At 40.7% G+C, this 124,376-nt stretch overlaps 2 protein-coding genes across 3 annotated transcripts; both read left to right on the plus strand.

Moving 5' to 3' along the window:
- The first annotated feature begins 10,844 nt into the window (after positions 1-10,844).
- On the plus strand, positions 10,845-44,596 carry MTDH (metadherin). 2 transcript variants are annotated; one of them, XM_021543253.3, is made up of 13 exons: positions 10,845-11,600; positions 17,441-17,545; positions 21,523-21,604; positions 22,010-22,189; positions 23,576-23,644; positions 26,077-26,328; positions 28,944-29,030; positions 30,810-30,908; positions 32,968-33,092; positions 33,644-33,763; positions 36,151-36,270; positions 40,019-40,175; positions 41,772-44,596. In XM_021543253.3, the coding sequence occupies exons 1-13, from the start codon at positions 11,196-11,198 to the stop codon at positions 41,840-41,842; spliced, it is 1,872 nt and encodes a 623-aa protein (XP_021398928.3). In that variant the 5' UTR covers positions 10,845-11,195; the 3' UTR covers positions 41,843-44,596. The 2 variants fall into 2 exon arrangements, with proteins under 2 accessions (XP_021398928.3, XP_021398929.3); XM_021543254.3 differs by lacking the exon at positions 36,151-36,270 and having other exon boundaries at positions 10,963-11,600.
- Positions 44,597-60,441: 15,845 nt separating this feature from the next.
- LAPTM4B (lysosomal protein transmembrane 4 beta) lies at positions 60,442-121,091 on the plus strand. The gene is made up of 7 exons (XM_021543256.4): positions 60,442-60,581; positions 79,294-79,405; positions 86,283-86,356; positions 86,940-87,062; positions 94,918-95,016; positions 103,145-103,240; positions 119,041-121,091. The coding sequence occupies exons 1-7, from the start codon at positions 60,486-60,488 to the stop codon at positions 119,113-119,115; spliced, it is 675 nt and encodes a 224-aa protein (XP_021398931.2). The 5' UTR covers positions 60,442-60,485; the 3' UTR covers positions 119,116-121,091.
- Positions 121,092-124,376: the final 3,285 nt, after the last annotated feature.

A 124,376-nucleotide genomic window follows, 5' to 3' on the forward strand; every position in this document is an offset into this window, starting at 1 on the left:
GGGCAATTGGTGGTGTGGCTGCAGTGCTCCCATCCCCCGGCTTTCCTTCCCAAGGGGCATATCATCGCCCAAGCCATACCAGTATCTGGGGCTCCGGTACACCCTGAGGACTTGTGGCGAAGATCTGCCAAGCAGGACTATCAGGTGTGCCGGGCCCAGGCGATCGGGAAGGAAAGGCCAAAATTGGGGTGTTACATGTGGAAGGGCCAGGAGTTCAAACACATCAATAGACTCCTGGACACAGGGGCAGACGTCACGGTCATTCCCGAACGGGATTGGCCGTCGCGTTGGGAGCTGCAGAACGTGGCGGGAAGAATTCAAGGAGTAGGGGGCACACAATTGGCTAAACAATCTAAGAACATCGTAAAAATTGAGGGGCCGAATGGGCAATCGGCATATTTACGCCCATTCGTTTTGGACTACACGGAGCCCTTGTGGGGGAGAGACCTGATGGCCCAATGGGGGGTCACAATTGACATACCGACCCCTCAGGTTTTTCGGGCAGCGACCATTGAGGAGCGTCCCACCCAAACACTGAATTGGCTAACAAATACTCCAGTGTGGGTGGAGCAGTGGCCGCTCAACAAACAAAAATTAAAAGCGCTCCGGGAGCTCGTGGAAGAGCAATTGGCCAAAGGGAATATCCAGGAAACTACATCTCCTTGGAATTCCCCCGTCTTTGTCCTCAAGAAACCGGGCAAAGACGAGTGGCGGCTCCTTCACGACCTCCGCGCAATAAACGCAGTAATTGAAGATATGGGCTCTCCCCAACCTGGGATGCCGTCCCCAGCGATGTTACCCCAAAATTGGAATTTGGCTATAATTGACATAAAGAATTGCTTCTTTCAAATTCCCCTACACCCTGATGACGCGCCACGGTTTGCCTTCTCGGTTCCCTCCATCAACCGAGAAGCCCCAATGAAGAGGTACCATTGGAAAGTACTTCCGCAGGGCATGACGAACAGCCCGAGTATTTGCCAGTGGTACGTCTCTTCATTGCTGTCCCCTGTGCGCGCAGCCACGAGGGGCGTGATCATCCATCATTATATGGATGACATCTTGATTTGTGCCCCCAATGACGATCTGCTTACACACGCGCTTGAACTGACAACCAGTGCGTTGGTTGCTGCAGGGTTCGAGCTGCGCAAAGATAAAATTCAGAGGATGCCGCCCTGGAGATACCTGGGTTTGGAGATCGGTAAGCGGACCATTGTGCCGCAAAAATTGGCAATTAAAAACACAATTCAGAATCTCGCAGACGTCCAGCAGCTGTGTGGGTCTTTGAATTGGGTGAGACCCTGGTTAGGTATTTCCAACGAAGACCTAGCCCCTCTTTTCAATTTATTGAAAGGGGGGGAAGAGCCTAGTTCTCCCAGGGAGCTCACCGCAGAGGCCAAGGCTGCTTTAGAGAGGGTCCAGGAGGCCATGTCTGCCAGGCAGGCCCACAGGTGTGATCCGGGCCTGCCCTTTAAATTCATCATCATGGGCAGACTGCCACACCTCCACGGTATCATCTTTCAGTGGGCAGAGACCCTGGGAAAGGGCACGGACCAGGGCAAAAGGGACCCATTCTCGATCATAGAGTGGGTGTTCCTGAGCCACAGTAGGTCCAAGAGGCTAACGAAGCCACAGGAACTGGTGGCGGAACTGATCCGCAAGGCCAGAATGCGGATCCAGGAGTTGGCAGGTGAGGACTTTAGGTGCATTCACATACCGCTTAAATTAGAATCGGGCCAATTCACAAAGGCCATGTTGGAACACCTGCTGCGAGAAAATGAGTCCTTGCAGTTTGCTCTAGATAGCTACGCCGGAGAAATTTCTGTTTTGAGACCGGCCCACAAAATTTTCGATTCGGATGTTCAATTTGAGCTAAAAGTAACTCGGATTCAGAGCAAAAAACCCTTGAAGGCTCTGACAGTTTTTACTGACGCGTCCGGAGGGTCCCACAAGTCAGTGGTGACTTGGAAGGATCCTCAGACTCAGCAGTGGGAGTCTGATGTTGCTGTGGTGGAAGGATCCCCGCAGCTAGCTGAGTTAGCCGCAGTCGTCAGGGCTTTTGAGCGGTTCTCTGAACCCTTTAATTTGGTTACCGATTCGGCGTATGTTGCAGGTGTAGTATCTAGGGCACAGGATGCAATCCTGCAGAGTGTTACCAACGAGGCCCTCAATGAATTGCTCTCAAAGCTGGTTAGGCTAATCTCCCACCGAGAGCAACCCTTCTATGTAATGCACATAAGGTCACACACTGACCTGCCGGGGTTCTTAGCAGAGGGAAATCGGCATGCCGATGCCCTCGCTGCCGCCCCTGTGCAGCTGGCACCACTCCCGGAAAAGTTCCAACAGGCGAAGATCAGCCACCAGTTCCACCATCAAAATGCGCCTGGTCTGGTCCGGGAATTCCGCCTAACCCGGGACCAGGCCAAGGCCATCGTAGCAACTTGCCCGTCCTGTAAGTCGCTCCCCTTACCATCAGTGAGCGCAGGGGCTAATCCCAGGGGTCTCCAGTCCTGCGAAGTGTGGCAGATGGACGTTACTCACGTCCCCTCCTTCGGGAGGCAGAAGTACGTCCATGTTTCCGTAGATACCTTCTTTGGAGCAGTTTTCGCCTCTGCCCACACAGGGGAGAAGGCAAAGGACGTTGAGAAACATCTAGTCCAGGCCTTCTCTATGCTGGGCGTCCCCAAATTAATCAAAACAGATAATGCCACCGGGTACACCTCCAGGGAATTTGCCAGCTTCCTGCAGCAGTGGGGGATAGAACACAAGACCGGCATCGCCTATTCCCCCTCAGGTCAAGTGGTGGTGGAAAGGACTCATCAAAACATCAAACGGATGCTGAAGCAACAACTTTCAGCATCCAAGCACGAGTCCCCCCAGGTCCAATTATCACGGGCCCTGTTCACGTTAAACTTCTTAAATTGTTCGTTCGACTGCCTCAACCCCCCTATAGTGAGGCACTTCGGTGCGTCAGAGCAGAGCTGGGTCAGGGAGAGGCCGCCACTTCTCATTAAAGACCCTGAGACCTGGTGGCAGGAGGGACCCTATAACTTAGTCACCTGGGGACGGGGATACGCTTGCGTATCCACGCCCTCAGGCCTGAGATGGGTCCCTTCCAAGTTCGTCCGGCCCTACGTCCCCAAGAACTCTGACAAAAGACCGTCCAGTCCTCAGGTGGGACATGCAGCCCTCCGCAGGTGGAGGAGGTCCCTTTCCCCTGACCCCGAATCCTTTTCATTTGACCTTCCCCTACCCTTCCTCGGCTCCATGGAGTCCCTTTTTCTTTGGCGAATGGACCTCCCCATTAATTTCAAGTATTGATTTTCGTTCCAGTTTGTTTTTCAGAATCACGCACGCTACCACCGCTCCACCCAGCATGTTACCATCACTGTGCCTCATCCTTCTGGGCCTCTCCATCGCCCCACATCTCCTACATTCCTGTATCGTTCCTCAGCCGCCCGCCAACGTTTGGACAACCCTTGCCAAATCACTGAATCAAGATCATTTATGCCTATCCACCTCCTCTGCCGCCAATCCATTTCTATCCTGTCTCGTGGGGATCCCGTACCCCCTAAAGAGTTTTCCTTTTACCTTACCTCCCAACGCCACCGCTCCGCCCACTAAATCCAGGGCCAGTATCTTCTTCACCCACACCATGAAGAAGCCTGAGCTCTGGAGGAAGTGGGTTAGAGCACTCCCCCTACTAGAAAATGACCCAGAAGAATTAGAATTACTCGGATCCTCCCTCGCATATATGTGCATTCATTTTTTCGTTTCAGATAACCCTTTCGCCCATCCTAAGAGAGAAATAGTGCAAACCATCCCCGAGTACCTTGCCCGAAATTGGTGTGATCAAGTCCTTCATATCCCTGGCTTTTCCACCCCCGACAACCAACCCCACGCTCTCCCCAAGAGTGTCTTTTTGATTTGTGGCAACAGAGCGTGGGCAGGCATCCCCCCTCACCTAGTCGGAGGGCCTTGCACATTCGGGCAACTGAGCTTGTTTACACCCAACAAAACACACATAGCTCATCAGAAACAACTAAATTCGACAGGTCAATTAGCACGCAAAAGGAGAGACACAGATCTCGTAGATTTAGATGAAAATTGCAAGGATAAAGTCACACATTGGTCTAAAACTAAGAGCGTTGTCACCACCGCATTTCTTCCGTGGTTGTCAATAGCTCAGGCATTCAATGAATTGGCCGGACTTGAATGCTGGGTCGTTAAACAAGCCAATATTACGTCAGCTGCCCTTAGCAACCTCCTCACAGATGAAGAAACAACGAGACAGGCAACCCTACAAAATCGTGCGGCTATAGATTTTCTTTTACTGTTACATAATCACCGTTGCGAGGAATTTGCGGGCTTGTGTTGCATGAACTTGTCATCGAGAGCTGAGGACGTCCGGACGTCCATCTCTCGAATGCAGGAGATGATTCACCACATACAGAAAGAGTCCGCCGGATGGCTGAACTCCCTCTTCGAAGGATGGGGCCTCGCTGGGTGGATTCACTCCTTAATACAGACGGGCATTGTGCTGTTGCTGGGGCTCGTTGCACTTGCCGTCGGCTTCAGCGTGGTTAAAAGACTTTTAGTAAAGGCCCTCACCACCAACCTCAATGTCAATCACGCCGCTGTAGCTGACCCCAGTGAGCTCCAGCCACTCAATCAAGAAAAGCAGCAAGAAGACCAGCATCCAGAAAAGACCAACGTTTAGTTCGATGAAGGAGCGAAAGACTCTGACTCCCCAGTTTAAAGACTTATGTTTCACCTCCCTCTCCTTCTTTTCTTTTATACAAAAAAGGGGGAGATGTGGTAGTGTGTTTTTCTTATGTTTTATGTACGGTTTTATATATTTGTATTTCCCAATGGTTTGTCCCTGTTTCCCCCATATTGTAAGTTGGTACATCCTTTTGTTCTGTTTTCCCGCCTGGTCCTCCCTTCCCGCCTTCCCCGCACCTGTCAGTATTCCCCTGTCCCCTCCCAGGTGCCTTGTCCGTCACTCGGTGTTCCTTTCCCCCTATCCAGAAACTTCTCCTCAGGGCACCGAGTGATTGGACAAGGGCCTGGGGCCACTCCCCTAACCCTCTCCCATTGGACCAGGCAGAATCACCCCACCTTGGAGCCACTCCCTTCCCCGTTCCCCATTGGTTCTCCCCTCACAGTCCACCACTCCCACACCCCCTCCCATACCCCATAAAAGTCTGCTCCGAGCCCCATCCAGGGTTCCAGCTTGTTGGTGTTACTTCTCCACGTTTGGCCACGTTGGCCCATTAATAAAGAAGGTTTCTACCCCAAGCTGGTTCCGGCTTTTCCATCCTTGCCGAGGCTTCACCAGCGGCTAAATCGGAACCCACAGGACGCCTCCCAAACCCCTGTTAAGGGAGCAGCGGGAGGCGCCTCTCTGCCCGTTACTCGCCCCAGGATTAAGCTAGCCGGGGCTAGAGTCGGAAGATCTAAGGGCACCTGGGGACGAGGAAGCGTGGCAAGACCCCTCTCGGGGTTCCAGTTGTCTGGCACTATTCCTGTGCATTTGGCCCCGTTGGCCTCAATAAACTTGGACTTGGCCCCCAGCTGGATCCACCCTTCTTTCATCATCACGAGGCTCGCCAGCGCTCCCAGGGACCCACAAAGGCACTCTCCAAACCCCATCTGGGAGCTGCAGAGGGTTCCTCCACTGCCCACTCTCGCCCAAGGAGAAGAGCTATCCGGGGCTGAGACAGCTGGGATCTGGGGCGGGAGCGCAGCAGAAAAAACCTGGCAAAGACGAGTGGCGCCTCCTCCACGATCTCCGCGCCATAAACAACATAATCGAAGACATGGGTCCTCTCCAGCCAGGGATGCCGTCCCCTATGATATTACCAGAAAATTGGGAATTGGCTGTGATTGATATCAAGAATTGTTGTTTCCAAATTCCCCTACACCCTGATGACGCGCCACGGTTCGCCTTCTCAGTTCCTTCCATCAACCGAGAAGCCCCAATAGAGAGATACCACTGGAAAGTTCTTCCCCAAGGCATGAAAAACAGCCCAACCATCTGCCAGTGGTACGTCTCTTCATTGCTGTCCCCTGTGCGTGCAGCCACCGAGGGCGTGATCATCCAGCACTACATGGATGATATTCTTATTTGTGCCCCCAACGGCGATCTACTTACGCACGCGCTTGAACTGACAACTGACAACCAGTGCGTTGGTTGCTGTAGGGTTCGAGCTGCGAGAAGATAAGATTCAAAGAATGCCACCTTGGAAGTACCTGGGTTTGGAGATAAACAAGCGGACCATTGTTCCGCAGAAATTGGCAATAAAAAATTCAATTTGGACTCTATCCGACGTGCAGCAGCTGTGTGGGTCTTTAAACTGGGTGAGACCCTGGCTAGGTATCAACAACGAAGACCTAGCCCCTCTTTTCAATTTATTGAAAGGGGGGGAAGAGCCTAGTTCTCCCAGGGAACTCACCCCAGAGGCCAAAGCTGCTTTGCAGAAGGTTCAGGAGGCAATGTCTGCCAGGCAGGCTCACAGGTACGATCCGTGCCTGCCCTTCAGATTTATCATACTGGGCAGACTGCCACACCTCCATGGAGTCATCTTTCAATGTGCAGACCCCCTAGGAAAGGGCAAGGATCAGGACAAAAGGGACCCACTCTCTATCATAGAGTGGGTATTCCTGAGTCATTCACGATCCAAAAGAATGACACGGCCACAAGAGCTGGTGGCAAAGCTAATCCGCAAAGTGAGAACGCGGATTCGGGAGCTGGCAGGGTGTGACTTTGATCGCATCCACATTCCTTTGAAATTGGAATCGGGCCAATTCACAAAGGCAATGTTGGAACACCTGCTGCAAGAGAATGAATCATTGCAGTTTGCACTAGACAGCTACACCGGGAAAATTTCTGTTTTGAGACCGGCCCACAAAATTTTCAATTTGGAAATTCAATTCACCCTATCAACAAAGCAAATTCAGAGCAAAAAACCCTTAAAGGCTCTAACAGTTTTTACGGACGCGTCCGGAGGGTCCCACAAGTCAGTAGTGACTTGGAAAGATTCTCAAACTCAGTGGTGGGAGGCGGATGTTGTTGAGGTGGAAAGATCCCCTCAAGTAGCTGAGTTGGCCGCAGTCGTTAGAGCTTTTGAGCGGTTCTCTGAACTTTTCAATTTAGTCACCGATTCGGCCTATGTAGCAGGTGTAGTGTCTAGAGAACAGGATGCAATCCTGCAAGGTGTCGCCAACGATGCCCTCAATAGGTTGCTCTCAAAGCTGATAAGGCTAGTCTCCCACCGAGAGCAACCATTTTATGTGATGCATATCAGGTCACACACTGACCTGCCGGGGTTCTTGGCCGAGGGCAATCGGCGTGCCGATTCCCTCGCTGCCGCCCCCGCACAGCTGGCGCCGCTCCCGGACAAGTTCCAGCAGGCCAAAATAAGCCACCAGCTTTACCACCAAAATGCGCCTGGTCTGGTCCGGCAGTTCCATCTAACCCGGGACCAGGCCAAGGCCATTGTGGACACATGCCCGTCCTGTAAGTCACTCCCACTACCATCGGTGAGCACAGGGGCTAATCCTAGGGGTCTGAGGTCCTGTGAGGTGTGGCAGATGGACGTTACTCATATCCCCTCCTTCGGGAGGATGAAGTACGTCCATGTCTCCGTGGACACCTTCTCCGGAGCAGTTTTCGCCTCTGCCCACACAGGGGAGAAGGCCAAAGAAGTAGAGAAACACCTGATACAAGCCTTCTCTATGCTGGGCGTCCCAAAATTCATAAAAACAGACAATGCCCCCGGGTACACGTCCAAGGAATTCGCAGGCTTCCTACAGCAATGGGGAATAGAACATAAAACTGGCATTGCCTATTCCCCATCAGGTCAAGCCGTGGTGGAGAGGACTCATCAAAGCATCAAAAGGATGCTTAAACAACAACAGTCGTCAGCTAAAAATGAGTCCCCCCAGGTTCAGTTGGCGCGGGCCCTTTTTACCATCAATTTCTTAAACTGTTCCTTCGAGTGCCTCAACCCCCCCATCGCGAGGCACTTTAATTCCTACGAGCAGAGCAAGGTCAGGGAGAAGCCGCCAGTTCTCATTAAAGACCCTGAGACCTGGCGGCAGGAGGGACCCTATGACTTGGTCACCTGGGGACGGGGGTACACTTGCGTATCCACGCCCTCAGGCCTGAGATGGGTCCCTTCCAAATTCGTCAGACCATATGTCCCTAAGACCCAGAAGAGAAAACTGGACAGTCCTCAGGTTGGGCACGCCGCCCTCAGACGGCGGAGAAGGTCCCCCTCACCTGATCCCCCCTCTTCCCTCTCTGGCTCCTGGGATTCTCTGTTCCCCTTTGAGTTGGACCTCCCCTACCTCAAATATTAATTTATATTTCAGTTGTTTTTTAGAAAAACAGGACTTTTGCTGCTGCTGCGACTCATTGTGTTTATTATAGGCTTTAGCGTAGTGATGAACTGGAACCCTTGAACAAGGAAGGGTTCCAAGAAGAAGAATTTCCAGAAGAAAGAAACATCTGGTTTCAAAATGAGCCCAGAGACTGTGAAACCCCTGTTTAAATACTTATTTTACCCTCTTCCCCTCTCTTTCTTTTTAAACAAAAAAGGAGGAGACGTGGAGTTGTGTTATTTGTATGTTTTATTAGCCCTGTATTATGTATTGGTTTATTCCTCTGTACCCCCATGTACAACTTGGTTTGTCCCCAGTTTTCCTGCCTTGTCCTCCCTTCCCGCCTCTCCAGTGGCTGTCCATCACCCTGGAAGAGGCGCAGCCTTTCCCTTTACCCCTCCCGGGTGCCTTGTCTATCACTTGGTGCTCCTTCCCATCCATCCAGAAGCTTCTACTCAGGGCACCGGGTGATTGGGCGAGGACCTGGGGCTCCCCCCATATCCTTCCCCCATTGAACCACATCATATCACCTCATCCCGGAGCCACTCTTTATCCCTATCCCCATTAGTCGTCGGTTACCCCTCCCTCACAGTTTATAAGCTGGTGTCAGAACCCTGTCTGGGTTCCTGTTGGCAGGCACCGTTCTGGAATATTTGGCCCCGTTGGGCTACAATAAACTTGGACTTAGCCCCCAACAGGATCCGCTCTTCATTTACCACCGCGAGGCTTGCCAGCGCTGCCCGGAACCCACAAAGGCACTCTCCAAACCCCAGCTGGGACCAGCGGAGGGTGCCTCAATTGCCCGCCCTCGCCCCAGGACGAGAGCTAGCCGGGGCTGAGATCAGGGATCTGGGGCGGGAGCACGGCAGATATGGATATGGATATGGATATGGATATGGATATGGATATGGATATGGATATGGATATGTACATACATATATATATATGTAATGCATACAAAACACAAAACATTCACTGTAGCTGAAAGATGCCTTCAAATTTGTTAGGCATATTTTTTTGATTGATGTATTTAAAACTATAACTACCTGATCACTGTTCTGTCACCTCTATCTATATAGTGCAACATCTTAAACTTCTTGAAATATTTACAGAATACATTTTTTGGGATGTTAGGGTGGCTGAAATGTGCAACCAGTTGCAACAACAACAGTTAATATTTTCTGAAAAGTGAAAACAGTCCATGCTAAAGCATCCTTGAGTAACTGATGTCTTTCTATGACAAGGTGACCCACTTAGTGGATGAGGGAACGAAAGGCTGTGGATGCTGCCTACCTGTACTCTAGTAAAGCCTCTGACATTGTCTCCCACAGCATTCTCCTGGCTGCTGACGATTTGGTTGAGTGCACTGTTTGCAGGATAAAATACTGGCCCAGAGAGTGTTGGTGAATGGAACTAAAGCAGTTGGCAGCTGGTCACTAGTGGCACTACTCAGGGATCAGTACTGGGTCCAGTTTGTTTAACATCTTTATCAATGACCTCGACAGCGGGATCAAGTTGACCCTCTGCAAGTTTGCAGCTGACACCAGATTAGGTGGGAGTGTTGATCTGCTGGAGGGTAAGAAGGCTCTGCAGAGGGATCTGGACAGGCCAGATCCATGGGCTGAGGCCAATTTAAAGAGGTTCAATGAGACTGAGTGCTGGGTCCTGCACTTGGGTCACAGCAAACCCATGCAATGCCACAGGTTTAAGGTGCAGTTTCTGGAAAGCTGCCCAGTGGAAAAGGAGCTGGAAGTGCCGGCTGACAGCAACTGAATGTGAACCAATGTGTGCCCAGGTGGCCAAGAAGGTCTGTATCAGAAATAGCTCGGTCAGTAGGACCACGAAAATGGCTGTCACTCTGCACTCAGCACTGGTGAGGCCACACCTCAAATCCTGTGTTCGGTTCTGGGCCCCACACGACAAGATGGACATTGAGGTGCTGGAGTATGTGCAGAGAAAAGCAATGGGGCTGGTGAAGGGGCTGGAACACAAGTCCTGTGAGGAGAGGTTGAGGGAACTGGGTGTGTTTAGCTTGGAAAAAAATGAGGCTCAGGGGTGACTTTATCACTCTCTACAACTGCCTGGACGGAGGGTGTAGCCGGGTGGGGGGGCTGGGATGGGGCGACCTCTTCTAGTGACAGGACGAGAGGCCATCACTTCAAGCTGTGCCGGGGGAGCTTCACTCTGGACATTAGGAGGAACTTCTTCACAGAAAGGGTGGTCATACATTGGAATGGGCTGGAGGTGTCTAAGACTGGACGTGGCACTTAGTGCCAAGGTCTAGTAGACAGGGTGCTGTTCGGCCATAGGTTGGATTTGATGACCTCAGATTCCAATCCCTCGGCTTCGGCCGCTCCCGCTCCGTTCGCTGCCTGCCACGTCGAGATCACTGCCTTTCCCGCCGGCACCGCCCTTGGCTGGGCTGGGCCGGGCCGGGCGCTCCAGGGAGAAGGAGGAGAAGGAGAAGGAGGAGAAGGAGGAGAAGGAGGCGGCGGAGGCGCGGCGCCCGCCCCGCGTGGCGCTGATGGCGCTGATGGCGCTGACGGCTCTGGCGGCGCGCTGTGGCGGGCGCGCGGCGGGGCGGTGACGTCGCGCGCGAGGCGGAGGGCGGGGAGGAGGAAGAGGAGGAGACCGGGGGCTGAGGCAGCCGCGTCCCGCGGAGGCTCTGCTCCCGTCCCGTCCCGTCCTACCCTACCCCCACCCCCGGTGCCTCCGGGCCGGCGGGGCTCTCCCGAGGCTGCGATGCGCTCGGCCTGAGCGCGCCCTCGCCGCCCCGCTCGGTTCGGGCCTCTGCGAGGCCGGGGACCGCGATGGCTGCGGGAAGCTGGCAGGAGGCGGCGGCCCGGTGGGCTGAGGAGGCGGCGGCCCGGGTGCGGGACGCCTTGTCGGGCGGGCTGGGGCTGCTGCGTGCGGAGCTGGGCCTCGAACTGGGCCTCGACCCGCAGGCGCTGCCCGCCTGGCTCGCCCTGGCGGTGCCGGCCGCGCTGGGGTTCGTGTTGCTGGGGCTGCTGCTGGCCGCGGCCTGCGGGGGCGGCCTCCGCAAGAAGCCGGCGCGGAGCGCGGCCGTCAGGAAGGGTGACGAGGCGGTCGGCGCGGGCCTGGCGGCCGGCGGGGGCCCGGGCAAGGCGGCGGGCCCGGGCCCCGGGCAGCTGAACCTCAAAGGCGATGAGCAGAAGAAGCGGAACAGGAAGAAGCTGCCGGAGAGAGCGGCGCGGGTAAGAGGGGTGCGAGGGCCGGGAGGGCAGCGGGGGTGAACGGCGTGCTGACAGCGGCGGGACCGGGCGGGCTGCGGCACCCGGCCCGCTCCCAGAGGGGAGGCGAGGGGGTCGCGTCTGGAGAGCGGCCCCGAGCCGGCTGCCGCTCCCCAGGCCCTGTCGCGGTGGGAAGGATCTGGGTGCCGTAGAGCTCTCCCCGAGCCGCTGTGCGGTATTTGCCTGTGAAAGGAAGGGGTGGGGGAGTCCTGACTGCTCTGGAGCTGTCTCGCGTCGTCTGGGTTATTTTGTTGCTTTAAAAATCTGGAGGAGCAGCACTGTAGTAAACTACGCGTTTAAACAAGCCCTGGGTGATGAGGAAAAGGCTGGCTCTTTGAAAGCATTTTATTTTAAACAAAAATCATATGAAAGGTACTATTGCTATTATTATTCACTGAATAATAGGGTTAGCAACCAGTAGTGGAGACCGTAGCATGGCTTAGAATTTTAAGCCAGGAGTTGTAGTCTAGACAGGTAAAGACTATTGGAAACAGCATTTTAAGTCCTATAAACGCTGTGATGATTCAAACTTGAGTAAGCTTTTTGCTTTTCATTTTCAATGGAACGTGTTAGTGTCAATGTTGCTGTGAGTGTGCCTCAGTAGGAATGTGTCTGATTTGGTTATTACAGCAAGGATCATCTCCTTTAATAAGGAAATCTGTGTCTTAGCAGCCCCTTAAAAAGAGAACATTCTTGTAATTTTTGGGGTTTTTTTAATCCTTAATCTGTGGTGTGGGAATCTTCCACCTTTGACAGTATGCCTCCACTTAAGAGAAAATTGGTAGAATGCAGAAATTGTCAACTGTCCTTTTAAAACTTACAGTTGTCATAGTTTTGAGGCTTGAAGGGATTGCTTCTATAGCTTTTATATTGTTAGGATGTTTGTAATCCTATTTATGTCCAAATGGATTATAGGAATGAAAGTGTAACAGATGTCCCCTGCCTATTACAACTGTATCATATCTTGCTCTGTAAAATCTGAATTTTTTCCCTAATGATGAGAGAAAGGAGAGACAATGGATTTGTATCTTCCTTTTAGTCTGAGGCAGCATTAACATTTGAGAAGTTTGGGAAACTTTAATGAGAGTGTAAGACTAGAACATAAACAAAAAAAAAGTCTGCATGGGCTATCAGCCTGTCTTTGAACACTGAACTACTGAAATTGTTTCTGGAAGTTGCAAGAGACTGAATGCTGAGCACCAAGAAGAGGAAACATGATTCAGAATCTTTCCAGTGTGGCTATGTTCTCCATTTTGGAGAAGGCATGCTAAAGATATATATTTTTTGCCATCTTGAGAAGCAGATACTTCAGTGTCAAATAAATATGTTGTGCTTTCTTGACAACAGAGAGACTAATCCTAGAAATTAAATCGATGTTGGTTAATTTATTTAGTTGAAACTGCAATATGAAAACAAATAATAAACTCTTGCAAGTCATTGCCTAAAACATTAAAAATGCCTCCACAGAAAATTGAGTGAATAGGTAGATGTCACTCTTGACAATGTTTGGTAGTATACAGCTTCATGAAAACAAACTTTAGTAATTTTATATAAAAACTGACATTTTTCGTGAGTTTGAATAATTGTACTCTATTGAGCTTGGTTTACATAGGAATAGAATAAAGCTAAGGCAATGTAACAGCAAATGTTTTTGTAATCAAAAGAGCAAAGTAATTTTTAAGCTGTCATTCTGTATCATTTAAGATTTTAGAAGTTATTTTTATAGTACTTTGTATTCATCATTTCCATGGTGAGATAGAAAAAAATCCTACCTTCTTCCAGAAGGAAATCTGGAAACAAACCAACTGAATCATTAACTGTAGTGCAAATAAGTTTATACCAGTGACAAAGTTTAACAGGCCTGCTTTGTGCTCATTTTCCAAGATAAGTTTAGACAGACCAATATTAGCATGACCCAGTGTTTTCTGACTTACATGTGAAAAATTCTCAAAATAACATTGGAAACTTAAAGATGCAACAAAAATTCTTACAGATTGCTGCCTGGTCATTTTCGTCGTGGGGTTTGTGTGCTGTGATGCTAATACGGAGGGCTGGGAGGGGAAAAGAGTAAGCCTATTATCAGTAGATTTACTACAGGGCTTGCTATGCCAGGGTCTAGATTTCCATTGTGAGCCTTTCAGGAAGCTTAGAGCAACTGGTCTGTGGCTTTAAGAACACACTACAGATGTCTAATTAAAAGCTGTAGGGTTACTTTAATACAGAATTACTGAGCTCACTGTATGGCAGGTGATGTGTAACACTCATCAGTCAGGATCAGAAGTGTTCTTCACTGTAGCTTTTTTGAGGAAGAGTATTAATTGGTTTTTTCCTTGCATGTGGCTTTATTCAGTACCTGTGTAAGTAGGGTACAACTTACCTCATGTTCTTAGTAAAATAGGTTTCTTTGAATAACTGCATTGACTGAATACAATAGTACCTATGAGATTCTGTTTATTTACTGGCTATGAACAGAATGAGAAAAAAATGGAGCTGAAATTGTTTAGCCATTCATTAACATTAAAGTTTACAGAGCCAGTTCTGGCTTTCTCAGGCTGCTAGGAGCAAGGTATAATGGTATCTTTACATCATATTCTGTGCAGTAAACCTGAAGCTGCTTTTTTCTTTTTTCATTTTTATTTTAACTCCTGGAAGAGGCAGAGGGCTTTGGCCTCATTAAGGAAGTTTTTTCTGTCTGTAAAACTTGATATTTACTTTTGATTCCTTCCTTTTCTGAATAAGTACTGTGCCTCTCTCTCCTACTTCAGCAGAAAAAAGTGAAGCTGTTCTTACATAGTTTCTGTGCAATCTGCCAAACACCACAGAAACTTGAGAGTAGCCATCTTCTGTGCTCTGCTACCACTTTAGGAAGCCATTCACACCATCTATTCGTAGATGTGGAAAATACCAAATTGACTTTGTACTTCATATTGTTATACATCTGGAGAATAAATGCTGCACACTCTAGTAAAAGTATTTGCATTCATTTGAGAAAGTTTCATATTTGATCTGCTTGAAAGAACTTTCTGGGCTATGGTTATTTATTGCTTATTTGCACTTTATACTTTGAGCAGGTACTCAGGTGTTGGTTTGTGTATGTGTTAATGGTCAAATGGCAAAAGTAGGGCTGTAGGAGTCTCCAGGCCTCATAGAGAAAATTGCTTTGTTTCTTTCTGAAGAGAAGCTTACAGAAAACATTGATAAACAGATTCTTTCATTGGCCAAAGATACTGGAAGCAGAGGTATCTTTGTAATGTGTAACTGAGGACTTTGGTTAATACAGCTTTGTAAGATTGAGGTGATAACAATTTCATTAATACTCTTGAAAGTGTGAAACTCAGTTATCCTTTGCACTACCGTGTTTAAAGAGTACTTTTTGTTTCGACAGTCTAAGCAAAACCTACATTTGGTATATCTTAACACCCTCATATAAATGTGTGCAGAAAAAGGTTTATTTAAGTATTGGAATTTTAAGGTTCTCAGGCCAGAAAAGCATTCAGTAATCAATACTGTTACTGACAGCATTACTTCTGTCTTGTTGCATCATGCCTGGCAGTTTTAAGATGAGGGTTGGGAAGTTGGTAAATAATAAATTGCACAATTTTGAATTAATTAATTTTGTCAGTGGATGTTTAATATATTATCTGTAAAGTTTTAAGCTTTGGGCTGTAGTTGTCTTTTTAAAATTAAACATTTCTGTATACTGTAGAAAAACTTTCTTCTTTGTCACTTCTGTTGCTTTCTTTGGTATATCCAAAAATGGTCACGTGGATTTTGGTTAAAATGCTATGATTCATCTGTGGGCAGAAAATAAATGTGGAAAGCTTCTACTGGAAAGGAGGGTATTACAATTAAGGGATGTATTTCTCCCCAAATGTATCAAAGTTCAAGTTTTCTAACATATTTCTAAAAGTTGTTGTTTAGATGATCAGCATTTTGAACAGTCACGTGGATGAATTTTTCCAGGGGTATTTTGATGGATATGAATTAGTTTATTGGTTCAGAGAAAGAGCTGAAGTATTTTTAAATTAAAGATTAAAACTTCTATTTATTGAATAGTTGTGAGGGATTAAGAAAGTAGTTTTCACTTTAAGGTATTTGTGTAATAGCTAAAAAAGCAAGGTACAGAATTTAAAAAGTTAGTTGGCTGTAAACTTTTTTGATACACATCCAATACTAGATGCGTCAAATATGTTATCTAACTTTACTGCTAAACAGTCTCTAGAGAAAATAGAGAGGCACAAGAACTAAGTTTTAGCAATGAGTTATTTTCAAGATTAAATATCAGTTCTTTGGTATCCCTGTGGAATATACCAATAAGGTGTACTTCTTTGAGAAGAACTTTTAGAGAGCGTTCCTAGACCAGACTTGTAAAATATCCCTTGTTTTCAGAATGCTGAGGGAAATGTACTGCATATGAGATATTAGAAGTCTAGTTTAAAGCTGGTTGTTGAAGAAGAGGGGTTAGGTGACCTGATCTTTCAGTTTCTATTTATAGTTACTTTGAAGAAGTTGGCGTGCTTGCTAACTACAGTAAGCAATACTATGTTACACACTAGTGAAATCATGCCAAGGGTGGTTTGTAAGAATAACACAATGTGGCAAGACTTAAATGCTTGTAACAGCTAAATTGAGAATCAGGTCTAATATTTGAAGGAATAGGCTACACTAAATTGTGATAGGCTTCTGTTTTACTTGAAAGCAATTAGGTTTGTGTGATGCAAAGTTATAATAACTTTTGGGTTTTTAATGGTAAAAAAATAACTAAAGGTAATAGAGCTTGAAATTTATTTTGAAAGAATTTCAGGATTTAAAGCAAGTTTGAAGTAGCTATTTGTGCTTATTTAGTTTCCAGTCATTAATTTGTCTGAGTCATTCTGAACATGAACCAGTGACATTTGTGTGGACTCTATAATTTGCTATTCTTAACAATTGTTTTTCATGCAGTTAAATTAATGGTTGACTGTAGTATAATATTTTCATCTTTTCTGCATTTAAGCAGAGTAACTTCAGTCATAGCCTTTTGTTAGCAGTAAATGATTTCTATATTGTTACATTTCTGTATGGGGAATATGTAGGCTAAGGTGTATGCCTTTGCTGTCAAAAGTAATGTAAAGACTTGTTAAATGATTGTCCAGGGTTTTAATTCTATATGTTGAATAATATATGCTAATTTTCTTTCCTTAATTCTTTGATGGGAAATGGTAGACTAATGTAACACCTGTAACCAAGTCTGTCTGAAAAGAACAGTGGGATAACCTGCTTAGTCATGCTTCATGTTTGATTTCTAATTTCTCTTCTGCTGTAAAATTTAAGTTGTGAAGGAAGTGAGCTGGGAGGGATATGCATGGAGGGAAATTGCAGATGTTTGCTTAATGTAGAAATTACTTTTAAACATTAGTCCTCTTGCTAAACTGCTACAAAGTGGTAATTGTGTTGAATTAATTAGATAATTTATGGTACATGCAACTGTAGCTGTTCAGAATCAGTTTTCAGAACAGCTTCGGGTAATCTTAAAAGCTGATAAATTTCAGAAATTAACCTTTTGTTATGAAATTCCTGGACTGAATAGGAGTGAGATGAAATGAGAAGACCTGTTCTCTTTCCTTTTTCATTTCTGTGTTCGGTAAATACAGAATTGCAGTATATCCTTTGAACAACAATCCACAATTTGGTCTGCTTTATTCAATAATCTTACAAGCAATTTTCTGTCAACAAGTAATTGCATTTAAGTAATTGTGTAGTTTGAGTTTTGCTTCATCTGCTTTCTCTAATTTTTTTATTATTTATGCTGATTGTTTACACAGCCTAATGGACGGTCTTTCCTTGATGTATCTGAAGATGAAGTAATACAAACTGTCCGTAAAGACAATATAAAGCAGCCTGTGGACACAGAAAAGAAGAATGAAAAGGTTAGTTATGGATACAAAACAAAAATGTTGAAGTTTGATTTATATTACTTCAGTATCTAATAACTCTGGTTTTGGTTTGAAATACTGTTATATGAATGAAGAGGCAGATTTCTTACTGTGAAGAGTACTAATTTAATTTGGAGTTGAAAAGAGCTAAAGTAGTATTTTCTTCACTTCTGAGACATGCCTTATCACAGAATGTTTGTTAAGGAAACCCCGCTCCCAGCCCCCGACTAAACACTGATATGTCTGTTCATCATGTGACAGTGTTAAGCCTACAGAAATAAAGTTTGTTTCATCTTGATGGCTTCTGTGGGGATGCAGCATAATGATAGTATTGTTAAGTGCCATGTAAATGGTCTACCAATTGGGGGACTACTATTCAAAGGATTTAGACCATGTGCCTGCTTATTTCTTTTGCCAGATGTATCCATTAGTAATTAGAGCTCTTGATTTTTGATTATAAATGTGAGCTTTGAAGTCTGGTGTGAGTTTTTTGTTATGCAAATTAAGCAGATACATTAAAAATATATTTTTAAACATCAATCTGCAATGTCTAATCTAAAAGGTAACCTTACTACTGACGGTGTTATTTTTTGAATGGTGAGGACTAATCTTTTTTATTATATATCTGTCATTTTTGGGCAACATGGATATGCTTGGGCCTTTGATAGTTTTTTGCTTGGTTCTTTTACTAAAGTTGTGCATGAAGTTTTCTCACTGTCATTGCTTTCTGACTTATTTTCTTTAATAAAATGCTTTTGTTGTAACAATACTGAGGAAAAATAAAAGGTTGTGTATAAACAGTCAGAAACACTTTGTTGTGAGGGTGGTGAGACACTGGAACGAGTTGCCCACTGAGGTTGTGGATGCCCCATGCCTGGAAGTGTTCAAGATCAGGCTGGACGGGGCTTTGAGCCCCTGTTCTAGTGAAAGGTGTCCCTGCCCATGGCTGGAGTTGGAACTGGATGATCTTTGAGGTGCATTCTGACCCAAGCCATTCCATGATTGTTGTAATTTCTTTACCTCATTCAGGCTTGAATAAATACACTTGCTTACCACCCCACCCCCCCACCTCCCCAGTAACTTACTTTGCAGTTTGTATTTTGGCTAAAAGACTGTGTCCTTTTAGTTTGCTGTAGGACTTTAAATGTTTTTGCATTTGGCAAATTGAGTGACTTTTCTGTGAAATTGGTTTGCCTTAAAGTTCCATGCTGTGTGGCTCTTTCTCTTCCCCATGCTTTGCATATCAGATTGACTTTGTTGGTTTTTTTCCCAAGAACATAACACAGTTTGAACCTGAATGAATAACTCTATTTGCAGGTTTTCAAGTAGATGAGGTGTTTAAATTCTAAACTCAACTTCATGTTAAAATTGCAGAGATAGTGACCTGAATTTTAAAATGAGAAGCTGAAGCTCAAGGAAATGAGTACCACTAAATGGATGTGGATGATTATGCAAATTGTGTTTTCATATCACTCTGGGGGTTCGTGGGCAAAAAATGATTGAGTCAGGAGTAAATTGTTACCCTTCAATTAAAAGCATACTTAAGAACTTCCTTTGAATTACAGGTAACTGTAGAGGCTTCTAATTATTTGGGCTTCTCAGGGCATCTCTAACATTTCTAACATTACAAACTTGCTTAGGTTGCAGGGAGTCCTATATAGGTGTCTTTTTGTACCATCTTTGGGATGGATGGTGTAAGACAGTGGCTGTGATTGAAGTTTTATGTGCATGTGTGTATATATATGCATATAATCTATGGCCTGAAGGGCATGGTTATTTTTTTGTGCTCCAATATATGCATTCAGCGAAAATCACACATCCTTTATGTTTCTCTATTTCTTGGGTACTTCAGGGTTGTGAATTTCGTGTATGTTTTTCTGCTTTGTGGGAGGGGAAGCTTTGGGTAATGTCTGGACTCTGTTCACAGGGTTTATTATTCTGCAATTAGTGACTTGCCACAGTACAGGGTTTTTCTTTAGTGTTTAGTAGAAGGGACTGTTCCCTAAGAAGTGACTCTGTGGCTGAAATCGTGGGAAGTTAAAATGCCATCATCCATTCTGTTTGCAAGTACATAACTGCTTTGTCTTGAATACTAGAAATGATTACTCAGAAGAAAGGTTTATTTTTCTATTGTTCTTGCATGGGGCACAATGCATCCTAAAGACTTAAACAATTTTGGCAGGCTTGCAGTATTCCTCATGTGCTCTTTGGTTGTTGGCAGAGCCAACACTGGCATCTTTGTGTGTTGCAGAAGGTGACACTCTGATGCGTAGACTTCTGCAGAATGACCGGCTGGCTTGCTCTGACTTTTGCATCTCTTGCTGTTTCTGTCAGTTTGCTACTGAGATAGCAACTGGTACAGTAAAGTTTAGCAGGTGGTAGGTTAATTGGATAAAAAAGGATGGTTTTCCAGAACAGGATAACACAGTTTAGGAAAGTAAACACTTTTTCAAGATTTCCATTCTTGAACTTTTTAAAAACAGTGTTTGTTAATCACAAACTTCTTTTTCAGCTGTTAAACTTTGATGTTTTCCTGAAAAGTATAAAATTTGATGACAATACTTAAATAGGAGCTACTTTAAGGAAACTAAGGAAACTGAAGTTACAATTTGGAGGAATAGTCATCTTGAACTGTTGTCTGGGAGAATTCTAAAGTAATTTCAGTTGTTCTCATAGTGCCGAAGTTGGGTAGTTAAGGCTTTGTGGATGGAAACTTTAGGATCTCAAGTTCCAGTCTCAGTGTAGCTGCAAATGGGAGACAAAGGTTGAAACTTAGTAATCTTTCTCTGTTCAAGCTTGAACAGGCAATTTATAACTAATTTTAATGCTAATTTTCACTTTCCTTTTCAGTTCTTTCCTTAGAAGTTGCCCTAGAAAATAATTTGATTTGTTCATAATTTTAGAACCAATTCTTCTCAGGTTGCTTTTGAAACCAGCCCTTCTCTTTTGGTGGCATTTCTGGTTAGTTAGCTGGTATGTGGGCAAAGGTAGTCTGTTGAGCAAATGAAAATTCAGTTTGGGTAGTAATCTAGGTGTTACCAAATCTTCATTCCAGAGAGATTGTGAGACACTTCTTGGATATTTAAGACAACAAAACCAAATCGTGGGAACTTGGGTATACAGCTGGCAATTATTAGTCTGACTCTGGCAGATGTATTCCAGAAAGATGTCCAGCATTCTTAGAGAATTTCAGAGGCAGTGAATAAGTGAATAATTTGCTCTATAACATTTGAGTGGATAACTGTATTTCTTTTACAAGTCTTGTTGTTTTTCATTCATGTTTATCTGATAGTTCTTATACCTTTCTTTACTAGGTTGAAAAGCTTTTCGTTATTGTATTTTCTTTCTAAGAAGGTAGTCAAGTCAGTTTGCTCCAAAGCTTTCTGCAATATATTTTCTCCCTATATATTGGGGTTTTTTTCTCAATACTATCTTTTCAACACTCTATATTGCTACCTGTTGCACCAAAACTATTTGCAGAAGCAGTCATTCTGTTCCTATTCGTTTAGCTTAGCTTTTATGTCCAAGAAGCCATAACTGATGAAACCTTGGGGGAAAAAAAGTTTGGAATGTACACAGCTTATGTTTTGAAGTAATTTCCAAGCTGGATTTTTAAAATCTTTTTTTTAAAGGAGTTACTGGCATTATTTATTTCTCCATGTGTAACTTTATACTTCTACACAAAACAAATTTTGACAGAGTGGCATCTGCCTGCTAAACAGCTCATTACTCTCTGTGACTGTGATGATGCCAGCATAGCTTCTTCTAACCTGACTTTGTACTCTGCAGCATAAGTAATGTTCCCCCCACCTGCCAATTCTGTGCTGTGTAAGTCTTTCACAGGGGGTTGTTCAGGACAATCTGTTTTAAATTTATTCCTGTATTTTAGGTGGGGAGGGGAGGGAGTTCTGAATCACTATGCCAAATGATCAGTAAGTAATCGTTAAGAAAATGTTTTATTTTCATTCTAGTCAAAGAAAAAAAAGAAATCAAAAGGAGATTCCAAAACAGTTCAGGATTCATCTCGTCTAGATGGAAAGGAAGTTGATGAAGGTACTGAACACAAACATACACAAAATGCAAATATTATGGCTTAAATACTGTTTAAGATTTACTTCTGTTTGGTTCATAAAAAAATATGAGAAACTCATAACTTCATAGTCACATATGGAAGTCTGATCTTTGAAGCAACAATATTTAGTAACTTCAACTGATTTTTTAAAAAGTAATCTTGCAAAAACTGAGAAATTATGGATAGTAAGGTGCTCGTGCTGTTCATTTTTTGCTCTGTGAAGCCAAGTATTATCACAGCAAAACTTACCTTTGGCCATTTGTTTTCAGTCTAAGGTTGAAGCTGACTGGTTAAACTGCCCTCAAACTTCTGTTTGATATGATACAAGCTAAAAAATTTTATTTCCTCTCTGACTTATTGATGTTTTCATTTGGGTGATGTTTTAGGAGCCTGGGAAACAAAAATCAGTAACAGAGAGAAGCGTCAGCAGCGTAAGCGAGACAAGGTGCTGAACGATGGTGGCTCAGGAGAATCTAATCTCCAGGGCATAGAAAACACGGTTACTGTATCCATTGAACAGCTGATGCCTACACCATCACTTCCAGTTGGTCTCAGAAAAAATAAAGGTATGATGCTTAATAGGTCTGTGAATTTGTCTTAGAAAGATAACTTTACTTGAATGCTTAAATAGTGACTCTGATTTGGATACATGTTAGGTATATTTGGAGGTGAAACTCTTGAGGAAATTATTTCAAACTGTGTAAAACTACTTTCTCATTGTGCAAAACTCCCCCTTTTCTAGCCATATTTTAGAGGAAGCTCAGGAGAATGTTTTGGAGCAAATGGCTGAGGCGCTGGCCTCCATCCACATTGGTGTGCTGTTGGTTGCTGCACAGCTGGGTAGGCCTGTCCCTGTTCCTTCCCTTCTGTTCTGTGACTCTGCCCTTTGTTTTCAGAATCTTCAAACGCATCCTCAGGACTGCTGCAGGCAGCACCAATTCCTTAACTTTTTGAGTGCTTCCTTGTGGGAAGGTTATGCCTCTGAAGTTCTCTTAAAATATCATTCACTGCTTAACATATAGGTATTTTTTTTCCCAACATAGATTTAGTAGCATTCTGTACTAAAACTGTTCATAATGGTAAAGCACATGTGGCTGAGATTTACTGTAGCTGAGGATTCAATAGATACGGCTGCTGCTGTTACAGAAACAAAAGATTGCATGGGTTGCTTTTAAAGCATATGTAGGCACAGGAATTCCTGTTTGGGTAAAACTGAGAAATAGGTTCTTTAATTAAATGAAACTTAATGTTCTAGTGCACAAAGTGACAAAAAGACTGAGTCTAACAACTGTCTGATACCTTGAAACAATTTATTGAAATTTGTATGCCTCACCTTCCTGTTTCATTGACACTCATTTGCACCTTGACTGAGTGCATAATTGTTGCCCTGATGACTAGATCAGTTGTTTCCTGTTGGCTTTTTTTCGGTCAGTTTAACAGAGTTTCAGTCTTTATATACGGTCCTAACTGTAACTACTGTAACCTCTCCTCTGAGAATCCTTCATGTATCTACTTTTTTTGTATCTTGTGTATCACCTTGTACATGACTAATCCAAAAAGGATTTAGCTGTATCTAGTGTTTTTATGGTGAGGTAGAAGTTAGAAATAGTTACAGGTCTGAAATACTTGGAGCCACTCTTTGCTTGTAAATAACCTGTGGTTTAGATTTATGCTCTTTGTTCATTGGGAAAGTAGTTTAAGTTCTTTGAAATCTGCAGTAACTTGGTATATGGGTCCTAAGTCACTTTGAATGCATTCTGTCTGCAACATAAACACAAATAATAAAAAATAGGGTATTATAATTTTATCCTTAAGTTTTCTGGAAATGTCTTAATTTACTGTGAGGTACTAATATATTATTTTCTTAAAATATTTGTAATGTATTGTTAGATTTTTACAGGTGTTGCTGTTTAAAAAAGCTCCATCTAGCTTTGTTTCCTCTTCTTAATCAGGTGATGCACTTTTGAATGCACAGATTAACAGTTCTAAACCTGCAAAGGGGGAATCATCAATTCCACAAGGTAAAAAAATTTTTATTATTGGGCATCCAAAGTAACTAGAGAAGTATTTTACAGAAGTGAAAAGAGCAACTGTTGGTGGCAGATTTTGAGTTACTGACACGGAACTTTATTCTACATCTGGCTCTTTTGGCTGTATACATATTATACTTCTAAGTTGCAGTTATTTCTTAAGAAGTTGAAAACAGTCTGTTACATGTAGAAATACAATTCGGTATTTTGAATTTTCAGACAGATTACCTATTATAAAAATCTTTATGTACAGAACAGTAGCACTTATTTTTAAGCTCTGCTTAAAAATTCTTTATGCTAGCTTTTCACATATACTCACTTATTTGTGTTAACGAATTATTTTCTCAAACCCTGGTATAGATAACTGCAGAGAGCTCACAAATCCTGTTTATAGTTTACACTTGTTTCAGGTTGAATATACAAGTTACTCAGTTCTTTACATTCTCCTTTGAGGTGTATAAATATATTAGTTTTGAAAGTTCTTGCATATAAATACATGTTTATAAAAAGAACATACTTGACCTATGTCATACACATAACTTAAAGTACTTGACTAGTGAATCTTAACAGTTTTCTAATAACAGATACTGCTATAATAATACTTGAAGTGAATTAGTTTGAGATAATGAAATCGAGATGGTTATTTACTTATAGCCAACATTAGCTATGTTGCTTTAATTAAAAATAGCTAGTGTAAATAAGCAAGTCAACAATTTAGTCACTAAAAGCACACAGATCCAGAAAGTGAATCCCTTTCTGCTTGTTTTTGAGAGCTTTGTTTCACACACAAACTTCCTGTACCATGGCACAGAAAGAGGGAGCTGTATTCTTTAGAGATGCCTAATGGGAGAAGAGGAGACAATAATAAAGTTTCAGTAAGGGGAAGTTCTGACAGGTCATGAGGGAAAAAGCTTCTCATGAGATAGTTCAAAGCATCTCTGGACAATCAGCCTTTATGGTTTCCAGAACTTCAATAACGTAGTATAATTTTGAAGTTAGCTATGCATTGAACAAAAGATGGGACTAGGTGACTTTGAGATTGCCTTTTCAATCTTCAGTTTTCTGTGATTCAGTGAGAACTGGATGGTTTTTTAAAAGTTAGTTTTTTACAAGAGAGTAGTGTAATAAACAGAGAATAATCAAGCTCCTGATGCCTTTTTGCAAACTTGCAAAAAGACTTTTCTAGCAACTGCGGTTTGGTTTTTGTCTCTTCAGTATTCTTTTGTTGCCTTTCCCAAAGACTTCATATTACACTAGGAGGACATTGACTGACAGGAGCAGTGCTAGTGCTGTAGAGAAAGGGCAGTGTTTTTTTGTACAGCAGTGGTGACCTTACAGATGTCTGTGTTTGGAATTGATTTGTCTGAGAAAATCTAGGCATGTCTCAATTCTGTGTCAGTGAGGCAAGGTTGAATTAGGCATGTTGATGCTGCCTGAGTTACAAGTTCATTTGAAAAATAAAATGTTTGGTCTGTATCTTTTGTTGGCATATGATACTGACTTGTGCATAAGGGTTTGGTTTGCTGTTTAAGTGTTACACTTTTAATATGCAAATATTTTTAATTGCTTGTAGAAGAACAGTTTTTCTGTTTTTCCACTGCATATATAAAAAGAGAAAGTAGTTTTGATATACAACGCACTTCAAGAAAGGTTTGTGATATATAGGAAGGGAGGCTGGCTGCACTAGACCTTATATTTTATAGGGACATAAAGAAGTTTAAAAAACTTTTATGATGATCTTTGTCTCAGTGTACTGCTGACTTCTCAAAGTATACATTAAGCTTGCAGTGGCTAGTAATTTCTCGTCAGGATAACATGTAACAGACTCTTGCAGTGTTGTGGTATTTTACCTTAGTGAAACATATATTATTTACAAATTGAGTGTTGCTATGATTTCTGTCTATCACTGAGAAGGACTGTATGATATCTGCTCTTTGTAAATCCTGTGTAGTGTTTAAGAATTTTCTAATACTTGGTAATTTCATCTACATCCTGCTCGGAGAACTGCTGCATGCAGTTATGAAACAGAAAATACTCTCCAGTTAGTGCATGGGTTTTTCCACAAGTCATCCCCATACTTTCCAAGAGAAATCAGCTGACAGCATTGCAAGTACCCTCCCAACCCTTTTTCTGATCTAGGGGCACTGGTTCACCAATACAGCAGCCCTATAAAGACAGGGATGAGAAAAGAGAGTGCAGTTGGTGCTGTTTTTTCCTCCCTCTTCAAGTAGTAGACAGATGGTGCATATCATCTGAACTGGAAAATCAGCTGAGACAGAGCAGCAGCCCTGTCTGTATCACACTGGTGTAGCAAAGCTGCTGTTCATTTGGGGTTTTTTTATTAAGTGAATGTTCATATAAGTGATTTATTAATTCTTCATCCAGTTCTTATTTTAAATAATTCTTTCATTATTGTAATTAAGTTTCTCCAGGATTGAGTGAAAGCCATACAATAAATGGGGGAAGCTGGAATGAGAAGTCTGTAAAAATCTCCTCACAGATTGGTGTAGGGGAGGAGAAATGGACATCTGTTCCTTCAACTGCAGCTGGGAAGAGGAAGACTGAGACATTGGCTTGGGGCCAAGACACTGGAGATGCTAATGGAAATGGAAAGGACTGGGGTGTAAGCCTGGTAGGCAGGCCCTGGAAAGAGCGTTCTTTGTTCACTCCTATTGGTAAGCCATTTCCAAGAACTTGCTTCATGTAAGCAATTTTACACAAATGTATTTTTTAGTAGTGGATCTCTGAAATATTTTTATGTTCATATATTAAAAAAATATTGACGTGGTCTAGTGAAATGTTAAGTGAACAATTTCTGTTTACTGTAAGTTCTGATGGCTTAGCATCTATGTTTCTGTGTACAGGCAAACCAGATTTTTTGAGTTTATCTGACATAAATTATTTATGTGAAGGAATGTAATGTTGTATACCACTTTCATGAAGTTCTGAAGATGATTACTAAACCATTTTGAAGCATAATTTCTTTTAAATAATGTCTTAACACCCCAGTTGTAAGTCTATTCTGTTGATTCAACGTGATCAAATCAATTGTGTATGGTTTATGGCCGAGGCATAAACACTGTTTAACTCTTGTGACACTTAGTGTTACACTGTTTTTCTCATTAGAAACTTTTTTTGTGCTTGGTACAATTTTATGCCTTTTTTACTTGTGCTGTCCATAGTAGTAATGGAAAACAGATTTCTTGATTTCTCTCTGGGGAGCAATCATCAACTTATTAGTAAATGCTTGTTAGTAAATGTAACGTGGCCCTTCCCACTGTTCAGTCAAAGTATCCTCATCTCTTCTGGAAAGCAGTGTTCCTTTGTAGTCAGCAGTGTTACTTCAGACTTGTCCAGTCTTAACCCCAGCCAGCAGCCAAGCTCCACCCAGCCACACACTCACTGTCCCACCAGCAGGGGAGACAGCTGGAACGAGAAAAGGTGGAAAACTCAAGGGTTGCCATAAGGACAATTTAATAGGGAAAGCAAAACCAGTTCATGCAAATAAAGCAAGGAAATAATTCTCTATTTCCCATGGGCTGGTCGGTGTTCAGCCATCTCCAGGAGAGCAGGGCTTCATCACATGCCACAGTGGCTTTTGAAAACAAACACCGTAACTCCGAATGCCCTTCCCATCCTCTCTCTTCTCCCGACTTTATGTACTGATCATGATGCCACATGGTAGGGAATATTTCTTTGGCCAGTTGGGGTCACCTCTCTGGGCTGAATCTCTTCCAACTACTTGCTGGGGAGACAAGCTCCAGCCACCTTGCTGCCAAGGAGTGGAAAAGGCCTTGACTCTGCGTGAGCACTGCTCAGCAACATCCCTGTATTACCAACCCTGTTTTCCATACAAATCCAAAACACAGCCCTATCCCAGCCATAATCTGCAGAAGTCTAGATCTTATTTTATTTCTCTGTCATATTTTGAAATGAAGTTTCTGAGGCTAGATCTGATATACCCGTGGAAGCTCTACCATTGCCGAGTGGAAGTGAAGGACTTTTTTCATGTTCCAGCTTGATGTGTTCTGCTGTGTATTATAATAAGGCAGCTTGTAGTGACTGACCAGCTTTTTGTTGGTTTTGTTACTGAGTATACATCATGTCTACCAAGCTGATTTGCTTTTGGTAAAATGAACAATTTTCTGGGTGAAGGAAAACAGTGAACATTTTAAATGATGACTTGACTAATGCTTTCAACGCTGTCTCAGTGTTGTTCTATCCAACCTTGAACAGGTGAAAAACTGGTCAGTCCCAAGGTAGTGGCCAGTAAGTCCTACTCTTCCTGGAGGCTGGTGACAAGGGGAATGTCACAGGGTTGTACTTAGAAATCTCCTGTTTATTGTCTTTGAAAGTGACCTGGAGGAGGCAACCATGTAATTCACATCCAGTTTCCAGATTACATTAGACTTAAATGTGGGAGCAGGAATCAGTTGAAACAGTCCAGGTCAGGGATCCCATCCAGAAGGCCCTAAACCTGATAGGCGTAATGGGCCAACAGGAACCCGAGGAAGTTCAGTGAGGACAAATGTTGGAAGCAACCCTGCCTGGATATTGACTGCCTGGATTGCAGCTTTGTGGATATGGGGTCTTGGTGGGCACCAAGTTGGACATGAGCCAGCTGTAGATCCTAGTAGCAAAGGACAGCAGCAGTATGCTGGGATGCATTAACACAGGAATCAATAAATTGGGGGTTAGTGGCTATCTACTTTTTGGACAACATCTGGAATACCTGTCCATTTTTAGCCCCTCCTCCCCCATTAAAGTAAATGTAATTCTGAATAAAAAACACTAGTAGTTTTTACTGGCTATTTCTGCTTATTTTCTGCCTTGCATATAGCAGTCTAGTATGTCTTCATTTTTAAGCAGTAGCTCTTATTCATCAAAAATTGTTCTGAATTTTATTGCATTCTTTAACATATATATATATAAAATATACTGCAATGTGTCTTCCATCTACGTGTACTTTTCAAAACTTAATGATTGCAGTAATGGGAGGAATAATAGTATGAGGCTCTAAAAACAGTTGACTTGTCTTTTGTGCAAAGCTTATAAGAAAAGGCCATAAAGGGAAGATGGTCTTAGAAAGTTTGAAAATTGTTTCAAGCTGTGTGTTTATAAAGTCACATCTCTATCAGCATTCATTAATGTCTTTAGTTATATAAAATGTCATCATGGCTGGACTAGCCAGGGTTTTTGTGATCCAATTTGTAATTAAATAGCTACATTTTCAACATTGCCAGCAGTGTGTGAAGCTCTTTCTATTTTTTTTCCTCCCTTTCCCCCACAGCTGCTTGGAATGTGGATGCAAGGATTAATGCCTCTGAACAGAATTCTGCTTCTTTCTCCTCATTTGGATTAACTCCTGGAGTTTCTGGTATGTGTGCCTTTCCAAAGATTTTTCCACTCTTTTCTACTCCACCAGGTGGAATGGAGTTTGTCAGGTGATACTAATATGCATTTTCTCATTTTTCTTTAAAAACAGTACTGCAAAAAGGCAGAAGATACTTAAAAATCTATTTTCCTATGCTGAAATTATGCTATAAAGTAACTGTATTAAGTTGATAATCAAAAGCAAGATAAATCACAGAATATTAGTAAGAAGCTTGGAGCTAGAGGGGTTTGGAATGTGGTGATCTTTGTATGCTCTAACCCAAATCATTCTATGATTCTGTGATTTCTTATTTTGCTGCCTTATGTGCTTGTTAAGCCCAAATAATCGGCATTAGAGGTTGCTCAGCATTGCAATGTCTCAAGTTAGAGATCTGAAAATTTCTTTCTAGGAAAGCCCATTTACCCTAGTCTTGTGTGGTATTTGGTATTTGATGATTGAGTTTTTCCTATCAAGAAACGAAATCACTACTTTGAAAATATGGTCCATAGGCAGGATTTGAAGTTTTGAGTCTTTCCTCTATATGATAAATGGAAATGCTGAAGCTCTGGGGTTTTCTTTTTTGAAGGGTTGTGTGCTATAGAGTACAAACCTGTCTACATAATAAATCTTGTGTGTTAAACAACTAACATAACTCCTACAATGATTTATTATGCAATAAAGGGATCATATGTCAGGTTTCCTACTCTTGCTTGCTTACACCATGAGCTTGGCTTGGCAGTTTTCATTTTGGAAGTAGCTGGCCAAGTGCTTATGCACTTAGGCTACATTTGATTGTATTGCAGTTTACAGGCTTTTAACTGTTGAGCTGAGGCTCAGTGTCCAGCATCTGAATTGTACGTAGAATTTTAATTAAAAAAACTCCCAAACAACCACCTGAATCTAAGTTCAGTCTCTAAGCTAAAACTTAGGACTGTTTATTAAATAAAGTAGGATGACACACCGAGCTAAGATTCTGCTGCAATATCACCATTTCAACTTCGAGAGAAATATAAAGAAGTGAAGTATATTAGTTTTCTTCTATGCACTTCTGTCAACGATGTTGTAATACAAAGTGACCACAAAAGAAATGAGAACATGTCCATATTTCTGTCGTCTGCGGTATCGTTTGCAGAGGTTCTATTCAAACTGAATTTCAGAAGTTTTATCATACTGTAAAATACTATTTAATTCTTACAATAAGTTTTTGTTTGTTTTACTTTTTTATGAAACTGGGATTTTTGTTGTTTATTTTTCTGAAAACAGTTGCATTAGATGTGTAACACCTTCTGTTATCATGACTGGTATTGGCCTTAATGTTGTTCATCCTGCTGTTTTTATGTTCTTGAAACCTTTGCTTTAAATGAGAAGTGGATTCTTAGTAATGTATAATTTGTTTGATCCAAATGTAATTGAGGTTTCTTTCTAGTGATCTTTTCTTTTAAGCTTTTCCCTGTAAGAGATCTTATGGAAACAGGGTAACAGTTTTATTGCATGTGAAATTTCTTCATGTTTTTCAGTTTGAGAAGACTGCTTTTACTCATCCTTGTTATCTCTTTTTGAGTTTTTCTCATGACTTTGTCTTCCTTCTTCAGCTTCCTTGTTTTCTGAATATACCTTATGCACAAGACCTTACTAGTTCTCCTGTCTTCTGCAGTCCTTAAAATCTGACATTTTTCTTTGAGCCTTTTGTCTGCCTTTCCTACTTTGATTGTACTTCCTTCCCCAAGAAAACTTCAGGAAGCTTGCTAACTTAAAAGTACAATTTTATTTATTTCCTTTCAGGTTCCAACAGTGAATCAGTTTCTCAGGCTGGTACTTCTGATTTTCAGTGGGATTTAAGTCATGCTCAAACCCCTGTTGATGATGAATGGTCTGGGTTAAGTATGTTCCTCTAAAATGTTCATTAACATAATGTTAATTACTGTTAAACTGTAGTTATTTATATTAGCTACCCATATTAAACAGTGGTGGGTATCTGAGGAAAGACCTAAAATACTTGAATTCTCTAAGTTTGAAGGAATTAGAAGTATTTTAATAAATTCTGATAGAAAATGGTTAATTTTAGGAAAAATACTTGGTTATTCAAACTCAGAACTGAGAGAGCTCATGCATTTTAAGGTAGAAAAATCTTTGTCATGAAATAGTCTTGCTGCAAGTGATGAGAAAAACCTACTGCAAGTCTGCAAAACATGTATGTAGTAGATAGAATCTGAGTCAGTTTGATTTTACATGTTTGTACCTTACTGGAAAGTTAGGACAACATCAGACTCTTGTATTTAATATAACTTGCTTTCTCATTTAGCAAACATTAGGAAGTTCTTGCATATATAGGAAGTGTATACAGGATAGAAATAGCTTAAATTACTTGGGAGTTGTAGTAAAGTTAGTGTTTCACTTTCTCCTCCCTGTTTATGAAAGAGCATAGTGCATCTCATTAAGCATTGACCTGAAGAATTGTTCCAGAAGAATGCAGCCCTGCATGTTAGCTTCTCTCTAAGAACAACTTAGTGCAGTTAAATGACTGGAACAGTGGAATAGATTGATGCAGTCCTTGACTCCACCATTGTTGGCATGATTGCTCTGTTGCCAAGTATTTTTGAAACTTACCTTTTGTGTTTAATCTAGGTTAAGGATAAGGAAAGCACATTTCTGTTAATCCTTTGAAAAGTCATCAGTTTTACATTTTATCAAAAGCATAATTGATTCACATATTTGAGCATAGAATATTTATGGCTGAAGCTTCTGTTAATAGAATTTTGTTGTAATTGTCAGCTAGAAGTGCACTAACAGAAGTTAGCAAATACCAGGTTAGACCAAAGTGATACCCAGATATACCCTGCTGCTTTATCAGGATAAGAAGACTAACTGTATGTACAAATATTACTAGTTTTTATTATTACTAAGAATGGAATTTTTTTTTCTTAAGCAACTACTGAGATGGCAGTAGGTAAACTAAAAAGTGTTGATTAATATTTTTCAAATCCGTAAATTTTAGCATCTGAAGTAAGTGTCATTAAGATAATATGTTTATTAGGAAAGTTTCTGACTATTCTAAATGTTCTAACTAATCTTAAGGTCTCTTAATGTATTTTTAGCTTCATAATGTTTGCCAATAAATTTAATTGGATTTATTACTGCTCTTTATTTTGACTTTATTTTTAGTTGTTTAAGTTGAATGCCACCATAGTTGGTAGACCAAATTTGCCTGTTCTTCAATTTGATATAGGCTGGGGGCCAGAAATACTTGTGATGTTACTATAAATGTGAAATAAAAATGCGGTCTTTTACAATGTGTTCTGTTTTGAAACCGGCTTGCTGCAACTTGCTACTAAACAGACAGTCTAACGCTTAGTTCTTCCCTTGTGATATTTTTAGGTTTTATGCAACTGACCCTTTAAACCTATCATTCCATCATAAATTAATAATAACAAAATAGAGTATGGACTTAAGAGTCTTAGGAAAAAAAAGATTATTAAAAATGGCAAAGTTATAAGCTGACTTGAATCAGCTTCAGATTTACAGTTTCAGATATATCACTTGTAAAGGAATCTTACTAAGGCAAGATTGATCAGTGTTACAGTTAGTTAATCCTAATTGTTTCACCAGCTAAAAAGAAAATGCAGAGAATGTCTTAAGGTAGATAACAACTCTTAAATTTGTTCCCCTTCATGTAGTTTAGGAAAATGTCTTGAAGCAACTGCATGTAGCTAGCTGCTGTTGTGAATAGGCTCTGTAAAATCACTGTCATACTCATTACTTTAAAAAGTCCTCCACTTACCAGTAAAGTCTTTACTGTTTTTTCAGAAAGACAGGGAATTACTACTTATATCTTGATACCAAGAAGTGGATATATGCGTAGGGTTTTTTTTATTTTTAAACTGGAAATTAACACCTGTAGAGTAAGGCAATATTCCTGAAAAAAACCTTTTAATCTTTGTAGATGGACTTTCTTCAGCTGATCCAAGCTCTGATTGGAATGCACCAGCAGAAGAGTGGGGAAACTGGGTAGATGAAGAAAAAGTTGCTTCTGTTCCTCAGCGTGAAGAGAGACCTGATACTCAGAAGGTAAAAGGTGATATTTTCTCCTTAGCTCCAGGACTTTGGCCTTAGCACTGCTATTTCTTAAAGTAACTTAAAGGGTAATGCTAAAGGTAATTTCTCATCACAGTTACACTGTGATAGGTGTAGCACAACTGTGTTTGCTCTGTACACAGAGGAGGAAAACAATGAATGTTACTGAGAAGAGGGAAGTCAGCTCCATCTTAAACTATTCTGTCTTTCCATAATTATAAGGACCACATTATCAGTATAGACTGGGAGAGTTTAGATCTGCTTTTATAAATACTTCTCGACAATATTTAATTCACACTGTGGAAAACAGTATTTCCATGCTACTAGTGCCTGGTGGTCTGTTTTGTTTTCCATTTCCAGCTCCTCTACATATATTATCAGATCACATGTAAGGAATGTGGTCTTTCTAGAATGAACCAAATAGAGAAGACTGTGTTCATTTCCACTTGTACATGCAATTCCTTATAGCTATTGATTTATGTTTAGTCTATATGTATGTTTCATTGTCATTTTAAATGCTAAATACCTTCTGTTCCTATATGAAGATTTCAGATAACGAAAGAGAAAAAGCAGAGCCAATTCTTCAGAGTTCTACAAGTGGCAAATCCAAGAAAAAGAAGAAGAAAAAGAAGAAGCAGGGTGAAGAAGCCAACTCTCCTGCACAGGTAAAATCTTAATGGTTTAAAAGGCAGTTGCAAGGAATTCACAAAATTGCCTTGCCTTTGGCTATCAGCATCTTGAACAAAAATTATTTTTCAGAAATTAATTTCTTAATGGGATTGGATTCTGTACAATTGTTTCTCAAGAGTTAAAGTAATTCTTATTTTACTAGTATTTCCTTAATGTGTTGTATTCACGAGTTGAACATGGGATAATTTGTAATTTTGCTGGATTTATGAAAAGCACAAAGTACATGGAAAGTATTTATCCTAAATTTCTTTTTTTTTTTGTCAAATCTGGATTCTGTACTGTAGGGATACTTCCAGGTAGAATTGTCCTCTGCATGGGAAGCCTTTTCCTCATGTCCTTTGAAAGACAGCTGCTTTGGTGAATATAGCTAGTTAGGAGAATTAAAGAAATTGAAGTTTTCTCTTAAGCTGTCTTCAAGTACAATTGTGTGAGAATATAATGGTTTTCTGAAGTGCTGTTTTAATTTGATTTATGTGAAATGGTAAATGCCAATGCTTCAAGCTCAGTTGGTGGAGCTACTCCTTGAGTCAGATTTCAGTGAGGGAAAGAATATTTTCGGACTGAGGATGGTTGGAGTTTTCTGTGTTGCTTAAATAACTTTCGAAGAATTGCATTAATGCAGATACGTAAAAATAGCAAAAGCAGATTGCACTTCACATGGCAATTGAATTATGTTTGAATAGATGAAACCAGTACTTTACTAAAGGGAGAAAGCTTTTAATAGCTAATGATCAGAATGTATCCTGCTTGTGTTTATTGTGACAGCCATTCATAGTTTATATTCTTTACAGTTACAGAACGACCAATGTTCAGTGGAATCTGACTAGATTAGAATGAAGTAGAGAGGGAAAGCAAAAACTTCAGTCATGCTTGCTTTGGATTTGTTTTTACAGTTATCATATATTCAGTTTCTTTAAAGTTGTAAAACATTAAATTTCTGTTACAGGAAATTTTATTTTCACGTTGTCTATGTGGAGGTGGAGCTTGTGTTGATTTCCCTTATTTCTTTTGAAGCAAATTCAGTCTGGGAGCACTTGGGCTGCAGCTTTTTTTTTTTAATTAAAATCTGTTCTGGTCTCTGCTATGACTCTAGTATAAGTCAAGATTAATAAATTATGATTAACAGGTATTTGTGAGTGTCCTACCTGAGTCTTAAGGTCAGTGAGGGCATTCTGAACTTTTTTCCATTGCTTGTGAGCTGTATTTTAAATGATATATGTCAAGTAGAGTCTTACTTTCTATATTAATGTAATCAGATTTTTTATTCTATTCATTGTTCTCCAGCCATTCCAGTTCTGTTACTTTTTCTTTCAGCCCATCAGTCTATTAAGTCATCAGTTTACAGATAAGAACTTGTATTTATTAAATTTTTGTGTAGAATTGGGAGTTTTGCTTGATAGGAATAGGCTGAACTGCTCACAGAAGCTACCCTTGTCATAACAGTTTAATAATTTAATTTGCTAGTCCTGCTTCAAACTCATTTAAAATTTATATACTTACCCTCTGAAAATGGAAAACATTCATTTAAACATCTTCATTTTTCATTGATTATACTTAAATGTTCACACTCGTTTCTTGACTTCAGTGTTTGTTAAGGCAGTAGAAACCAACTGAAGTGCTTGGAGTAAGCCAATATGTGTTCTTTCCTGTCAGGAATCAGACTTAGGCTGTGACTGCATTTTCTAAGGAAATAAGTGAGGGAACAGTGTTTCCAGTTTAAACTCAGAGACCTCTCATGACCACAGGATTCTTCTAGTGCCACTAACAAGTGTAACTACTCTAATTCTATATTTAGAATGAAAACTTCCCACTTTAGATTGTCTAAGGAGTAAACGTTGAGACGCTTGGATACTTTGGGTATATTTTCAGTTTCTGTGTTGAGGGTTACTTTACAAGCATTATGGTAAACTAAACAGGGTTGCACAAATATTAAAGTGTAATTAGGATAGAAAAGTGTACAGCTTGCATTTAAAACTTGTAACAAAGCACAGAACCAAAAGCAGTCAAGTGTCATTGTGATACTTTTGCAAAGTGTGTAAATTCATTTTAATTTCACATTCTCACAATTTAACAGGAGTGTGAAGTGCAGTTCATTCTGAGATTGGGATTTTTGTTAGTATGCATGAAACATCCTGCTTTCTGGGCTTCATTGGATTCTGTGGGTATTTATTATGTTGTTCTATACATTTTGAGTGTTAGCGTAGGCTAGTGTGAGCCCACTACTTCAATTATTCCTTTTGATAGCTTTTCTGAGTTATAGAAGCTGATTATGGCAACAGAACTCATTCACAGGGGAGAAGAGTCAGAACTTCACTGCAAACACAGGCTCTTCTTTTTTCCCCTCCCACTCCCCTTTTTGTAGGATGCTGAAGAACTGGATAGAGAAGCTGGAGAGCAATTTCAGGCGGATACCTCAAAAGTTCAAGCACAGCAGGAAAGAGCTTTTTCTTTGAAGACCATAAGTACTAGTGAACCAGCTAAGGTAGGGATGCAAAATTTGATTTATGTTACGGTTTGATTTGGAAGTGCTCAGGTCATTTGACACATTAATTTGTGTAGATAAGGTTGCAGTAGGAATACTGTTTCAGGCTCTGTGTTTATGAATATAAAGGAGATTGAACAGATGAATTCTAGGTAGAGGTCAGTTACTAATTTTTATTAAAAAGTATGTCTGCTCTGTAAAGCAGTGTCTTCCAAATCAGCAGTCACTTTCTTTACTGGCAAGTTACTTTCTTGTTTTAATATTCCAGTAACGGTTTAAAACTTGGAAATGTAGAAACCTAAGAACTAATAGGTCTGAGCACAAGACTAGTGGCATATTCTACTGTTACATTGCCATAGAATGAAGTGTTATTAACTTAATATATTCTGACTTAAATGTGGTCTAAAAATTATTTTTGATAGCTGTACTGAGCTTAATGGCTGAATAAGAAAATATTTTGTTTGAACCAATTCACAAACTGTTTGCTTCAGCTCACAGTTGAAACATATTCTAGACAATACAAATTCTCTTTCAATCTTTCTCCAAGCAGCAGCTTTCTTAGGTACTGCTACCCTACGAAGCATCACATTCTAGGAAGGTGTAAAATACTTAATATTTCCAGTGTCTTTGATTTTTGTTTTTTATTTCCATAAAGAGTGAACAACACTAGTGACACAGCAGTTCGGTACCAGAGAGTATATGTCAGAATACTGAGCTATAATTTTTAATTGCTAAGCATTAGTTTCATAAAAATAATGAGGTCTTAAGAGTCAAATGAAAACATCAAAGTGAAATCCTTTACAAGGGGCTGCAAGTTACCAAATAAAAAGTGCAGAGGTACTGTTCTGGTTGAAAATTATTTGAAAAGCACATTTAGACATACTTAAGGCTTACCAAAGTAGAGCTTTACTACAGTTGTTTGCTACAAGTGATTAGTTTAGATCAGTTCAGCTTTTAATCAAGGTTGGCAACAGCTGCCTATTCTATCTGAATAGTGTATTGTTGGGTTTTGTGGTGTTTTTTTGGGGTTTTTTTAAGCTATATTTGAAAATAAATCTACCTGTGTATGCAAGTGGCTTTATTCCTGGAAGTGTGAATTTTTGTTTTATTTTAGAGGCTTTAGTTGAAAATGTGTAGACAGAAAATTTGGATTGTGACATTAAGGTGGCAGGTTTTTAACTTCTAGAAAAAGGCATAAATAGTGCATCCTGGAAGACTACAGATTCTGCTGTTCAGAAATCTAAATTGATTTGAAAAATATCTGCATTTATTTTTTTTTCCTCACAAGCTGTCAGCATTGCCAAAATACAAGCCCAGTTTCAGGAGATTTTGCTCAGTGCTTTATGGTTTATAATCACACCCAACTTTCTAGATGATTTGATGGCATTAGATCTCATGTAGATCTACACTGCACTGTTTTTGAGGGGCTTGAGGGCTTCTGTTACTCTTGACTCTTAAATTCAATCTGTTCATAATGTGTCTGTGTATAGTTGTGTAAGCGGTAACTGTGAAACAAGACGTTCTGTATTAAACTTGGTGTGGAGTTGATAAAGGACAATTTATGAATTGTTGTACCTGACTGTCAGTCTATCAAGTCTCCTTGCCATCAGGTTTGGTTTCATTGTAATTTCACACATACAAAGATGCCTTCCAATATTGTTTGATGTGGCTGTTGTAAAAAGTTTTAGAAACAGTCTGTGGCTGATGTATGAAATGGATGACTTGAGTTTCCAAGGTGGGTAGTTTAGTCTTAAGCAAATGCTCCAAATCATGAGAATGCAATATAGGGAAAAATAAACTGAGTACAAAGAAGTTGTTCTTTAGTAAATTCTGATAAACATCAGGAACAGCTGAATGTTGAACCTTGTGTTTCACATCACAGTATCTGGTGATGGTCTTTCCCCCATGCTATACATCAGGCTGCATTGAAACCTTTTGCCATTTATCAACAAGCACAAGTTTTAAATGAAGAGAGATACTTGGAAAAAGAAGCAACAGTTTGACAAGTCACTACTTCATTATTGAATCATAGAATTATGCACATAACTATTTATATTATCTAATAGGCTTTATTTGTTGTTTCAGGCCTTCTTTCTGAATTAGCAGAGAATATTCTAGCAAAGAGTAGTATCTATTTTTTAATGTCTTCATTACTACCCACTTTCCTGTATCCAAAATTCAGACAGAAGTATATGGAAAAATTTCCAGATAGTGTTGTATGTATTTGTATGATTACATTTTCAGTAATACTGTATGCTGTAACACTCAAGCTGCAACATGTTTCTTAGTCAACCTGAGACAGCTAAGCTATTAAAATTCTAATTGAGTTGTTTTACCTGATGGTCAAGTGTGACTGTCCTAGCAAAACTATGATACCAAACCTTAATTGATTACCTTGCACTAGAAGCTTTATGTCCTCCTTTGTTTCAGAAATCACAGTTTAAGTTCATTTATTTATGTAACTGATGATTGCTAACTATTTGACAACATTAGAATTGCCTAAGCTTGGAATTCTGTAGCATGGGAGTTCATTTTATCAGCATGATTGATGTATAAAAAATTTTGAGATTACTTATTTTTCAGTAGATTGAGAAAAATGCTGCAATTACGGATATTAAAAAACTTTTCAGTTGTGTAAGAGCACAGCAAACTATTCATGAAAGGTTAGAGAACTGCTATCCTTTAAATTAATATGTTGGGATTTTTTCTATTAAAGCAGTTTAATTTCTTGCTTAGTATGATATGATTAAGAAATAAATTTATATCTTTTTGCTCTCTTAAATGTTCTGACTGAATTTTTGAGATGCTTACATTATAGTGATGGAAGCAGTAAAAACAGGTGATGTAGGATCTGTACATCTGCATCCAAGGATGTAGACTTCAGTGTTTTGTTTTTATAGTTCCAGGTCTTGGCTATTGTGACACAACTACAGCTATAATTTCTTAATAACATCTTAAAGTTTGAGGTTTATTGCTTGGTGAGATGCTGTGTTCTAATACATTCTTTTTTTAAGCTTTTTGTCATTTGGTGATCCCAAATGTGTGGGATCTTATGTTTTATGTTCTGACTTTCCTGTTGGAATATCAAACTTTTTTTTTCTGTTTTGCTGTAATTTAATTACAATAAGTGCTACACGCTAGGGTATAGTTATATTTTGTCTCTGTAATGGGAACCTCCAAAATCAACTAGATAATTAGAAAATACTACAAGTACCTTTTATTCAGCAGTTACTTCTGCAGTAAGTTCCACTGAAATACTTGTTGGCTGCTTTTGCCAGTATTTGTTCTTTTATAAGCATAAAGAGTGTTTTAAGTGGTTTATAAGAGTGACTGGAGATGCAATTTGTTTTGGGTTTGAGTTATCTATTTGGTCCTGTTTAACTTGCCTGCTTACCTTGTGACCAAATGCGTATGTGTCACTGTTTCACATCTCTGTTGAATGTTCTAGAATCCTTTTAGGGTCTTGGTAACTTATAGATTCGTCTCCCTTTCTTTGCATGTGCTGTATTTTAATAATTAGTGTCATTTCTCTTTCCTTGTATGCAATTAAAAATGTTGACACTAGATGGCAGTCATAGTATTACAGCCTCAATTTAAAATTTTTAAGGATTTTAATATTGGCTTCATTTTTCAATGCAATCTTCTCAGCAGCTGCTAAGTATACTGCCAGAATAACACCATTTAAGTGTGTTTGCTTTTGTATTACTTAAAAAACTTTTGGAAACTCTTATTTTTGTTTCTCAAATAGTCTGAGGAGGCTCCTCCACTTGCTGTTTCTACTGAGCCATCTGTAATTGTATCAGAGAGCAATTCTGACAAGATTGCTTCCCAAGTGCCACAGATGCTGCAAGAGACAGATGTTTCTAGTCCCAATATTAAGCAAAACAGTGTGCCTCCTCCACAGAGTAAGTATCTCTCAGTGCAGTTTATTTGTCTGAAGTTAGGATGTACTTTGTCCATGGAGTGCTGTCAGAATGCTTTGCCCTGGGATTTGAGTTTAAAGTGCCATATGAGATGATTTTGACTTATTTATACATCTTGCCATATTTTTTACTTCATTGAAGTTAACAACACCATATTGATATTTTTGTTTTCATTGTGATGAAAAATTGTCTTCTTATGCTTGGACGACTGAAAATGTCTGTTGGGCTTGTCTGGTCCTTAAGAGACATTTGGATGTACTCATCACCATTGGGACTGGAGCTCCATGCTGTGACTAAGGAGTTCTGCCACCATTGTTTCAAAGGGCTGCTTGCAAGTCTTTAGTGGAGAACAGATGGTTACTGACATTGCAGTTGACAGAATATTTAGCTACCAGAAATTCAGGGGAAGATACAAATAATTCCATTTTCAGCCCACTAAGGTCTTTTGATTTCTCAGTTTAGCTCATTAGCATATTTTCCCATATGCTTCCATGTAATCATAGAGGAAAACAGTTGTTTATTTGGAAGTAGAAAGGTATTGGGTGGAGGTTTTTTTGTAGTCTAACAGCGCACAGATCTGGCTAAATTGCTGCAGGTATATTGTTTTTTGAAAATATGCTGTGCCCAGAAACATCAAATATGCCCTCTGTTGTACTTGACAAACGTGTTCGTACTCAAAAGCATTTGCAGTACTCGCACAGTAAAACAGGAAATTTAGAAGGGAAGTAAGAACGTGAAAGGTATTGCTTGGAAAAAAAAAAAAAGATGCTTTGATTCGGATTCTTAAATAAATTTAATAAATACTGACAATCCATAAGTTGCTGGCTAAGTGTTGAAGTACTAAATGAATTTTAATGACTGCAGAAGAAACATGATGACTTTATAATTACAAAATCTCATTCAGCTGCATTAATTGGCTTCTTGGCTTTGAACACATGAAACAATGAAATATTTCAAGTCAATGTATCAGCTTAGAACTTTTTATTGTGGTTCTAAAACATGAAATCTTTTGTGATTGATTCATGTCTCAGCGACTGAAAGAACATCTCTTAGGTTTAGTATGTACAATACTTAATGGTTTTTAACGCTTTTGGCAGCCAGGAGGTTTTAAGGCAGTCTGTTTTATTAAGAACGTAGTTCTTCTGTATTGGATTATGGATTCCATGTAACCACATCTTTACACAGTTCAATACTTCTAAAAACTACTCATATGTAGTGGTTAAAAACGGTATAATCTGGTAAAAGTGAGCATTTAATGTCAATTGTGTACATGTACGTTATTTCTAGGCCAGAAAACAACAATGATTCTACTGTAAATAATACATTTGCAAAATGAATGACCCTTGACGTATTTGTGGGGTAAAAAAGTAGGATGAAATTGGCAAGCATTTAGTTTGGATTGTTGTTTTAGATGCATTTCAAATGAAATTATTTTCATTTGAAGCAGGTGAATAAAACTTCTAGTTGATTGATCTGAATCACTTCGTAATAATACAGTGTGTATTATCCAGGATTTTAAAAGCCAATTCTGTGTAAATGTTCTCAGTCCTAACACTATAATTATGTTTTGTTTTCTAGCAAAGTCTGAAGAAAGCTGGGAATCTCCCAAACAAGTTAAAAAGAAGAAAAAAGCAAGAAGGGAAACGTGAACTTCCTAAGATGGACATGTGTTGCTGAATATTGTCATGAAGATTATGCTGTTTATGCAATAATTTGTGAACATGTACAGAATTTTATATAAATTTGAAACAATTTTTAAAAACAGAACTGCTGTGAACACAAACATCTTTAAAAAGGAATCAAATGAAAGTAACTATGATATAGCAAACAGAACAAGCTACATTTGAAAGACATTCTGAAGAGTCTGTTTTTCCAACTTTTGGAGAGAGATCATAATTTAAAAAAAAACTGGTTTTACAACACAGTGCCCTGTTTACAACAGATTATACTCTCATCTACAGCTGCGGATAAAAGATTAATTTCAAGGAAGGGTTTTCTGTAAAAATAATCGTCTGTACAATAATGGGTGTTTCTCGCCTCTCTTATGAGTGGTGCATTAGAAGCACAGAATGTCAACCATTTTAATTTGTTTCATGCCTAAATCAAAGTGCTTTGATTCAATACATAATCTGCCATATCTTTACAGTAAATTGGTTAGCAAGTCTGCTAGCTATCACAGGAATCACAAGTGCAAATCATTAACCATTTGTACAGTCAGACCTTCATGGTTTATTATATGAAGTTAACACAATAAAACTGCTTTGGGTTAAAAGTTTGAGAATGTGATTTGAAACTTGAGTATGGTTCATGAAGTTATTTTTTATAATGTCTATTACCTTACTTGAATTATTGAAGATAACAGTATATTTTTAAGAATTCAGTAATGTGCATAAAATTGGTTATCTTTTTCATTCCCTACAGTTTTTGGTTGATTTAGGATCCCAGCTAAAAACTATTCTTTTAACTTCTATACTCATGAAATGAACTTAAATCAAACTTCCCCTTCTCTTAACACTTGTTGACTTCCCATGCCAAATTCTGGTGTCTATATTATTAAAATGCTGAAGAAATCAAAGTAAATTTTTCACTCACAAATTATTTGGATTTCAGAGATCTCTTGGAGAACTGGAGTAGCTTCAGACAGCTTTAATTGACATTGTCAAAAACAGTTATCAGGAACACATTTTTTTACTGCCTTAACCTGTAGTATGTAGAATGTGTTTAGACTTCTGGACAGGAGTTAGTGTTTTTATATTAAAAAAAAAAAATTATACAAGTGAAGCAGTTGTAAAATAAAGACCATTTCCCACTTGAAACTGTTAATTAAAATGGCATTGAAGATGTGTTGTCATTTTCAGGCACTGTAATGAGGTGGTATTAAACTGGAGATGTGTTTGTGTCTGTACATGCTTAGCCATGTACACTGTAAATAGCCTTTACAAAAATTGGTTTGCTAAGGATGGTATTTAACATCACTGCTAAGTTCAGTTAGAGTCAGGATCCTTTTCAAATGATTGACTTTGGTTTTATGGCACAAACAGAATTGTTAACAGCTGTAACACGTGGTACTGATCAACAATCTTCCACTCTTACTGTACTCAGCTGCAGTTTGACAGTATTGCAAGGCAAGAGCAGATAATGCAGCAAGCTGGGTTTAATTGTACTGAAAATGCACCTGCTAATGGAGAGCTTTCCTAAAAAATGGATACTAACTTGCACAGGTATTAACTCCTGTATGTCAGGAACATGACACTCTAAATTGATCTCTTAAAATAAATTGAGCATATTGATGGTATTGATTTATTTACTGGGAGGGAGTAATGTTTAAGAGTGATATTTGTCATGATTCATGTGAAATAAATTTAGAACTGAAGTACACCTTTTCAAGGAGTATCTTAAGGTAAACATGAAAACAGGATATTATTAAATCATGCAGAGTCCTTTGCATATAAACAGTATTTTACTTGACTTCATGGTAAGGTTAAAAAATACCCTTTGAATTCAGGTTTTTAATGTATGTCTGAAATCTGTTTCCAATATGTATGTTATGCTACAAGCCTCTTTTATAGAAAATTCAAAGATTTTATGTAATGAAAGAGACTGCCCCCAATGACTTTCACTGCATAAATTCTTTTTTTTTTTTTCTATTGAAAATAAAATCAGTGATATTTCTGGGTTAGTCAAATAGCTTGTCATTCTGGAAAAAGAAACAAACTAGCTAAAACATAGGAACCATGCTAACTGCTACTGCTCAGCAGGGCCATATAAATAAATACATAGCCTTCCTTTCAAAATGTTGTTACCTATTTAGCAGCACCTCTTACTGTTTTCTTAATATGCAGTTTTGTCTTAGCAAAACTTGCTTTATTTGACATTCATTGAAGAGGTAGTAACTCTATATCATATTGTCTATAAATAGAAACTTGGTTATCTATGTACTGTCATGTTTCTATGATTCAAGCAGTGGTTAGTCTTGATACACTGAATCCAGACTTTGGTACTTGGATAGAGCAAAAAAACCCACCATTTTAAAGAAACTTAATCTCTTTTTTTTTCCTTTTTCCTTTTTTTTTTCTATTGTTGAATGCATGGAATGGTTTCATAAATCCAATATGTTGGTTTTTTTCTAAATGCTCTGGAATTATTTGTATGTGTAATTTAAACTTGTGATGATGTGTAATTGGATAGCCATGGCATATTTTTATTTCCTTTGTGGGGAGGGAAAGGTGTACAGAATTCATATGTGCTTGTTACAAAGGTAACTGTGCATTGGTTTGGAGGGGGGTGAAAACTGTATTTCTGATGCCCTTTTAGAAGTCTAAAGAAAAAAGTGCAAGCGAAAAGCACTACTTTAATATTTACTAAGAATGTACATATTAAAAGCATTTCAAAATTTATAGAAATACTGCTAGTATTGTTGTGTTGTAACTGAATTGTATGTCATTTGAAATTGCCCTATTAATAGTTCCTAGCCATGGGATTATCCTGTGAATAAGGCTTTTGGAAAGCGCAGACATCAGAGTACAATGGTTTAAGCAAACTTTCATCTATTAGTTGTTGTGCCTTTAACTCAACTAGATTGCTAGTCATTTTTTCAATTCTTTAAAATTGCAGGTCCCTCAAAGACACTTGTACCTGTGAGTCTCCTCTTGGTGACTACTGAGTAAAAATCAGCAGTTCTGGTTTTTCAAGGCAGTACTAAAAGGTTTCTTCATTGTTCTGCTGTAACTGGAAGGAGACAAAGCCTGAAAATTTTAATTGCTTCTTAAAATACTCTGCTAAAAACATTTTATTGTTAAAATTCTGAGTGAATTACTTCATTTAAGAATAAGGAGCATCAAACAAATGAATTTGGGGGAGAAGGAGCAGGAAGGGATGTGTGTCTGATGATTCTTAACTTGAAAGTAATGTGGCAACACAACAGATTTTGCTCACTGCAGGACTAACAGAACTGCTGTTTAGTTTGGATGGTTGTTGGGAGCAAGGTGGGATGATTTCTGTGTCTTCATGGGTGGGAGTGGGAATTATTGTTGGCTGTGTTCTGTATCATGTTATTAATGATTCATGGGTTGTTCCCTGTTGAAACTTAGTTGCATTACAAAATTGTCTGATTTCCATAGTGGGTCCTTCAGTTGAGGAAACTATTGAACTTCTGCTCTTTTCATTTCTGGCTGTTTGTACCAAGTTGAAGGCTTCTGGTTCACTGAAAATTGTTTTTTTAACTGAAAAAGTGATGTCTTTAATATTGGTGTATCCTGAAAAGTGCATTTAAAACTCTTAATGTGAAACTCATGGTTTCAGGAATTCATACAATACTCTTTAAAAAAACATGCTTAGGAACATCTGCAACTGTAAAGCACATTTGCTCTTATTTGTAGCATTAAGTGATCCCTTAACTTGGCTTAGTATTTTTAATTCAGTCCATGATAGAGGTTAAGTCATAGATCACTCGGAACCAGATTGCCACAATGAACTCAAAACTGACTAGATATGAGGTAGTTCCCTGTTTCCTCACAGATAGGAAGTCCTGTATTACCAGTATTTCCACTTAGCTGTTCAATAGACTCTGACTTCAAGTGATTCCTTATTTCAAATACCTGATGAAGTATAAACCGACTATGTTGTTACTCAGGTGGGTTTTTTCAGAGGCTGTTCTGACAAAGGCTGCCGCAGTTTGTTTTTCATGGCTGCTCTTTCCTTGGCCAACCTTACCTATGTAGCTAACAAATAAAGTCATGCCTTGAGCTATATCTGCAAACAAAGCTCCAGATGGGAGAGAATTCCTCTATGATGTCATTGTAACGTGGGCTTTCTCTCAGCTAGGCTTTAATGTGTCTTTTGAAGAGGCTTGGGACCTGGGAGACCAATGCCTTCCTGAGCCAGTTAGCCATAAGAGTAGGAGCTGTATCAACTGCTGAGCCTCTGCTGCTGAGGGGCTGAGTGGCTGGGCATATATCTAAGGACATGTGCAAGCTTTGCTTCTGCTCTCAGAAGTCTTCAAAGGCACTGTTGAAAGATCAGTAACCTCGCATTTTCACCTGTTCACAGAGGCAGCTAGTGAATGTGGAGAATACCTGCAGCCATATCTGAAATTACTGCAGTGTTAATTGTTTTCGAAAAGGGACAGATTGCAGGAAAAGTTTCCCTGGAGGGTAAAGAAGCTGATGATTGCTGGGACTTTCTCAAGAATGCTCTTCTGAAGCACAAAAACAGTTCATCCCTTTAAAGATAAGAGATGTAGGAGGAGCAAGAGCTTTAACTGTGGCTTAACTGTGAGATTCTGAGTCTACTCAAAAGCAAAGCATACCAGTGATGGAAATGTGGATAAAGACCCACTGAGAACTATGTGGACGTTGCCAGGGTGTGCAAAAATGCAGTTAGAAAATAAGAAGCTCAACTCCAATTGAATTTGGCCAAGATACCAGTAAGTACAAGAATGGGTTCTTGGGGTATAAAAATGGCAAGCAGAAAGAGAAGACAACTACTGTTCCCACTGCTAAACAGAACAGGAGAATTAGTCACTGGTAACACTGAAAAGGCAGAGGCTCTCAACAGTTCCTTTACCTCTGCACCAGCACTGCTGGACCCCTGGCCTTGGGACCAAAACTCCAGGCTGCTGCAAACACAGATCCAGCAGTGGAGGGTGAGCTATTAGAGGAACCAACATTGCAAGGCTGCTCTCCATCATCTTTGGGAAGTTGTGGACTTCAGGGTACAGCAGAAGACTGAAAAAGGCTAATGTACCCCCATCCACAAAAAAAGCTTAAAGGAGAATCCAGGGAATTTTAGGCCTATCAATCTCACTTCAGTCCCTGAGAAAATAATGGAACAAAACCTTCTGGTAGCTATCACAAGTCAGATGAGGCACGGGATTGGGAAAAGCCAACATAGATTGACTTAAGGACAAATTGAGCTTGACATGCCTGGTCACCCTCTGTGACAAAGTAGCTGCTTGGTTGATGTGGGCTGGGGGGTGGGCATTGTCTCTTGGATTTCTCCAAGGCTTTCATTACGGTTTCCCATAATCTCCCTCTGGAGAAACAGATGGGCTGTGGTGTGGGTGAGTGCTCGGTGTGGTGGTGGGAAGTGGCTGAGAGGCAGCACCCAGAGGGTGCCTGGTAAATGGCTCCTCTTCAAATGGGCAACGTGGCACAAGTGGGATCCCCCAGGATCGATGTCAGGCCCAGTGCTGTTTAATATCCTCATAAAGTGATTGGGAAGATGGGATCAAGTGTACCATGATGAAACTTGATACCAAACTGAGTGGGAAAGTGGACACTTTGGAAGAGAGAGCCACCCTGCAGGAAGATTTGGATAGGCTGGAGAGTGGCTAACAAGAATCTGATGAAGTCCAGCAAGGGCTACCATCAGGTCTTGCACCTAGGAAAACATAACCCAGGTGTCCAGCACGGGCTGGCATCTCCCCAGCTGGGGAGCATCTCTGTGGAAAGGGATCTGGGTATCCAGGTGGACAATCAGATCAACATGAGCAAACAGTGCTGTGCTGGCTCAGAAAGCCAATGGGGTGCTGGGCTGCATCACCAGGGCATCACCAGCAGAGATCCAGAAGTCATTGTCCCACTCTGCTCAGTGCTCAGGCCACACTGGAATACTGTGCTCAGTTTTGGTCCCTGCTGTGCAGAAAAGAAGTGGACAGGCTGGAGAAGGTCCAGGGAAGAGCCACAGACTGGGAAGCCTGTCAGAGGGGAAAAGGCTGAGAGAACTGGGTTTGTTCAGCCTTGAGAAAAGAAGGCTTATGGGAGACCTTATCACCATGTTCCACTATTTAAAGAAAAAATTGAGACTCCCTTTTTACAAGAAGCCACATGGAAAAGACAAGGAATATTCCTGAGGATTTTCCAATTGTACACATGGGGAAATTTTTTCACAAAGAGAACAGTCAGCCGTTGGAATAATCTCCCCAGGGAAGTTGTGGATTTCCCCAACATTGGAGACTTTTGAGATCTGGCTGAATAGATTGATGGGCCATCTTTTCTCAGCTGTGCTTTTGCCAACAAAGATCGGATCAGATGATCCTTCTAAAAACAACAACCAACCAAAAAAAAATCCATAAAACAATGGCATCACCAAATGCCATAAAGATGGTCAGATACTTTATTGTTTGAAAGCAGTAAAATTATGAACAGAAAACAGACTACAATAAAATTCTACATCACTGCTACCTGTATTTCTGTAAGTGGTTTGGGTTTTTTCCTGTGGATACGTAAAATGCATCTTAAGTATTTTGTATTTCTATCAATGAAATTCACAGTTATCAAGGTGATTTTCTCCAGAAGTTTAAGACATTGTTGGGTCCATGTGTTCTTCAAAGACTCTACTGCTTTAGGTAACTGCAGTGTTAAACAGATTCCTTTTCATTACACCACCATATGGCTTTTGAATTACGGAAGAATGTAATCCATCAGTGATAGTGTGAGGGGGAATAAAGCCTATAAATTCATTAATCTATAAATTCAGTGATAAAAAAGCCTGTAGTCTTGGCTCACCTGAGTTTTGTCAGGGCAGTTTAGGACAGGGCAGCTGCCTCAGGTGCTTGTTTCAAGTCATCTGTTACAAGTAACCCTGCTGTGCCAGCATCATCTTTCATTTGACTTTTGAAGTATGTTGTTCCAGTTTTGTGCCTTAGTTATACTGCCCTTTAGCTTGGCTGCAAAGTTGGAGTCTTTCAATTGCTTTGAAACTTTTTCAGGTTAAACTCTTTCTCCATGAAATCTTGCCTGCATGGTCTGAGTAGCCACTTCAAGAAAAACCAAATCTGAGATTTCCATGGTGACTCTTGCAGAGCAGTGGCCAACACCCAGCAGCATCAATGCCAGCTCACCCTAATCCATGCCTGCCCTGCCCCTCTGCCTGACCTCCAGTAGGGGCAAAGGTAGCTGTTAAATCAGGTGAGGGCTGTGATGATACTTGAGAAGTATTCTTACTCCAGCTGGGTCTCTGATATTTCTGCTGTAAGTCAAGTCTGTGGCCTGTGTAGAGTGGGGTTAATATTGGTGTTACATTAAGTATGAAGCTCACACAGTTGTATTTAACAGTTGAGGTCCACCTTTGTAGATGCCATCTGTCACTATCATGCCTGGCCGGTTATTTTAAAAACATTTTAAAATCTTAATCAGTGGATATTTTCAGTATTTTCTTCTCTTTTTTTAATTATTTTCTTTATTTTTCAAGAATGGAGGTGCAAACAACAGTCTGCTCTGAACAAATGTGTTTATTTAATTTTAAAAAATGAAATCTGTCTTTTTAATAAACAAAAAGAATGTTACTTAGACTTCACCTGTGTGTTGAACACTTTTGAACAGTAATACCAGTAGTAAAAATTATTTAAGTGCTTTTCTGGAGTGGGATCAGGACTTGATAGAATTGAGCTGGCAAATCAATACTGTGCTATTTTATATTCATATACTACAGACATGCAGTTCAAAGTCATCCAACTCATGCAGCCTGCTGTTAACTGTGGAAGTTCTTCATGATGTTTTAGGAGCATGTCTTTTTCTATGAGCCCTTAGCAGGCATGCAGAACAGAAAATTTAGTGGCTGTTTTTGTAATGATTAAAACATTTAAACTTGTACTACCTTGAATATAAAAAATATTTAATAGAGATAAATATCTGAAGAGTTCCAAAGCCTCCCACAGATGATTGAGAGGGGCAGGTTTTACATACCCAAAGATTGCCATGTGTTTTGGATTTCTGCAATCACATCATGTGAATGCTAGACTATGGTCAAACTTAGTCAGAAGTCGTATGTGTCGCATTAGAAAATAAATTTTTGTCTGTTTCACTTTGAGGCAGAAAATGTTGTGCAGCACAAGATCACTGTGGGAAAGCAGAACTGCAAGTGCTTCACTTTGCATTAAGAATTCCATCTCTAAAAATCTTGAATTTGCACTAGTATGCCACTGGAATTTATGCTTCCAGAGAGCATTGTGTTGGAACATATTTTCTTATGTGAACACTTAATGTAATGTTAACATCTCTTGAGAGCACCACACATTATCTTTCACACAGTATTTCACTTCTGCTTTGTGTTGCTGCTTTATGGAGGACATGATACTGTTGGAGGCTTTAAACTATTTAGAGCCAAATATTCCTCATATTTCTTGAGCAGTCCACCTCAAAAAAATGTATTTTAACTGCAGTTTAACTAAAGAAATAATTCCTAATTGCTTTTCTTTTTCTTTTTTTTTTTTTTCTTATGGTAAATCAGCAGCTCAGCCCTGCTCTGAATGAAGTAAACTATCAGCAGAGTGTTCTGTCAGGGTTTTAAGGATGTCTCCATCAGCATCAGCATGGTAAAACTCACAGTGAAGAGTCTTTTTGTCTTACAAATACAAAACTGTGTTATGTGGCAGTTGTTATTGGTAATAAAATTATAGAGCCAAATTAATAATAATAAAACCAGGTTTTTATTTTGTGACCAAAATTCAGTCTCCAATAGCCACAATCAAAGAGACAGCGCCGAGCCTGGGATTGGCACTGGGTGAACTCTGATCCGATCTCTACCACTTCAGATCCCCTCTGTTCACAAATGTTGTCTCTGTCCGCTCAGTTTTATACAGTTTGTTCCACCTGGGACAGAGGTTCTCCTATTCTTTTCATTGATTCACATATTCATGGGGTCTCCTTTTCTCTGTTCTGGGCTGGACAGAGCTGTTTCTGGGAAGTGATGAATGCTGATCGTGGCTCCTAAGGTCTCTGACTGTCTTGATCACAGATATTTCTTGAGTTTTCATCGCTTGTGTGTCCTGGATTGTCCCAGGAAAGGGCCCATCTCTGCAGGAAGCCATGGTTTTTTGTTTGTAAATTAGGTCTTTCTCCCCGCTGCCATCTGTGGTTTCATATTTTTTCCCCAGCTGTGGCTTGTGGCCCTTTTTAAAACTTTAAGAATTTTTCATATAAGCACAACTTATTTCATGTATATTTTACATAAGCATGAATTATTCCATAATATATATATTACAGCAATTAAGTGGTTTAAAGGTTCATATACATTAAACATCAAAAGGGAAGAAGAAATGTACAGATTTGCACTTTCAAACTATGTTTGAGTTTGGAGAATGTCATGTTGGGTGTTAGTGAATTTTAGATTAAAAATTAAAACAAAGTTCTCTCCAAAGTGGTAAATGTGTATTGTTCTGGTCTGCAGAGATGGGGTTTCTGAATGCTAAGACTAAACCTCTGATACTCCAAAGGTTTATGCACAGATGTTTGACGCTAAATGAGTTGCAGTGGAGATGATGAGTTACAATTGTGTCTTACTGCAATTACACTTTCTCTGTGCCTTGACTAGTCCATTACTGAATACCACTGTGGGTTGGGACAGCTCTGCAATGCTTGCTCAGTCAGGATTTCCCAAAGTTGCTTAAGGCTGTAATCAAACATGTTCAGACATGTGCATGTCTATAAAATGCTTTACTGTCAGAGTATAATAATATACATTGATAACCTATATTGGGACACAGCAGAAAGCTCTGTGATTGTGAGATGTGCTTTTGAAACTATGTTTATACTGCACTTGGAGCTCAGCTGGCAAGTAATGCTACTTCAGTAGAATTATATTTATTATGTGATTTGCTATACAAAAGATGAAACATTAGAGATACGATTTAAACTATCACTGTTACTTCTGGCATTAGGTATCTTAGGAGGATGTTTAGGAGACTGTGAAGAAGAGAAGCCAAGAGTATCTTTGGTTTTTATTATTAGGAGAATATTAGCAGCCTTGATCTTTTTCTTTAAAAGAAACAATGTAAAATATACAGTATTATCTTCAGTCTCATCCCACACACACATACACATGGTACTGGTGGATCCATCTTATGTAGCTTTAAACCTAGATTTCCTAGCTGCATTTCCTAATACATACAAATGATTTATAAATTGGAACAAACTTAATCCAATTAAGCTTTCTACACCATCAGCACTGTACAGAAGTGTTTCCCTTGCTCTTGAAGTGGCAATATCATCAGTGCTGTATGTCTGCACTTCTTGAAGGACATACCACAGACCTGTAATTACTTATAGTGTATAAAAAAGGTTACATTGCATGTACAGTACTTGCAGTTTGCCTCTGCAGAAAAAGGCACATATTGGCTAGATGGGTTTGTATTGCTATTGTGTGCTCAGTAAATCAATCATCAAGGGGATTCAGGACAGACAGCTGAAGGGGACAAACCCAGCTGATATTTTCACAGTATAAAGCCACCAGCTCCTATGGCATGCTCTGCAGGCTTGGCTGGAAAGCAATTGATCTCATTGGTGATTCCCTAATAGGCAGTGGATGGGTAAACAAGCACAGGATGTAACACTATGAGAAAGTGAAGTGCTTTTTTTAGCATAGAAAACAATACCTGTGAGACTGAAAGTTTCTATAATGTTCCCTGGCAAAGCTCTGCCCACTGTTGAACAATGCTAAGAACTGGATGGCATTCCTGGAGTTTGCTTGAGAGTCCAGCAGACTTGGAAGAGAGCAGGAAAAGAGGGATAACTCCAAAGATATTCAAAGTAATGATGTTGATGCTTTTCAGTTGCTCTAAAGCTGGTGGTAGCTCAAAGCTCCAGGTTTTGGCACGTTTGGCTTAATATGCCAAAGAATAAAGTGTGCCTGGGGCAAAGTCTAAGCAGGTCCCCAGGTAAAGTGGCGAGTTACTTCTTGAAGCCTGACTGGCATCTAAAAATCTGAAACTGGGAAGTGCTTCCTATGTAAGTTACAGGCAGTAATAAATTTTAGTTATGGAAAATGTGTATTTTTAATTCTTCTTGACTGTACTTAAAATCAGTATTGGTTCTCAATAGAATGGAAGGACATGAATTATCACTAGACTGAGATTGTTGATAGAAGACAAAATGATCATGAATTCTACTAGATATAACAAAAAAAAATCCAAACAGGTAGGTAAACAAAATAAGTTTAATTATCAAATCATGGGGGGTTGGGGGGATATCTATATTATTTTATATTAAAAGGAAAAAAAAAAGTGGCCTTTTAAAAGAAGAGGAAAACCCATAATGGCATAATAAAGAAGGGAATTAAATCTGGAAACATTCCCAGTGTTGAGCCATACTCAAATGAATCCATAAATTAAACATTAACTAATCTAACTAATGGAACTAAAAGGAAGTAAATGCTGTTTGATGTATATTAGCTTTTCTTAGAAGGTTTGCCTCTCCTATCAATCAAAGGCCTGTGACCTCTCTGCAAACTCAACACAGTATTACAAACTGTCACTGAGATTTCCTTTGCTCAAGCAATCTGGCAAGCAGTGAGACTGCTGGCAACACAACAACCAATTTATCCAACAGCCCTGTCTCATCCTTGTATGCTGTACTTTATGTTCTATAGTTGGCTACAGATTATGGATAAAATGTCCCAGTCAGTTTAATACTGTGTCCAGTATAAGCATTCAGGCCAAAAGACCAAAAAGCTCCAAGCATGACCTTCCACTGGGTTGGTGTAGTAAAAGGTCAAGTGTAAATCTGGGGATGTTTAATCTGAGTATGTCAGAGTCCAGGACATCCCTCTGGCTGCCCTGGCTGTCTTGAGACCCTGGCAAGGGTCTCAGAGACCTTGGCAAGAAGTCAAAAACAGCTGTGGCTTCGATTTGAGCCTGTGGAAAACTGCCAACTCTGGATGAGGAATTACAAGCCACCAGGGTTTTAGTAGTGTGATATTTGAACTAACAAAGGGTGGGAAAATAGAATTTTGGGATTTTTAGAATGGGATTCAGGGGGTCAAGATGGAGGAATTTGAGCCTATCTTAGCCTTTTTCTCCTTTCTTCTTGGCCTCCATGTCTTGGTGTGATGGTGGCACTTTTCTATTTGTTTAAGGTAGAGATTCACAGTCTAACATGGATGACAGGAATGGTGAAAATTTGTAAACATAGACATGTAGTTTTGAGTACATAATGTGGGAGTCACCCAGGGCTCGAGGTCAGAACGTTATGGCCTCCTTGCTAGCCAGAGCTTGACAGGTCAGAGAAAGAGCATTTAGATAAGAAGAAATATCCTTGAAAAAGCACAATCTGAAGCATTCCAGGCTCCTTCTTTGGCTTCCTTGGGGCTAGGGAAGCAAAGACTCTTTATGATCTCTCTTGGGGTCACCCTGACCTATAGGAACCCCGAGAAATTGACACAAGTAGTGAAGAAGAATGGGGATACAATCCCAATGCTGTGTCTATTGATTAAATGAACACTGTTATGTCTGATGACTGCAGTTTTAAAAGCTTGTACAAAACTGTCTAGATCCCCACACTAAAGAGGGAAGCAATAAACATACTTAAAGGACTGAAAGCAGTGTCTGATGAGCAGAAAGTTAATTTATCAAAAAATGTGGAGAAGAATTTGTGTAGAGTAGAAATTATTAGGATATGAGGTAATTAGCCTGGTGGAGGAAGAGGTGATGAGTTTTAGTTGGATACAGGACACCTGCACCTTCCAATTTTGTTAATAACAGTTGCAAACAGTGGTGATGTCTCCACTTCTCAGTATCTCAGGTATGCTGAGCCAGCAGGGGAAAAAACAGGAGAATGGAAACAATTACAGAAATGTACAGACTTCAAAGGCAAAAGGAGAGAGTTTTTTATTGTTAAGGTACTGGCAGAGATAGGCTATAACTCCAGTGTAAACATCTTCTGCAAGGCAAAACGTGAGCTTCTGGCAGCCCTGTGCAGAAGTGATTAAGAAAGAACAGCACAGGCAAGGGAGAAGAGGACAGAAGTGGAAGAAACACACGGAAGAACCACATACTTTTAGAAGCCAGCACTCCATGTGGAGATCTCTGAGGAGACTGCAGCCCATGGAAAGCAAACTGTATCTGAGGGAAAGCTTCAAGAACATGTTACTAATATAAAATTTCAATAGCCAAACTGAATTTTATTTTTATGTCTTTTATTTTAAAGAAAGCAAGCAAACAGTTCTGGATGGCTGGGCAGTCACTGCTCCATTAATGGTACACACCACTACAAGTTCACCAGAGTATATATTCTGTTTTCAAGCCTACAAAGCATTGTCCAGTGTGCTTGTGTTAGTCTGAATCAGCAAATATCAATAAGCTGGGATCAGCAATTTCATAATCTTTCCAGGTGGTCATTGGCTTCCTGTCCTTCTTGTGGTCATCTGGAGGAAGGCCTTACACCAGTGTCTGCTACATGATTTCAGTTTCGTACAAGTACATCAAGTTTTTTTTTATACATAAGCATTTAGTCACTTTGTTGCAATATCCCTTAGATTTATCACAACTTCCTCATTTTATTATAAGCATCAGTCATTTTGCTACCTCATCTCTTTACTTCTTCTGTTTTCTTTCTTTATTTGGCTATTCTGTCAGAAAGTTTCAAAACTGTTCTTTGTAGTTATCCCAGGGAACTGTCTGCTTTTGACACAGCAGATACAAGCATTTGCTGATTCCATTGCCAATTGACACGAATCACAAAAACATTTTTCACAGTTACCAAATTGCAAATCTGCTGCCAACCAAATAATTAGATAACTGCCTAGCTCATTTTTGAGGTTTCTTGCAAATGTAACACAGATGATTTAATCTCATCCAAAATGTTACAATTAATCTGTGAGGCTGGCATGAATGTGAAGGCCAGAAGAAAAAAGAGCTGAATCTCAGTGTACTCTAGAACTCACTAGCCCTCTTGTGAGTCCTGCATCTTCAGAGCAAAATTGAGAGGCTTTCAAGTAAGAAAAGGGGGGAAAGAAGCATACAGTAAAGCAAACTTTTCCTTGGAGAACATTTCAACTCTTGGCAAGGCAATATATCAAAATATTTCAATAACATGTTTCTTAAAACCACCACCTTCAAGTATAATTATGAAGCTCTGGACCAAGGAAGTTAATAATAAACACACTTTTGCCATCAGGAAGGAAAATGTGTAAGTATATAAATTTCCTAAGATATTAGAGTCACTATCTTCTATAAGACAAATAATGATAAAATATCCCAGTAGTGAGCTAAAAGGTTCCAGGCATTTCTCTCAACAAATTTTAAAGATTTAAACAGAATTTTTAAAAGAAAAAAGAAAATCACAAAAAAACAAAGACCAACCAACTAACCAATTCTTGTCCACTGTTTGGTGCTGAAACACAAGAATTTAGCTCTGCAAGCATATCAAGCTGTGTCAATGCAATGGCTTTCTTACAGGCTCCGTTCTGAGTTGTAACATGCTGGAGAAAAATGCTGTTCTCACTCTGATCCTTTTTACGAAAACCAGGGGAGTGAATGACCTCTTGAACCCAATTTGAATCTTGAATCGTAGCAGCAGAATCCTATTCGATTGCATGTTGGCCAGTCTTTGAGGCAGAGGGTAGTGTCAGACTTTTATTGGAGGCTCACTTCTTTTAGAAAGTATTTTTTTTAACTTAATTGCATTAAACATTCCTACAGCTCTAAATAGTTGAATCATTTGCAGCCATCCTGAAACACGGGTTCTGAAGCAAGCTGAACAAAAGGACTCTTTACTAAGATAAGAGTCTCTTTCTCAAACCTCCCTGTGCCTGAGGACAATACCCAGACCTTGGCTTCTGGGCAATGTTTAACCCTTTTCTTATCTTAACTTGTTAAATACAAAACAATCAACAATGCCTTGTTCACTCTGGAGCACGTTGCTAATCCTGCAAGCAGAAGATGTGATTCTCTTGAGCTGTCCTTTTGTTTAAGTGCTGTAGGCAATGCTGGGCAACACTGTAATTGAATTATTCAAAGACAGCTGAACTATGCTGCACCGTCTCTGTGGGCTGGGAGTACAGATAAGAAGGTGGGAATCACAAAGCGTTTCTAAGCCAACTGTCCTCTTCCAGCAGTCTTGCTCAGACAGGTGTTAACGGGGTTGGGAAGTACCAATAACCAATTTTAGTGAATTTTAGTGCTCATTCTAGTAAGCACTAGAAAGCACAAGAAAATGCTAAATGGACCAGAGCATCCTCTGGCAGGAGAGAGAAGTTGTCCCTGCAGTGAGAAGATCGCGGGGGAGACATGTGGAATCCAGAGCAGAAGCAGGACACAGAGCACACTGGTTTTGTTAAACAGCTTGCAGCACAGAGAACAGTTGGCAAGGCAGCAAAGTCGGGCTGTGTCCCTTCCCAGCTGCCTGTGGGGAATGTCTGGCTGTAAGAACGGGGTTTAGTGATCTACAGCTCTGCTGCGGTAAGGAGGGGCAGGCAGGAGCCATGAGCCTGCATTTCTTTTTCTGGGTACGTCCCGCAGCCGTCACGCTGAGCAGCGGCTGAGCAAGGGTGTGCCAGGCTTTGCCTCTGTGAAGTGTTTAATTTCAGCATTGAATGTTCCCTCGGAAAAATTTCTTACCATATGGACCCCACAGTAAAAATTAGTTATTTTTTTTAGCACAGCTGAAACAAGTGCTTGTACGTAAGATGCTAATTCTCTTGAGTTTGTCTCACTTGTTGAGCAAGACAGCCATACTGGTCCTGTTCCAGTTTTGATGAATAAAGATGACAATCTCGAGAATCTGTTGTACCTCTGGTACCTTGACAAAACTCCCATAGCATCCAATTCAGAAGTTGCCCCTGTTGCATCTTAAATTATCTCCCACCATCAGGGTGTAAGGTCAGGTATTCTGGATGCAAAGCCACCTCTGTAACAGAGGCTTGTCATTTCTTGCTTTGTGAGGCAAAGTGAGAGACATGGGAGATTTACTTACAGAAGCTGTGTTGAGGAGGGTCTGTGTCTGTGGCAATTCTCAGGTTCTGAAGCCTTGCCACTACCAAAATCTTGCCAAGAAAACCAAATACAGCTAGTTATAAATCGGGAGCATGATGTGAAGCCTGATATGTCCTGCTCTTTCCCATCAGGCTTTTTGAATGGAAATTAATAATTATACAGGAAACTGCTCTGAAGTGATGGTTGCTGCTTATTCTTACTTCCTTTTTCTCCTGAGAATATGGGGGTTAAAGCCACTGATGGGAAACCATAAGTGAAAGCAGACATGCAGTTTACTTCTCCTTACAGAGAGGAGGGCTGTGCTGGAGTATATTATAAACAGCAACGGCCTCTCACAGCTCCAGGACCCAAATTCCTCCTGTCTGGCTGCTAAAGCCCAGCTTGTTGTGCCCATCCCAGGCCGAGGGATGCAGCTGCTGCTTTCCTGTTTGCAGGCACAGAAGCCCAGCAGGGACACCTGCACAGATGGCCACAGACAAGGTGCTGCCTTCATCTGTGCCTCCTACACCTAGGACTCATGGAAGATCCAAGTAGAGACCAGCTGGTCCACCTTGATGCTTGCAAGCAAAGAAATAACACCCACTGATCACTCACTGATCCCCCCAGCAGCTGGCACTTGCTCCTTACAGCCCTTATACACAATTTGGAAAATGGAAACTACACAGAGAGACATTTAAGAAAGGTTTTATAAGAAGTGAGGGTGAGCAGGCTGTCTGCTCAGCCACACTGCACACGATTGACCTCTTTTATATCCCTTTCTGTCTGACCCTCCCTCTGCTCCTTCCTGATCCCCCTCCTCTAATTATTCCCTCCCCTTTCCTCCTTCACAATCCCCTTCCTCTAATTAGTCCTTCCAAAGTTTTGCAGAGTCCTCCTCAAATATTCCAAACCCTCCAGTTCTTCTTGTTTGCCCTTTCTTATCAGTTGCAAACTCCAGGTGACCCTGCCCAAAGCTTTTCAATGGGCCATCAATCAGTAACCTGATACTTTTGGGTTTTGTCTTTGTCTCACTTGACCCTTTTCCACCAGGTTTGCATCTCTGTGTCCTTGTTTATGGAATCCTCCTTAATTTATTGCCATCTCTGCTTTGAAAAGGTCGGGTACTTGGTCAATAGCCTTTGCGAAGCAGATGCTCCTACCTTCCACAAGGCATGCATACAAGGGCTCCACCTCTGACTTTCCTGCTCTCTGGTACTAAAGGACAAGGTCTGTCAAGGTTACCAGTGAGTCAGTTCAGACCCCATGGTTGGTGATTTTCCTTTGGCCTCTTGACTATCTGTCAATACTGATGTTTCATTCTACAAGAATTTTAGTTTCATTTTTTAATATGAATCTTGAAAATATTTGGCTTGTGCATAGAATCCAGTCGAAATTATAAATTCAGTGCTATGTGGCTTTTTCTTTTCTACACAAAAATCCCTGCCAACCCCTTGCCAGTTTTAAAGGGACAAACTAAGAACAGAGGTTATGTAAAGTTCCTACTTAAAGTATTTTTAATTTAATTTACATAGCGGCTTTATAAGTAGGGATAAAGCATAGTTAGAAATGTTCGTCTGTGCCAAGTTAGCTTTTATCTTGAAGTTCCTGTTCTGTGCAGATGTATGTATGTATGAAATAATGAAGAGCCCCAAAGCAACCATATAGGGAAGCATTGGAGCATTTTCAATGTTATATTTTAATGATAAATCGTGGAATTTGGTAGCAAGCCAAGATGGATGGCAGTAAATAAATTATGCTTAGGGTCAGGGTAGATATACGATATACAGACTTTCTGACAGTATTTTCTTCATTATTTCATCTGGAAGACAATGCAAGACTTAAATAATAAAATATGAAAAGTCATCTGCTTGGTAGGAAGTTCATCTCAAATCTCAAGTCTGCATCAGTGCTTGAATATGCAGGACTGGATCCTTCCTCCTAATCATACTGGGTCCTTGCCTCTTACACCCCACCATCATCTGGGCATTAACTATGGGTAGCGACCATGAGCTTAATGTTACCTTGTGTATCAGTTACACGAGGAAATTCCAGCCACCCCAATAGCAGCGGCTTTGGGAGTGGATTAAGAGGACACTGTGAAAGAAAACAAATGTTCATGGTTACAGAATTTGGGGTAAATTCAAAACATTCCATGACCTCCTCCGATATTATCTTTCCTTATAGAGAAATTGAGTTTATTTCTGCTGGTTTGCCACTCAAAAATTGCGAGACGAACTACCAGCTTTGTCAAGGAAGCGCCAAGCCGGTTCGTCCTCTCCGGGCTCATTCCGGGCGGGTGAGCATCCCGCGGGCGCATCCCGCGGGGCGCATCCCGCGGGGAGCGGCCCTGGCCCGGCAGCGCTGGGGCCGGGCTGCCAGCTCGCTGAACGCCCTGAACTGCGCAGCCCAAACCCTCCCGCTGCTGTGGGTACAGGTGCCCGCAGGGGCTGCCGAGCTGCCTCCGCCCGCCCGGCGGGGCCGTGCCGTGCCGTGCCGCGCCGCGCTCTCGGTCCCGCCCGCCGGGAGGGGCGGCCCCAGCCCGGCCCCGCCCCGCGGCACGGCGCGGACAGAGGCGCGGAGCGGCGGAGCTCCGAGGAGCCGCCGAGATGCTGAGCTCGCCCTGGGCACGCTTCTACTCCAACAGCTGCTGCCTCTGCTGCCATGTCCGCACCGGCACCATCATCCTCGGCGTCTGGTACCTGGTAAGCGTGCCCCCGGCTCCGGGCGCTCGGCGCCGGCCGCAGGGGCAGCCCGAGGGCTGCTCCGTGCCCGGGGATGCCGATGGCAGCGGCTCCGGCTGCCGGACCCGGGCGGGTGGCAGGAGGAGCCGCGCGGTTCGAGCGGCGGGCGCCGCTGCGCCGAAACTGGGGCAGCGTGTGCGTGCTCGGGGCTCAGGGCAGCGGGGCAGGACACAGTGCACGGGCAGGCGCGGGAGGGCCTCAGCCCAAAAGCTGTATGGGGGCTGAAAATGTGATAAGTGAAGACCCCTGGGGCGAATGTTTTCCCCCAAACTTCGGGGTGGTCTCAGGCTGGAGCTGGCTGCAGCACAGGGGCCCCGCCGGTGCATTAGCTCCAGCGAGGCTGCCCGGCCTCTGGGCTCTCTGCGCAGAAAATAATGTTTTATCATCTCTGGTCGCTGCTTCATAAAGCAATCGGGCGTTCTTGTCACCTGCTGTCCCCTCTATGGCAGGTAATCGTTTGGCAGTAGCGTTTTGGTCTGCCTGGTAGGGAGCCGAAACCTTCCAGTTCGCAGGTACTAGAAAGATATCTTCCTGCTGCCAGATTACGGGACGTGAGTGAGGAATTTAGCCCGGAGGCATCAGCGTTACCATCTGTAACCAAAGGCTGCTTGATGCTCTGTTATTTGACCCGGGGAAAGACTTGGTGAGGAGGAGCCGCGTTAAGCTCTCAGTTCCTCTCTGACGATTGTTTCCCCATCCTTCGCAATGTGGGAAAAGCAGTTTTCCCAGAGCTGGTCCAGCCATAATCGCAGGGTTTTGAGAATAAAAAGAACTGGTTGTTCGCTGTAGGTAACGTAGATGCACTCTCAGCCTGCTCAGTCTCTCGGTGTGAGGAATCAATCTCTGTCTGATGGCAAGGCTGTGCAGAGGTGTTTGCCAAGCATCATTTTTCAAATGATTGCAGATGGAAGCAGATTAGACCCGGGTTTATTTGCTAACTACTGAAATTCCCTGCAGAAGCAATTGAAAAATGCAGGGCTGCCTCCACTGTAGGACAGCTCCTTAAATAAATTCAAACAGTGTAATACAAAAACTAGGTTGACATTTACGTCCTAGAAATCATATAAACGGTTCTGTTGTCATTATGAAAAGTCTTCGTGGGGTCCCCTGGCTAGACCTGGACCTGTAAAATATGTATTTCACCTTTGAGAAAATTGTGCATTAGTTGAACCATTTCTTCCTCCTGGTTTAATAAAATATGGTTAATAGCAACATCCACAGCCTGTGCTGATAGTATTATAAAAATGCCTCTCTTTGCCTGGCTGCAATTAAGTTTTGCTAAGTTGTAATATGACCTGAAAGCTTTTGAACATTTCTTCTAGGAGGCTTATTATTTCTTTCTGCCTTCAACTGAATGAACGAAGCGTTTTCACATTGGCTCCACAGAGACAGGGATACAGATATTTTAGCTGTTCGGTGGACCTAAAGTTATTTGAGGAAGAGGGAAGTGCATCAGGTGGGCTTGGATACAAGGAAAATCTGATAGCTTTTTAGACTGTTACCTAATCTGTAATAAACCTTTCAATACCAGTGGGCCAATTTCACATAGTATTTTTACTGCAAAATTTGGTCTTAAATTTCCTTTCTTATGAGCAGGTATTTCCTGATTTACATCTCTTGCTTCTTTTGCTTTCATAACTTTTTCAAGGTGGATTTCTAAATTACTTCAAACTGATACAATACGCACTTCTTTCTGTGCTTTTTGTGCTACTGCAAGTATTTGAATTTTAAATTTATTCATTAAGAATAGATATTTAGAGGCATGTAGATAATAAATGCAAAACCTTTTTGATCGCCTATTATGTTAGGAAACAAAGTAAGGAAGGAGTAGCTCCTTGAATGAATGGCCCTGGTTGAAAAATCTGGTTGACAAGTCATATACAAGTGGATTTCTTTGGCTCAGAAGAAAAAATATGGTTTGGTTACCATGTGCTGTTGAGGGTTAACATTAAAATAGATGTTGTCCTGGTGGCATTTTTTTCTCTGCATGTATTTTGGGTGATTGCTTTACTCCAAACCACACATGACCTCTGAGCATTACTTCAAAGTTCAAAAACCATCTCTTGAGTTTTTGCAACGCCAACATATTCTATATACTATTTATAAGAGTATTCTATATACTCTGCCATTATTCCTTACAGGAAATTACTTGAGAAAAATCAAACTAGAGAATGAATAGTTTTCTTGTTGCTTTTTCATTTCTCACTACCTGTGAGGTGTAAGTTTTATTAATTCTATGACAACGAACACAATGATTCAGTAGTAGAATCTGAAGGAGAAAAAAGCTGTAGCTTAGAAGTTTTGGCAAACTTTTAACACAACATTTTCACATGTTAAACCAGTTTTGAGTTAGCATAATTTCAGGAGGCAGAATTTAATGTCTGAGTAAATGTGGAAAAAATAGCGTCTGAGATGGACTTCATCTTCCCATAGCAACCCTCCCAGTGCCACGCTGTGCACTGGGAGTTGGAAAGGTGTTGATTACACACCAGTTTTGGGCTGCTGCTGAGCAGTGCTGGCACAGCATTTGTGCTGTGTCTCAACATACCACCCCCCCCATCGATAAGCTGGGGGCTCTTTAGTTTTAATGTTTTAACTGAGTGTTTGGGGTCTCACAAATAGTGGGGGGAGAGCAGGAAGCTGAGTGCACATGGAGTCATCAGTGCTGCTGTTGAGGGAGTTTTCCCACAAAAGTGAGGGGCAGAAACAGAGAGCTCTTCCAGCACAAGCACGGCAGCCACAGACACAATGGTCTCATAACATGTCAATAGCTGGGAAATAAATATTTAACTTTACTCTATTTTAGAACATAATGGATCTCAGAATACTAATGTTTCTATAGCTCTTGTGTTTCAGTAGTTTTTTCCTGGTAGAGCCATTGGTACTGCATCTAGAATAATATAACACACCACTGCATGATACTGCAATATAGCATAATAGTGCAATGTGCATACTGTCACTGAGTACTGAGGTACTTCAGTGTAAAAAGTAACCTGTAAAGGTTGGATTAGCTAGAGGAAATTTCCTGAAAAGAATATCTAGTGGGGTTATAGAATAGCCCACACTTGAGGAACTAGTGTGCTGCCTTGTGGAGAAAAGCTTAACAGGGGGTGCTGCAATGTGAAATACAAACATTATGCTGAGGATTAAAATGTCAGTACTATGGCTGGCTGGGGGTTAATGTTTATTTCAAACCTGAGGACCAGTTTGGTTTGGCTGGTTATTAATTTTTGAGGTTTTATCTGAGATGGACTGTACACATCTCTGTATTATAGCATGAAATCAGAGGTCACAATAGTCACACAGAAACAGTTTGGGGCACAAAAGTCTTACAAGTGTTGTATTAAAGAAAAAAAAAAAAAAACAACAAAAACAAGCCAAGGAAAATTAGAAAGTCACTTCCAATAGATGAATTTTGTCACTGTGCCATTCAGGACGGTGACAATGCTGAAATGAACCATCTTCAGTTCTGGTTTCCAGTGGGTGCTGGAGTCAGGGCATTTCAGCTCCCAAGTGACCCAGTCAGTGCTGGTGAGTCAGAATAACAACACTCCTGTCAGTGACAGCATTTATAAACACATCGTGTCTTCTTCCTGAGGAAATGGACTCCACTTTCCTTGTCTAAAACACAAGGAAGGAGCAACATCAGATATGCTGACAGTGTCATGGAAGGATTTTCCACTCTCCTGACAGTGACAGTGGAGTTTCTGCACACCCTGAGGATCCACTGGCATCATCTGGGATAACAGGAATCCTGATATTTCTGATTGACTTTGGTGGTGAGAAGGTGAAATTGTAAGGTATCAGTTAAAAAAAAAAAAAAGAATAAAAGAAGGAGTCTTCTTTTTTGAACTGTGTGTGCCCAGTGCCTCCTGCTACCTGCCTCAGTGCAGCAGAGCCCTGGTCCCACAGTACCCCCAGCACCCTGCAACACCTCCAGTGCCAGTCCAGTGCTGGTGGTCCTGGGAAGGGATTCTTGCAGAACGGGACCTGCTGTGGATTCACCTTTACCACGCCTGGGGAGCTGCTGCCCCTCCCTCTGTGCTCCCTGAGGTCCTGACAGTGAGGGGCTAAAAATAAAAACTAATGGAAGGCTGAGAACCTTTTATAACCACAAGTTATCGAGTTGTGTGGCTCTCACTGAAGGATGTGCAGTAAGAACATAAATAGAGCAAGGCGAAGTTTTTAGCCATGGTAGGTTAAATGTTTGAGGTGCTATTTGTGGAAAGCTCAGCATGAATTGCTAGTTGTGACATTTCAGTTCTGGATTTTTCTGAATGTACTGATGAAAGCATGTCTAATATCTATCTCTGTCCCAGTCATTTTTTAATAGAAGGATTGAATGCTAATGATGAAAAAAATGTACTGGAGTAGATTTATATTGTAAAAGAAAAGAAAAGCACAATGTGCTATGGTCTTACTGATTTAAGGTTGAACACTGATGAAATGTAACTTTTAAGGAATTTAGACATTTTAGAGGAGCTAAGATTTTAGTTAGAAGTAAGCCTTACTAGAGTTAATTAAAATAAATGAGTAGGCCTTGATGAAGTTAGGAGTTAGTAGTTAACTAATAATTGATTGCTTGTCAGCACAATGTTTAGTTAGCTGGGTTTATAATGAAAAATACAGAAACTGACAAATAGCTTTTAGGAACATAAGACAATTGTGAGCCTCCTCTGTTCTGAAAGCAATTGAAGACAAGGAATGGGAGTTCTACCAAGAGTTCATTTGTCATATTTGCATTGAAAATGTAGAAAGGTCAGAACGAGGAAGACTTCATTTACTTCCTCATTTTGGGAGCCATCACCATGAAAGGGACCACCAACCCATTTCAAGGGACAAACTACACATGCTTAATAGCTTTTGGAGTGATTAGCATACGAAGCGGGGAATGGGATGTACCAAAATTATGAATATGTATTTGTATTTTGGGTATTCAATACTTGGATAAAAAGACTCTGTAATCACCTGGAAGGTGCGGTGTGTATTTGGGAGCTAACCCACACACTGCCCAGCATTGAATAAACATACAATTTCTAACTTTAAACTGTTAGAGAGTTTTTGTCCATCACAGTTGGATATCGGTACTAGATCAATATCCATATTTTTTTAATAAATCACTAACAAGATTGGTAGAGTGTACTTGATCTGATGTCAAAAGGAGAATAAAAACACATGGTGTGTGACTAGGTCACATTTATGTCCTGGCATTTTTCAAGCCTCATGCACAACAGCATGTATGGCAATGTGCTTAAATACCAGTTAGAAGATTTCAGTAATCTTGGCTTACTTGTCAGGGGGTAGAGATCAGCAGTGACTGCTCATGTAAACAAAATATCCCTACATTGCATTCTTCCAAGCTGCTCCGTCCACTCTGCTGCAAGCTTTACACTGCCTGAGACTACTCACATCAGCAACAGTTGTAACTGAGGCTCCCTTGAACGGGCATTTTAAGGGAAAATAAAGACATTTTAAGGAGAAGTTCTTGATTATTTGCAAACCTGGGAGAATCACAAGATTTTCAAAACTGAAAGAACTGAAGTTGCAAAAAGAACAAAATTGCACACTCAGAAAGCCTGAGGTGTTATCTCAGCGTTAGGTTGTGGGAATTGTCATGAATACCGATATGAGGCCTTATGTTTGACTTAGAAAATCAGCTTGCTTTGTCTTTATATAGAATGAAGTGGGCTAAAAAGAAAGGATTTTCAATTTTATGTCTCTATGAAGTGAGCAGCCAGCTCACTGAAGGCTCAGTTCCTTCATATTAGCCAGGGATGTCGTTTCCCGTGTTGTGCCAGTGGGATGCAGTTGGAGGTTGTGTGGGGTTATCCTGCAATACTGCCAGTGACAGCCCAGTCTTGCTGGCCCGGGGTGTCGGAATCTGAGGTATTGATGATCCCAAGATTGTAGAAAGTCTCTGTCTTTCTGCCCCATTGCCAAAGAAGTCGTCATAATTCATCTGTGCTGGTTTTTAAGGTTGTTTATTTTTGCTTATCTCTAACATGTTCTGCTGCCCTGCCGCAGGTCTGTCCTGCAGGGCAGCATGTGGGGCTCTGCCCTCAGTGGGATGTTACAAACATTAAATACCAGAAACTACCTGTGCTATATTTATAATAATGTACAATAATCTATCATCTACATTGAACAGTGTGTGTCCCCAACCTAAACCAATAGAAAAATGCCAACACTACAGTGAAACATGGAGGGCATGAAGAAGGAGAAAAAGGACAAAACACCCAATTTCCTCCATCTTGTTCCCTTTGAACCCCTAATCTAGAATCCTAAAATTTTACTTTTGCACCCGTGCCACACTTAATTATTACTTATATCAAACACTCAGAGCTTGTAATTCATCCTGCAAGATTGAAAACTCTTTTCCATGGACAGAGATCAGAGACAATGTCTCTGGGGCTCTGTACAGGGGGTTCCTGACCCCCTGCCAGGGTCCCAGGGCAGCCAGAGGAAAGCCTTGGATTCCCACACTGAGGAAAGGATTCTTACAGACTAGGGCCTGCTGTGGATTCACCAGGTGTTTGCCCCTCCATGGCCAAGACCTGGGCTCTATATTCAGGGGAAAGAGCTGGGTGATGCCAATGACATTCCTAATTCCCACCCCTTGGTAGGAGATGTAGTGTTGGCAGTACATGAATTTTCTCCACTAGCAAGTAAAAGTTTCATAATGTGAAATTACTTGAGATTCCAAATTCTTCTAATAGAAGTGGCTGAATTGATCAAATATTTATGTCCCAAGGGCCATGTCTACAAAATGATCATTAGTTTTTCTATTGTCTGCACTTCATAAGATGAAAGACAAGGTCATGGAAAAAAACAGTAACATTCCCAAGTAACTCATTAGACTCTTGCTATGCACATGCTTGCTGTTGTGGAGAATGGATAAAAAACTTGGAATTCATTATGAATAAAGGAGAATATTAATTCTTACTTTTAAAGGCTTCCCTGATGATTGATGTACATGTTGAATATCCAGCTGAGACTGGAGTCAAAGGAGGTTCAACGTTTATGCTCTTGGACTGGATAACATCCATTTCATTACCTTCAATTCTGTGGGGGAAAAAATGACTGATTCTGCACACAAACACCTGCTCAGGCCCTGTATGGTATTTTCTTAACAAACTGAAACCACATGTATGAATTTTAGGTATGTCATAGTAAAAACTAACGACCAATAATGATCAAAATGACCAAAATGATCTTACCTGAAAGACCTTCTCAATAACCATATTCTGATTGTAGCTTCTCTAGAGAGACATTGTTAAATAATTTAACAGTTATTAGCTTCAAGAGTGTCATCCGGAGAACTTCTTTAAGAACTCTTTCATGCTATGCACAGGCCCAGGTTAGTTTCTGCAGTGCTGGACCTTATCCCATCTTTTTTTCTCCAATTCATGCTTCAGGCCCTTTTCAGTTGAATTACAAAATAAAGGAACACGTGGAAGGAATTTAAATGGCACAATCAATAGAATAGCTTGCAAAGAGCCTTATCACTCTAGCTTAGCTAACAATAGCTTGCAAAGAGCCTACCTGTGTGTGTCAGAATCCAGCCCTGAACAGACCAAAAAGCTTATCTGAACAAAGGCTGTGTTCATTGGTGCACCATATCCCAAGTTATCTGTCTTTTCTGCTCTAGGTGAAAATAGCTGGATTTGTGTGTTTCCTTTGCTGCAGAAAAAAGTAGAAGCAGCATTTTATTAGTTTGTCCCAGACCCTCTCATACATCAGTATGATATTAAAACATTAAAAATGTTTTTTCTTGTAAAAACCTTTCAAGTCATTGGAGGGATAAAATATCTTGAAAATGTCTTTTGGGCAGCCCTTGGATTTACTGAATTGTTTATTAGTCTGTTACACAACACAAGGATTTCTGAAAATGTCTTTAAGCTCTAATCCCCTAACATAGGCAGTTTTTTTAATATCCTCAAATACCACCGTAGGTATTTGAGGATATAAAATAGAGTATGTAATCATTGCAGTGACAGCTGATAATCTGCATCAGTTGTCTTGATAATGGCACAGTTGTCTCATGTAATCAATACAATAATCAGCTCATAAACTGTAAACCTTTGTAAAATACCTCTTTTTTCTTATTAAGGCCTTCAATTGGCTAATAAATTCCCTCTAGTGACAAAACAGATGGCTGGTTGTAAGAGGAGCAAAGTTTACATAAATGCTTGTTGAAGGAAAGAATCCCATTAAGAGTTCAGTATGCTATAATTACATTTGGGTTTTTATACAAAAAATCATGAATATATTTATAGAAAGGAGAGGAGGTATTACATTAATCAAGTAAAATGTGTTTGAAAGTTCTGTTGAAGGTTAATATGTATCTCCTAGTGAGCCAGAGGAGAGCACATTAAGCTTCCTAAACTGATCGTTGATTAGACTGACGTCAGTGAAAATGCAATTAGTCTTATATATTCTTGGACATATGGAACGGATGTTGCAAAATAGCCAGGAATTAATTTCCTTGATTGCTTTCTTTTTCTCTTGTTTTATTGTGAGGCTTGTGCCTTGACTGTAAAACTCTGTAAGTTTAAAGTGGCCGAGGCTTGAAGATGTGCAGGGCGATTTCTGTGCTGTTCTCAAGCAGGGCTGGAGGTTTAAAGTCCCAAATCTCCAAACAGCAGAATAAGAAGCAAAAACCCACACTTGTGTCTGAAGGTGTGAGAGAGTGCTCTTGGTCCATATGAGGTGAATTGCCAGGGAGGCAATTAATATGGACTTGAGCCTAGCACACTGTTCCTGGACCTCCTGTGGGTCAGCTCTTTTTCAGGTATCTGCAGTTAGCTCTAACTATTGTCATCCTGATACTCAGCCTTGAAAGGATTTTGAGAGTGCTGTGACTGCTTTTCATTTTGTTGCTGGCTTGTGCTGAGCAAAGTCTTGTTCTATCCAGAGATATATTAAGCTGCTTAAAACAGACAGGACAAACGCTTTTGGCAGAAACACAGGTTTGTGAGAGATTTTCACCTTGGAGAGATGCATTTCCCAACAGTGAAAAAACTGTGGCCAGCCAGACAGGATACATGTGATCATGTTCTTTACTATTTCGGTAATTATCTGTACTGTACCATCCTTCCACTTCTTCCTTGCATAACTAAATCCCTGCCTTGGGCTGCAGAGTGCTTCAAGGGTGCAGTCACTTGTATGGCTTCTGTGGATATTGCCAGTGGTGGCTATGTAAAAATAATGGCTCAAAGACTTGGTGTGTTTTGGTGTTGGTTTTTGCTAGGTTGTTTTTTTAATGAAGTGGTTGTATGCGGCTTGCTCTCAGCAGTGCAGTGGCCAGTCCAAGGAGGGTGGAGGGGACCCTGAGCACGGACAGCGTGGGGGCTGCAGTGGCTGAAGGACACACAATCCTTCTGCTGGCCAGGGCCAGTGGGTGCCTGGACAGTCCAGCCCAGGTAAGCAGATACAGTGATGCTGCCTGGCCCATGCTCTGTCACAAGTGCACACAAAAGTCTAGATCTGTGGGAGCTGCCACAACTCATGTCACAGTGACACTTTAGCAGGTCTGCCCTCAAGCTTTCACAGTCACCTGCGAGGCTCAAACACGCATTTTTGGAAGTGAAGGACAATTGCAGAAATCAAACAAATCCCAGTTGAACAACCCTTCTTCTAATAAGGTTTTATTTCATACCAATTCTTTGCTAGTTCTCCACTGCATCCTGAACCAAGATGACCTCTAGGAGAAATTGTGAGTTTATCTGGCAATTATATAATTGTATACGTGATTATATTTCTCCATAAATATTTCCCTAGAGGTCTTGCTGGGCAGAAGACCTCAGCAATCATTTTAAGGACTTTCCTTAGATACAGGTTAAACGTTCTTTAAATACCTTGGAAAAGTAACAAAGACCACTGATACATTTGTATACAAATAGTTTATTTCCTTAAACCAGAGAAGGACTAAGATTAAATAATGTTATGATACAATTATTAAAATTGTGAAAGAGATGCCTCTGCCCAAATTAAGGTGCAAGCGAGACCATATGCCAAAGTCAGTAGTATGGATTTTATTTAACAGCAAATGGGAGGTAAAAAGAGATAGAAGGAAATAGAAAAAGGAGGAGAGAGAAGAAGAGCATGACAGAGAGACAGATTAAGTAGAACATATCACCACTCCATGGATCCTGATGGTGTCCTCTTGATCCTGTTCCTCTGGTCTTTTTGGTGGTGAGGGTCCTGCAAAACACAGAGCTCAATGGATTAATATAGACTCAGGCCAGCTGGGAATGCCCAGGGACCTCCCCTGCAGGAGCAAGTTTGACACAGCCTCTTACAACAGACTCTGGAGCAGCTGCATCAAGTGCAGGCTCTGGTGCAAGGCCTTAGGAATAAGTCTGGGGAACACTTTGGGGGGGTTTTTGATGGATTATGGCACCCCCTCAGCTGCCTCTACGTGAATGCCGTGGATGTGGCCTGTGGGGTTGGGGGTTTCACAGCTGAGCAGGTTGCTGTAAGGGAGGATGGGTGTTCACTGTCTCTGACCTGAGGTTATGCCACACATCCAAAACTTTCCTCCTGCCCCCTTGGTTGGGAGGGAATCTGTGCAAACTCAGCAGATGAGTCTGTGGGCTATGGCCTCCCTGACCTCAAACCCAGCCAGAGCTGATTTTCAGGACAGCTGCTGGGTTCTTCGGCTTTCTGGGCCATACTTCATTCTCCCTTACTCTTGTCTCCTTCTCCCTAAACATGAGATTATTGAACAATAGTGTCACCTTTATCTTATCTCAAGTTCCCTTGGCAGTTTAACTCAGTCCCAAGTTCCCCTCTTGAGGCATCTTCAGAGAGGGGAGGGCTTTGGTGGTTGCAGCTTCTTTATACAGTTTTGCCCTAATGTGTGAAAAGTCCTTAATAACAATATTTAAGCCACAAACTATAACATTTCCATCTCTCACAAGTATATAACAAACTATCTCTAGGGAGGCAGAAATCTCTCGTGCATATTGCACAATCTGCCCATCCATTTTTTAAAAATAAATTTAACCATTACCATATTTCACTAATAACAGACCTCTTGTGGTTTGGGCTTTAAGCCTGCTAAAAGGCTGGCAGTAGGCAGTAGTTGAGTAATTTGTATAGAAGAGTGCTGGTAATTATTCTGGACTTCCTATATCAGTTTAATCAGCATAGTCTTTAAAGTTCAGTGTTTAGTGTCGTAGCAATCAAAGCTGAAATTGTTTATAAAATCTGATTGAAATATTTTATGCAGCTTTATATTACATGCTCTCTATAATATGGACTTTGTAATGTGCAAGTCTGAGCCTGCCTGGATGATTCTTTGCCGTCTCATAAGTGGTATGGAAAAATAGCAACACGAATTGCAGACTATAACCCATCTTCTCCAAATTAAAGTATATAAAAACCTGATTGCTACTTCTGACCTGACAAAAGCTCTCCCTATTCCAGTGCAATATTTCAGATAGCACCCAGAACCATGCTTTGAGAGACCACACAGGGAGAAAGAACAACTTATTCAGGGAAAACATTTTCTTTTATTGTCCTGTAATGTTAAGGTTGGGTAGTCACCTGAAACAGGAGGGCTTATATTTTGTTTTTAAGATTTTTTGTGATATGACTAAACACTTGCATTTTCTTAATAAATAGCTCATCTGAATTCTTTCAGCCTTTAGGCTTCAGTAATAATGCCTGATAATGAGTTCACTGGTCAAAGGGGCGAAGGATTCCCTTTTAACCCAAGTTCAAGTGTCCCTCTTTCTGTTTGTGTTCAGGCTGTTTTGCTCCATTGGATGAGAAGATAATTGAGAGTGTCTGGGTTTCTAACTTGGACCACTCATTAAGTTGTGCATCACTAACACATCTGCAGCTTGTCCCCAAGCACTGGAATGTTGAAACATTTTCATTAGCATGAGGCAGAAGGCTTACACAGCAGGGAAAAAAAAAAAAAAAAAAAAAAAAAAAAAAAAAGAAAAAAAAATGTGTCTACCCTGACACCCAGGGTCCTCCTGCTCCTCCATTCCTGCAGTGGCTGTGGTGTGCTCAGATGTAGCTCCTGAGCCCCCAGAGGGAAAGTGATTGAATCACTGCTGTGAGACTAGTCAAGAAACTTGGGTATGCAGAAGGATCGTGGTGTTTCTTGTGTGCTATTTGCCTGCTCTTCACAGCACTCAGCTTGAACCCTTTATTGGTAAAATATAGTGCAAATCTACCATGAGCTAGTTAAATCCTGAACCTGATTTTTTTTTTTCTTTGTAGAGTTCTTTTGTCCTTTTGATGAAAAAAAAGTGTTCTTGCTTTCATTAATATCTTCTATGCCTAAAGAAAAAATTAAGAAAATATGCAAAGAACATGCTTAGTGAAAAGGGAAAAGTAGATAGGAAGAATTAGACATTGAAATACTTAAAAGACATTTTCCATTCATTCTTACTTTTTTCTGATAGTGATACTGACTTCAAATACCCAAGTGCTAGAAAATACTCTTCTGTTTAGTTTCAAGGAGCAAAAGTATTTTACGACTGATGCTTTGTTTCTATCATTTCTGTAGAGAACAGGTGCCTAGACTCATAAAATTGCCTTGAGTTTTTTGGAGATAAACAGAGGAGAGGATACATGGGTTTTGCTAGAGATTTTCTTAAGTTTTACTAAATATGTTTAGCATTTCTTACCACTAAAATTAATGTCCCTGGCAATTTGCTTCCTTAGTATCTCTGGAGGGGACAACAAACTAAACCATGCCAGTTTTGTGGGATACTAAAAATATGCTAGAACTCGGTGTGCCAGTTCTTACATATTACAGGGCCTCACAGTGTCATGAAACCAGCCCTGGAACTGTGAAAAGGGGCACAGGCAGGGAATTAGTTCTCCACCTATGCAGAGATTTAAGGACAGTGCTTAAGTGGATCTCTCTGGAGTTCAGTGAGGCTGAAAGCAGTCACAGAATTAAACCTACGAACATCTTTCACCACCCATAACACTCAGACTGCAACATGCATGGATTCAGTTATAAATTGAACCCTCAATAGAAAAAAAGCTTGGGGGGGGACTCTTCTTTTTTCCTGTAACTATAGATATCTCTCTTCACTGCATTAGAAAGTCTTGGGAGAACTGCAGTAGAATATTTGTAGAGGGGAACCTACAGACTTCAATAGAAACATCACTCTATTTTTTAATGCAATGTATTGATTTAACGTGAGCATAATATTTCCTCTTCTAAACTCCTTTAACTAAGCTATTTTATTTTGATTCTTGACTGAAAGCCATTATAACTCCTGGCAATTCTTTCAGTGTTTACTGACATTTATGTAAGTTGCTGGCAAAAGCATTTCTCTGTCTGCTTGAGATAGGGATCATCAGTAGACTGGTGTTAATAGCATGCTCTTAGGAGCTACTGAAACTAATTTTATTTTAGATATGCTGGGATAGATACCATGCAGCTGCACTTCTACAAAAGTTATAGTCACTGAAATTATAGTGATAGTTGTTTTCTGATCACCTGTTGATGCAGTGCATTTTATTCCCGTGATTCACTGCTGACCTCTGTAACAAATGACATGGAAAAAGGTGATTTATTGACAATAGAAGTCTGAAATTTTCATTTATAGTTTCTATTTGCTGGATGCTGCCAGTGGAAGACATGAGGTTGTGTCCTTGCATCCTAAACACTGGACATTGTCTCCAGCAGAGCTGCCTCACATTGTGCTGAAGCTGCTGGTTCTTTATCACGGTGCAGGTGGAAGCAGCATCAGTGGCTGGTGGTCAGTCCCAGTCTCATCACCTGCTGCCTGTCTTGCTCATGCCTGCATGCATCTTCCTCACACAGCTGTTGCTGTTTAAAGTGTCTTCTACTCAAATCTGAAATTATGTTTTGTAAGCCCACAGCAGGAGCTCCAGTTACTGCTGCAGTATCTGGATGTCTCTTCCATAATAGTTCCTCTTTCCACTTGGCCTCATACATTCTGTGGTCTCTATAAAGCTGTTATTTTCCTCCCCTTCATTGATTATAAAAGTGGATGTAATTCCATCTGGCTGCCAGAGAAGTAAGATTTTGGGATTTTGAAAAAATAATTATTTTATTTCATTATCAGAATAAGGGCACAATTGGACATTTTTAGGACTTTCTGTAGGTTCTTTGTCCAGTGTGTTGTTAGGGCACTCTGAACACCATCCTGCAGGGCCCAGAAGCAGAACTGGGGCTGATCATGGGGTTCACCAACAGGACAGGTGATAAACCAACCCAAGGCAAAGAGATCTGGGACCAGGGACACAACCGAAGACAAGATGCAACATGCCTTTACAGGGTCCACCAGACTGGTGCCATGCTGTACCACTGGGACAGAGACTGATGGCCCCAGGCTGACCTGCCTGGGGTCCTGGGCCATGGGCAGGGTGTGGAGAGGCCCAGGTTGGGGCTGTGGAGGTCGAACAAGCCCTGTAAGGGTCTCTAGAGCCCCTCTCCCGAGCCCCTGGCAGCACTGGGGCTGCAATCAGCTGTAGGACCCAGTGGTCAAGGTTCTGACTTGATAGTACAATTTGTATTTTATTCCTGTTAATAAGGTCCAGGTAAAGTTTATTAAAGAAACCCTCCTGTTGAGTCACAGGGTGTAGAAAGGATCCCCTTGCTTTTTAAACTCTTCATGGAGGAGTCTTGGTATGGCTGGATCTAATCTTAACCCTAGACTTTGTCAACAGTTTAGGTCTAAAGGATTATATAGGTATAATTGAACCTTTATACAACTTTGTCCCACAGGATAAAGAACAGCAAAGAAAATATATTTAAATAAATATATATAATTTTTTATTATTATGATTACACAAAACTATCTTAATGAGAATTATTTTCTACACAATATAAGAGCTATAACAATGATTGTAGTACACAATGAAGCAATACTGAAGTAATTGTATTAAAGCTAGCAAAAAAATTATTAATTTTATTTATTTATTATTTATTTTTTATTTATTTTATTTATTTAGTTTAATTATTATTAACATATCAATGTTACCCATATCAGTGACCAAGGGCCCGTTTCTTTCACTCAGCCTTGAAGGGTAACCTTGAAGGGCACCCCCACACAAGGGAGAAGTCCCCACACATGCACTCCAAGAAGGGGTGTGGTAGAAGACCCTGCTGTTCAAGTTTGGGACTGGGTGGTTGTCTATCAGCCATTCTGTCTCCAGGCCACTTGTGTCAGCTCAGGACCTTTAGATAAACTATCAGCAGTCTCACTTGTTTGTTCCTTTATCCACGTATTTTACCAGGTCTACCACATTCTCACTATCAGACTTGGGGATTGACTCCAACTTGGCTTCAGCCATTGTTCAACACCAAAGGCACTGATAGCTTTGCAGACAGGACACTGTTCAAGTTATTTCACCCCATTCCAGGGAGAGCATCCTGCTGCAACCCCACTGCTGAATGACCATGGACAAGTTTCAGTTTCTCCATCCATGAAAGGAGGACAGCGTGTCTCATTGGGAGGGTACAGGGTTTAGTGACTTCCTGAAACTGTGCATAATTAAAATGATTTCTAAGCATTGCTAATTGATTGTTACACTATTTGTTGCTGAAGAAATGTAAAACATCTTGAAGGAAATTTTGGCCCTATCAAAAGAATCTCTTTTGCTTTTCCTGGAATGGAGATTTCAACTCTCATACCAGCTGCATATACCAACAGGGAATAATTTTTATGCTCTTATCCTTAATTGTGTGTCCTTGGAAAACATTACATCAGTAAATTTTTAGACACACAGAATTTATGCATCACAGCAATTTTCAAAATTCAACAGTCACATCACTTTCAAAACAGGAGGAAAACCCTAATGAACACAATACACCCAACTGTGCACACATTTCTGGGAGAAAGAGGAGCAAACAAACGTGGTGTATTTCACTTGCACTGCTAACAGCACAGCTGGAAAGTGCTCAGATGACTATGAGAATCTCAAGAGAACAAACTGATAGAACAGAAAAGCAATGCACTAAAAGAGCATTAGAGAGATTCCTACTGACTGCAGCAGACTTCAGGTCAGGCAAACACATCTATGTCTTATACAGAATTTAAGGCAATGCTGACAATCACATAATCTGAATCAGGACATATCCATAAGGAGAAAGTAGAGCGCCTATGTCATTATTTTATGAATTTTCTGGCTATAGCTGTATCCAAAAAATATGTCTTTAAAATAGCAACACTCTACATTTATGGTTTCTGATTGCTTGGACATTTTGAATAGTCTTCTTAGGTAACATATTTATTACTGGCTTATATCTCCTAGCTTTCCACAAAGGAGTATACAACAAGAACTAGGTTGTGATAAGATTAAAACCCAGTGAGATTTATGGAATGTAACTTTGAATTTTGATTGTTATCTGATGTCTTCAAAACCAAGAGAAAGCCAAGATCATTCTACAGTGTTCCCAACAAAAAGCTATTTAACTATTATATGTAAACATGCAGTAATGACCATCTCTAACCCCCTCCGGACAATCTCCATCTGCTTCTTATTGTTCACCACACTGTTTAATTTCAGTTTTCTTTTGCTATAATTCAGATCTGTTTACCCAGTGGATCTGGAGGAAGGTCTGTTGCCTTGTTCTTTTTCCCTGCCTTTCTGCTCATAAAAGACTGAGAGCACCTTCCCCTACCTTTTCCTTGCTAAGCAACCTCAGTTTTTTCCCTGTCTGTCCTACATTCCACATGTCTCACTACCCTCTGTTCTGATGCAGGATCCTCCCCAGGGTTTTTCCTTGTACATTTTAGAAGGACTTTGAATCCTTTCTGCAGAGGCTTGTGGAGGGCAAGTGGGAGGATGGTTTATGCATCTAATGCCCAGGTTTCTGTAGCACTGCCCAGCACCATGTAGCCATAAAAATGAGCTTATGGGATTCCACTGAGTCGTGTTCAGTTAATTCACTGCCATACTCGGACTCCTTTCTGAGCAGCTGTCACTTACTCAGCTTTTTTGCCTCATGTTCTTCTGAAGTTCTTCACAAATGTATTTCTCTATGCTTTTTGTTGCTGAATTGTGCTCTGTTATCTGAATTCTGCTCTAGTTTGTCAAAATAATTTTAATCTTATTTCACAGAGTGCTTTCAACTTGGCATTGTCTGCAAATTAGAGAAAGGTAGAGGTTACAAGTCACTTAAAACAACAAGTCTCTCAATGATACTGTAAAACCCTAATCAATATATCTTTTTTGCTGGCTGTAAATCCTTAAATCTGTGACAGCCGTTCTTTCAGTACAGTTATCCAGCTGGCAGTGCATTCACCTTCCTCACATTCAACCAAACCAGGTTTTCCTTGCTCATTTGTGAGAATCTCACAATGTCAGAAGGTGTGCTAAGATGCAGAGATGTTATCTATGCCTTCTGCCCTGTCCATAAGGCTTCTTACTCTGTCAGAGAAGGAAAATAAGAGAACTTTCTTGCAGTTTGTCCTTGACAAGCCCATGGTGATTGTTACTTGTTACCATACAAATTTGAAGTGTTAATGGGGAGACTGCTTGATTATCTGTTCTTATTTTGTTCTCACAGTCTATCTAGAAATTCATTACATGACATTCCTGCTTTGAAAATGCATAAACTATGCTTGCTCCTTTCTTGTTTTGTTAAGTCAATCTATTCTCAGCAGTTTTCAAAGATTGCTAGCAGATCTGGTATCAGCTAGGCTTGATGGAATTTACCTATCAAAAAGGACTTACTTATCTTACCTGAAAAATTCTCTAGCCTGTTACGTCTTGAAATAACCTCTGTTACACCTACACCTTCTTGTTGCTGTTGGTAACTGTGATCAGATTAGGATGACTTTGAAGTGAGAACCAAAGCAATAAAATCCATCTTTCCAAGTGTAATGTTTTCAGCATTCTTCTTTCCATTTTCTTCTTCACCAGTTATCTTCCTAGTTCTGTAGAATAAGCTTTTCTCCTGGCTGCATTATTTCATGCTGAGCAATCTACTTTTCTGCAATTAGCTCTCTTGACTTCAAAGCAATATGAGCATTTTGTTCAGATTTGTTTTAAAATACAGCTCTTGGCTACCTCTCCAATCCGTTCATAGCCGATACTTGACAATCCGCTTCTGCTGGATCACTTGATATTCTTGGCATTTAATTCACTTACTGCATTTCTTGGTGGTTGTGAATGTCCATCTGTGCCATCTGACACAGGAATGTGAGCCTCAGACACAGGGCTCACATTGCCACCTCCCTCCACCCCCCCAGGCCTCCTCATTTAGCAGCTCACCTGAACCAGCTCCTCACTCATGACCTCTGAAAACACAGCCCTTTCCAGTACTAGAGCTCCTCTTTGATCATCTAGCAATTTTACAGGGTCTGCCCCCAATTCTAGTTCTGCCATGCTGATAGTCCTTGATTACAGCACCCATTTGTAATAACATCAAAATGCCTGCCTGATGTGCTAACGTGTTTTATAGTCTGAAAGAGCAGTGGTAACTTTCCTGCTGTGGAATAGAGCTGGAATGAAAAGAGGTAATCCATTGACACTTTGTATAATTTTCATGCTGCCACTTAGGGAAGAATTAAGTCCTGCTTACACTAACTTAGAGAAATTAATTGCAGTGTTAGTTGGAAAACAATCTCTGTCATAGCTGGTGTGAAATATGGTGGGCATGTGCTGCCCCGAGGTTTTTCATGGATTACTTTCACTGATCCTTTTCCCTTTTTCCTCTCTGTAGATTATAAATTCAGTGGTCTTACTGATTCTGCTGAGTGCCCTGACTGATCCTGACCAGTACCACCTGACTAGTGCTGAATTAGGGGGTGAATTTGAATTTATGGATGATGCCAGTAAGTACAAATTCCCTAATTATTAGCATTCATTACTCCAGCATTTATGTAACTGTCCTATCATTCCAGTAACTACTGTCCTTTTAATTATTGTTTCACCTTTGTATTTTACAGATGCATTTTTATTGTGAAAGGTGTCATGACACAGTTCAAACTTGTTTCCTAGTAGTAACCTTATCTGCCACATACCCATTAGTAATCAATCCATCTGCTCTGCTGTGTCCTGGCTTGGCAGAGGCAGAGCCAGCCCTTGGCAGGGAGATGTGTCCCTGAGCATGGTGCTGAAAGCCCTGGGGGAATTTTGCAGGCCAGAGGGAGATATGGAGTCTCTGCCTGTCGCAGCACCAAGTCCCAAGTGCCTGCACATGCACAAGAGCCCACGCTGCTGTTCAGAGAGCTGAGTGCATTTGTTCATGCTGGATGTGTTCATGCATCCCCTGTGCATGTGGCATGACTTGCACAAACCTGCTCGAATAGATGCAAATACAAATATCAACTGTACAGGCATATTAACAAAAGCACGGAGAAATTCCTTCTCTTACTGAAAGGCATAATAGAAAATCTTCAATATAGTTTCAGAGAAGGGTAAGCAAGGCCATTTATTGTCTCCTACAGAACCTCCTGTCCTTTGAAAATGTTTCCTTGTTCCATAACTTTTTCAATTTTTTTGGTGGTTTGTTGATTTAACTGTTTAATTCCTATCTAGTAAAGTTTTCCCTCAATGTGATTTTGATAAAAATGTCTGTTTATTTTAATTTCTGCTCACAAGATGGCTACATTCAACACTTCTCATAGTAGTCTGAAACAAGGTTTTTTTCTAATCACACTTGTGTCTTTCTGCTCAGAATCCCCCCTTCTACAGCTAAAGGTTCTAAGTCCTTTCCTCATTCCTACTGAAGTCAATAAAAATATCTGTAGGAGAAGCAATAGCCCCACACGTGATTAAAAAAAAATTGCCCATTGTTGTGTCAGAGATGCTGGGTATCATTTAAGGGATCCTTATTTCCACAAGGTCTTTACTGCAAATATGCCTTGAGGGTCTACATTGAATTAATGATAAGGGGTGATCGCTACATTTTTGTGTCTTCATTGGAAAACCACCTACAACTTCAGACTAAAAATCTTTTTATATAACTGGATTTAAGAAAGTAAGGACCATAGTAGATACAGATGGGCTCCTAGCTGATTCTGACATATTAAAACTGACTGCCTTGTCCTAATTCTCAGAGATTAACCTTGGTAATAACTGTCTGTCAGTGTGGTTTTATATAGCTGACATCAGAGGCCTGCCAGTGCCCAAGGTTTTAAAATCGTAATTCTGTTTTGTAATGCAGTAGCTGTCAGATAAAGACATTGGGGATTTCCATCTACACTTGAAAATTGTATTTTCTGTATATTTTTATCAAGGCTTCTGAAGTGAATCCTGCAAGATTGTGAAAGGATGGCTTATGGGCCAAGCAACCTAATTTCCATTTGGTAAAGGGAACATTTCACAGGCAGTTAAATTATGAATTAACACTTGAATTAATGTCTCCTTTTATTCTTTGACTCCCTCTGGTTTGTTGCCTTACTGAGTAAAGGCAGTTGAATCAAGCTACTGACTTATGGTTACTGGAAATAGCTGGCAGGAGATAATTTTTTCTTCTATTATTTAAGCATGACTGTATTTGTTCAAATGTAATGAAATGTTTTATTATGAGATAAATCATCATAAAAGCTTCCACATACTCTTTTCCTACTTTTATTTATCTTTTTTGAAGAAGTGTTTGTCATGTTAGCTGCATGCATTGAAAGCACGTGTATGAAATACAGGAAGATACCTAATTTTTTATGTTAAAGAAGATCCCAAAGTTATTATCTGCATGTACTTCTGTTGACAAATAATAATGACACAAACACTAATAGCCATTATTCTCATTCCTATTGATGCTATTATCAATAGCAAACAACAAAAAAATGCAGACACAGGGTTTACATGTAAAACTTGTCGGTCCCTTTCCTTCTCTCCTGTAAGGGAATCCCTCATAAAAGATCTGAAAATAGCATCTGGAAAAAAACCTTATCAGCTGTGTCACAGTCAAATGAATTTAATGAAGTCAAGGTTTCCCTTGACTTCCAAGAGACCAGGATTCTCCCAATATTTGTATTCAGATTTATTTCTAGCTGTGCCTGGTTTATGGAGAATTCTCAATTTTCTGTTCCAGCAGTGTGAAAAATTCCTGCCACCTGCAGAGCCACAGCCAGTCTGGTGCAAACTGCTTGAAAATTCCAGTGCAACATCTGTTCTAATTCCAGGATTTAGTGTGGTTCCAAGGGTATTACCAGAAGCTCCAAAGTACCAGTTCAATTAGTCAGGGAAAGGATTTACCTGAACACTTAGAAAACAAGCTATAGGTTATTTATTTTCCCTTCTATTCTAGAAAAGGAAGCAAGGGGAAGAAAGTCTGCCAAGACTTAACCATGTGGCAGAGGGAAGTACTGGCAGACACCAGTTTGTGTGGCTTGTGTGGTTCTCCAAGATGTACATCTCAGAACCTGGTAAAATGCTGGGCTACCTCCTGTGCCCAGCTGAGCCCATTTAGTCTCTTTTTTTTTTTTTTTTATTATTTCCTGAGGGAGTTTAGAAGCTGGACTAGAGAAAATTAGAAATGTGTGAGCTGCTCAATGTAATACTGCTGCTGTTAAAAGACTAATAATCTCAGAGCAGGAGATGGAAAAGCCCTATAATTCATTTTGGCTTCCATGAGGGTTTTGCCTGAGCCTTCTGCTCAGCTTCTTCAGACACACAGATCATCATCCTGACATGTCAACAGCCCAAACAAGCAGTGGGTGTTGCTTGGTTTTATTTACTGCTGTCATAGCGTCAGAGATGTGTGTGTGATACTTCACAGGCCACATGACAACAAGGATTGAAATCCTGTGCATACCCTACAGGACCTGAGGGGAACTTTGACACTGATATCAGCAACTTAGGTCAAAATCTGCTCATGTCCCTGCCCTGGCATGGGTAGACAGGGCAAGCAGACATCTCAGGACAGGGGAGAATAATGTGAGGGTCTTTCTGCTGAATAATACATGCACCCAGGACTTAAAAATATTAATTCAAATAGAAAAAATTTATAAAGAAATCTACAAACAGGAGGTTTAGATTTCTGCTGGGGGATAAATGGAAGTGGTGGAGTAGGTGTATTCCTGTCCGAGTCCATGAACACCTCCTATGTAGTGCTAGTCCCAGATATAGGGAGAGGCAAAAGACTAGACCCCTTTCCAGTATAGGATATTCAGGATCTTCCCCTCTTAATTCTATACTCTGGAATAAATGTGCTGGGCTCAAAAGTGCAGAATACTCTTTTCTTCTCATAGCCCTCTTTCCCAGGGAGAAAATGCTGCTGCTGTGCAGGCTGTGACCCAGGAGGCTGCGTGGTGCCTGGCAGCAGTGGTGTCAAGCTTGCACAAGCAGCCTGGAGGAGAGAGCAGGGCAGTAATCCTTAGCTGGCAGTCAGGAGGCTCTTGGATAAATAAGGCTGGGAGAGTGGAGAAACTGCCTGAGGATTGCAGGCTGCTGATCAGCAGCTTTCTGGCCCCTGCTGTCAAAGCTGGGGGCCAGCGATTAACTGGGCTGGGGCAGGTGATGGGGATTTGAGGTCTTCATTGCTCCACACAAGTCCTGGCTCAGGGACTGGCCTTGCTGGCTGCTCCTCCCTGTCCCTGCAGCACCCACCATCAGCCTCCTCTGCAAGAGGAGAGGGGAAGGCAAGGAAATACTTTTGAGGTGACTTGAGGGAGCTTGAGCTGCACTGGCTGTGCACACCCCGTGACAGGAGCTCTGCCCAGCCCAGCAGCATTTTCTCTCCAAAGAGGCAGGAAAGTAGGATCTCACTGTAAGGTATAAGAATTAAAAAAAACTCAACTGGTTTCTTTAAACCCAAGGAGAAAGCTCAAAAATCCATCTAGGACAAATAGGCTGGATAACCCCTTCAGCAGTCCAAGTACAGACCTTCTAGCTATGAATGCCATAGCACAGCATGGCTGGAAAAAAAAATCATACACCCCTGTCAGTTTCTCATTTAATGTGCTGCATATCTAGTTTCATTCTGATTAATTGAAGCTGACACAGCTCAAAAAACCCAATGAAGCCTTAAATGAGAAAGAACTAGCTTGAGCCAACTAGGACTTGGCACGATGGAGCACAGTTAGGGAGGCACTGGAGACAGAGAGCATGAGTGTGTTGGACAAGAACTTCAATGTCAAGTTCATCACAGTTTGCTGGGCTCTGGCTCTGAACCAATACTGCCACAGTCACCAGCAAAGTGGAACTTGTGACATTTGCATCTGCTGCAAATGACAATGACAGCAGCTTCCCCCTGGATGCAGGAAGTATGTGGTTGGGATCAAGAACAAATGCATAAGCAATGCCTCCTGACTGGTAGTCAGAATCAAAATATTGAACCAAGAGCCTCTTTTACAAGAGGTTCAATTGAAGTTAGTGGCTACAGCAGCCATTTTCACTTCTCTATTTTTCTTTCATTACCTTAATTTTACCTGGTCTATTCAAAATAATTTTGATTTCACAGGATGTATGTAGGCAGACAGAGTACATGGCTACACAACCAGAAGTGTCTTAAGAGGCTGCAGTACCTTTTATTATTAGAGGTGTATTTTGTGGATGTTTCTTCCTCTTGAGGACATAATTCAGATCACTTCTAACAGGCACAGCAGAGCCTTTACAGCTCCTAAAAACCTAGAAATGGCTGAGGTAATGCAGCTCAAACACTGCATTGGTTGTCTGGATTCTCTACACTTTCTAAGAGGAGAAGGAGGTGCATTTGCAGAGCAGTTTGGGATGCACTGAGGTGTCATTCCCTCCTGAGTGATGAGCAGGGAGCCCAGCTGCCTCCTGATGGCATCGAGTAGCACCCATGAGCTGAGTTGCAGGAAGCCACTGTGAAGGAAGCGGGTGGGCTGAACTCACTGCTGGATGCAGGCCACTCTCCTGGGTAAGACCTGCTTAGTTTGACAATAAGACAAAGATTCAAGCATTTCTACTGTGAGAAAGGACATCTGTGATCCAGGGCCTCATCAGACTACTGTGGTTTGAATGTAATCCTCCAAGTGCCAGGAAAGGGCACTTTATCCTTCAAATGTAATCCATTAAATTAGGAAGTAGTCTGCCAGAGGACTTTTTCTGTGGCAGCTGGGTTCCTATGCAATCACAAGGACAAGCTCTGGGGGCAAGACAGAGAACATGAATCCTGAAACCTAGGAGACAGGCAGTGTTCTGGAGAAGGAGAGACCTGGGTTCTATGTCCTTAATCCTGCTGTTGGTAGATGGAGTGCCCAAGGAGCCAGACAACACAAGCAGCTCTGGAGATGTCCTCACCTGCCAGCAGCAGTCTCCTCTTGCTTTTGCTTTTTCCTCCATCTTCACAAATCTCAGGTTCCTCTCTGCATCAAGGGCCAGCAGAAATCTGGATTAGTGCCATCTAGGGCAAAGTTTGTACTCCCTCAGGCACAGGAGGATCAAGGACTGGGTCTTTTTTTCTCTACATGGATGATCATTCTGGTAGGCTGGAAATAATGACAGACAAGACTTAGTGCCTGTCCTTCCTCCTCAGCCATGACCTGGGTGAGCCTGCACTGCTTCCTGGTGGTGGCAGGTGAGACCTGTCCACAGCTGCCAGATCCTTTCAGGATCCAGGGAACGTACCCAGAACCTCATTTTGATGCATCCAGGGAGTTGAGTTGAGGACTGTTCCATGCTATGGGGTACTCCTCATCATGTGTTGGAGTTAGATGTTGTGGCAGCTCTGTGGTGAAATGATGCCATCTTTACACTTCAATGCTTCCAGAGCCAGGGTGGTGAGCATCCTGAACACTGTTGTGTGTTTGTGCATCTCAGAGCTCCTCCATGCCTCCTCATGAAGGCCGGTAGTTTAAACCTGCTGACAGCAATGTGAACAGCACATACCTCACAGATACCAGCAGAGGTGGGATCTCTAAAGCCATGTCCTATATACCTCACATGGTCTTTGTGCACAGGCTTAACCTCAGAAAAATAGTCACAATTGCACTCCCAAACTCACTGTAAGGTCAAGTTCAGAAATTCACTTCTGATTTCCTGACAGTGGTCTGTAATGATACCTAGGGAAGTGCATATGAAAAGACCAAACATGTAATTTTTCCCTCCGGGATCTCCTTCCAGCTGTTCCTGGCTTAGGAACTTCTTAAATCTGATGAAAAGTTAAATGAAAACTGATCAGCAGTAGAATAAAAATATAGGAGTCCTGTAATTCCTCCAATCAAAACTTTAAAGAATAGAATATTTTCCTTCCTTTACTGCTTTACCTTTCCTGACAGTTATACATTTTCACTAATAAATATATATTTGTAGTGTTGTTGGTTGAAATGAAAAATTTCTGCTAAGATGACTTGATCTGCCAGTTTTGCTCCTTTTCCAGTATAAAGATATATGAGCAATGGTATGCAGCAGCTGTTGTTGAAGAAACAATCTGTAGTGCAGAAAATCAGACACATTCTGACTACAGATATCAGCACCACCAGTAAGACAGTCTTGTCAAAACTGCTCCTGATTTTTGAAAATACTTATAAAAACTAGACCATTCATCTCCATAGTCTCATAGAGGCTGTAGTGGTTTGCACAGTGTTAGTGTGTGTCAGCACAGTGTAATGCTGTAATTTAGGAGGTTCCCCACAAAAGCCAGAGATTTCCTCCAGCAATGCCTGAACGATGCCCCTGACCCCATCTCCACACATCTCCCACCCTGCCTTTGAACTGCTCTGCACGAGGGAGGTGGCAATTTAACTGAACCAAGCTCTGAGTTTGTCTGCAATCATTGATGTGATGTCTCTTTTCCAGATATGTGCATTGCCACTGCAATTTCTCTCCTCATGATTCTGATCTGTGCAATGGCTACATATGGTGCATATAAGGTAATTCTTTACATTTGGGGAAGACATTAATAAAGTGAAACACACAATTGCACAGAAACAAAATTAAGAAAACTCTTTTCTAGCAATTGCTTCTTTACTTGTTTAGCTGAAAATTGGGAGAGGGAAAAGAAGTTGAAGAGGCAGCAGAACTGATTGCTTAGATCAGTGGTACCCCAGGGCCCCCTGCTGCAGTTGTGTTGATTGCAAGTTTCAAATATGAGTAAGCTCTGGGCAAATGGGGAATTCAGAGAACTGAATCTTGTACCTATCAAAGTTAAGGGAATTCTTTCCCATTCACCCCCCAAGCCTGTGGTTTGTTTCAACATTGATCCTATTAATTAGAAAGGAAAAGTATTGTGTGGTTTATAAATCTCCTAATGTATTGAACTGTGGGAGTTGCATTGCACATATGACTGCAGTAGAGCAGCCAAATTGCCTTGGCCAAACCTTTTGGCTGAATGTTATATTTCCTTTAGCTGATTTAATACTCCATAATGTCAAATATTCCTTAGATTCCTGTAGAAAGACATATGCCTCTATTTTAACTTATGACTGATGAGTTTCTAATTTATTTTCTTTTCAGCAACATGCAGTTTGGATCATCCCTTTCTTCTGTTACCAGATCTTTGACTTTGCTCTCAACACGTTGGTTGCCATCAGTGTACTCGTCTATCCCAGCACAATTCAGGACTACCTCCGTCAGCTGGTAAATCACTTGATGTTCACAGGCCTTTGGGGGCTTTGGGGGAAAAACTTTTATAAGGTGAAATTTCTGCCATGTATTTCTAGCCAGTGGTATCCTTCTCATACAATCATTGAGAAGTTCTTTCAGTCCTTGCCAGTCTGAATTCAACATCCTTGCAAGGCTACATTACTTACTTACTACAACATATGTGAAAAGCTGAAGGAGGTTTTGCAATGATGTGAAAGCTCAGCACCATTCATTTAGAGTGAGACTCATATTGCAAGACATGGATGATAAATAATTGTTTTTGCATTCACAGTTGTTGTGTTCATATCCAGTGGCTTATTTTTGGTACCATTTCAAGGATATTTTGTTGCTCCTTTTAATTTATTTGGTAGCTATAACACATTTAATTAGGCAGGAGTTTGATTGAGTGTAGGTTTGGTTTTGCTAGAAAATATTTTGGATTATGGCCTAGGGAATTTAGAGTCTCCCTTCTCGTTCTGCTTTGGCCAAACATCTATGGCCAGTATTGCATAAGTGTACAAGATATGATCACAACCTCCTAGAGCAAAGACAAGAGGCCACCAGCCTCTGTCTCATCACAGGACCACGTCCCACACTGAGCAGGGTTCACGTGGAGTTGCAGAGCTCTGGAGAAGCCAGTGCTGCAAATGTATCTGAAAATCTGCCTTGAGAACCTGAATACAGATTAGCTTGGCTGTGAACTTTGTTGTATGGCTGGAAAGCTGGCTGGTACAAATACCAGGTAATGAGAAACAGCAGGCAGATAAGTAGCCACACAAATCTGCAGGAAGAGGCAATGTGTCATGCCAGTGAGAGCTGGGATGTATCAGGTGCCTGTTATCCTTCATCTTATTTAACACCCACCTGCATTCACAGCTGATGGTGCATTGGAAGAGAAGCAGAGACATAAATCAAAAGATTCTCAGAGATATGAGTGGAAAAGAGCAAATTACAGGCATGGTTTGGGAGTACTACAGCTGGCACTGCCACTGCTGGACCCTTCCTGCCTGTCCTCGCCCATAGACCCTTGCTGCTGCATCAGTGCCAGCCCTGCTCTTCTGGCAGCACAAGCATCTCTGTGGCTGCAGAACTTCATCCACCTCCCAGAGCATGAGCTGTAACCAGATTTTATTCAGTCTTGGTCACTGTACAAGAAAATGAAGGGACAAAAACAAGCTGGTAAATATGCACTTAAAAGCCTTTGCTCTTCTGCTGAAAATATGGTGCTACATTTGGAGCTGACTCACTAGAAGGGCAAAGACCAGCTGTTCCTCTTGAAATGTGTGCTAAAAGATGCCTTTATTTCCTTGCAGATAAAAAAATAACAGGTCCTTTTGTGGCAGAAATAGAAAGAACAGGCCTTGAAAGGGATTGGGTATGATGCAGCAGAGCACTCTGTGATCTGTACTGCTACTCTGGAGTGTTGAATCGTTGGTTGCACACATCTTTGTCTTGCTGTTGTAAATCATATTCTGGACTGGTAATGAAATGTCACAGGTCTTCAGTGGCACTAAACTGCCAGTGCCTAAAAGGGCAAGAGGGATTTCCAGGATAATTATAGACTGATTAGCCAGACACTGCTACCAAGCAGAATAGTAACAGAAGGGCTGGGGCTGAAAGGACGGTCAATTGATAATGGATTAGACCAGAAAAAAATTATTAATGACTGCCAGCACAGTTTCATGAAAAATCAGTCCTGCAGGCAAACTAATTTTCCTTCACTGACAAGATTACTGACTTCATCAATAACGATGGGCAGGGCCATAATGGACTTTGATGAGATGTTTGACTTCTCAGCATGATGCTCAGAGCAGCAATAAAGCACCAGATCAATACAGGATGTATCACATGGATTAGGAGGGGTTAGCTGGCAGACAGAAAAGGGTTGTGGTCAAGCTGACCATATGCCAGTGAGTTTCTATTTTGAGTAGAGGAAGGTCTCCAGCAATCAGCAATAGACTTCATGCTCCTCCTGACTTCCATTAATAATGTTGGACCCCAAGAGGCACTTTAAAAAAGCTGATGTCACCCATGGGAGAGCTTCTCCAGGCTCACAGTCTAGAAGGGATTGAGTCCTTTGGTGGGAAGTTGTGAGCAGGAGTATAATCTGTCTGTTCTGTGTCATCCTCTGGAAGACCCTACCCTGCATTGCCCAGACTGAGCACATCTCTGTATTTCCCTGTGCTTGTGACTTTTCCCAGCAAATTCACTTCTAATAAAATGCGTGGCTGAAGCTGAGCTAGACTGAGAACTTGAATTCAGCCACTAATGTTGCTACAGAAACAAATGCAAAGAGGTGTAAAAGCCTGAGCAATACAGATGAGCATATGTTTTGACAACTGTGGCTGGGATGCAGTAACCCTGTAAGCAGCCTAGGGATTTAAGCGCCAAAACTAGAATCCCTAGGTTGTTTTGCTATTTGCAAAAATTGCTCTTGGGATTTATGGGCAGAAAAAAAAAGAGCAATTAATAGTAAGGGAGACTTGCCTTCTCTGTCAGTAGTGCAAATTTCATTCATCTATTTATGTAAAAAAAAACAATGCTTGAAAGTCAGAGAACATGCAAAAAAGTTCCTAAAAGTATATATAAAAGCTGGATATACTGTAGTATGAGAGGCAATCAGCTTTTCCTGCTTTATTTACTGAGAAAGACCAAGAGGTAGTGCCATTAGAGGTTTCTACTTCTGCAAAACACAAAACAATGTATTAAAAGGCTATTTAAATTAGATGTAAGACATAATGCTAATGAGCAGCTGGAAACTAGTCTAAGTTAAGTTCATTTAGAAACAAGGATTAGTTTGTATTTAATCAATTGTGTTGGAGACTAGTAATGGGGAGAACCTACCAATAGCTGTGATGAATTTTGAACAGTTAATGTCACCTGTTCAAAAAAGTTTTGAAGCTGTTCTGCATCTGCTTTGAAACTGATTATGCCTCCTGTGTCTTGGCTGTGGTCCCAAGCACAAATAGCTGAACTGGAACCCCTTGTCCCTTTACCTGGAAGTGCTACATCAGTTGGCACAAGGTTGTTACATTTGGCTCAGAGTAAATACATCTGTCTGAGTGGGCAGAAGCAAAGGGGGGGATGTGAAGGGCACATCCACTGTTATCAGATACTCAGAGATGGGACAAGGTGAAAATTGATGCAAGCAATTACACCATACATGCAGTGCCATTCCTGCGTGATCCCTCCTGATGGTTTGCAAACCCTAAGCCCTGGGGTTGTCTTGCCCTCACCCCCTTTGCAGTGGTCTGCCAGGGTAGGCAGGAAACAAGGACTGTGTTTCTTCCTGGCATTCTTACAGTTTCTGTTCCTCTAAAACTGCTTTGCATTTGGGAAATGATATGTTAGGGGGCACAGCTCCATAAGGTAAATGAAAAATCCCAACTGTTCTTCAAATCCATTATTGAATATCTGGAAGAAAGTTTACATTTGGAAACAGAATGCATTTAGCAGTCTTAGAAGAACTTTTTGTTTGCTCTAAGGTGAGAGAACCCCTGTTTCTTTAACAATTTCTACTTCACTATTATCTGGTGTTGTTATATAGTTACTTTGGTGTCATACTACAGTTACTTTTCATCTACCAGATGCCAGTCTGTGGGTGATGAGTTACAGCTACTGAGAAACTCTCCATGTACTTTTAGCAAGATAAGGAGTACATATCAATGAGCTGGTCGGAGCCATAGCTGAAAATGTTGCAATTGTGTTCCAAACAGGGTGTTTGGTAACATCAGTCTGTACTGGCTGCTTCTTTCCTAGGAACAGTGTCTTTGGAAACTTTTGTTGCCTTTTGATACCCAGCTGCACTCAGATGTGCTGCTTAATTGCCATAGATTGCAAGAGCATCTTAGCCTGAAGGGTGGCGTAAAATAAGTAAATGTTACAAGTTTGGATTTAGTACGTTTTATGGTGATAATGTGATCAAAGTTTCTAAGAGTTACGCAGGATATCTTGGTCAATATCATTGTCATTTAAAAAGCAAAAACTTTTGCATACAGCAAATCCAACACGTGTAAAATAAAAATAATTTTAGTTCTTGGTCTAAGCAGAGGTCTAAAGCAGTTTGACCTAAAGCACAGTTCTTTCATTTAGCCCCATTAAATCTTTGATATATAGGTATTTTAAAACAAATTAAACACTCCATCTTCTGTCATCTGGTAACAGCATATGAAATGGATTGAAGCAGAGGTGCAGAACAGGCTAGTCTGCAACTGAGTTCTGCAAACTTTTTTCTAATCACAGTTCAGGACTGTGACAGGTCATCTAAGCAAAATTTCAAAGTATATTAAGTAGCTTTCCTGTGGGACTGCCTGCAATGCTGCTGCCTAATAATTCAGGTGGTATCAGTCATGCTTTTAAATTTATGGAGAAATGCCTAGAGAACATAAAAGAGATTAACCTAAATAAATTTTTCCTATAAAGCTTAAAACCAAAATATCCTTTCTGACATTTTTAATGCCATTTTATATTTACAAAGAAGTACCACTAACTTCATAGCAGAGCTTTACAAATTCTACAGACATATTGCTGTTTTCTTTCAGTTTGGTAAGACTTTGATACTTGGAGGATTGTAACTTGGAATGACAATCCCCACTGTATTTTAAAGTGTTTTTTTTTGTGATCCAAGGGGAAAGAAAATGTGAAAGGTCATGCAAGCAGACTGAGGGAATGAGAAATGGTTTTAGCCTTTATCATTTTATTTTTCTTGTGTGTTTGTATGATACCAACACAATAGAAATGTACTTTCCATGCACATTTTAGAGTCCTTTTAAGTGTCTAACAGGGCTTTGATATGAATAAGCAGTATTTTTTTAAAATTAGAAATGCTTTAGGTATATTATTATGCACACAGCCCTCTCCATGCCCATGACAAAGTTATAAATGACACTTTAATTTTGATGTTAGCATGCCAGTGCAACACCATTGCAACTGCCTTTTGTTTGTATAAAAAATTTTGTCATCTTCTGCTTCAAAATCACTTCTGTATTTCCAATTATAGGCTTATTTTTTCCCACCCAGATGTATTTCAGTCACAGCTTCATCCAACCTTGCACAACATCAGGCACTGATCTTTTTCCACAAAGTGCAGCACCAAGCCTGGTGCCTGGAACCTTCCCAGCTGCAGGATTTCAGCTACTGGTCTTCCCACAGGAGAGCAAACTCCCAAGACAGGAGCAGAATTTCTTGTCCCACCTCACGTATCCACACCAATATTTAAGTTCATTATTGCAGTCAGTGAAGACCAGTGGTTAGATTAATCTGAACTACTCTTGGTACCTGTTTTCTGCGAGAATTAATGAGATTTTGGGAACAGTTGCTGCCAAAGTTCCAGTTTGGGAACAATCCCATGGGATGGGACCCCAAGGGCTGCCTAATGGCACCAGTTCCAGTATGGTCCCTGTACCACGTGAGACTGGAACCAGCTGAGATGCTTCCTACCATCTTTCCTGCTTCTTTGCCAAATGTGCAGGTTTCATAAATTGGTTTTCCTACAGCACTGAAGGGGTTTGTAGCTGTGACTTAAGATCAGACTGCTCATAGGCTGTCACAGCCCAGTGAGCAAAAAAGCTAAAGGGGTTTCTTGCTCCTGGGCTATCCATCAGAGAACTGAAAGCTTTTCTCCCACACAGGAATTTGCATTTGCATGTTCTCTGACTTTCTGGAAGCTCCAGAAGGGACTGACTTTGGTTTTCACTCCCTGCACCACGATCTCCCAAGCACCTGTCCATGGGGGTGACCATGGCATGGGTGCCTGCCTCGCTGGGGCTGCTTACACCTCTCATCTCTTCAGTACAGAGAGCCAGAAAGCTGAGCCTGAAGGGGACAAAGCACAGTACTTGTTCCTCATGTGCTCTCCTGGCTTTGCTGAAATATTTGCTGGAACACTGGTGCTGCTATAAGGGAAGGCCAGGCACTGCTGAGCAGCACACCCTGCACCAGATTTGACCAGGGTTCATGGCTCCAGAAGATGTTCTGATGTTCAAGGAAGTGGGAACTTTCTTGGTCATTTGCCTGCCCTCTTCTTGCCTCTGTGCAAATCCCTTTTGAGCTGATGTCTAAAAACAGCCCATTAGATTATGGTCAAAAACACAGCATGCAGTCATCCGGTCTTTGACCAGTGACTGATTCCCAAATAACAGGTTCTTCTTTGGAGAACCAAAGTCTTAATAGGAATTTTTTAATACAATCACAAACTATTTTGACTATTCTTTTAATAGTAGATCAGTACTGAAAAAAATCATTTGGGTACAGATTTACTGTAACTGTCCTTTACTGGTGGGACTTTCTAACTTCCTAACTTATGGTGTCCCTTCTGCAAACAGGAGGGCAGGTTGGAGCATTAATACTGAAATTTTATGCATATAAAGTTTTTGTTTAATTTTTCAGTGCATCATTTCTTTGCATATATTCTTGTTTTTTTGGTCTCTGGGTGACTGCATCCACTATATTTAGACTAACCTTCTGTGGGGAAAAAAAAAGTGCAGTAACTTATTGAATTATAGCATGCTAGTTCCCTACAAAAGCTCTACCTCAACCCCAACAAAGAAGATAACATGATAAAAACTTCAGTCGTGGAATTCAGCGCAAGAACAGAAACATTGCTGTCAAGAAGTGGAAAATGTGCTTATGTAACATCTATCTGCAAACAGTTACAGCTGCTGTTGATGTTAACCACTCTGAACAGTTCATGGAAGCTCTAAATAAAGAGCTATTCTCAGTAGCAGCTGTCCAAAAAAAAAAGATAATTTCCTGATGCACTGGGCTGAGTGCTGGAATAAGGGTTATTAAGGGGTTACTCTGGATTTACACCATCATTGCCAAGAATACAGTTATAGCTCGGTCTAGTTAATTGTCCTGACAAGGATGCAGAGCTGGCCTGGTTAAGTAATTAGACCTGTAAGGGAAAAGGGAGTTGTGTGGAAGGAACGATTGCATTCAGATATAATGAGCTACTGTTGCAGTGGAGTTATCTTTTGTGGAGAACAGCTCTGTCTGTGAACAATGGTTTATTCTAACTGGAACAGGAACTTGTATCTTGCAGTATCAGAACTATTTGGAACATTCATTTCAAAGGGCGTGGAGTTTTTAAGCAATAAAAATACAGTAAAACATTTTTAGGGGCTATTTTTAAGTCACTGATCCTAAAGTGTTTCACAGTTCTAAATCACTAGAGCCTGTGCTAAGCAGGAAAATTCATTCTGTCATCTGTATTTCATGTATGTGTTAAGAGAAGGGCCTGGGGCAGATTTCCACATTTAATCTTGAAATCATGAGGTGGCCCCATGTAGGACTCCATGGGAGCACTAACAAGTGCTCCTAGAGAAGTAGTCCAAATTTAGCCAAAATAAGATGCATTAGAATAGACTCAAGGTATTTTGAAGTGTCATAAAATATTAGATTAAAGGATTATGCTGTCCAGTTTTTCCTGCTTTCACCTTCTGGAAAGAGCCACCACTGTTCTTTGGCAACCAGTGCCAGTGTAATGATTACTCAGTAAGTATGAGATTTGCTTGCCATTTCCCATGGTGGAAGATTTCCTGCTGCAAAGCTCTCAGACTTCTGCTCGTTTGTGTCAGACACAAACCCAATGTGCACAGAGGAAGGGCTCATACCATATCCAAAGCAAAAAGCAAATCCCTCAGTCCTCCAGGGAGCCTTTGGCAGCTGAGTGTTCACAATGCCTGTCGTAGCCACACTTACTGAAACTCGTTGTTGGTGGGGAGAGTTCCGGATTTAGTAGATCACAGAAAGCTTTGTAAGCTGTTAATTATAGAATGCACTAGTTGAATGGCTCTTAAATTACTTCTGAGATTGACTCACAGTTTTTTGCTTATTTTTGCTTACGCAGCCCAGCAATTTTCCCTACAAGGAAGAGATTATGTCTGTGAACCCTACGTGTCTGGTTGTGATTATCCTCCTTTTCATAAGTATCATTTTAGCTTTTAAGGTAAGTGCACTGTATAAAGTCCACTTCTGGTCATGGGTGGAATGTCCCTTGCTGGGAGGTCTGTCTTTAGATGAGTTCTGGATAACTACACTCCCCAGCAGCCTGATACCTATGCAAAACAGGGTTATAGACATCATGAAAAAATTGTGGAAAATCTCATAGACAAACATGTGAGCATATAGTCCACAATGGGGAACTGTGATGCTTATAGGAGGAATTCATGACTTATGAATCCTTTGAAGCAGTGGACAAGGGAGAACCTGTTCATACAGACTTCTTGTGTTTTCAGGACATGTTTGGCAGTGTGTCTCATGAAAAACTTTAAAAACTATCCAAAGATGTGTAGGGAGAAAAGATCACCTCACTGACTGTAGCTAGGGAATAGGGAATAAAACTAAATTATCAGTCTTTCCAACACTGTGACCCATGCAGCTTGGTGTATTCATAAGAAATCTGGGAAGGGGAAGGAAATCTAACAACATTTTTTTTTGCAATGTCATTCAAAATAGGGAAAATAATTAGCCAATAAATCTTTGCAGGAGAATCTCATGGGATGGACTGACTTAACAAGGAAATAGTAGAGAAACTTAGTGGTAAAAAATTCTTAGTAGTGCTCACAGAGGAAGCATGCTCTTGTTTCACAAACACTGCAGTGGACTGCAGTAAGAATGACCACCTATAAAAGGTGTCTTGTAGCTGTTACAGATGGACCTGTGAAAATATTAGCTTAGCTCATTTCTGGTCAAACAAGTAAATCAAATGCTAAGAATATTAAGAAAGTAATAGAAAAACCAAAAGTATAAATTGTATAGTTTCTTAGCCAGTTCTTATGCCCACCATCTCTGGAAGCATGACTTCCCTTCTGGTGTCCTGTCTCAGAAAGAGCAGGTAAATAAATCCAAGAAATATCTCTTGGGAGCAGCACCATAAAGAACTGTCAGACCAGGCAACAAAAGGACACAGAGAATGAGAATTTATTTGCAAATCTAGTGGGTGAGAGGGCTGGAGGTGTCAGGTACCAGGCAAAGAGGAGATGGAGCATCACCCAGAGCAGCTGGAAAGGGCTCATGAGAAACCACCATATCTAGGCTGACTATCCAGTGCAGCAACCCTCTCCTGCTGGGGGTCAGAAGTTCAAAAGGAGCTCAGGATAAGATCAGACAAATTAATGTAGGAAAAACAATCACCTGTGGCTCAAACCAGTACCCTGAGCACTGGACCTCTTGTAAAATATGCTGGTGTGTTTGCCCTTTTCTGGCACCCTTCTATAAGTTTCTCACAGCACAGCGCTGCTGGTTTTGTATTTCTTGTGTGGGACTTCATTTCAGATTAGTCTTGCTCTCTCTGCAAAGCAATTTTGCCTTAGATTACAGAAGTCCCAAAGAGTCACAGTGACAGCAAAGATGTTGCTTCCAGACAACACATTTGACAACATACACAGGGAATGTTACCGTGTCAAAAGAGGTAGATTAGATTATTGAAGCTACTTCAAAACTGGGTTAGATTAGGTTATTGAACCTACTTCAAGAAACCCAACAGATAGGGTATATTAAAGTTCTGTTGGAAGCTATGCTCACGTTTCTTCTGTGATTTAGCAATAGAGTTTAGCTTTCTGGCCTTATATGTTCACAACCATACAGCTGATTTCATTTGCACTTCTAAGAAATATGTGTGAATTTAAGAAATCCATAGAATTTTCAGGTTCCACAAGGAATGTGTTCTACAAAAATTCTCTTATGCAACCAACAGCTTGTTTTAACCCCATGTGGGTCTGATGTTTCATTGACTAAGTATGTCAAGAAAGCTTCAAGCTTATTAAAAGAGGCAACTAAAATTGGAATGGCAAAAATGCTTACTACAGAGACAAGAAACCTTGTCGGAATCTGTGGTATTTAAATGATCCCAAGATTGTAGAAAGTCTCTGTCTTTCTGCCCCGTTGCCAAAGAAGAAGTCATAATTTGTATGTGCTGGTTTTTAAGGTTGTTTATTTTTGCTTATCTCTAACATGTTCTGCTGCCCTGCCGCAGCTCTGTCCTGCAGGGCAGCGTGCAGGGCTCTGCCCTCAGTGGGATGTTACAAACATTAAATACCAGAAACTACCTGTGCTATATTTACAATAATGTGCCAATAGCTATCACCTACGTTGAACAGTGTGTCCCCAACCTAAACCAATAGAAAAATGCCAACACCACAGTGAAACATGGAGGGCATGAAGAAGGAGAAAAAGGACAAGACACTCCCAATTTCCTCCATCTTGTCCCCTTTGAACCCCTAATCTAGAATCCTAAAATTCTACTTTTGCACCCGTGCAACACTAATTATTACTTATATCAAACACTCAGAGCTTGTAATTTATCCTGCAAGTTTGAAAACTCTTTTCCATGGACAGAGATCAGAGACAACGTCTCTTGGGGCTCTGTCCAGGGGGGTTCCTGACCCCCTGCCAGTGTCCCAGGCCTTCCAGGGCAGCCAGAGGGATGTCCTGGATTCCCACAAAACCTAAGAAATCATTAGTGATAAAGACTCATTTTGTTTTTAAGTGGTAAAACATGTTTTTTTCCAAGAGTATATGTGGCTCATATAATGTTCATTCTAGTAATTATCATTTTATTATCAGTATTGTATTACCATATAAATGAGTCACAAAAAATGTGACTTACACAGAAACACATGCTAAATTTCAGTTAGCATTTTCATTTTAATTTCTTACATTTCCAGAAGAGCTGCTATGCAGATTTACAGAATCTGCTCCCTCAAATAAAAGCTGAACACACACAGATGCATCACAATTCATCTCTGATAGACTTAGCAGTTGGTACCACATTTATATATTGAAACTCGAAAGGTACTGTGTGTAAAAAAAGGTGTCTCCTCTCCCTCTGGGATTCAACTAGAAATAGGGAGAGGAACCAAAACATTGTGACCTAGGAAAAGCTACAGTTGGAAAAGCTGCATTCAACTGGTGGGAAATACAAAACCTAATTGCTCAGAAATATTCTGGTGTTATGACACTTCTGTTTTGTGTGAAGCTACACTCAGAGAAGCACACTACTGAACAGAAAGCAAGATTCTGCAGTATTAGATGCTATTTGTGTTTTGCAGTCATGGGTTTGTGAACAAGAGAGGGTGATAAGAAAGACAGCTAACCACCCTCAAGCACATGTCGTGTTAGTTGTTATCATTTACTTGCATCTGAAGCACCGAATGGGAATTTCAGGTGGTTTCACACAGAACACTTTTCAGAGTAGACCAAAATATGTTATTCCATTCACTGTTTTTGTCTAGAAACTGAACTGGAGTTGCATACCATGAGACATAGATGTTTCCTATCAGCACAAATATATGTATATACATGTACACAGGACTTCAAATTGCATATAGCTAACACTGAGTTTTGAATCGTGTCCTCTGCAGCTGGTTTGGAGAAGAGTGTCTTGGTTTCCTGCAGCCAACCCCAGCTTCTGAGACAGAACAACTGAGGCTTCAACACTCTCAAAATGGGGAAGCTCCTCAGGCACAAATGAGCTCACATGAGCACAAATATAGCAGATCAAACCTTTTCCCCAAAGCTCCCCAAGTACTCTGCAGCTTTGGAGTATGGCCTGTTCCTTGGCCTTTCTCTTTCTGAACAATAGGAAGGAAGAGGTAGCTGCCATTGGAGCAGCCAAAAATTGTTCCAGTTCAGTGAGACAGGGTGGTCTTCAGCAATCTGAGTATTAGCACTGTTCTCCATTACATGCTTGTATGCTGCATGTCCAAGGTATTGAGCTCAGAGATGAGACCACGCTGCATGTCCTGGTGTCCTCAGCAGATGGGAAAGGGTAAAAATGAAGTTCTGTGTTCACCCTGAGAGATTTGGTATCTCAGCCCAAGGTCATAAACAGCACATACCTCACAAATACCACAGTTTCCTGGCAGGGGGAGCCCTGACCTGCAGCACATCACCTGGTGTCTGCTGCCTTCCTGCAGGGCTGATGGGCAGCAGCTGGGACCATGAGCACAGCCCCAAGAGCCAAGCTCTGAGCCCCACTCCCAGGAATGACCAGTACGGAGCCATGAGGTTGTCCCCTGTTCCACAAAAGCCATGGACAAGTCCCAACACTGGTGATGACAGGATACTTATGGGAGAATCATCTCTAAAACAGGGATCAATTGCTTGAAATTGCATACCTCAGTGTGTGTGACTGAGCCAGCAGCTGATGTCCTGGCCCTGTGCGGTGCCGTATAAAGTGTTGCAGACCAGTGGTTTGGTTTAGTATTATTCTTTCCAATTACACCATTTCTTTCAGTTCTAAGCAATTGTTATTATACAACCCTTTTGTACTCACAAGATACACATTCTAGTGTGCTGAGAAGATGGATTTAATTCCAGATTTTATCCGCACAGCAACTCATTGTTTCTCTTTCTGTAACACCAACAGGGGAAGAAATACATGTGGTCAATTGGTCTGCCATTAGCATCCCTTTGAAATCTTCATATAAATTTCAGTTTGTGTAGAAATCTTTATCTCATTTTCACCAGTTACTGAAGCCCATCCCAGCTCTGTAAACAGAAAATTCAAAGCAGCTGGGGAGTCAAATGGGATTCAGTTCAGGCATCTGCTAACCTGAGGGGGCTCTGTTGGGTTTGTGGTTTTCACCCAGCATGTGCTGCCAGTGAGGGGTTTCCCAGAGGGCTGCTGTGACCCAGATCAGCACAGACTTTCCCTTGCTGTGTTACAGGAAGCAGCACAATACAATAACCTCTAATTTCCACAAAGATGCTGGTCAGTCTTCTGGTCAGGCATCTGATGAGCACAGCTCTGCAGTTCATTTCTGTTGTTATGAAACTGAGCAGATGCATCTGCAACTGCAACAGCGAGAGACAGCATTACAAAGTTTTGTGGGTTTCAGATCCTTAGGGTCTCAAGTAATTTTCCACTATCCAAAGGGAAAGACTGAAAGCTGGCTAGAAGCAGGCACAGTGCCTGTTTCTACATTCAGCCTTTTTACACACCTGTCCTTTCTCGTAGTGGTTGCTTGGGGCTGCCTCCCCTAAAAGTTGTCACTCTCTGTCATCAGTTTATGCTGTGGTAGGCAGGAGATCCACTCAGGGTGGATTACGCCAAGGGACTTCAGGCCTTTTATCTAGGGCCAATTTCAAATGTGAACATTATTCTCTTGAGATAAAAATCAATATATTTGTATACTGTGTGTCCATCCACGCATTTTAAAGCAGTATTTGAAACCTCAGCCAAGTCTTCCAGGAAAGAAAATTGATAACTGAATCAGGAGCTACATTTAACAATGCAGCAATATTGGTAGAAAATAATTATTAGGAATTAGCTAAATAAAGTTACAGGTTAAAGAAAACAAGTTTCTGTGAATCATGGTTTGCAGGCCAGCAGCACATGTCCAAAGCACTTGGACAAGAACATGCTCCAAGCTGCTGCCACTCTCTGCCCTATGTTGGTCAGTGTCTTGGGGCCAATTCCTTGGCATGTGCTGGCTGATGACCTCCTTAATTCAAGGGACAGACCTGACTCACTGAGAAACAGCTTGTACATGCAGAGCTAGGGTTCAGAGCTGGGAAAGCTGTAGCATTTCATTGTAGGGTTAATTGTGTTCTATTCACCACATGGAATGGGAGCATTAAAAAATCAATCTTGCACTAGTTTCTCCCAGATAGGATAGTATTATCCAAAACAGGGCTTCCCTCACTTTGGATTTTGACAGAAGGAGTATAGAAATAGTTTTGCAAATAGGTAGGCTTAATGTAAAGCGTTTCTTATAAAGACAGGCTGTGTCCCCACAGAAGTGTGCTATATTCAGTGTCTGTTCTGCATTGGCTTTTATGCTTTCCCAGGCTATAGTATCTGAGCAGTGAAAGCTGGTGAACTGCTTATTCCCATTTTAACAATGACATTTTACTTAATTCTGGAAAAGATGCAGTTCTCCATGTATGTGCATTTACTTGTTTCAGTAGCCTGGGGTAGGTTTGCACAGCCCACAGCTTGGTCTAACCTTCCCTTGGGATTTAGCTCACTCCAGAAGCCTTTTCCTCTCCCCATTTGATGGCTGAAAGTATTGTCAAAGTCTGCAACAGCTGTAAGTCAATTCAGGGTCTGTAAGGTGCTGAGAAAAAAGAGGAAGCAAATTTACCAGATTTTAGCCAGCTCAGCTAAAATCTTTTTTTTTCCTTGTGGAAAAAAAACCCTTCCTGATCTGCAAGCAAGCCATCAGTGAGTCACGTGGCATCCTAAAAAACACAGCCCATGTGTGTCTGCTCTGGAGACAGAGGCACAGGGCAGCTCAAAGGGATAAGAGGCTTTTGGAAGGCCATCAGTGCAAGTGAGTCACAAAAGTATGACTCATTCTTTGAGACACACATGCAAATCCAGTGCTGGCAATTGAATCTGCATGTGTTGGGTTTATGGAAGAATTTCTGTGCAGACCTACTAAGTAAAAATATAAGTTGGGCACTATCAAAACACAAAGTTCTCCTCATCACTATCATGTGTGATTACATGTTTGAAAGAAAACAAAAGGAAAAACTCTAACCTCCAGCAATGGGAAGCAGAAAGCTCCAGAGAGAACTGCTTTAGTCCTGCCAGCTGCGTTACTGACATGCTGCAGATCTGACTCCAGCTCCTCCACATCTTCCTGCCTCTTATCTTCCTTCCAGTCACCTTGCTCATCTCTGCTGCCCAAACTGGAATCTCCTGCTTGTGAAGGAGGTAGTGGCTGAGCGTTTTGCCCAACCAGTTAAAAAACTCGAAATAACTAGTTGTTTGACAGGAAGCAGCACTACCCAAGCTCCAAGATCAAAAGCAGTGAAGTTTATGACCTTGCAGAAGGCTTATTGCTGCTATTACAGGAGTTTTGTTTTACACTGGAAAAAAAAAAAAAACACCACCAGTATTTTTAACAATGTTTAAAATGTCAGAAATAACTTTAGATGTCAATAAAAGCTTTTACTTTGGCAATTTTTCTCTAGTCAGACAAGAACACCAAAACCCCAGACCAGTCACATGGAATATATTGATTTAATAAGCCCCCTTTATGTATTGAAAGCCACAGTAAGGTTTCCCCAGAACCTTCTGTCTTGGTTAGACAAGACAGGAGTCTGTGAAAGAGGGCAAAGCCTCCTGTGCAATGGAGAACGGCAAACCCCCCTCCCTCTGAATTACGAGGATCTTTAAATTAAAGGGCTCTCAGGCAAAGATATGGGAGTGGGAGTAACAATTTTTTACTAGGAGAAAACTAGACAACAATTTAAAAAGGCAAATGCAATCGGTACAAACAAAACCAGTGAAAGAAAAAGTCTAGAACCTGAGGAATGCCAGTATCAGTTTTGCTGGGACAATTGCTTTCCCTTGCAATAGTTGATGAGTTGCAGCTGAAGTGGTGATCTTTAGAAGGGTATAATTTTCCTCTGAAGATCTGGTGGCAGTGGGGGCCGGTCTTCCTCTGCGCCGGGGTTGCCTCTGAGCTCCGCTGCCGTCGCCTCTGCGCGCGCCGGCTGCTTCGCTGCGAGTGCCGCCGAAGAGAGAGCGAGAGAGAGAGCTGCTTTCCCCGGGAATCCCGCGAAGAGAGAGAGAGAGAGCTGCTTCTCTGGGAATCCCGCGAAGAGAGAGAGAGCTGCTTCTCTCGGAATCCCGCGAAGAGAGAGAGAGAGCTGCTTCTCTCGGAGTCCCGCGAAGAAGAGAGAGAGCTGCTTCTCTCGGAGTCCCGCGAAGAAGAGGGAGAGCTGCTTCTCCCCTCTGGGTGGGACCCCTCACGGTGTTACATTTTTTCAGCCCTTCATTGAATCAGTCAAAGGTGTATAAACAAACCATTGTCTCTGAGAGAGATAACAAAAACCTGTCCAACCGGTTCGCCTTCGACAGATGGCAAATGGAATACAAGCTTATCTTACAACCCAGGACACCTTCCCAATTCCAAAGAACCCTAATGCTATCAGTATGAGGAATGACATTGGATTACTCAGAGTCCCCAGGCATTCTCACAGTCACTGCAACCAGGGAAGTGACTGTCCCACGCTTCTATCATGGTGATGTTCATATTTATAAAGAATGGAAATGTTCTATCGGAAAAACATCCATGGTTTATTTTCTGCACAGAGTAATAAATCCCTTTTCTTTGCAGGGTTACTTGATAAGCTGTGTTTGGAACTGTTACCGATACATCAGTGGCAGAAACAACTCGGATGTGTTGGTGTACATTACCACCAATGACACTGCGGTAAGGATGGTAGATGGCAAACATTTGTGTAATGTTATGCATTTAAAGGCTTTATTTTATATTTATTTTATTTTATATTTCTTTAGTTAGCTGCCTTAATTTTTTTGGCTGTCCTCATCTGTTGTTGATGTTTGGACTTAAAACTCAGGGGACTGGCATGCAATGATTGCAAATCACGTCTATTGCTAAAATGTTTGTTTTATTTTATGCATATTATCTGTTAAAGAATCTGTGTTAATCATAAACTACAGTTTATCTGTATAAACCCCAGGAATGACCCCTCTGGGTTCTGAGAGTTCTGAGCTCTCTAGCTGTGTGATGATCTGGACTGTGGAGGGACTGATAAGGACTAAAGGATGCTATGGTTTACACCTGCTGTGAAATTCTGATTTATCTATAGAAATTGTGATTTAGGACACGTAACATCTGGTGTAGTGCTTTACAAACTCACAGAGAGGAGCTAAAAGGCAGCAAAAGTTCAGTGATTCATTTCCCAGTGCATGATGGGGTTTGTATGGTAAGGAGACTAAATGAAACAAAGATCAACATAAAAGAAATTAATAGACAGATTTTAACTTCGAAGTATGGAAGACATAGGTTCACTTTATAGTCATTTAGTGCTTACATGCACATGTGCAAGACATGATTGCTAAGCAATGTCTTGCTTTTTGCAGAAGGCACTGAAGGACTACGGGAGGAAAGGGTCTCTGGAAAAGAGCCAGTTCTGCTTGCAGTGGTGTTGCCATGGAGCTGCTCAGTTCCACCCAAGCTACACTCTGGGGGCTCTGTGCCAGGTCAGCCCCTGGGGTGACCCAGGGCTGATGTAACAAGGCTCTTTACACCATTTACATAACAGAATGACAGCAGCATGAACTGGATAATTTGGGCAAAATCCCAGGATTGCTTTCCTCAGGTTTTCCTAACTGTGGGTGGTCTCCACGCACTGAGGTTTTAGACTGTCAGCTATAATCCTTTGGAATGAGTGATTCTCGTGCAGCCACAAGGGCTTAGAAAACCATCAGTGCTTTTACATCAAAGATGTAACTCTTGCATAATTATTTGTCTTCTCTACCTGAAGCTTTAAGAAAAACATAAGAAGTTTTACAGACCATGATCAGAGCTGGCAACCAGGACATTTAAGAATAAAAACATGGATTTATTGAGAGCTAAGAAGTATTACCATTTTCTGTACTGGAATCTACTTTGAATAAAACCAGGAATTTTATGTGAAATGCTTTTGATAGCTCTTTTCTTCAGCCTTTAAGTAGTTGTAACCCACAGAACCAGTAGGCTCAGCAGTGGGAGAATGTCAGCCAGATTATCTAGGAAATGAAACTTACTTTTTAAAAGTTACATTAAAACCTCTTGCTTCACTGCTGCCTTCATAAAACAAAAGACTTATTTTAGAGATGCCTGGCTACCAAAGCTCTTCTCAGTACTTTTGTATTTGCTAATTACCAAATGTCTCTGTGAGGAAAGGAAACCCTTTTATCCCATTCACAGATGACATTGTTGGACTGAGCCTTTAATTTAACTTTGTCTTATCTTGCTCTTAAAAGACATCTAAAGCAAAAGCAGGTTGTGAGAAAGGTTGTGCATTCCTAGCTAGGGCTCTGACCATTGGACTCTTCTTCCTTCCCCAGTATTTACACTTCTTTAATTTCAGTAAGGTGAGAATCTGTTCCTGTAACGTATGATGCATCTTTCTAATCTAAAAAAGTTCAATCAGATGACAATAAATGAGAAAGAACTGTTTGGGAATTTATTAGGTAACCAAAAAAAAAAAAAAAAATCACTCAAAAATTCCTGGTTTTGAGTACAGAAAGGCTCAGGAGAAAGGCAAGAGGAGAGTCACTAACAGCCTGGGTTATTAATTATGTATTTGAGGTGGAGGCAAGCTTCATTCAAACCCATGTCTCACTACTTCTTTCTAGTCATGGTGAGTGCCTTCACTCTTAGTGACACATTCCATATCCATCTCTTTCACATCCTTCACTGACAAGCTCCTTGGGCACCCACCAGCCCAGTGCACTCAGCGTTGTGAAGAAGGACCTGATGTGCTCCTGAGCAGCCTCTTCCTTTCTTTTGCTCTGAGCTTCAGAAGGAATGACAGTATGTGGGGTTAAATTCCCATCAATACAAGGTTTCCCTGGAGCATCCTTTTCTCTATTTTTGTGACCCTTTTTTGGATTAGCTCCAACAGGTCCATGTCCTACTTATGATGAGACCCCTGCCAGACCTGGATGCTTTCTTCTCTATATAGAAGGATTTTGTCTTAAAATCCATCCTATAGTCTGAATTGCTTCATGCTACCCATTTGCTCTGTTCTTCTCAGCACAGAAATTTCCAGTTAGTTCCCCTGGTCAAACTGATTCTTATAAATAACACTCATAGATCTGATCTGTAACTAAACTTTTATCAGCTACCAGATAATCTGATTTTTGTCATTCAGTGTAAGTGGTTTAAACCATCCTTTTTTCAAGTGTGCCATCTGGAGCAAACATGCCTCCTCCTGCTGCAGGCTTGAATGGGATACTCCTGCTGCCCACTAGATGAGAGAGCCTCCTTCTGTGACCTTTGATCAAAATTTGAGACCACATGAATATGCCTGGCTTGGCTCCATCAACAGACTGTGTTATGATATGGGAGGGCCAGCTGATGCTGGGCAGGGGAATGGCCTGGACCCCAGCCAGGGGGAAGATGTGACACTCTTAGGCTCCTGAGAACCTGAGAATCCAGCTGTGTACATTAGTTACAGCAGAGTCTCTTGAGAATATGGATCTCCCTCCTCCTAAGTGTTTTTTCAATACTTCTCTCTCCTCAGTTTCTGGAGATGTCTGTAGGACGTTTTTGACATGGCATTAAAGCAATAATCTGATTGCTTGTCCCACTTTCCCAATCCATAGTAACCTGAATGCACCATGGATGAAGGATAGTTTTCCCCACAAATTTAAACTGTCACAGTGGTACATGGAAATGTTCATCCAATTTAGAAAAATTGACAGTGTACAGGTGCAAAAGATAACCCAAAGTTAGACATTTGTTCTCTGGAGCAGAAGCAGCTCTATTGTGCTCTTGGACAGCCAGGGGATTTCAGTCTGTTTATTTTTAACTCTCACTGAAGCCAATCAATGGAAGTTTCATCTCCAGTCATGCTGCCAGTGGGGATAAAATGTAAAGCTGTAAATCTCTCTTCAAAGTGGGATTTGGATCTTTATGTGCTTTATAAAATCGTTTCAATAGATTTTATCTTACATAGACTTATCTGCAATGGTTAACAAGTTACTTTTTTTAAAAAATGCAGATATATTCCCTCTGCGGACATGACCCCAACTAAGTAGCCTGTAATTAATTGGTCAATATTTTTGTTTGCTTTCCCTTGCTCAAAGCAATAGGGGATCTATTGGAGAAGTATAGAGTTAGGTCTTTCATTCCTGCTGGATGATTTCTCTGAGCAGAAGAAGAAATTATTCGGTAAAGTTGGAAGGGCTGTTCTTTGTATTATTGTGTTATTAATTTGGTGATTAATTTGGCTATGGACAGAAGGACCCTTAGACTCAAGCCAGTTAAAGAGACTGAAGTGTGAGATGGATTCCAGAGACAGATAAATCATAGCAAGAGCTCTTATTTCTGATAGGTGCTTTGGAACCTGCGGTTTCCAACTGCTGAGCCAGATTTGGGATGGTATGTGTCAGAGTAGAAGACAGCTCAGAGAAAAATTCTGCTTTAAAAATGTTTTCCGTAAAAATCCTACAAACTGGTCAATGCTTACTGGTCTTGTGTGGCAGTTTGTATGCCAAAAACTGTTACTGGACCACTAGATCACAAATACTTTTTTGCAGTGAATAGTAGCCAGGGAAATATTTTTAAATGAGCTGACACAACAAATTAATATCCCTGGCGTGACTCACTCTGAGTCCATTTAGGGCCTCCAATGGAGTCCAGGCAAAGGACCCATGACCTTCCTTATTGGAAACTGTCTGATGAAACATGCAAGAGAAAAACAGGACATAGATAAGAGGAAGAAGAATCAGGGACAAGAAATAAAGGATATAAGTAGAACTACCCAGTGCAATAAGTAAAGGGGACGGTTCATTAATAATCCAATATAATACTCTACATGAGACCTAGAAATGTGGTTTAAATGCTGGAGATGTTTTTCTTCAGAATTGCACTTTGTAAACATAAAAACAAAGCTATTTTTTAAAATGAGAATTTTATTTAATCTTCAAAGGGCTAAAGATTCACATGGATGCATCCATTCACATCTTGTTAGTATGCATGTGCCACATCTGCAGTTCTTCCTCTTCTATTTGATTCTGAGTTCCAGAAAAGTATCATGATAGACTGCATCTGCCAACAAACAGCTCTTCAGCTGCTCCAGCATTTCATATTCTACTTGCAGTGAAGTCCCATGCCTTGTCAGCTGGCCTTTAATCTTAGCATAGAGATTGCTCCTTTATTTTTTTAACTTGCCATCTATACTCAGCTCTTGCTTTCACTTTTTCCCTGTTTATGGAAGATTTTTTAAAATAAAGTCCAGCGTTTCCTGTGGCCTGAAGTGCTTCATGCTGCCTGTTTTCTCTGTTGCTTAGTGCTATAGGCTAATTGCACTTCTTGTATGGGTCTCAACTATTATTAGGTAGCTGCTGTCAGAAGCCAGCAGTACTGTTTGGAATGGACTATTAACAGTGTCAATCTGGGGCAAATACCTTCTTAAGTTTAAAAATAAGATTTCCAAAGCATTTTCATTTGTCATGAAGTTATAAATTTACCTGTGAGCTAAATTTCAAGTTCAAAATATACATGGTTATCTATTTTCCTAAGTAGATTGCGAATCTGTATTTATTTGCAGTTGACATATTGGAATTTGGAACTAATATGAGACAATTTGTGAGAGATTTACAATAAAATAGACAAATCTGTTCTCAGTGTTGATAATTAGGTTAAAAAGAAGACATGAAATGGGTATGTGTAATTTAAATCTTCCAAATATTTTTGAGTTCACTAATTGGGTATGTTGCAATGTAGGAAAAAAACAGTGTTTATAAATTTGCTGTGTTTCTTTAGTGCTTTTTATCCTAATGGGATTGATTCACTACCATCTGACAGCTGCTACTTTTTGGGCTTCAAAACACAAGTCAAAATCTTCAGTATGATTCCAAGGATACGTATCAGTGCAGCAAAAGTCAATGAGAACTTAAATCCCTGTTGCTCAGGATGTATGGGTCTTAAGCTGAGCTGTGTGTGAATTTTCCAGGTCAGGCTCAAGCCATAGTTATACTGTGCACCAGTGGAGGGGGGAGGTGAGAATTTGCTCAGGCAGGTGTAGCTCAAACAGGGAGCTGCAGCAGGGTGTGAGAGGCAGAGTCCCAGCAGAAATGAGCCATGCTGGGGCTTTATAGTCAGAGTTGTCCTGTGCAGGAGCCCTGCCCTGCTGCAGAGCTGCTCCCCCAGGCGTGGTCCTGCTGCAGCTCCAGCACTACCTCATCTGCTGTCACCTCATCACATCCTCCTGCACAGCCAGCCCTGGCCTTTGCCAAGCAGAGGAGGAGCTCCTCACACATCCCAGTCCCTCCCTCCCCAGGGCTCTCTGACAGAGCTTTCCCAGCCCTATAAAGCAGTCAGATGCTGAAGGACCCTCAGCAGGGTGGAAGTGGTGACAGCTGGTGGCTCAGTGGGTGGCTGTGTTCTCTCCGAGATCGCCTGAGGCCACGCTCGCTCCGAGCAGCCAGCTGCCCGGGTTTGGCTGTGGTCAAGAGGCCTGTCCTGTGGTTTTTAATGGTTTCAGTTAACCTCTGGACTTTAGTCTCATTGCATTTCCCTTTAGTGGCTCCCTTAGAGCAATTGCGCTCTTCCCAGGCGACCCTTGGGACACTTTATGGACATGGGACTGTCCACTGCGGTCTGTTCCAAACTGCACAGCACGTGTGGGTTTGGGCCTCTGTCTTATGAGCAGTGAGGAAACCAAGGTCTGCTTTAAATTAACTCTAGGACAGACAGAAAGAGCAAGGCTGAGTGGGTATTCATCCACCAAATTTAGAAGATATGCAAAAGTTTTTGGGGAGTTTCTGGCTGACAGGTTGTGATTTACTAACAGTAATAGATTTTTTTAATACAGACAGGAGCCTTTCCAGCAGCATCTGTAATGTAAGCATGGCTGTGATGACACTCTTGGAAGATAATCAGTCCTGTTAAACAATTTGGGTGTCCCATGTGAGCTATACCCAGCTTTCTGTCTTGTTAACACTTGAGTGGAATACACGATGTAATTGTAAAAGATAAGGTTAGAAAGAGACGTCGTTTAGTAATTAAAAAGTCCACTGAAAGAGTAGTGCTCTCTCACAGTTTTCTGCACTTAAGACATCAACCATTTGTTACACAGAGTAAAAGTATGCTTTAATGTCTTCAATAATGATGACTTGTAGACGAATATACCCTGAGAAAGCATGTGTTCATCCAGAAAATGTGCATTTTGAAAAAAAATAAGGAAAATTTGAAAAAATAATACTGTTCTCCCTGAACAAAATCACGATGTACAGCTAGAGATGCTGCAGTATGAGGCTGACCAAGATGTAGGAAAGATGTCTGTGACCTGAAGAGGGCTGTTGCTCCATGCCTCTGAATGGAGACAGTAATTACACCATTATTCTGGATGACTTTTATGAGGCTACACATGATGAAACAAGACAATAGCTTCCTCAATTCAATCTTCTTCCCACGCAAGGGTAATCACAATCTCTCCCTAAATATTGTTGTATCCTAGAAATATATACATTTATTCATCTATCTGGAGTGCTGAAAACATTGTGCTGCTTCACTAAAGAATTTCATAAACTCATGTAAAGTTTCGTAAATAGTGTCTTGGAGAGCTGTTGCCTTGGAATAAACATGCAGTTTTGCCAAAGAAAAGCCATACCAGCTCTAACTTCGCACAGATGATTTTGGAGCACTGAACCCTACTTCTTTACTGAATGAGGTTATAAATTATCTCTGAGCTATTCTGCTTCCAGTTACTCCATCTGTAATTGTTCTTGTGTGGTTTCTAAAGGAAATGCATACATATAAACATGAAAATACTTCCTGTCAATATTGAGAGGAAGATTTCTTGGGATTTATTTGAAAGACAACATGTAATGAAATTATTGAATAGTAATTAACTAGCATATTTTGGACAGATTTTTCAAGCAAAAGCATCCAAATGAAACCATAACAGCATCTGTGTATGAAGCAAAGTCAAACATCTCTCTCATTTAATATTAAATAAGATTTGAGTCAGATATGAAGCTTTGGCTTTGGCCCTATACCCAGGGCTCTTTTTATCTGGGGACAGGGAATAAAAAAAAGAAAGATAGGAATAGATTTTTAGACATTGCCCTGTTACTTTTTCAGAAGTATTTGCTTTGACTGGACTCATTTCACCAAAGCATCCATTTACATTGTAAATAAGCACCTTTGAAGCAGATATTCATAAGCATTTATGTATAAGAATTGCTTCTAAAGGGCAGTTGATCTCATCTGGAAGATCATTTGACCAGGTCAGGTGGGTGAAAGCCCCTGCCACTTTCCTGAGTTCCAATGTAGGTCAGCTACATCCCCAGCACCTTTCACATACCTGGGCTTGGAGCTCTCCCGTCAGCCTAGACCCAAAACTGTCAAGTGGGTTTCTTAGTATGAATAAAGTAAGTGGGGGCTGCACTGCAGAGGAACAAGGATCCTTAGTGAGATGAAAGAGGGCAGAATAAGACAGAACTTAACAGAGGTCTTTAGAGTCATGAGTGGCAGAGGGATGCTCACTGACTTAGAAAAGAGCTAAGGGACACTCAGTGAAATAGCTGCTGGCAGGTTTCATAGCAAACCAAAGGTATTTCTTCTTGAAATACCTAGATGAGCTGTGTGTCTCCTCCCAGGGGACATTGCAGAGCTAGACATCAGCATGAATTGAAATGCAGGCTAGAAAAATTAATGAAAGAAAAATTCCTTTAATGACCAGTAGCCCAGCAAGTCCTTGATAATCAAATTTCTGACAGTTTAGAGAATATTCTGGGCAAGTTGTAACTACATATGCTTGCACTGCTCTTTCTAAATTTCTTGCATTATTCTGTCTTGTGCTTCTGTTTCCTTATCATCCACCACTTATTACTGTATCTGGATGGACCTTTTAACTTATCTATGAGAGCTGTTCCTACATGCAAATGCTTAATTGCAGCATTCTGAAAGCTAATCTGTACTTCTGTCTCCAGTGCTTGCCTTGTATGTGACATCTGACTGCATCTCATCACAGAATTATTATTATTCCTCTTTTTTCACTACTGGGAAAAAGCTCCCTTTTCTCCTGAAGGCTGTCAGCCTTTTCGTACAGTCAGTGTAAAATGTGAATTTGTGTTAAAGGATTAAATATAAAACTGAATTCTCAGTGGATTTAGTTTTAATACTTCTTGTTTCTCCCACTGGTGTGTGCTGTGTGCAGTTTTGGGCACCACAATATATGAAAGATAGAAAGCTATTAGAGAGTGTCCAAAGGAGGGCCACAAGCATGGTGAAGGGTCAGAGGGGAAGCTGTATGAGTGGCTGAGATCACTTGGTCTGTTCAGCCTGGAGGAGAGCAGACTGAAGGGAGACCTCACAGTGTTTTACAGCTTGCTCACAAGAGGAAGTGTAGCAGCAGACACCAATCTCCTCTCTCTGGTGACCAGCAGGAATGGCCTGAAGTTGTGTCAGGGGAAGTTTAGATTGGATATCAGGCAAAGGTTTTCACCCAGAGGCTGGTTGGGCACTGGAACAGCTCCCCAGGGAAGTGACCACACCACCAAGCCTGACATAGCCCAAGAAGCATTTGGACAATGCTCTAAAGGACATGGTATGACTCTTGGGGATGGTCCTGTGCAGGGCCAGGAGTTGGGCTTCAATGATCTTTGTGGGTCCCTTACAACTCAGAATATTCTATGATTCTGTGAACTCTTGGAAACTCATTATAGAAAAAACATATTTCTTCAGATACTCCTGATAAATGCTACCTCTTTTCTCCATACAGAGAAACATTGAAAAATTTTGAAGGTCAGCCTCAATAAAATCACTATAATTAGTAGCTTCCAGTAAATTTTGTACAGGAAATAAGACAAGTGCTACATTAATAGGCTTATTTACTTTCAAATAAAATACAAAATTTATTAAATAATCAGTGATATTTACATTTAATCCACAGCTCATTGTCACACAAAGTACTAAAAGAAATAGCAACCACTTTGTGGCTCAAGTCTCCAAAACAGAGCTCAAATTGAGGAGATCTGGATTTCAGAAATTTTTTAGGAAAAAATTTACCTTAATTTTACATTTTCCTTTGTACTGTCAGACTGCTCAGAAAAAAAAAATACATTGTCAAACTTGACAGGGAAACATTGCAAAGAAAGAATTATTCTAAGCCTTTCCTGCCTGCAGAGTGAAGCAATCAGCTGGCTATAGCTGTGTATGCACACAGACGTCTTCTGTTTTCCCCAGGTGATCTTTATAACATCTGTGTAGTCAAGAACCCAACAGCACATTTGGGACTATCTTGAATGGGACAGGTGGTCTTGATGGCAGCCTTCCCTCTAGAGCTGTTTGTAGGCTGGCTGCTGCTTCACTGCAGCTGAACATGGTTGCAGTTAATGGCTCCTCAAAGCACCACAGCTGTGGAAGGAAATTCCACTGCTCTTGGCTGGGTAAATGACAGGACAGCCGGGAAGTAAACATGAAATTAGTAAATGTGATTGTGTACCATAAAACCCTCTCCAAACCATACAGTAGTGTCAGATTGGTGCAAGTCGGTTGTTGGCCACGTCTGGAATCACTGAAGTGAAATGAACCCAAAGCAGAGGGCTGATGCAATTAGGCATATGCTGCTTAAAACCTCTTCTTTCAATTGGTTGTCTCTGAACCTGATGTATCAGCCTTGTGCTGTATCGAGGAATGTGCCCTGCTTTAGGAAAGCATGTGGTGACTGTATTTCAGCACTGCATTCAGCACTGGCATATTCTTCCCATCTAACACTATTCACTCTTTGGTTACTCTCCCTCCTCTTTTAATAAACAGACAATACAGCCTGAGCCTGCTGACACTTGGTATTTGACCTGTGTGGAACAAAGGGCTCCTTTTGCCTTCTCTTTATTTCCTCCCCACATACTCACATTGGCCTTCCCTAAAGATTTGTGTGTCTAAGATGTAAAGGTCACTTCTGCAGAATAATTAATTATATGCAGTATATACAGAGCTGTGGTGAAGAACTTTAGAGAAACATTTCAGACATAGACTGAAATTTCTGCAAATACATATTTAGTTTGTAAATATTTCCACAATTTAACACCTGTCTCATACAGTCATATCCAAGTGTCATTGAAGAGACTTTTGACTCTGCCTTGATGTTTCCAACATTATTTTAAGAAGTTTCAAATAATACACCTGTTTTATGAATGTGAGATCCTTCTAAGGCAAAGTCAAACAATTTGTTAGAAATCCAAATGATAGCAACAGGACCATGATTAATTAGCAGTAGTAATTACCCTAATTCCACACAAATATTTATTGTCACCTGTCCCCATCATCTCTGTGCTGTAACCTGAAGTCCTTCAGTATAAAGCAAAGGTGTTTTTACTGAAAAACTAGTTTGAGAAAACATCATGAATGCTCACTATAACCATCAGTACTTACCATAGGCCTTTTTAATCTATAGCTTTTTTTTGGCATTTAAGTTCTAGAGGGTGTTGGATGAAAGTATATTAGAGTTGTGTTTGTTTCTAACAAGACATCAATAAGACTTTTTTGTCATGAGTCATGGGAACTTCCAAATGTTTTATACAGCAGTCAAACAGAATGCTGTTCAAACTGAAAGCTGTTGTGTGGCAACTGTACCATTCTATCTAGTGGAGAATACAAATGGCTGCTGGAAAAAGCAATCCAGAGCTCTCTGGAGACACATAAAGATTTATGTTGAGTTCAGTGAGGTTTGGGTGAGAATGTAGAAATAATGAACTGATCAAATATTTTATTTTACTCATACAGAACTGAGCACATCTCCTTTAGAAAGGGGAGATCTAAGAGCTTGAGTTCAAATAGGAATCACTGCAGCAATATGAGAAAACTTATGCTGAAGAAAGAAAATTTTCTCCTGAAAGGTCAAGTAAATGTGGAATTAGCTGCACAGATATGGAGTGATTATTGAAATAATGCAATATGCCCCCAAAGCAGGCAAACAAAGAAAGAAACAAAACACTGTTGGGACAAGATTAGCTACAAATGGTTTGAATATAGAAGTATTTACCTGTGTTTCTTCTCAGATATATTTCTGAGCAATGCCTTGAAAAACTTATTCTCCAAAACCAGATTAACTAGAATGTAAAAAATATGAAATGACATAAGCTTATATTAACTGAATATGTTATAGCCATTGGCAAACTCATTTGGTAATTATTTCTTTCAGAGAAGGTCATCCTGTATCATGTGCTTTATAATAGAGATGCTTATGTAATACAATTTACCAAACCATTCAGATGACACCAGCTAAGTCAGGAACAGGATTTCTTAGGGGTCAGTTATGGATTACTTCTGCCTATTATACATGACTGCTTATCACAAAATGCTTAAATGCTACTGGAAACAAAGCCCAGCACTCAGCATTCTCTGTCCCACTTGAGCATAGGGCTATGCAGCCCCATTTTCCCTCTCTCCCTCCCTCCCTCCCCAACTGAAAACCTTATATCTAGAGCATTCATATGGCAGATTGGAGCTGTGGGTTTGAACCCTCTTGGTTTGAGACTCCTAGAGCTCTGATTTCAGAGTCTCTTTGTGATGCTTTACACTAGACTATTGTACAAACAGTGAGTGATGTTACATCCGGCTGCATCTTAAAAGATAGTGTTAAAATGGTACTTGCTTCTAAAATAAAATTAATGCTGTTATAGGGCTTCTGAAAGAAGTTAGGAGCTTCTGTCCTTTAGATTTTAGGCATGCTATAGGACTGAACTCTACAACTATTTAATCTTCCAAACTTGCTTGCTGGTCTACTGAAAAAAGCCAGAATGTCTTCACATAGGGATCACTGAGTGCCAAAAAATGGGTGGCCTTCATAATTTTTATGGTAACTTGTAAGTGACAATCTAAAACACTCTGCAAACATTCATCCCACAGCACTCAGGCAACTAACCTACATTTTTCTCAATTCACAACAAAGAAATGCAAAAATGTAATGCCTGGGAAACAAAATGCCTCAGTTATCTGAGTGGAGATTCTGCCTTGGGGTACGATGTACCTAAAATGCACATATTTTTTGTACTTTGTCAGTTAATTCATTCTGTATCCATTCTAATCAGATTCATAGATAAGACTGAATAGTGAGTTTCTATTTTTCCAATTTCTGAATTAACTCTTTGGCTCGGTGCCTGGCTTCCATTTTCTGTCTCTGGAGAGTATAATGTACTGCCTGAATATCTATGCTGATTTATATTCACAGTGCTTATCTGCTTCCATTAGCCATCATATAAGGTTTTCAGTTAGGTTTGAAGGACATGGATGGATGGATGGATGGATGGATGGATAGCAGATAGTGGAGAGGAAAGACAAACACCTGTGGATCCGCTGACAAGATTTGAATGTTGTAATTTCAAAGTCTGTGGTCAAAATGATGGTTACAGTTGTGTTCCATTGAGAGTGGGGACCCACAATCCAAAAAGTTGGTCAGGTTATGTACCTTCAAGTTAGGACAGGAGCACTCAGATCCCTTCCAGGAAGGGTTTCTTTGGGTCTGATGCAACACTATGGAGCACACAGTTTTCTGATGGAGGGTTCCCAAAATGAGTCAGGGAGTGTTTGGAGTCCTTAGTGGTCCACAGTCCTCTCTAGGAATATGACCACTGTTTGACCCTGCTTCTGAACTTGTGCTGTGGTCACCACAGAACAGGAAAATTTGCTCCAGAAGAGGACTGCCCTACCTTTGTACAGTCCCATCTTTCCAGGAATGTTCTGTTCCAACTTGCCTACTTGAATGGTCATTAGTGTTTGAGGCATAGCAATACATTATCTCTTTGCTGTCTCTCATGGCACATGTCACAGTTGAGACAGCCATGATATACAGAGTGTCACCATACAACTTCAGAAGGCTTTATGCATTCACCCATACAGAGTAACATCCCATCACTTGTATTCTTCATCTTACATGCATTCACCTGTGTGCCTTCTGTTCCCTTTGGTGGTTGGTCAGTGCACCTGGGCACTCCACGGTTCATTTCTTTCAATGCTGTTCACCTGCTTTTCACAGCTGTACCCATTGGGGATGAGGCTCCATGGCAGCCCCACTCCCAAATACCATAAACTGTGTAGCTACAGCTGTTGCAGCTTCTACAAGCATTCCTACCTCCTCTGACTTCTTGTCGAACTGTCAGTGAGAAAATGTTTTCTGAGGGCCCTTAGGGCCATTTACCTATGAGGTTTGGGTTTGCAGAACGAAGAACAGTGTGTAAAATCCTCACCAGGAGACTTTTCTCCTACCAGACAGATTTTTCTTCATACAAGAGTGAACAGAATAGAGAAGTTCTCTCATATCATTAATTCTCCAGGCCAGGAGACCTACTGAAAATGACAGCAACCTCAATGCTGAAGTAATAATATTGATGTAAACACAGGAGTCTTAGGACACATGGGTTTAAAAGAGGATCAGAGCACAGGAAGAGGTCTTATCCATTATTTATCAGGTCATCTTTATCAGCTGGAAGATGGACAGCTCTTTGGACACTTCTTGTCACACCTGATGAAACAGACTCTGAACCTGAAAGAAATGGATCATCACATGTTGGGGCTTAGCATTACAAAAGTGCAGTAAGACAGCTATATCTTCACAAAGGGAACTTCATTTTCAGAGTCATCTGTAGATCAGATTTAATTACTAATTATATTGTATCATAACAAAAGAATAAACATGTTTCAGTATAATTGAGAAACTAGTGCTTTTTTAGTAACATGAGGATTTTACTTTAAATCCTGTTATAAAACTAGTGATCAGTGCTAGGGAAGGGATTTAAACTATAGTGCTTTTCACAGTTAACATCCTTTAGAATTGTGATTTACTGAGGTTACACTGCAAAATGTATTTATGATTTTTATCAAAATATATATTTGAAATTTGAATGTCCTAATTTCACTAGATAAATTGTCATAAGATGCTTGCAGCCTTTAAGGGTGATATAGTTTATTAAATGCTTTTCAAATACGAGCATTTTTAGATTGTGTAGTGCATAAAATACTGCATTTACAAGCTCAAACATATGGTATTAATGAAGAGCAATGGCTCTGACCATTTCCTTTTTTAAGTAATGAAACTTTTCTGTTTAAGGGCTGAAGATGCCAAGGTAGCCATTCTGTAATCTTAACATGCACAGATGTACTTGAACACGTGGTCATCAATGCACATTTGTAAACTCACATGAGTATAATGTGAATCATACTTGGAACTATCCCACAAAAGTCTGTTCCAAAGCCTATTTAAATCTACAGAACAATTCCTACTGATTTTGTATGTTGTGGTTGAGGTCCAAAAGGAATGAATATGGATGTTTCTTTGCAGAAGGCAGGTTATCAACTTCTATAAGAATTGGTGAAATCCTCTCATGGCAGAACTCCCTATGGATATTCCTTATGTACATTTAGACATTCTGCTTCGCATGCTCTTTAATGACCAAGAAGTGATGCTGATAAATCTGGAAATTCCATTATGAATAATTTAATAATTTATCATCAGCTGCATAAATCTCAGTATCTCAGCTGCAGTATCTCAGACAGTGCACTTCAGTGGTATTCTTATTTTTATTGAGATATTTTAGGAAATGTACACTCATTCTTCATTCAGACGTCTATTTTATCCTCAGTCCCTGCTGGGGTCCACAGCCCAACTCCTCCTTTGTTTTTTCACATGCAAGCTAACTAATGTCAGTGCAGGTACCATTAAAAATTACATGATGGCTGGCATGCTTGCCTAAACAAGTAGGAATCTTGGTTCAAATCTCTTCTGTGCCCTGTGTGGCCTGAACTCGCATCTCCCATATCCTAGAAAGCTGCCTAGACTCCAGTGAGAGGGGTTGATATATGACTAAACCTGTCCTAACTTCTCGTAATTGCTATCAGATGTTGAAGGATTCACTGAAATGCTTCTGGGAGTATAGATCTTCCTTCTCATGGCTGAGTACTCCAGAAGTACAAAACTGGAGATTTATTTAGACATTGGGTAATTTGTTCTCCATTTACTTTCTTTTTCCCCACTCCAAAATAATTATTGGCTATTCCAGGGTGGGCTCGGAAGGAGAGGTTTTTGGGACTTTTCTCACTCTGGCAGTTTGAGCGCATCTTCAGGAGACAAGGTTTAGCACTCTTGACAGAGAGAGCTGCAGAAAAAGCAGCCACTATCACTGCCAGATTGAACAGATTCAGGTACCAGCAGTGAATGGATGAAATCAAGCTGTTACTGAGGTTACTATGAAATGAGAAGAAATAATGTTTTCTTTTATAATGAAAACAGTATATATATTGAAAAGGAAGAACCTCAAGCTAATATTATTTATTTTCCTCACTATTCTGCTCCTGCTTAATATTTTACTCTTTTTTGGTTTGTGGTTTTGTCTTGGGGGCTTTTTTTGTTGGTTTGTTTAGGGTTTTTTGTTGGTTTGGGGCTTGTTTGGTTGATTGGTTGGTTGTGGACAAGGCCTTAGGGATTTTATTTTCTGTAAATTTTATCATCTGACTTATTTTTTAAAAATAAAAGCTTTTTTCCTTTCCTGCAGGTCCTGTTACCACCATATGATGATCCTGTGAATGGAACTGCTAAAGATCCACCACCACCTTATGTGTCAGCATAAGTGAGAATGCTGTGTCCCTAGGGAGGATAGTTTTACTTTACAGACATTGAAGCAATAGTTTGATAATTTCACTTCCAGGATATAGCCTCTGTGGGTTACACTTTGCAGTTTTGCTGACATATTGAAACCTAAAATGTATGACTCATATTCTGTAGATAGTTTTAATAATTTGCTGCAACTACAGTAGTGTTTCAGAAACCAGTGAACTAGTTTCAGAATAATTCTGGGTAGCACTAGGGTTACAGTAGTCACTGAATAGCTTTTTCCACCATATCTGACATACAGTACTAGAGAACGTAGAACTTTGCATTTGCAATCAGGTTCAGAGTGTAACTTTTTTTTTTTTTTAATTTGTAAAACTTTCAGAGCATTACAGATATGTTTCTTACAGATATGTTTCTCAGATGCCCACATTCAACTTTAGAATACAGACCAAGTAAAAAAAAAAAAAAAATAAAGACATTCCAGTTCATTCCTCTTCAACAAGTATTTTTGAAGCTAATATGCTATGAGTGATGATGATGACTGCAAGAAGAAGAATTAGTTAGTCTTATGCACTGTTCTCACCAACCTGACTAATGGGAAACATATTTAATTGGGAAGGATAAGTATGGGAAATGGCAATAGACAAAACACCCTATGCGTAACAAGCCAGAACCTGTGGTCTACACGGACTCACTTTGTCCCAGCCTGAAACCATTCTAATGCTCGGAAAAAAGTAAACAAATTATGATAATTTTCTTTTCCACCTACACACCTTTTTCCTCTCCACTAACTTCACAAATAGTATTTTGAGGTCACAAAATCCCTGCTTTAAAGTCCCATGATTAGGTGACAAAGCTGTGTCTTTCACACTCAACATGCAAATGCTTTCCCATCGGAATGTGCCTGTAAATATTGCAATGTTCTGCTGAGTGTAAACTAAATTATGCAGATTCTAAGAGACATGTTCCCAACCTGTGGAGCACTTAAGCATGTAATTTCCTTGAGCTTTAGCAGATAATGTTTTGTCTATTTCTCATATACATCACTGTTGGGGGATTAGATTCCTTTTATGACTGAACTGGTTGTACTGAGAATCTTTCTCATGGGGCTTATCCATCCATTAATGTTTGTGTGAGGTATTTATTTCTTTTCTAGAGAAGTGCCTCCTGCACATGCAACTTTTTATTTTGATGAAGTTTCTACTTTTAATTGAAAAGAAACATGAAAAGGGAATACAATATGTGTCTCTACCTCTCCTTGTTTCCCTCTGCATTGTCTCCTCTGCATTTGGGACGATTGTACAGGCTGGAGCTCAACTGGTGCCATTGCACAGCACCCCAGGTAAAGGGCAGTGCAGAGCTGAGTCACACTTTGGAGGGGCACCAAAAGACACCAAGGTGCCATCTCTCCTGTGACTGGGTTGGCATGTGAGCCCACACCCTTCCTGAGGAGGACACCTGTTCTCACCCTTAGTGCATTGACTCCATTCTAACAACTGAAGAAATGAGGAAATTATCCTGACTTTTTCTGGAAAAGAGCTTTCCAGGGGAACACAGGACCAACAAATTCTTTTCACAGAGATTGCAACTGTGAACTGTTCTTGTAGAGGCCAGGGAAGGAAAGGACAGACTCTTTCTGCCTGTTTCTTCTACACCCCTGGCAAAAGGCAGGTCCCCATCTGCTTGTTGAAGTTTTAGTTCGTGGTTTATCTACTCTGAGATCAAGCTAAGCAATGCATTTAAATAAACTCAAGAAATCCATCCACTGATCCTTTCTGAATAATGCCATCTACTCTCGTTACAGGTATCTTTGGGAATTAATCTGAATTTGGGGGTTGTGATGGCTGGCTGGGCTTCTGAGCTTCATTTTCTTTCATTCTTGACAGATGTGTGAAGGATGTTAGGCAGTCATCTGTTTGAGAAAAGCTGGTTGTAAATACATTGCATCTGTGTATACAAACTTATCTACAATAAAAAGGATTGTTTCCTCAATATTATGGAAATATTTTTTTTAATTGTCTTCCAAGCACAAACATACACAAATTCATGTCCAATCAGTCTGTCATAATAGAATTTTCTCTGTAGAGGACTAAAAGATAGTTTTTTAGTCCACTCGCCAGTCAATTCATCATCTTTACCATCATACTGTATAAATGGAGGAGAAGACAGTAAATTCTATAATTTATTGCATAGTGAGACCAAAAGATAATTCAAGGTTTTAGTTCATTGTCCAAAACCACAGGCATTTTTTCAGGTCTGATGAAGTGTGTAATAAAGAACAGGGCTAAACTGAGCTACACTGAAAGCTGGGGCTTCTTTTTCTCCACCCCTAATAGGGATAACGTGCTAATTCACATGAAATTTCTTAAGACTAAGGAATCAAGACTTCTTCATACACCCCATGTGTGTATAAATGTGAGTACAGTGTGTCCTGCCAGAACTCCCCTTGGATTTGGTCCAATTTGATTTAAAGAGGGCAGGAAGGTTGTGGTATCAAAACCATGATATTCTTGCACACAGAGTAAATAGCTGGGTAGGAGGTAACAAATAATGTAATATAAGTTTAGTTCTGGTGACATATCAGAGGATGCCCATGACAGATGAGTTCCACTCCTCCCAAAGTAAAAGGAGATTCTGTGGGTTACATGAAGAGACATAAACTCAGATGTTGAATTCATTCTCAATTTCCGTGTATAATTCTGGGGTATTTACACCACAGCTTTTCTGGAATTCATTTTTTTAATAGTCCTCTGCGACACAGGCTATTAAAAAGATGGCTTCTTAAGTTTCTGTGTTTTGGGAACTGCTTACTCCTAACAGTTTTTCCCAATATTCCTTGCATTTTTTCCTTTCTCACAGATATTCGGAGCATCTGCTCACCCAAATGCCCTCCTGGTTTTGTATTTGAAACTCCAATATAGCTGCTTTTTACTAATAATTTTTAGCAACTTAGGAGTGGAAAGAAAATACTTTGAAGAAATGTTGACATAAAACATCATAAAATATAAGGCCAAAACCAGCAAACAGGAATCAAAACTCTGATAGCTCCAGAAATATAAGTAGTTATTTTGCTGAAATATCTTCTGGGGTTTTGGTTGGGTTTTTTGGTGGTTTTTGGTTGTTTGTTTGTTGTTTGTTTGTTTTTGTTTCTGTCTTTGTTTGGGATTTGTTGTTGTTTGTTGTTGTTTTTAATGTGTGCTACAAGACATTGCAGGATTCACAAATCCTACACATGCTAAGGCACAAATTCAACTTTTCTCATATGTGCCTGATGCTTTTATTCCTGATTGAACAATGTATCAATGCAGCTTTCCTTCATTTTACACTCATTCATGCTTCATATTGGAGAAAGTAACAAGGAATTTGTAGTGGTGACCCAACAATATGGCACTCATGCTTGTAAGTACATGAAGTTTTCTAAAACAATTACTAATGACCATCATTTTAGGTGTTGGTCTGTCTGTACTTTGGGAAAACCTCTGGTTGGTAAAAACAATCCAGTCTTGATACGTTAGCAAAGGCCACATCAAATCAATATATAGCCAGATAAAATCTTGGCAAGGAAGCAGAGTAAATGATAACCAGTCAACAAGTTCCAAACAAATTCCAAATTCTTTCAAATTAGGGCATTCCTCCCTAATAACATTCCTCCCTGTTGGCTAGGGACATCATAGTTTTAAAAATTGTTGCTAATAACAAGTCTGTGCACACTGGTGCTTGGAAGAATGTGCAAAATGGAAGACTTGGCTACTGCTAAGGGCAGAAGAGAAAGAGGAGCAGGAACAGAAACAGAACATGGAAAGGCAACATTCGTGTACATCTTTTAAACAGCACAGAAACAAGGTTCACTGCTGCAGTATTGGTTGAGTTATTTGCCCTTTCTTTTTCCTCTGCTATGGTCAGGAGAAAATATAATTGCTCATGTAACCTCTTCTATTACCTGTTAGACAAGCTCTGTTCCAGAATTCTATCATTGAAGTGGATGATACCTTTGTCTTACTTTCTTTAATGAAAGGACATCTACAGATTAATATTTCTAGACCAAAAGGAGCGTTGGTGAAATGCCTGCTAAACTGTCTAGTCAGACAGATGACTCTAAACTGCTTCTCTGAAGCTGAGTTTTGTCCTTAGAGACTTCTTAGATGTTCTCTCCACAGAGGCTGCTCTCCTTATATGCTGCTTCTCTGGAGCCAGGTTTACCCATCTCTATTAGCTATAGCAACTGCAGTCAAATACCACAAAAAAGTATTTCTTGCAAATTCATTATGGAGATGTTTCAACACTATCTCAGTCCCCAGCTCTTAGAAATCCAAAACAGCAGCTATAGCTATCTAAAGAGAGGCTTGGCTCTGATAAATCAGGATTAGTGTTCTTTCAGAGAAAGACTCTGGTATTTGTAAATGGTGTCTCCACACCCATGGGTTTGACCTGGAATCGTTCTGCAATGTGGCCAGTTTTTCAGCTGAATAGCTCAGCAGGGTGTGGAATACAGATCTGTGACCTTCTGCCTGCAGCCTGTGTCTACCTCCAGCAGAAGGGGATACTCTAGCATAGGGAGTGAAAGCCTCATTGTCACCCAGCCAGCCGATACAAAGCTATTTCAAAGCAAAAAGGCAATTCTACAACTATGCCCTGGACAACGAGCTACAACAGTAGCTTGTTTTAGTGAAAAACCTTAGTGAAATTTAATGCAGTAAATTATTTTCTTTTTCTTCAGAGGAATTAACTCTACCATAGCTGAAACCAGGACACAGATTATTTAAATGTTTCAGACAGGAGAGTTTTTGGGAAATAATGAAATGTTTTCATTTGTAGCCAGAGCTGGACTTAACTAATTAGTCTGAGTGGAAGCCACAGGGTCACTTGGAAATCTGATAAACAGCAAGGAGATGAATCAGGCCTGCAGCAGGGCTGGCTACTTGGCTTACATGAGAAGCTTTGCTAGCCAGCAGGGACAAAAGAGCTGTGAAGCTACTCTGAGGGAGGGAGGGAGCTGCAGCACTGTGGAGTCTCTGCAGGCATTTCAGAAGACTTCTGTTTGCTCTTTGAGATCGACATGGCCAGCAATAGCAGGGATGAGGCACATGAAGCTTTTTAGCCCAGGACCTGGGCTCCATCACAATACCTGTGTGCATCCTGGTGATAAATCTAACAGGCTTCTGTTTCATATAAACTTTCCCTAAGTATGTAAATACTTCTGGTTTTTTAAAGGGTTGGGGTTTTTTTCATATTCTTTTTTTCATGTAATATTGAAACTGTTTCCCTTTCCAAAACTCC

Source organism: Lonchura striata, chromosome 2 (assembly GCF_050655825.1).
Source record: "Lonchura striata isolate lonStrDom1 chromosome 2, ASM5065582v1, whole genome shotgun sequence".
Taxonomy (NCBI): Eukaryota; Metazoa; Chordata; class Aves; order Passeriformes; family Estrildidae; genus Lonchura; species Lonchura striata.

What these genes read in the sequence shown, in the direction of transcription:
- MTDH (XM_021543253.3), top strand. Translation starts at nt 11,196, where the DNA reads ATGGCTGCGGGAAGCTGGCAGGAGGCGGCGGCCCGGTGGGCTGAGGAG. An exon ending in GTACTAGTGAACCAGCTAAG is followed by an intron (nt 36,271 to 40,018) that starts GTAGGGATGCAA and finishes TTTCTCAAATAG; the next exon opens with TCTGAGGAGGCTCCTCCACT. An exon ending in CAGTGTGCCTCCTCCACAGA is followed by an intron (nt 40,176 to 41,771) that starts GTAAGTATCTCT and finishes TTTGTTTTCTAG; the next exon opens with CAAAGTCTGAAGAAAGCTGG.
- LAPTM4B (XM_021543256.4), top strand. Translation starts at nt 60,486, where the DNA reads ATGCTGAGCTCGCCCTGGGCACGCTTCTACTCCAACAGCTGCTGCCTC. An exon ending in TCCTCGGCGTCTGGTACCTG is followed by an intron (nt 60,582 to 79,293) that starts GTAAGCGTGCCC and finishes TCCTCTCTGTAG; the next exon opens with ATTATAAATTCAGTGGTCTT. An exon ending in TGAATTTATGGATGATGCCA is followed by an intron (nt 79,406 to 86,282) that starts GTAAGTACAAAT and finishes TCTCTTTTCCAG; the next exon opens with ATATGTGCATTGCCACTGCA.